The sequence below is a fragment of the Astyanax mexicanus genome, chromosome 2 (genome assembly GCF_023375975.1).
Source record: "Astyanax mexicanus isolate ESR-SI-001 chromosome 2, AstMex3_surface, whole genome shotgun sequence".
Taxonomy (NCBI): Eukaryota; Metazoa; Chordata; class Actinopteri; order Characiformes; family Acestrorhamphidae; genus Astyanax; species Astyanax mexicanus.
The window spans coordinates 8,302,273-8,420,000 of NC_064409.1; the positions used below are offsets into that span (position 1 = coordinate 8,302,273).

Genomic DNA, 117,728 nt, shown 5'->3' on the forward strand with positions numbered 1-117,728 from the left:
ATTTCAGCAATTTCTCATTTTCTGCAAATAAATGCTCTAAATTACAATTTTTTTTATGTGGAATTTGGGAGAAATGTTGATTACTTATCATGTGATAATTAATTACTATACCATGAAACTATGATACTGAACTTTGGTTGAGCTGGTGGGATGGCTCAAAGTGGGACGACTCAAAGTGGGCGGCGGAAAACTTCCCTTGTTTTTAAATCCAAAACTTGACAGGTATGTTTTATGGAGATACGAATTTCATTTTCCAGCAGGACTTCAAGATTTCAAGAGGCTTTTATTGTCATTACATCTGAGTACAGGTACACATTGTAGTAAAACATGGGACAACTGCCCACACTGCCAAACGTATCAGTTGGTCTTTTATAATATTCCAATTTTATTAGACAATGATTTTTGTCTTTCCATTGGCTGTAAGCCATAACTGAACTGATATTGAACTGAATTAGTGAAACAAATTAACTTTTCAGTGATATTGTAATTTGTTTGAGATGCACCTGTTATCATGGTGAGATTTCACTGTACTCAGATCAGACAGGTCTAATAGTAACAGCACTGCTCCCATTGGGCGTGTGGAGAGTCTGTCATCATCAGCTCACCAGTGACAGCTTTCACACATGGGCAGAGCCGGGGGAGAGCAGGCGTTAAACAGACCCCAGCCTCCAGTCTGACCACAGCCTCGGCCCTGACACATCCCACCGCCCGCCTCCACCCTGCTCCCCAACACCAGAACAGAGAGGGAGCCAGAGCCCGGCTCAGCAGCTCCGCAGAAAACCAAGGAAACCCAGCAAACACTCCAGCCCCAAATCCCCCAGCCCGGGAGGGGGGACAGCTCTCAGCAGAGCCGCCAACAAAAGCATTCCTGCCTTTCAGCTCCAAGAAATAGCACCACCGTAAAGTCATTTAGGCGACCTCAGATACTAACTCGAGGAGATAAGCGGAACCGAACAGCAGCAGCAGCAGCAAAGTCTCAGAGCATCTCCAGCCTGGAGGAGACCACTAAAAACTTCTACACTTCTACAGCACCTTCTGCTGAGCCTGAGACCATAACTAACTAACTGAGCTGCAGGGAACACTCTGAGGAGCAAACATGAGGACCAATACAAGAATCCTGTGGACTATTTTAGTTATAGGTGAGTTTTTCTCTCTTTTTTTGTACAAAAAAAAACAATTTATGCAATTTAAGAAAATTAAATGTGGATATTTAACGTCAGCTTGGTTATGTAGTTAGCTAGTTTTACAGAAATTTGCACATAATGAAAAAACGTATTTATTGGCTCAACTTAACTCATCATTTTGCTTTAACACAGTTAAATTGTATATACAGCTCTGGAAAAAAAAGAAAAAAAACTTAAGAGACCACTTCAGTTTCTGAATCAGTTTATCTGATTTTACTATTTATAGGTATATGTTTGAGTAAAATGAACATTGTTGTTTTATTCTAGAAATTACAGACAACATTTTTCCCAAATTCCAAATAAAAATGTTGTAATTTAGCCAAAAATGGCTGAAATTACAAAATATATATTTTTATTATTTTTAATTCGTATCTTATTTATTGTCCAGAGCCGTATATATATAGAATTTTATATTATATATACATTCTATATTATTATAAATATATACAATTTTAAGTTTATTCAATGTAAATCAGCCAAATAATCATTTTGCATAAGATTGAATTAATCTGTGCAGTGATGTAGCTTTGTTAGCTAGTAGTTTGGTCTCTTAGCTAGTTATACTGTATCTGACTAGCTTTCTAACTAACTAGTAAACATGATTTATAGCTACACCTGTTGCATCAGACTTTGGAATTGGTTAGTTGTTAGTTGAATTTGCCTAAAGTTAAAACAGTTTTCTAATTTTGACAGGTTTTCGGTGGATCTAAACTCACTATATAAGGGAGGGTGGGAAGCTAAACATCTGCTTATCTGCATTTCAGTCCGTTTTAAAGCTGAGTTAGTTAGTTTTACTCACATTTGTTTACCTAACGGTCTCTGCCTGGAGAGGAGCGATGCAGAGTTGTAAACGAGTCAGTGTTCGAAGGAACCGAGTCACAAATTTGACTCCTTTTTTGTTTTAATCTCTAGATTCTGGAACCAGTTCTAAATATTTATTTAAAAAGATACATAAGTTTAGTGATTAGTTTATGAGCAGCTTATAAGTGTATTTTCTGATAAAATTCACATGTGATGCTCTTAATATTTACAGTGTCATTTATGACTACATGAGTTAAACTAAAGAAGGAGAGAGTGCTGTAAAGCACTTTACCCATGTTTTAAAGGGTCTGTTAGACGTCTATCACCATGTCAATGTTTTGTCCTATTGCCAAGAATATTGTGATATTATTTTAAGGCCATATCACCCACCCCTAATTTAGTTTAAACTTTATGTAGCTAAGTTAGTTAGCTAAATAAGTATTTTACATATTAAATTTACTGAGAATATTTTTATTTTTTTATTTTAATGTCATAACACAATAAGTCACGTAACTCTCCTCTGGTGATGCTCTCAGGATCTTCAGTGTTATTTATGAGTAAAAAAAAGATCATGATTTAAAAAAAGGACAGATCGCAAAGTATAATGTACTTTACACATCTTTTAAAGGGTCTATTAGATGTCTGTCACCATGGGCTCCTTTTGGTTAACCATCTATGGCATGGATATATATATATATATTTTTTTTTTTTTTTTGAAAGAAAAAGGAAAATAATAATCATTATCAATATTCACCACAAACGTGGTCTAGCATTGGTCAAATTGGTCAAAAAATTGCCAAAAAAAAAAACAAAACAACAACACCATGCCACAGTGGGTTATGTTACATTAGGTAACTTCATATGGCCACGTCATTCAGCAGCACTTTTGGGTAATTTAAGGATTTACAGGGATGTAATGTACAGGCATCCCAGGATGTACTAGGTTGTATCTGTATCATTGTGTGTTTATTCTTATATTATGTGTTCTGCATTTATACTCAACTATTATTAGTGAAAAGAAGGAGATGAGAGTAAAGTTCGATTCCTTAAACCGACAGTTTGAATGAATCAGTTCTGTACATGAATTGAACCTCCCATTGATGGCGGAGAGCTTTTGAGGGAGTCCTGTTATTCTTTAATTAAGCTGCACCTGCCAGTGCTGAACCAGGAGGAGCCCTCCAGATTTGCTAAGAAAAGCTGAGGGAGTTTTTGAGGGAGTTTGTTTTGTTGTGCTCCATTAATTTTGCTAGCTACCTCAGTTTAGCTCAAATTGGACCACAGTAAGCAATTCTTTATAAAAGTGTGGTCAGAATTTTAAATACTCGAATGAATCATTCAGCAAACAAATGTTGTTTATAGAAACTGTAAGGAAGAGATTACGTTTTTCTACAGAGAAATGTAATATATTATCAAAAGACTAATTGTTTTGAAAAGGACATCAAAATCAAACACACCATTATCTTTTAAATGTGCTGAGAAAAGCTGAGGGAGTTTTTGTTGCTCTTTAATTTTGCTAGCTACTTCAGTTTAGCTCAATTGAACCACAGTAAGCAACACTGTATTATGCTGTGGTCTGAGTTTTAGATACTATAACGACTCATTCAGCAAAAAAAAAAATTGTTTTTAGAAACTGTAAGGTCTGCTAAAATAAGATTTCTAATTGGTTTGAACACGACATCCAAATTAAACACACCATTATCTACTAAATGACCTAATGTGCATACACAGTATTTCCTGTATTGCGCTGCTATTAGTGCAGTTAGTCTGGCCACTGCTATCTGAACTACTGCTAAGCTAAAGTTAGCTTTTAGCCTAGCGTAAAAGTTAGCCTAGCACTTGTTTTTACTACATTACTCACTGCTTTCTCTACGTTGAGTATCAGATGCAATTGGTATATTTTGCCATCCTCTTTTGCTATTGTAGGCTTTGCATTTGAAGAAGGACACAGAAGTGTTTGAGGTTCATAGAAAGTCAATTTCATGTGCTGAACCCTCATACCACTGTCTGTTCTAGTGCAGGTTCAGTACCCTGTAGTTGACAGGCATATATGGAATCTAAAACACACATCTATTTTGTCTATAGCTGTATCGTTTTACTTAGGCAATCTAAGTCAGAATTAAATCACCCTACAAGGTAGACAATCAGAACAGAGTAGGCTTCAATTACTGTATTTTTCGCACTATAAGGCACACTTAAATTTCAGTAATTTTCACAAAAACTGTCAGTGCGCCTTATAATCCAGTGTGCCTAAGGTATGAATTTTACAACAGCATTATAAAGGAGTTTCAGTTCAGTTCTTCAGCACGAGACTCAAGACTGGGGTAGGACTAGCATTAGCTGTATAGCGCTAGCTCTTTCACCTGTAGCCTGCTGCTAACCCCAGCTAGCACTGCTAGAGCAGCATTAGCATTACCTGCTAACTGCATTAAGCACTAATCGTTCAGATGGGTTCCTCAGTGTAGCACTGTAGGGTGGCATTTACTTGCGCTAACCGTGGCTAGCCTTAGTGGAAATCTAGAAATCTAAGCTTACTGTAAATAAACGGAAGTGCTTTACTCACCCAAATAAACAGTTTTCAGAAGAAAATTTTGCGTAGATTAACATCCCTCATTAGTTTGACTTAAAAAAATATATATTCCTTACTAGTGTTGCATAATGCACCTTTTAATCCAGCTCGGCTTGTGTAAAAAAATATAGACCAGAAAATAGACATTTATTAATATTGTGCACCTTATAGTGCAACCAATACAGTAGCCAAATAGATTGGAAGCTCAACTAATTTAATTAGAGGATAGTGCAAAACAAAAACACTTGAAAAGGTTTGGCCAATAGCCTTTTAAGCTCTTTAATGTCTTGCTGTATATGAATATCTTCGTATTTATCTTATTTCCTATTAGGGCATCTTTGTTTTATTTAATTTACCATCCACAAAATGGTAAGAGCAAATGTATTTATGGAAATTGGGGAACATTTATTTAATTTAGCAGCTTAAATCATAGATGCAGGTCCTTGGTTTGGTTAGCATAGTTAGCTACTTATTGATCAGTGTCCACAGCAGTAGCCTACCGTATTTTTCACACTATAAAACTCCTGAAAGTGGGTGTGGCGTAATAAGGTGGAGGGTAAGTTAATAGAACACTTCCTGCTCTGCTACAGTTTTAGGGCAGAACAGTTAGCTTACATTTAGGGACTTGTGATGATATTAGATTCTGGACAATCCTAATGTCTGTTCTCACTTCAGCACTGGGTTTCGAGCAGCTGTAGCAACCAGAGATTGTTTTGGATGGTTCTTGGCAGAACTGTCAAGCACCAGCCTTGAGAAAGTAGAGAACAATAGATGGGAAAGCACTTGTGTCTACATCCTTTTCCCACAGAATTCGTAACATCATGCTCCATTCTGTTTCCTCCGCAAGCCTAAATGCAGTAGCATCAGTGATACAGGCGTTTATCTGAATGTCACAGCAGGAAATTTGGGGTGATTCTGAGAGCTAACATGGAAAAGGGTTTAAAATAAGTTTTCTTATGATAACTTCTGCTATGGCACTATGTATATTTGTGTTGTGTGTGTGTGAGGGAGTGAGAGAGAGAGAGAAAGAGAGAGAGTAACATTGAGAGGAGGGAGTGTGTGTGGAAAAAAAAAATATTTTAGTGTGCCTATCATCAGATTCCTAAGACCCTAAGGCTGACTCAGCGTCATCCTCTCCTCTCCTCCTCTGCTTTGTTTATTATTAATCACTCCAGAGACTGGCACCACCATGGGCTACCTCTCCCTGCCTCGCTCCTCTCACATCTCCAGCGGTCACTCCCTAAACTGAGTGCATGCTCTTTTTAAAAAAGATGAAATAAGAAGAACTGCCCATTAAACTGAAGCATTAATGGAACCGGTGTGAAGCAGCGATAGTAATAGGTGTGGTCTGTGCACGAGAAGTAAAGGTCTGCTGTGCTCCATGACCTTTCAGAAAACAGCTTAACTTTTCCACACTCACTGTGGAAACAATGCAGCTCACGTCCAAGGTTACTGCCAAAACCATCAGACGGGAGTCAGGAGGTCAAGTCATGTATGAGCCGAAGTTTAATATAAAAAAGACTAGTTAAAACATTGGATTTGGGATTTGAAAATAGCCTAAGAGTTACATTTTGGCCTTAAAAATACCAATACTAAATGTTTTAGTGAACATTATTATCACTGATTATACCACAGTTAGTTCCAACCCTGCAATTTGATTGGCTGAGAGGCATTCTATGAGTGCCGTTATCAGCCAGTAATGCACTGTAACCGAAGCTCTCCATGTATTACTGTGACATATACAGGTAACTTTTATCGAACAGAACTGTGGTATAATTGCAATAATACACTCGAGGTTTGTGCTATAACGTGTAATATTGGCACTGCTGTGCTGATCTACTCCCTCTCATGTATTATTGCTTAATTATCCTTTTAAATATTATTTTAAGTCAGTTAAAAGTCCACCCTTGAGTCGCTGCACTGATGCATTTGTACATCATTACCATAAAAACTCATCATTTTTACACTTGTTTCAGACTCCGCTTTTCTCAAGACGCTCTCCACACTTTTATTAGCATACTCTAATGACAGCACGTAGTGTTTTGTGTTGTGTGTGGTGAGGAATGTGCCCGGCGACCCCCTCCTCGTAACCCTGTCAGCCCCCTTCTCTCGTCTCCCTTTCTCCCGCCATCCCATTATTCATTCTGAACGTCTCCCTTCTTCAGTAAAGGAGGTACGCTGTGACTCAGGCCTCATAAAAGAACACCACCCCTCCCCGTTCCAGCACCAACGCACCACCCAGTACTCTGAACGCAGCGTCTACAGGTCCCTTCAATTAGCCCTGAATAGAGCACTATTGCTGGAGGAGGCCAGGGGGTGGGGGTTATTAGCTGGAGGTGGCTGAGGGTCCGTGAAGCCCAAAGCACAGCAGGGGGGGGGGGGCGAGCGAGATAGCATCCCGCACGAGTAGAGGGGCGTCACTGTCACTGAACAGCTTTGTGCCGGGGCGGCCTGCTGAGCGGCAGCTTTACGGTTATTTGCTCACAGTATATCACCCCTGTTGTAGCAAAACCTTGTATCTATGAAATGGAAACTTTTTCAAGTTTAATGACATAAATATAATGTGATTTGGGACCAGTTTTACTAATCTGTGAGGGTCTGTACGATACAGCGGTTACGATTCAGTGTACTGCGATATATTGCAATACTGTAAGAAAGCCGATATATTGTAACAGTTTTTTTTTTTCTAAAAAATGTATAAAACCTGAGTAAAGGAAAAAAGTTAGACATTAATCATTTTACCCATTTTGGCCAAAAAAAGTCCTGCTGTATTTCACTCTTTTTTTATTGAGCCCAGTAAAGTATTAGCATTTTTTTTACTGTTTTTTTTTTGGTATTAAGTCATATAAGCACGGCTTCTTCATCATATAAACATGGCATTGCTACTGCTTAAAAGTTCAGATTACTTTTAGGTAGATTACTTTTTCATTATAATCGTGATTAATCATGCCAAATTGTGCGATTATTAAGTTATAACTATAATTTCTGTTTTTAAAAATCAGTAAATTGTTTTGCAAAACAATTTATTACAATACAATACAATATTTTTTTTTCTTAATATGTTAATATGTTAATACTTTTTATGATTTTGTTTATTGCAGTATTCAATATTATATAAGAACAAAGTGAAGCAACAATCTGTGCTTTGTGGTGTTGTAAACTTTGCACACTTTCACGCTTTTCCTTTTTTATCAGAAAATATCCATAAAATCCACAATATGAGGATTTTTATTTCTGAATAATTGTTATTGAAGTGGCTATACATCCTTGTGCTGCTGTGTGTGAGAGAGTTTGTGTGGGAACACGTGTGATTTGTGGCTTTGTTGTTATTTTTACAATCTAACCAGCAGCAGGAAGGCGAACTATTCAACAGGTCTCCACCCTCACATCCGACTGTCATCCTCATTCGGCTGCTGGAACAAAGCCCAACACACTGAACGAGTGTGTCTGAGAGAGGGACACACTGCAAAGACCTTATTTATTACTTTTATTTAAAGGGCAGTTATTCAGACATATCGTAGTTAAACCTAGTTCTTTAACTTTAAAATGGCTTATGTATTATTAGAGGTTATTAATCAGTATTATAGCCTTAATCATGTGATTCTCTAACTGAAGGCTTATGTTCTAATAATGACAAGCTATAATTTGTTGGGCGTTGTTTTTCAGGTGCGGCCTAAGCTTTTGTTCTTAATGGCATTTTTTTTCTCTTACATTACTTTTACTTTTATACTTTAAGTCGTTTTGAAAGCTTGAGATACTTCAACTACTACAAACACAAGTATCTATACTTCTACCTACAGAGTAGAGCTGAGCGATATGGCCCAAAAATTTTTTAGATTTAAACCGATTTTTTTCCCCTACTAAAAGTCTCCTAAAAGTCGCTAGAAGTCGCTAAATGACGTCATCGCCCAATTTGCATAATACATGTTTTTGAAGCTGTAAAGGATTAACATTGTGAGAGAGAAAAAAAGAGAGTAAAAAACACTCTAAATATGTTAGAAATGATACAAATAAACTTCAACAAATGAACAACTTCTGTTGCTTTTTAAATAGCCAGTCATGTCAAGAGCAAGAGGGAGGGAGAGAGAGGCGGGGCTACGTGCGGGAGAGAGGGGCGGGGCTAAGCTCAGGGGAGCGTCGCTGGTGAAAATTAAAAGTCAGAGAAAATCCATTTTCATAAAAACACATCGTCCTTAACTGTAAATTCGAATTAATCGATAAAATCGATGAATCGCCCAGCTCTACTAGAGAGTAATCAATGTTAATACTTATATCACCTTTGAAAATGAACAAAACTGGGCAGCTGTCTTTGGTAGATATGTAATGGAAAGTAAGAACATTGTGGCCTTCTTTTTGTTTCAAACAGGAGAATTAGGGCAACAACTGAATCCACCCACCATCCCTCTTAATAATCCTTTACTGGTTATTTGCCTGGTTGAAGCAGCTTATCTAAATTGAACAGTGCGGGTATTGGTGAGACCACAGCAACCAAAAATAGGCTTCCCACTCAGTGTCAGTGTCAGTCCATCAGCTGCCTGTCCTTCAGCTCTTGAGGTTTCTGGAGGACGTCCTGATGTCCTGCATGAACGCTGACCCTTTGATTTAAGTGTGTTAGGGCAGAAGCCTGTGAAGAAGGTGGGTCCAAGAGCACAGATAGCGCTTTTTCACCAAAAAAAACAAGTTCTGTTCAGGATTATTAGAACTGTGGTGCTTTTCAGGAACCAGCCCATGTTTTCACAACTTTTATAGAATCATGGTCATCAACAGGGGGCATTGCACAGCGGTGGTGAACAAATATCATCACGGTTTGCACTGAAGAACCTAGCATTCTTTAGTTCCCGCTCAGAGTGAACGTTCCTGGTTTGATTGAACTAAAATGGGTGATTGTGAGAGCAGTGAGATTGCAAGTTGGTTTCCACATGGTCCTTCCAATCAGAGAGCCACAGGCAATGGAGAGACACAGAGACTGGGAAAGGTCAGCCCTATTGACAAACCTGTAACTATAAGAACAAATTAAAGATGTGTGAGAATAACATAAACCCAGTGTTCATTTCCCAGAGCAAATGACAGGTTTGGAAAGGGCTCTCAAGTTTTGATGTTTGGGGGGAGTGAGATTTGGGGGGGGGGGAGGGTGTTGGTGTGCAGTTCTTCAGTTGTTCAACGGGTTGCCGCAGTTCTCCTTCAGTTGTTCACGACGTGTGTTTCAGAACTTTCGAATGGGACAGTTCTTTGCGCCTGACACTCTGGCTAAAACTCCGCCCTCTTACTAGGTCTGCCTAACAACAGAGAGCGATCTATATTCTGATTGGCTCAATGAGAGTACATTATCATATGCAGCAGATGGAATGGCAAGCGTGAGGAATAGCATGTGTGGCGTGTGAGCGTGTAAACTCGCTGAGGTGCGTGTGTCACACGCTCAAAGTGTGAGACTTGAGAACACTGGGTTTGGAGGACATGAACTGTTTGATTTGTATTCAGGAAAATACTGATTTTAAAATGAAGTTGAGGAAAGAGACAGTTTTATGATTTTGTTCATTATATTTTGACATACAAATTTAGTATGTTATTTATTGTATGTATTATTATACATACAAATTTTCTATTACAATTAAAATTATGCTAACATTATTCAGTTATGTTCCTTATCAAACTTTAAAGTTTTTTTGTGTAATGCTTGAATAAAAATCCTCAAGATTTAGTGGCCTGTTAAGGGATTTAATGTGGCAAAAACAACATAAGTGACATTAGTGACATTAGCACGTTAGCAATAATTTATATATCTACTGTTTTTATAGATGTCTGTATTGTAGTCTGATCACCAATACTGAAATAGGAATCAGACAAAAGTCAGCGATGTACCTGTGCTTAGGAGTTGAAGAAATCTATTTTTTTTTTATGAAATAACAGCATCATCGAGAAGGAAATGGCAGAAGGCATAGCTTTAGTCCATATCCCGTTCCCTTTCTAAAAATGCTCGCTTTTAGGTACCCTCTACTCATCCCTCCAAACATAATTTGCGGCTTATTGAATAGTTTTTTTTTGTTTGAACGCCTAAATTGCTAGAAAATGATCTCTAAAGCCACCAAAAGAGCTGGAAAGCTTAGCATGCTGCTAATAGGGACACGCCTGAAACAGCACGGCCAGACATAGACAAGACATAGCACTGTCAATCAAACTGATGTCCTAGATCTTTAATAAACGTACAATATTGGAGAAACTAAATGGATTTATAGGCCTGTTTGAAAGTGGGAAAACAAACGTTGTCAATGGTTGTCAATTTGCTTCCTTTTTAAGCCATTTTAGTTCCTAGTTTCTGTGGTGGTCCTGTATTCGGCCCTCACTCTTGAAAAACAGAGCGAAAGAATGCTAATGAAGTATGCAGAGAAAGACATACAGGACTACAGTCTATGTTTATGGCACTACAAAGCTAAAAGAAAGGGGAGGGGTGCAAACTGGCTTATATATTTGAAATGACAGTGGTCTTTCCTTTTTTTTGTACAGATTTTCTCCTCCTGCTGGCTGAGTCTGACCCCACCACTCCTGCTCTTGCTACTACAAAGCCTATCATTGCAGCGGCTCCCACAGCTAAGCCTACCGATGCACAGTTTACAACTTTAAAGTCCTCTCCTGTAGAGCCTACTACTGTAAAGCTTCCTGATGCAGGACCTACCACTGCAACGCCTTCCCATTTAGAGTCTACACCTGGAAAGCCTGTGACTGCAGAGCCTCCCACTACAAAGCCTATCAATAAAGAGCCTATCTCTACAACGCTTACTGCTATAGTACCTACTGATGCAAAGGCTACCACTAAAGGCCCTAGCCCTACAATGCCTGCCCCTACAGGGTCTCCAATTGCAAAGCTTTCCACCAAAGTGCCTATCACTACAATGCCTGCCGCTATGATGCCTGTCACTAAAAAGCCTACGCCTGAAAAGCCTACCCCTGAAAATGCTACCCCTGCAAATGCTACCCCTGAAAATGCTACCCCTGAAAAGCCTACCCCTGAAAATGCTACCCCTGAAAATGCTACCCCTGAAAAGCCTACCCCCGAAAATGCTACCCCTGAAAAGCCTACCACTAAAAATGCTACCCCTGAAAAGCCTACCACTAAAAATCCTATCCTTGAAAAGTCTGCCACTACAAAGCCTATCTCTGCAGACTCTACATTGGCTAGTCCTACCGGTTCTGGTCCAGCCCCACGTCATCCTGCCACTCCAGCTCCATCCTCTGTGGTTTCTACACATCGGCAGCCTGCCTCTGACCAAACACCTGCTTTAGGTCCTAAAACACCGGCCCCTACTACTGTTGCTTCTAAGCAACCTGCCAGCACACAACCAGGACCAAATCCGACAACAGAAGGTATCAAAAATTAAGCCATTTTATTTTTGTCAAGAAACAATGTCCATAGCAGTTCAGAAATCAAAGCCGTCCCATGTAACCCTCCTATTAAGTTCATTTGTCAGGAACAGCAATGGTGTTCCTGGGTCATTTTGAACCGGAGCATGTTTAATTATCCAAAAGATGTCTGAAAAACCCCAAACAATTTTTACAAGCAGTGTAAAGTTAGTAAGTTCATTACTAACGCCATTACTAATTATTCTATCAATATTTAGTCCAATAGTGTTCTTTACCTCTATCATTCCTCTATAATTCACTCGTTTTTTTTTTTTATAAAAAAAGACATGTTTAAACTTTTTAAATGTTTTACTACTTTATTACTTTTGAAAGACCAACATATACAACAATATTTTAACATAACATTGAAACATAACATTGCAATTTAGTTTTAGTTTTTTTTTGTTTTTGTTTTTTTTGCAGGGGGTAGTGGTTGCAAATATGTGAGATGAACTATTTTATTTTATATGTTGATTACACTAATTAAGGCTAAGCAGAAGAAGTTTTATACTGAAAAAATACTTTTAACTAGTTTTTCTAGATCTTCAAACCTTAAAACAAGTCAAATAGACCCATAACATTACAGGAGGGTTAATGTAATGTAACTAAGGGCGTTTTCACAACAGCACAATTTGAAACGGTTTAAAATGTAAAAATCGGTTTCTGGTTTGTTTGTACCGTTAGTGCAGTTCGATTGAGCAGATGTGCAAGAACAGTAATTGCAGTAATAGCATCACAGCTAACAACTCCACACCTGCAGAGACTGGCTGTTAGCATCGTGGCTATAACTTTTTTTTATAGATTATAAACCCAACAATTTTCTTTTTTAAAAATAGCCTTCAAAACCCATTTAAACATACATATGCATGAAAAGTGTATTATTTTTTTTTTTAAGAAATTGAGGTGGAACATAACATGTATAAAAGTTACTACAACGAAATTAAATATTAAAATAAATACGGCCACAAAATTAGATATTTCAGTTCCTTGCATATCTCTGCATTCCTTGCATTCACTCTTTTTTCCCCAATTTAACAGATGAGTACAAAATCAGATGAGCATTAATTATTTTCCATATATATATATATATATATATATATATATATATTTTATTTTATTTTTTTACAAGCTGTGCGCAACCCACTTTTGGGTCCTGACCCACCAGAATCACTGATCTAGCCAAATAACACACTGATGAAATTGTACAGCTCATGCAGAGTAAACAAAATCTGCTTAATCTATTCTAAAGCCTGGTTTCCACAAACTGATCATCATTCTTTTTCTTCTTGTTTTAGAGCCATTAGCTAGCACCGAGAAACCTGGATTGGCGTCTGGCGTCTTGGAGTCTGAGATATCAGGGCCATTTAATGTAAGAAGATTTTTTTTTTTAAGATTTCTGTTCTCATTTTTCCATGTTGATCAAGAAATTGATTGGTGTCATGTGCCTTTCCTACAGGAAACAATCACCCTAGAATTTATGCAGGAACCCAGAAATAAGGTAAGACTGCTTGAAGCATTGCTGTTTATAATTCTGCTAAAGAAATTTACAGACAACGCAATGACGGGAAAAAATATGAAAACATAGATAGATATATATAGACAACATAGAGAACTGCCACTGCCAGATTTCAGGCTAGGAGTAGTAGAAGTTATATGAATGCACAAGGAAATAACAAAATCTCTCAATGTGTATATGTTTATAAATATGTGTATGAATCAGTTTCTCTGAATTCTCAAAATTAAAATATTGTAATTTAGAGCATTTATTAGCAGAAAATGAGAAATGGCTGAAATAACAAAAAAAAGATGCAGAGCTATCAGACCTCAAATAATGCAAAGAAAACAAATTCATATTTATAAAGTTTTAAGAGTAGTTCAGAAATCAATATTTGGTGGAATAACCCTGGTTTTAATCACAGTTTTCATGCATCTTGGCATCATGTTCTCCTCCACCAGTCTTACACACTGCTTTTGGATAACTTTATGCCTGCACTCCTGGTGCAAAAATTCAAGCAGTTCAGATTGGTTGATGGCTTGTGATCTTCCATCTTTTCCGTCTCTTATTTTTTCCAGAGCTGTATATACACTATAACTATAAACTCTACCTCAGTAACTGCTGTGATTATATATGTTCTATATGTTACAGTATGTTACACATCTCTGCACCTTATCCCCACTATACACTTTATTATACCGTATCGGTACTGCACTGTCCTGACTTTAAATTGTCTCGTCTTTTGTATTTATTGTATTTATTGTTATTTAGTGTTATAATTTTATTATTTTATGTTGCACTGTCGTCACTCCTGCACTTTATGTTGTCTATTGCTTGTTGTTCTATGTTGCACCATGGTTCCGGAGGAACGTAATTTCATCACACTGTGTACCTGTACTCAGATGTAATGACAATAAAAGCCTCTTGACTTGACTCTTGACTTGACACTACACACTACAAGGCGAACTAAAAATCCCTTAATTTTCCCAAAAATCACCAGTGCCTGTTTTTTTACTAGCTAGCTAGCTAGCTAGCTAGCTAGATAGATAGATAGATAGATAGATTTACATTAAATTTAATTTACATTTTGAAGGACTCATTTCAAGTTCAATGTCAAGGAAGAAAAAGAACCGACTTTTTGAAAAATGAGTCCAACTCTGTTTGCATTTTTTCTTTTTCTAGAAGAACAGCATTGTCCAGTCTTGTCAGACGTTGTTGGAAAAGGTTGGTGGCAAGGGTACCTGCTCACTGGCTGGAGAGATAAAAAACGGTCGTTACGAATTCTCCAAAGTGTCTGTGGCAGGTGAGGTTATGATCATTGTCTCAACATCTGCAGTTTCCTCCTGATTTATCTGCCTAATTAAATCTAAAACGCTAACAAATTATATTCTCTCTCTGATAGTTGATTCGAAAGTGATGCAGGAAATCTACGATGCTATCAAAAAGGTAGGACCGATTACTGCTTTCATAATAAGATTGTCTGTGTCCTAAATAATGGCTTGTCTGAATCCATCTTTTTTCCCTCCGTAGGCACCGGCAGAGCCCACACCAGTGCCCCACACGCTGATTGCTATCTTGTCTTCATGTGGTGCCCTGGTGATCATCCTTGTTATTTTTGCCCTGTACTGCACCTATCACCACAGATCCTACAGGAAGAACCAGGTGAGCTGAGAGAAGGAAGAGTCTACACGACATAACACACAAAACAAAAAACGTCCTTATGCTCCAGGAATTACTGCTACACTTATTTAACACCTTGTTTTACACTGGCATGTGTACAGTGCCACATATCACAGGACAGGAACTAGTATAGTGTCTTGTGTTTTTTTGCCATATACTCATTTTGTGATGCTGGCCAGCACAGGCTTTAAACTGCTTTAATTTCCACACTGAAAATTTTTTAGCTTTTGAAACTTTTGCGAGCAGTGAACACTGCACACACCGCGTTCATAGTGTGTAAACAGCACGGAGCAGCAGAGACAGTGTTTGTTCATATCAGTATATTATCTGGCTAATATATCAGATTAATCTGCACCTTCTCAGCAGCTTTGCTCAATTAAAAAGACAAAAATTATAATATTGCGTTACTGATTTCAAATTAGTCACTTGCGTTAACGCTTTAATGTTGACAGCTCTAATTATTTTGTTAATTTTCTTTTTTTTTTCTTTTAAACAGTAGAAAGCAATTGCATCCAACAACAAACCTACCAGACCACTCTGGGTTTGAATGCATACATTAGACCAGGGGTGTCCAAACTACGGCCCGCGGGCCATTTGCGGCCCGTTTCCTTTTTTGGAGCGGCCCGCGAGGTATTTTAGAAATAGAATGAAAGTTGGCCCGCTGTTAAGCAGGTTTTTATAATGTGAGATTCAAAGTTTGGATGCTAGGTGTCAGAAAATCGGGCCAAAGAGTCTAAAAGCGGAGAGGGTGCACATTTCTAGCGCGGAAAAACGTGCCAAAGAGTCTAAAAGCGGAGAGGGTGCGCATTTCTAGCGCAGAAAAACGGGCCAAAGAGTCTAAAAGCGGAGAGGGTGCGCATTTCTAGCGCAGAAAAACGGGCCAAAGAGTCTAAAAGCGGAGAGAGTGCGCATTTCTAGGGCAGAAAAATGGGCCAAAGAGTCTAAAAGCGGAGAGGGTGCGCATTTCTAGCACGGAAAAACAGGCCCAAGAGTCTAAAAGCGGAGAGGGTGCGCATTTCTAGCGCAGAAAAACGGGCCCAAGAGTCTAAAAGCGGAGAGGGTGCGCATTTCTAGCACGGAAAAACGGGCCAAAGAGTCTAAAAGCGGAGAGGGTGCGCATTTCTAGCGCAGAAAAACGGGCCAAAGAGTCTAAAAGTGGAGAGAGTGCGCATTTCTAGGGCAGAAAAATGGGCCAAAGAGTGTAAAAGCGGAGAGGGTGCGCATTTCTAGTGCAGAAAAAACGGTCCAAAGAGTCTAAAAGTTGCCGTAATTAAGGAGTTTTTTATTAAGAGACATAATGAAATTAAACATTAATTTGAAAAATCTTAGTTTACACAACACCGTCAAAGATAAAGATAGTCAAGTAAAAAAGTAAAATGATGTGTAAATAAAATAATCAGGATATATTTTATTATTTGTTTTATAACAGAGTGTGGCCCGTGACTTCAAATATATTTCTCCTTCTGGCCCCCAACAAAAAAAGTTTGGACACCCCTGCATTAGACAATGCAGGAATGGGTCAGGGACTTTGATACCATTAATTAAAGTATTTTGTCACCTTACAATTATTACTACTAGCAGAAATAATCTATTGCTTCAATTTAAAAGCATATATTTTAAGGACTGCTGCTTTTATCAAACAATTTTTTAACCATGTCCATCCCTTCTGTACAGCAACACCTGACTGAGGAGCTTCAAACTGTGGAGAACGGTTATCATGACAACCCCACGCTGGAGGTGATGGAGGTGCAGCCGGAGATGCAGGAGAAGAAGGTGGCGCTGAACGGAGAGTTCAACGACAGCTGGATTGTTCCTTTCGACAACCTGGCCAAAGAGGTGACACCTGAAGAGGAGGACACTCACCTGTAGGGAACAGAAGCCCAGATTAACAGTGTGATTCTGTCAGAAAACCTGGAAGAACAGGTGGAAGACACAGACTGCTGTAAAGATAAAGATACGCTATATTGCCAAAAGTATTCACTCGGGTTTGGATGGAGCTGCTTGGATATAGAAGCTCTCTTTTCCACCATTCAATGAGTCTCTTTATGCTCTATTGTTAATCTACAGGGGTTGGACAATGAAACTGAAACACCTGTCATTTTAGTGTGGGAGGTTTCATGGCTAAATTGGAGCAGCCTGGTGGCACATTGCACCAGTAACAGCAGAGTGTGAGACTGTGAAGGTTCAGTTAGCAGGGTAAAAGCACAGTTTTGCTCAAAATATTGCAATGCACACAACATTATGGGTGACACACCAGAGTTCAAAAGAGGACAAATTGTTGGTGCACGTCTTGCTGGAGCATCTGTGACCAAGACAGCAAGTCTTTGTGATGCATCAAGAGCCACGGTATCCAGGGTAATGTCAGCATACCACCAAGAAGGACCAACCACATCCAACAGGATTAACTGTGGACGCTGGAAGAGGAAGCTGTCTGAAAGGGATGTTCGGGTGCTAACCCGGACTGTATCCAAAAAACATAAAACCACGGCTGATCAAATCACGGCAGAATTCAATGTGCACCTCAACTCTGCTGTTTCCACCAGAACTGTCCGGCGGGACAATAAATTATCGTAGTCTAAAACCAGGTGTTTCAGTTTCCTTGTCCAACCCCTGTACTTGAGCTCATCTGAAGTTTGGAGGTGTGTAGTGATGTAGTGACTCTGCAGAAAGTTGAAGAGTCGCTGTCGTTCTCTTCCAGTCTCTTAAACTGTGTTATAATAATATCACTGACAGTTGGCTGAGGAATATTTAGTAGTGTGTACCACAGTGCTGGAGTTCACTGAGCTCCTGAGAGCCTGAGACCCATTCTTTCACTAATGTTGATAGAAGCAGTCCCAGCATGCCTAGCGATGCCATTCCAGCTGCTTTTATTAAACACCTGTGGTCATGGAAGTGATTTGAACCTGAGTTCGATGATTTGGATGGACGAGTGAATACTTTTGGCAGTATATTGTATCTAATGGCCTCCGATGGTTATATTTGGGCCACTTTTACTAAACCTGATTTAATGCCAAAAGGGCACAAGCCATAGAGATAAATATTTAAAACAACTAAAGAAGGGAACACAGGCGGATGACGGCGGAAGTGGCCTGTCCGTGTGCCGAAACACTAAAGCCAGGTTTATGTTTTTTTAATTCTCTTCCTCAAATGGTTTTGTTTTGTCTTGTTTAAATATTGTAAAGCACATGCACATGTATTGATTGCTACACCCACACACAAAAAAAGGATTTTAGTTGATCTTATTCTTTTTTTGTTCACTTATAATCCCTGAGGGGAATGTACACTTATGCACCTGTACATAATGTTTTCACAATTTGTTTGTTTTGTGTTTTGGTAACTTTTGACTAAGGATTATTCATCATAAGTAGTATTTAGGTCGAGACCCAAGGATAAATCATTGTCATCCTGGTATTTTTTAATTTTTTTTACACTACAGGTCCGGTTGAGCTGTACTGCTGTAAACTGCAATGTGGAAGTAATTATAACCAAAGCACAGCAGAACTGTACACAATAGAAAAAGACTAAAAAAAATGGACATATTACATATTTTAATGCAACATATTGAGGCATGAGCCTGTTCAGGCACCCTACTATGTTAGCTACCCTTCAGGTAGTCAGGTAGTCCTACTGCCTGATCAGCGCTGACTGAAGGAGCCAGATCCACTTTCTAACTTTTGACGAACATGTCTCGAGCCTGTAGGGGTTCCTGACATGAGATAAAATGTTTTGTATATAAACTGATTATTTTTTGATTATCGGTTCATTCCAGTTAATTTTTTCTTTGAGGTAAAAACACAATATGCAGCTTATGGAGTTTTTGTCTTACTGAACGGCTGCTATTATATTACCACACAGCTACACTATTGGACATAGTGTTTTTTAGTTGGTGTCTGTATTCTTTCACAGTTCTTACACTGGATTTTGGAACACTACTGTAAGAACTCAATGGCATTCAGCCATGAGAGAATTAGTGAGTTTAGTTACTGATAAGAGATCATTACTTATAGCCTGTCTCAGAGGTATTGGATGGAGCTCCTGCGCTTAGTTTCACTGCTCCTATCAGATAGCATTGAGCTAGAGCATGCATCTAGACATTTATCATTCCTCGAACCACAGAGTCATGTGCGCTCTCAGAAGAAGTAATATAAGGTATTACCACTCACACACAATCAGGGCTGCACGATATATCGTTTAAGCATCGCAATAATCACATCGGAGGACGTGCGATGTCACGTAAGGCAATTAAATCAAACAAAAATCATGTTGCAATTTTTGATTCTTGACACAAGAAGTAGATACACAGCCTTGTCTCTGTGTCTATGTGAGTGAAAGGCTGCTGCTGCCTGAGAAGCGCCAGGGGGAGGGGGAGCACGAGGGGGAGGGGGGGGCAGCAGCTGTGTACCTCAGTCCAGCACAGTTTTGCTCAGATATTTCCAGTTACAGCTGAATACACAATTTTAATTCCAGAAAAACGCTCTTATTTACCTTTTAAATCTCCAATTAAAGGGTTGATTACTGTTGTTTTGCTGTTTTCCTCGGGTTTTTAATAGTGCTCGGTGCTCTTGATTGGTCCAGACGCGTGGATGGGGCGGGGCTGGTGACATCATGGGCCATGCATTGTTTAATACTGCGATATATATTGTCGAAAAAAGAACATTTGCAATATTTTTTTTTCCAATATCATGCAGCACTACACAGAATGGATAGCAAAGTGGGTGGTAGTGATTATGACTGGTGGTATCGGTAATGGTAATGTGAACACTTATTTTGACTTTGGAAAAAAATCACAACCACCACTGACCACAGGTCAGTACAGAAAATATTTGTCTTCCGTGATTGGACACAACGTCTGTGTAAATGTCTGCGTCAGTAATGGGTGCACTGTTAAGAAGCTGAACTCACTCATTAGTTAAAAGAAGTCTCTAGACACTCGCATATATGTGATGTAATTAATCACCACATTAATTAAAAAGTTTTGTTCTACTAAGTGTACCTACACACCCCCTCCCCAAACTCATTTATATAAATACTTAAATTATGTATTATCCAATACGGTTTCCGACAACTTCTGTTTTCTGATAATCCAGGAAATGGTCACAGGTATTCGATGCACATTGTTGTTGTAGATGTTACATTTTCACTGATGAGTATTGTATTTTGTATGTATTTTATAACTTGTATAAAATGTTTAAAAACGTTTGTCAGAGAAGGCAAACAACAGGGGTCTGATACACTGGAAGTCACTGCTGTTGATTAAATCATTTCTTTTTTTTCCCTAAGGAATGAGATGTTTAAAATAAAAAATTGTTTTACACAAATACCTGCTTCAGTGTTTTTTTTAAACACTCAGAATAGAATAAATAATGGAGGCTTTAAGTTTAATTAGAAAACCTGAACAAAATACAATCTTTATTCATTATGTACATTACATACAATGCTGTTGTTTTTTCCATTTGTTTTCAGTATTGATCTACACATTCATGTCAGCCACAGTGTAGTGTTCACATAGCCCACTAGCCTCACTGAGGAGAGGGGGGTGGGTGTTGTTTTTTTTTCAGGGAAATGGAAAAAGGGAAAGTGTACTTTTATTTCCAGATACAGAAAATCCACACCAGAAGAAGCAATTTGGCATCGCGTTTCATAAAAGGTGCTCCCATTGTGTTTTCCATCTTTCACACTGCTCTATATGCTTGTGTATCTTCCTGGCACAGGCGTTCTGAAGCCTAATAAACTACTATGGAGAGTTTCTTTAAAAAAAAAAGGAAAAGGTAAAACAAAGCAAAAACAATTAAGCAAAACTTATGCAACCCATTTAGAAACTGTACTGGTGTCCAAGATTGTGCTGCACTGCACTGGGATCCCTAAAACTGAGTAACTGCTGGAAATAAGCAAAAACAGGCATAATTTAATTTAGTTCTGGAATCGAGGGGGCAATCGATAATTCTTGCACACAGGGAAGCAGACAGCATTTTGCATGATTAACTGTATTAACTAGATGTGCGAAACTAGACGCGTTTTTCTGTCTTTCTGCTTATAGAGTAGCTAAAGGAGAGCCTTCAAAAATGATATTTTATATTATTAGTTCAAATTGGTTTTAAACATAAGATTTAAGCATTAATAACACTTCACCCATCAATCAAAAACAGCATCCCGTCAGAAAATGCTCCAGAATCAGGCCGATGGGAATATGGGAATACTTCAATAGTAAATCTTTGTATATTTACACACACACACATACATACGCACACACATTTATACATGTCTATATTTACACACTACATCATATGGAAGACTACCTCTAAAACATTCCGGCCTGTCCAGTAGTGCACACAGATGACCATCAACAGGAGCAGAGGGAGATGCAGGTAATGCAGAAGTAGTACCTCGACTCTCCGAGACCTCACGGACAAGTGCAAACCTCACATAGGTGTAGACACACAATTGCACTACTGACAATGGAAGGATATATAAGGATATAAGGGGGGGTGCGGGGTGTCTCTACGACACATCTGGTGGTCCCCAGTAAGGCGTTTAAGTCGTCTGGAGTTGGTGCTGGCCAGGAGTTTTGCATCTATGTGCTTAAAGACTGCTTGGATGAGAAACAGAAATGTCTATTTGATATTAATAGACGGAAACAGAGATATACGCGACATACGCTACCGTTCAGAAGCTTGAAATTACTATTAATAATTAACGGTTTGACAGCAGGCTAAGCGCTGCCACTATAATAGTCATTACATCGCCGGTTTGAATCCTGTTCATGTAGCTTGCCATCACAACTACCGGAGCCCCGAGAGAGCCCAATTAGCCTTGCTCTCTCTGTGTGGGTAGATGGGCTCTTTCCCCTTATTTCTCAAAAGGGTGATGTCGATCAGCACAAGGCTGCATCTGTGAGCTGATGTATCGGAACCAGGTCGCTGCACTTTCTTCCGAGTGTGCTGTGATGATACTCGTCAATGCTGCAACAGCAGCAGTTCGAAAAGAGGCAGTGGCTGACTTCACATGTATACTAACATGTAACATGTACACACCCGTAACTTATTAATCCTGCAGGACTGTCCTATGAAATTGTACATTTTTCTCAGGATCTTAGTGTGCCACAAAAATCACATGCTTTTTCATTTCTTTGAGGAAATTAATTGTATTTGTAAAAAATTCCATTTTAAAATGAACTTTGCTCATTTTTGCCCAATTTTTTATGGTGTGCGTAGCGAACTCTAGAATTATAGGGAATTGTGCAGACTAGGCTTTAGCATGCAGTCAACGAACCTAAAAAGTTTGGATGGAAACCAGAACGTATTGAATGCAAGTGTTTTTTTTCCCTCAAAAATACTCTTTTCTATTTTGGAGACAAGAAATTAGTGAAATAATGATAAATGATGCACTGTAATTATTGATACAGTAGGCATTAATTTGTTGAAGAGTTATGTGCCTATATGAGTATTTTTTTTTCTCCCAAATAATTTTGGTAGTGGTTTTGCTGTATTTGTGTTCATTTTTTTTTCCTGACACATGAGAACCTAGCCACCGCCTCTTTTCCAACTGACGTTTATGTTGCATTAGAGAGAAGCATCACAGCGCACTCTGAGGAAAGAGCAGCGACTCAGCTCCAATACATCAACTCACAGCTTTTACGTTTAACTGTTTTTCTTCTGCTGAAAAAAAACAAAAACTATTGAACAGCTACTAAACGGTAGTGTATGCCAAGTGCTGCTATGGCACATTCTGTAAGCAAAACCGAAACTGCATTAGTCATTTAGCACCACTGGTTTCATCTGAAGAAATCACAAATCAAACCACATCACTCAACACAGTTCTACTCTGCCCTTTCTCTGAAGTGCATGCCTGCAATTTTAACACCCCAACAGCTTGTTATATGACGATCATGCCGATGATGGAACTCCTGAACTGCTGAGCACCAGATCCACAACTGTTGCATCCCTACTTATGAGACCACCTGAAAAGCAGCAGGGTCAGACTGAGAGCATCGATTAGCTCAATTATACAAAAAAAAAAAAAGAAAAAAAAAATTCTTAATGAAGTAGGCAGCGAGGGCAACGAGAAATACATTCAAAACTGATCACCGTTAACCCAGGCTTAGAAATTCAGAGTGCAAACTGAAACCACTCCACTTTACAGCAGTCTCAGCAAAACATTTACCAGGGCAATGCTACAATTTACAGTCCCCACACACACACGCAAAAGAAAACACCTGCGCAGCCACAGCGACTGCAGAAATCGCTCGAGTGTGTGTAGGTGTAGAGTGGTGAGAGAAGGGCCACATCAGAGACCTGATGACCAATTCAAACCTTCCTTGTAGTAAACACTAAACAAGCCTTCGAAAACAGAACTGAACTGAGCCAAACCTGAAACTAACACAGACTGAAAAAAGAAAAAAAGAAAAAAAATCAAAGCTTTGGCAGATTTGTGAATTCAATCCATTTCGCTCATTTCATCCTTTTCAACCTAGAGAAAGAGAAAAAGGAAAAAAAAAACTGGGGAAAAAACAAATGCACTCAAGTGCTTCAAAGAAAGAAGGAAAAAAAATAATAATAAATGACTCCATGATTTCAGATTTGGCATAATATATCGTCCACATAAATTACACATTTCATATTTACTCAGATTCTCAGTTGGATAAATAAGCAGCTGTGTTACTATAGGAACACTTCCCCCTTTCCGTGCGAAGAGAACACATTCAGTAGGTGTGACAACTCTCTCTGAAGTGGAAGATGTAGAAAAATAACTTCTGCTTTCCGTGGGAGGAGTCCGAGAGGCATAGAGAGGTGTGGGATGGGGTAGTGTGTGGAGGCGGGGCTACAGGGTAATAAGGTCAACGAGGTTACCCTTGGGCGGGGTCATGTTATCGGGGAAGAAGTTGACCAGTGTATCGAAGAGTTGCGTGCGCTGAGCGTAGGTCTGATCCACGTCTGAAAATCCTGGAACATTTGGAGGAAAAGAAAGAAATGAGCATTTTTGCCCAGAAAACTAATGAAAAAAGGAAATAAACTCTGATTTAAAAGAACACTGAAAAAACAGTTGTGTGAGACACTATACCAAAAAACAATGTGATTTTAATTTAGGTTTTAGAGAAGATGATTGTAATATTCTTACCTAGTGGGATAAAATCTGAGCTGGACTTGAAGAGAGCGGAGGGCAGAAGCTGAAACTGGTGAGCACAAATTAAGAGCATTACACATCAGAAGCAGTATCATCACAAATTACTGTAAGTATAATGTATTACAGAGATCCCACATTACTGATGAAACACTACACAGTGTGTATTTATGTAAACAGATGTAAATAAAAACCTAAAACTCTAAAACTTCTTTCTGAAGGTCACAGATATTTGTTTTTGGTGATTCCACGCATTTCAATAATCATTCATGGGCAAACCACCAAACTAACTTTATCTAAACTAAAGCTTAAATAAGACAGGATCCTCCATAATACTCTCGAAATATGGTCTAATCAATCTCAATATGCAGCGGATGTGCTGCACCTGATTCTGATTTTAGACAATTTAATTTGGCATGAATGTATAAGTGTATAAAAAAAAATGTATAATGATAAATGAGGATTTATAATAATTGCTCTTCACAATTTTTCTCCAGTTGTATTTGTTATGTTATATAAACTCCATCTCTTAACTATGTTCAAATAAAGATGAAATATTCATAGGTCTAACTTTGTTGTGGAAATAATTACAAGGTGATCATTTTTGTTTATTTTATTAATATATATAATTTTTTAGAGTAGATTTTGGAGTAGTTCTGATGTAGATATAAATAAACCTCACCTCTTTAGTCTCATCAGGGTCAGAGTGGTCCACAGTCAGAGAGAGGTCATTCTGCAGATACTTCAGGGCACTCAAGGGCTCTGTCTGAGCCTTCTCCTCAAACCTACATATGGAAACATTTTAAGGGATTTGTTTAAAATAAATAAATAAATAAATAAAATAAGTGGTCTCTTTTTTTTTCCAGAGCTGTATGTTTAGAGATAAACACTGAATGCAAAACTATACTATCCACTATCCAACATACCTAACTATAACTACATAACATATATCTATACATCTTAAGAGGCAGTAACAGCAGTATGCCACCAGAGGGCAGTGTGTTATCAAAAAAGACACCGACTCATGGAAAAATACAGCTCTAATTTAATCACCTGCTTTAGTGCGGTATTATAGGGCAACTTTGCAGGAACACCGAAACAAAGAACACTTCTCACTGCCGCCTTCACTACCAAACAATATTAAATCAGAATAAAAAGACTTTGCAAATTAAATGTTTTTTTTATGTTTTAATTTTTAAAGAAAAAAAAAACAAAAACAATAAAGACAAAATATTCCACAGATGTCACAAACAGAATCATGCTTACTGCAGTTTGTTTCACTGTAAACTCTTAATATCAAAACTTTAAATGTCAATCGTTATGAAGCATCTAATCTAATAATTTACTGATATTTAACACAGCAAACACCTGTAGATCCAAGCTAAACATACCTGTATTTGCGGATTAGGTATTTGCAGTGTCTGAGCAGATACTCTTTAGAGGGGCGACACAGCTTAAGAGACCAGAAGTCGTCTAGTCGCATCTTTGGAGAGCTTGACTTGCCAGGATTACCTCCAAACAGGTAATGTACCTGCCACAGACACACACACAGACACAGACACACAGACACAGACACACACAAATGAAACCTGTGTAAACGAATGCAGCTACAGCAGTTTAAGAGTAAAAAATGTTTTTTAATAGCTTTTCTTCCAGATCAGACGTCCCGTATCTAACAAACATGCAGAAATATTATACCAAGTACAAAGGATCCAAAACAAGCTATGTGGGATGAACCACTAGCTGATAGCACGCTGGTTTACCTGAACATTCAGGGTTCCTCCGTGTAGCTCTGCCGCTAGCATTTACTAGCGGTGCCGCTAACCACCTTACTGCAAATCTAATCTAGGCCTACTGTAAGTAAATAGTTAAATAGTTTACAGGAGATAAATCTGTGTAGATAAATAACCAGCACTCATTTTTTATGAATTACAGTTTTGTTTATTTAGCCGCCCTCAGCAGTAAAACCTGCTGAATTAGAAGTGAAAAATGTTCCTTTGCTAATTCACCTTTTAATCCGGTGCCCCTTATAATATGGTGAATCTCACAGTTCATAAAACATGATAAACATTTTAGTAACATTAGAGCTTATTAATAAATATTATAAAGCAGGCTGGCTGTAAACATAAAGCAATTCCTCAGCGAAGACTGGAAAGCGTGTTTGTTTTTCTGTCAGCTGTTTAGTTCCTAGAGCTCCTGGCCTAGAACATGCTGCTGCAGTCAAACAGGGACAGCACATGACTAAAAAGTACCACAATATTGGAAAAAAAAATGTTTTTACTTAATCCAAGGACAGTTTTACACTACAGTAGAACTGTTCTACTGAAATCCTAATACTGTTCAATATTAAGTGAGTAATATTAAAGTCACTACTGTAAACAGTGTGTTACCTTATGTAGCTCATCATAGACCAGCTGGTGGGCAAAGCGAGGACATGGCTCTTCTTCCTGCAGCGTCTTACTGGGGTTCTCTTTGACAGCCTGGTCATTTTTATACACACACGACCTACAGGGATTCAAACACACACATGAAAACAGTGCAGACTTTGTGTTTAACTCACTGCAGACTAACACTGCAGGAAATCTAAAGACTGGACTGTATATGAGTTTGTAATGGATATCCACACATATATGCACCTATATAATCCTTACAAGCTGCATCATTCCTACAGTATATCCAGAACATTTATTTTTATGTTCAATTATATGTATGACTACAGTAGCTTTGCAGCTGCTGTTGATAAACAAATATTTCTACCAATCTCTGTATATTTTACACTTTTCATGTGACTTTTCATAACACATGTGATGCACAAGTTATCTGGATTTTAATCATTCACTCTTTTAACTCAATGTAAAACTCTCTGTACGCTATAGACCAGGGGTGTAAGAAAGCATCAAAACAGAACATGTGCATCATGGGAACATTTCATGTTCTGTTTATGAAATGTAATGCAGTTGCAGTGTTTGAACACCAGAGGTCACAATTCCGCTGGTGCAGGCCAAAGAACCAGTGGGCGTAAGCAAAGGGTGGAGGATGTGTCAGTCATTTCTGACTGAAGCCAATCACACAAGTGCTTTTTTTCTGCTATGTGGAGAGGTGGTGGATTTACCACAAGCATATTTAAACAAGTTAAGTCCAAATTTGGTCTTTGTAACTCAAAAATTGTGGCGTACATGGCTGTGCAAATTTTCTCCCAACTCATTCTTAAATGGGCAAAAAAATCTGACGTTTACCAGGTTTTTACGAAAACCATACGTCTGATCAAAAAGCTGTATACAAGCACACATCGCACCATCAGACCACACAATCTGGAGGTCTCTGCACAAGTTTAACATCTTCAGTATTTGATTTTCGTGGGCTGTGAGAGATGACAGTTCGTCCACACAGCCCTCACAAGTTCTAAATATTGTGAGAGTGCATCGCAACACCCCTACTACAGACACACCAAATGTAACTGTTTAAATACAAGGGCAAATAAATGATCAATAAATTATGTCAGACAAACCGAGGTTGCAGCAACATTGCACCAGTGAAGCAGAACCCCAGGAAACACAGACAGATTGTTCTTTCAGAATTTAACAGGAAAGGACTTAAATTAGCTAACTGAGAACAAAAGGGGTTTCCCGCTCAAGTACACACACTGGAACATCTTGTACTCTACTGATGGGCACAAAGACTACAAACTTTCTGAAGGTCGCTTATTTTAAAATGTGTGCACGCTCTGGACGAAAGGTTCTGTGCTCTGGGAGGGTGGACTTTAAATAAAAGCCAGAAAAAGCTATTTTTACAATATTTGTCCTAATGATGCATTATAGCTAATTATTTGCAGAAGAGGGTTAGAAGTCAGAAGAAACCACTGAACAAAAAACAAACAAAACAATGTAACAGCGTGTAACTCTCTAAATCCCATTGCCATCTCCTTTGTTGAGACATCTTTCTGACTGCGATTGGTTGTAATTGCCATTTTGTTTGTTTTTGTTTTTTCAAAACCTCATCTCAAATTAAAGGTCTCAGATCAGCATGAATTAATGACCTGTGATGTATATTTTTGTGAAAAAGTGCTGCAGAGCTCCTGTTTCAGGCTGCTGTAGTTCGGTGGAGGAGTGGGCGGGGCAGAATGACAGGATTTTGGCTCTTACTCATGAATCTTCATGACATGCAAAAGTCTGGCCATGAGGCTTTTCCACCTATTTTTGTGTCCATCTCTTATTGGCTAATGCAGGCAACGCACGTATATGCAACTCTGATTGACTACTGTATTTACCACTATAAAAAGACAAGTACTAAATGGTTTCTAGCTAATGACACCTTTAATCTAATTACTTTTAAAACCTGTTTGTACCCGTTTGCAATAGTTTTTAATGGTCATCTTATTTTTATAAGACAGCCACCTTTCTGAGACCTAACTGCAATGTTGTATTTTTCTGGGATCACCTCCTAAAGGCAACTGGTTCTGGAATTAATCTCTTTTCTGCTTTAAATCCTCACCCCGACTGTGATTGATTTCAATTACAAAAAAACTCTCCCTAACTGTGCTTCGTTCTAAATATATGATTTTTTTCCCCCTCTGACACTTTTCTTTAATGTTGTTTGGCTCCAATTAACAGCTCTTTTGTTTGAGACAATCTCATGACTGCGATTGGTTCTCTACGCTGTCAATTTTATTCGTTGAGAGACCACCCTCCACCCGACTCACCAGTTGTTGCGTGCGATGTCATAGATCCAGAAGGAATTGCGGACATTCTCTTCTCGCTTGTCTTTGTCTTTACTAAGACCTGACAGAACGTGAATTTCATTCAGCTCTGGGTCGATGGTGGCCCGCTGTGTGAACCCAGTCATTGGTACTGAAACACATAAAATAAACATGATTAGATTATACAGATCCTAAGAAACATATTTTTGAGGATGCCCAGCTATAATGGAGAGGCATGAGTAAATGTCTAGTACTCATTACATAACCTACCACTTATACATACAAGTATTATAATACAACTCACTGTACCTGTGAGAGAATGTGCAATATATTATTGCATGTCCAGCTGCGTCCCCTAGCTATACTACTGTTCTCTCATTTAAAGAGAATAACCTGTTGTCCACCACAACAAACAGAATCCAGGGATTTATGATGCAAACAGCTGCTACCCATTTTCAGCAGTGCAGGTTATTGTATACAAACAACTAATGACTACCAACTAGCCTAATTCACTGCAATTTATATTTTCTCAGCGGCCTCAGCAGTAACAGATATTATTTACATTGGGGCGGAGGAAAAAGCTACCATTTACATTAAAACTGGTAAGCTGCTAGTTTAGGATTCCAGTAGCAATTAGAGAGTAGCATCAAAAATCTGAGGCTCAATCCCATTCACCTCTTGGCCCTACCAATAAGACCCACCCCATCATTTTGTGTGTGTACAAGAGACCAAAAACCCCCCACAAATGTCAGTATTACGATAACCACAATATTACCATAGTTTGTGTAGATTCAGCGTTTAGTTGCCGAATTCTTTATAAAAAGCATAAAAAAACCTTTCCCATTCCACCATTTCCCATTAAATCAGGGTTCATGCACCTTTTAACCAATAAATTTCCATTATTTTTCGATGACTTTTCCATGCCTTAAAGCCAAATTTTCATAACCATACGATTTTAAAAACATCAGCGTAGAAATGGACAATAAAAAAATAAAATAAAAAAAAACGAGAATCAAAATCGATTAAAGTAGGCCAAAAATCTGACACACAATTTTTAATAATTAAATTTGTGTCAGATCCTAAGAGTGCCATTGTGTAGAGGCTAAATTACTGAACTAACTCTGAGCTTATGTATTTGCATCTCAAAATAGATTTTCTCCATCGATAAACTGAAACACGAAAATATGTAGACCAAATTTCCATGACTTTTCCAAAACTTTCTGGGTGTTTTTATTTTTCCAAAACTTATCCAGGCCTGGAAATTTATATTTTCAAATTCCATGACCTTGATAAACGGTGCAACAGACAGCAGAAGCTGCAGCATTTAAGGTGGAATGAACAAAAAAATAACAGTAAAAGATATGGATGCATTAAGGAATGAAAATCAGTATTAACTACTGCAGCACCTGTCCCATTTCTGAAGATATACAATGCCTTAAAGTTAACTAGTTCACAGCAGCTAAGTTGCTGAACTTTAGTGCTCTACTGCTAAAGCTATATCTGTATGAGGTGCTTAAAGGGTTGTCCCAATTCTTAGTGGAAGGAAAACACTTAAAATCAAGGGGTAGGGGTTCAAAAGAGAAATGGGACTGGGCCTAACAGTATGTGACTGAAAAAAAGAGAGAACATGCTGAGAGAAGTCAGAACATCAATGCAAAAAACACATCCCTCTCAGAGAATCTAAATATTTAACAGACGCTGTTTTACATATTGGATGTCGCTCTGCATATATCAAATCCATCCACAGCCTATTAAAAATAACAGCCGATGGAGGTTAAAAATAAGCAGGGCAGATGATGAGGCAAGAGGACAGAGGAGGGAAAAAAAAGCTGACAGGATCCAGCACAGGCCAGGGCCTGAAGACTTATCATTCGGTTTATCTACAAAGCCAGGCCACACAGATGAGCTTTATCTGCTGCTGCTTTTAGAGCAGAATTGCTTTAATGTGCAATTCACCAACCTGAGGTCACGGATAATGACTAGAGAAATAAGGCTGGGTTTGGGGTTAGTGTAATATTTACACAGGCCTACGAAAATACAAAAAAAAAAGTTTTTGAAGCCACCCAGTGCTGCAGTAGACTAGAAAAGAAAAATACGGACCGGCAAACCGGTCAGATCCTGGTTCTGAACAACAAAGGCCAGGCAAAAAAAAAAAAGTGGAAATATTTCATCGCTCAGAGAGGAAGCATGATAAACATTTGAGACTGATTATGCGCACAGTGTTTGGACTTGCTGCCTCTTTGCTGCCAAATACATTCTGTTCTTTCCTCGTTCTGCTCTTGTTCTTCGTCACTCCCTCTCTTTCACTCTTTTCACACACACAGACACACACATACACACACACACACACACACAGATGGGTGATTCTCACGAAAAACAGATTTAAAAGGGTTCACACTTGAAAAATTTCAAAAGGCATTTAAATATAAAATTTCTTTTTGTTATGCAAGACTAGGGTCTGAACTTTTTAGAAATACTTTTTTTTTTTAATTTTATAATTTTTTTCTGTATATTTTGCACCATTTTAGTCAGTCAGAGCACACACATTCTCAGTACCGCAACATGATAACACAGAACAGATATGGTTTAAAAGTTACACATTTGTTACTTTTTAAATAGATATTATTAACAGTTGTGCTCATATGTGTATATAACCCAGAAAATATTATATTTATAAGTTTCCCATTTTTTTTTATTTTATGATTTGTCTCATTACCACAACAGATTTCATGATTCATGTCCTGTCTTTTCAGGATATTTAACTGAAAAATTACATGTATAATTTCTTATTTAGTACAGATGACCTATGAAGAAATACAATTTATCCAAATACCATTATAAACTAGAATTTGTTTTATAACAGTAAAATAATTAGTAAATAAATATGTGTTGCGGTAAAGAGAATGGTGTTTCGGTAAAGAGAGTCAATGTTTCGGTAAAGAGAGTCATTACAAGGATTCCTACTTAATTAACAATAACACTTTACACAACAAACACAGAGTGTGAATGCTGTGAATAAATAACAAATTCTAATGATGTACTTCTTGAGTTTTGTATGGAGTAGTAATATTGAACAAAATGTGGTATTTGCTGTTGAAAATTATTCTCAGTAAGACTCAAGCTGTGAAAATATCCTATTTTGAACTGTGTATTTTAATAAAACAAATTTCAACATACCTCATTAGACATAAATTCCTTAAAACTTTAAACATCACTGTATAACTAAATTGAAATGGAATGTTTAAATACAAAATAAGTAATTCAACATCTCATAAAACAACTTTTTTATTAAGTATTAATTTCATGACAGATATAAACATCAATGTACAACTAAATTGAAATTAAATATTTAAGTATGAAACAAGCAATTCAACATCTCATTAAACATCTTTGTATTAAGCATTAATCTCATGAAAAATGTAAACATCAATGTGCAACTAAATTAAAATTAAAGATAAAATTAAAGAAAGTTGTTTAATGAAATGTATATATGTGTGTATATATATAAATTTCATATATATAATATATACATTTCATGAAACAACTTTTATTGTTATAAACTGTTAATAAAGGTTGTTTCATAAAATGTGTATATATATATATATATATATGGTGAACCTCCAGCGGCGCAGGGAATTGAGACGATGGAACTTGAGCCAGCCATACTCCCAGAAGAAGTTGCATGGGCGATAAGACAATTACCCAACAACAAAGCCCCGGGTATCGACAACATTCCGGCTGAGATGCTAAGGCCTATACCGACAGCAGCGCTCACAACGCTATGTCAGAAAATCTGGGAAACCTGTATGTGGCCAAAAGTATGGAAGCAGTCAGTGTTTATTCCACTGCCGAAAGCGGGAGACTCGAAGGACTGCTCAAATTACCGGACAATCGCCCTCATTCCGCATGCGAGTAAAGTTCTTCTTAAGATCATACAACATCGCCTAAACCCAATCATCGAAAGGGAATTGCCTGAGGTCCAAGCTGGTTTCAGACATGGACGTGGTACCCGCGACCATATCGCAAATCTACGTTGGATAATGGAAAAATCCCGTGAGTACCAGAAGCACATTTACGTGTGTTTCATCGATTACAAGAAAGCCTTTGATTGCGTTGAGCATGACAAGTTGTGGAAAGTCCTGCAAGAACTTGGGGTGCCAGATCATCTGATCAAATTGATAAAATCGCTTTACGATGACCAAGAGGCCACAGTCCGCACAGCATATGGTGATACCAATTGGTTCAAAATAGGTAAAGGTGTGAGACAAGGCTGCATTTTGTCCCCTTTCCTATTCAATCTGTATGCTGAGATCATCATGCGGAAGTTGGACCTCGAAGACTCAGAAATTGGAGTAAAAATTGGCGGATGGAACATCAATAACCTTCGTTACGCTGACGACACGACTCTTCTCTCAGAAACTGAGGATGGTCTGCGGCACTTGATAAAACGGATCAAAGACGAAAGTGCAAAGTTCGGCCTCCTCCTGAACATCAAAAAGACCAAGATTATGACAACAGCTGGGGATGGAGCTGTCAAGATAAAGGTTGACAATGAAGAGATCGAGTGCGTGCAACAATTCACCTTCCTTGGATCCCAGATCGATCGAAGTGGGGACTGCAGCCTCGAAATAAAGCGTCGAATAACCTTGGGCAGAAACGCGATGTTGAGCATGAACAAAGTATGGAAATGCAAAGATATTAGCGTTAAGACCAAATGCAGATTGGTTTATGCCATCGTGTTCCCCATAGCCATGTATGGCTGCGAAAGTTGGACTTTAAGAAAAGCAGATAGGAGGAAAATCGACTCTTTCGAGCTGTGGTGTTGGCGAAGACTGCTCCGAATACCCTGGACAGCCAGAGTCACAAACCAGGAAGTGCTGAGGCGCATCAATCCAGATATGTCGCTGGAAGGGAAGATCACAAGGCTCAGACTCATGTACTTTGGACACGTTATACGATCAAGTTCATTAGAGAAAGATCTAATGCTCGGACTGATCAGCGGCAAAAGACGATCAGGCCGCCAGAGAACACGTTGGCTTGACACCATCAAAGCTGATACTGGACTGAAGTTAAGTCAGATGACAGATGTTGTACAAGATCGGACAGCATGGAGAGAACTAGCCCATAGAATCGCCAAGAGTCGGATACGACTGAATGGATAACATCACATCATCATATATATATATACATATAAACAGTTTATAACAATAAAAGTTTATAAAAATAAATTTCATGAAACAACCTTTATTAACAGTTTATAACAATAAAAGTTGTTTCATGAAATGTATATATTATATATATGAAAATTATATATTATATATATATATATATATATATATATATATATATATATATATATTATTATTATTTTTATATATTATTTTTATATCTTATGCGGAAGTTATATGGGTGTCACTGCCCTGCTACATAAATCTGTTTTTTATCTGAAATTTACGGTGGCCGAGAAAGCCCAACGCAGTGCAAATTGAAAAGCGCTGCAAAAGCACAAAACACATCCATCAAAATTACAACACAGGCGCAGCAAATAGAAAAACGCGCTGCAAAAAGAAAAACGCGCTGCAAATACAACCACAACACAACGGAAGTGAGTCACAACACAACGGAATTTTCCCGGGGGACCTTAAAAGATACTGTACCAGCTAAGCTGCGTCTTCAGTAACGTCTCCGACTTCACTATGTGTACAAAGGACAATAAGTGGCAAACAAGGCGTTTTGTGAAGCAGAACTTTTAATAAACATAACTTACTTTTCAGAAGCTTGTTTGCCACTTATTGTCCTTTGTATACAGCTGGTACAGCATCTTTTAAGGTCCCCCGGGAAAATTCCGTTGTGTTGTGACTCACTTCCGTTGTGTTGTGGTTCTATTTGCAGCGCGTTTTTCTTTTTGCAGCGCGTTTTTCTATTTGCAGCGCGTTTTTCTATTTGCAGCGCGTTTTTCTATTTGCTGCGCCTGTGTTGTAATTTTGATGGATGTGTTTTGTGCTTTTGCAGCGCTTTTCTATTTGCACTGCGCTGGGCTTTCTCGGCCACCGTAGAAATTGCATCATGTATTGTTTTATATATTGTTTATTATAAGTAAATAAAGGCTTTTTTATGAAACAATATATATATATATATATATATATATATATATAAGTTCATGTCACTTAAAACATTAATTTCTCTTTACCGCAACAGTGAATCTCTCTACCGCAACAGGCCTTAAATTGTTGCGGTGTATGAGAAGGCTGTTGCGGAGTATGAGGGACCTTAACCTTCTTTGATCTCTGTGGGGCCACCATGATGCCTGGCTAAACTTTTGCTAGCTTTTTGTATTTAGACTTTAAAAACCTTAAAAATTCCCAAAACACAATAACATTTTCATTTTTTTAAACATTAAAAACTAGCTGTTTCGGTAATGAGAAACAAAAAGTTGTGTATGCTCGCTGACAACCAAGTTTTTAACATTTATCTGGAGAGGTATAAAATTAGGTGCTTACCTGGTAGCCATCTTGGATGTCGTAGTAAAAGGTGTCCCCCCTCTCAAACTGGCTATTTTTTTCTGTTCCTTGTGGTCTTAAATGGTGCTTGAAAATTGTTGCGGAGGCTGAGAACATTGGTTCTGACCAAAGTTATTTTTCTAAATATTTTCTTTTCTTTTACCAATGAATTCCAAGTAATACATTTTTATTGACTGTAACAATTTACTTTATGAGATACATTTAAGTTTTTTTATTATTTATTTATTTTAAATATTAAAATTGTGTAATTGAAGAGCCGAGATTCAGCAATGGACGCGTTGCGGTACTGAGAATTTCACACTAAATAATAAAAAATACATAATTTAAAATATCACAATGTCTACTTTTAATCACTTCCAATATAGCCTTTGATGAGATGTTTATAAACCAGTGTTTCCCAAATTGATAGCATTTACCTGTTCATCACACTCCTTAATGCCACCTCATTAGTCTGATTTCGTGAGAATCACCCAGATACACAAACAGACTCAGACTCTAATAGTGTCCCGGAAAGAATGGAGAGGCAGAGACTTCAGATTTTAGACTGTTTATGACGGGAGGAAGTGTGTGATCAGCCTTTCTCTGAGAGCCTTTCTCTCTCTCTCTCTCTCTCTCTCTCTCTCTCTCTCTCACACTGACTAACTCTCTCCCTTTATATAAATGACAATCTGATATAACAATCACTAACCATTCTCCACAGGCATTAATCACATCACTGGAATAAATAAACATGAATGGTGACATCATATCTTGCATATAAGCCTCCCCACTGCCATCACCTGATGTCTGACAACTTTGTGAACACTTACTCTTGCAATTACATTACTTTGCTGTAAGCCAAAGTTTGTGTGTGTGTGTGTCTGGGGATGACACAACTAAGCAATCAAATAACTGTGCGCGTCATGTTGGTGAATTACCACAAACAGTGAGTGTAGGCGTTCAGGGATTTCATAGAACTCCGCCACTTCTCTAGAACAAGGCAGGCTCAAGTTCTCAGAATGTGTTGAGAGGAGATGTTTACCCACTATATTCCAACAGACTTAAGGACACATTCATATTCTAACTTCAGCCAAGATCCTGTTCCCAAACTGAGTGCCAGCCCTGTTTATCATCATCATATTCTAATGAAACGGACGGCCGGGATATGTGGTTTTACCTCATGAAAACCCAAAGAAAACAAGAGCAAAGTGTTCAAGCTAAGCCCACAGTCATTACCACAGGCCCTGGTTCACCTCAGTTCTGGTGGAAAGCCCAGTAGGAGTGCCCCCTATAGGCGTAAGCAAGGGTTTACAGTTATTCAAACACCCTGAGAACAGCATAACTTGGATCCCTGCCTTTTACTAGGCCCTTAAGACTAAGCACTTTCACACACTGTAAAAATGTGTAAGTATTTAACATAATAGTTTTTATGCTCATTCACTAAATTTTTGTTTCTAAAAATGATATTCTGTTGTAAAAAAAAAAAAAAAAGAGACTTTAGAAACCAAATTTAAAAATATGCCTTCATCTCCAGTTTTATGATGTACATTCTGTACTGTTGGCCCCATCATCAACAGATCAGGACATTCTGGTCATATTTTAGTTATTCTCTTTCAAATCAGAGCCATTCTACTCCAATGTTCAATTTAGAAGGGCTGCACCCTTTTTGGACATCTCTCTTAATCTAAGTATTGAAGTGAAGTAGTGGAATTCCTTTTAAAATAACTCGTCACTTTCTTGATCTAATACTTCAAATACTGAAGTAATATGGATAAAAATAAAATCAGACACAATGCCAAATTTGTGAATAAATGTTGCTTTTCCAAGTGCAGGTTTTCACAACATTTCTGGTATTGCAAAAAGTTTTAGCTCTACCAACAATATTGATTTCCATAATAAATATATGTAAACTGTTAGAAAACTGTTGAAAAATTCGGAGACAAGTAGTAAAATTAAAGTGTATAGCTCTATCCAGATGGGATTAGTTTCTCAGGGATAAAAGTCTTGCATCCGGACTGCAATTGACAAAACAGGAGGACCAGTGAGGTTTTTTTTGGCTTTCTCGGTCACATGACCGCGTTCAGCAGCTCCTCCATTTCCACTGGCTGTTGTGTTTATGTGGATTTCCGTGGAAATGCACGCTTCAAGTCTAATTATGGTTATAAAGGTGTAGTAATAGCTTACCTGTAAGTACTATTAAAACTACAGAAAAGCTGCATCATTACGCATTACCAGCCCTTTTTACTCCTCGCCATATTGAGACTGTGTCTCGGCTTTTCTCTCACAAGCTGGCAAGACAAAACAATGTGTCAAATGTACATTCAATTAGAATCTCTATTTCAGCTGGGGAAGGCAGAGAGAGTCACAGGGCAAGTAAATGGTTTTACTGCGATACAACAACTGATATTATTGAGCTGCATCTTAAATATGCTTGCCGTCCTAATATACAGTAACTATTGGTGAAAATGCTTTGGAGAGAGTCTGAGACAGAAGAAAACGAGAAAAGAAAGAGCGAGAGAGAGTGAGGGAGAGAGAGCGAGAGAGAGAGAGATGGACTATTGCAGCCTATAAATGCCTAAATAGAAAGATGAATACACAAATCAATCAGAACCCTGCAGACCAAATATTCTGAAAGCACTGAGTTTCAAAATCAATAATCAAATCAGTGTTACACCATTTAAGGCTGCAGGAACTGGACTGCTTGCCCCCTCTTCAAGCAATTTTCTTTAATTTTGTTCTTTCAGGCCAGTAATGGATCATGCCAGGGCAACAAAACATCTTATATTTAGACAGTGAATCCGGTCTAGATATACCAATTCTAGCTGGTTCTTTATTTAAATTAGAAAATGTGCTAGCATACCTGATTTCAATAAATACATTTCTTTCTGGTCTCTTTAATTCTTTATCTCTCACCTTTCTTAAGAGTGGATTTGAAACCAGTGAAAATAAACTGGTATTTTTTTGATATTCTGGATTTAACATGTTTCAAAACAAAGCAAGGTCAATTGCATCTGTATTTCTGAGTGTGTGTGTGTGTGTGTGTGTGGAAAGAACACTGAACATGCTAACATTTATACTTTAATTAACAGAAATAAATTAGAAAAGGTGCTAGCATACCTGATTTCAATAAATATTTAAAATATGAGCTAGCACTGCTATGTTATCATCTCCTTCCTTGTAAGTCAGCATCAGCTGTTCATGACAGCATTCTAGCTCAGCCACTTGTCCCCCATATCAATCTGATGGTTGATCAACAAAACAAAACAGAGTGTTGATGATGGTGACAGCACAAAGCTTTAAAGTGTTGTACAGTAAGTGGTGAGATCACATTCTTATGATGCCTTCACCATGTGGCTTACAGTACATAGTGATGACATCATGCAGGTCTGATTTCCTTCTATTTCTGAGAAATGAGCTCATTCTCATGCTCAACAAGCTTTCGGTCTCCTTATAAGGAGTGCTCCCACATGACTCTATTCTCCAAGAGGTAGCCGTACCTAGCCTCTTAAAAATGACATCATATCCATGTACCTTGAAATTTTATGAGGGGCAACCGAGCATAATAAATATCTCAGTATTCTGTTTCAGGGTATGTGGTGCTTTTGCAGGAAGTCACAGAACACAGTAATCTATAATTAAATAAAACATTAAAACCAAGCATGATTTAATTCTATTATCAGTAACTTGTAAATCTAAGCATAAAGAAACAGCATCACAAAACATACCCATGCCTGAGTCTTTCTTAGTGCCGTCTGAGATTATTTCAACATGGTCGCCGTCCACATCATAGCTGAAGAAATCATTCAGGTAGGTTTTGGATCTTTGGCCTCCAAACACATACAGACAGCGATTCCTCTGTAAAGAAAGAGACAAACAAGCCTGTATTAACAACTTCATCAAATCAATCATCTATTAACAATCAACTGTAATATACTCTTACAAGTATTGGAAATAAGTCATAAAAATTGATTTGGTCTCAAATCAATAGAAAAGCATGCTCAAGCAAAACTAATTCAAGATTCTCCAGCAGGCTAAGTGCTGCCACTATGATGAGGAGATCGCCGATTCGAATCCTATTTATGTAGCTTGCCATCAGCTACCGGAGCCCTGAGAGAGCACGAATGGCGCTCTCTCCCCACATGACTCCAAATGGTGATGTCGAACAGCACAAGGCATCTGTGAGCTGATGTATTGGAAACTGTGCTTTCCTCCGAGTGCGCTATGATGCTACTTGGCAATGCTGCATTAGCAGCATTTAAAAAAAAAAAAATGTGGGTGGCTGACTTCACATGTATCGTAGGAGGCATGTGCTAGTCTTCACCCTTCTGGTGTGGGAAAATACTAGTGATAGTATTAGTATTAGTGAGAGTCTTAATGAGCGAGTTGGGTAATTGGCCATTTTAACTGGGGTAAAAATGGGATAAAAAATAAATAAATTGAATCAAAATTATATTTCAAAAAAAAAAAATTTCTGATAGACCGTGCCCATATTTTTATAACACTAGCTTAAGATTATTTAATATTGTTAACAATACTGACACCATTTACCATCGCAAAAACACAAACTATGATAGTAGAATGGCTTCTAGAGCTCTAGAGCTTCTAAATCTCTGTGATTGGCTTCAGAACTATCCATCATTATTTATTATTTGGTCAAACTGTTTTTAATATCTGAGCTTGCATAAGTATAGTTCATGAGGGCAGGCTGATGAATAAAATACTGACTTGCTATACAGTGCTGAACAGATCTTTACTGTTATATAGGATGTTCTACTATTCATTTACCATGTTAGAATGTTAGAAACACATGTATGTTCTAACCACTTCAAACACAAGTCTATCATTTCATACTATACGAATAGCAGTTTTAAAAAAATAAACATTTTTTTATTTTGTAATAAAATGCTATTATCTCTTTGCTTGGACAAGGAGCTTCACTTGCAAGATGCAGAAAAACAAATCTCAAATCTCACATTAAACAGTTCCTCTTTCTACAGTTCTACATGTTAGAATTACATGAAAAACCTTTTTGTTATTTACCTAAATTTATTGCTGGTATTTACAGTAAACAAACAGCAGCAGAGGAGGCTACCTGGCTTGAGCATCGAGTGCTGACTCATGATGACTCATGCATTTAACCACTGTTTCCAGCTCCGCCTATAAATCTTTGCTTAGTACAACTGTTAACTCGGCTCAAGGTATGACCTAATTCAGAACATGTACTTAGGAAGTAGGAAGTGTAACGATACGTGTGCGCACACTGTAGAAACTGTTTGGGGTAAATGCAGCATGTGTGCACCACCTGGAAACTTTGAGCTGTTAGCCAAAGGATTTGCATTTTACTGTGGAAAGTTCTGTGAGTTTTGTATAGAGTATTGCGACCACAACTGTAGTTTTGTTTGTCTCCCCCATTTCTCTGTACCTGCTCCTTTTTTTCTTTCTATTCTCTGTGTCCCTCGTTTCTGTGTGTGGAAGAGTGTCATACAGTCATTTTTCTTTTATTTGTTTTCCTCATCTCTTACCCTTCTGAACAGTAGCTTTATTACAAATGGAAATAAACAGGTATTTCTCTGATATTCTGGCTTTAACATGTTATTTCAAAAAATAATTTTGTGTGTATTTTGTGTGCGTGTGGGGAAAAACACAGAAAAAGCTAACATTATACTACAAATAACACATTGCATGTTATATTCAATAGTGGTATGGCTGTGAGAACTGGACTGACCGTGTGGAAGAGCATGCAGTGCCCAATGCGTGACTGAACATCTTCAGGGCCAGCATTGCAGGAGTCATCCCGTAGCAGGCTCCAAGTGCCCGTCTGGCAGTGGTATGCATATAAGCCGCTGAATTGTGGCTCTGATGTCCGTCCGTCATCCACGCTGCCGTTGCATGTCAGAATGCGCCCGCCAAACGTGTAGATCATGTGCTTCTCTGAGTCCATGCACATCTATGTGTGAGAAGGTCATCATAGAGTAATGATTATGTACATCTCAGTTTGTAGCTCTAACTTAATCTACCCAAACTTAATCATTGTACTTAGTACAATTACTCTTCTACATCTGATTACTTTGAATTCACTCTACATGGCCACAGAAAGCTCTGTACCTGATGGTCAAACACAAGTTTGGGGCCACCGTCTGCAGACGTGTCCTCGCTCAGCAAGGTCCATGTGTTGGCGTCAATGTCGTAGCGGTAGAAGTCGCTCTTTAGGGACTTGCTGTTTCTAACAGAAGAGTCCAGATAGCGGCCCAGTGTGTAGATCTGCCTCCTCTGAGAGTCAATACACATTTTATGACAGGAACGCGCACTGGGACCGTTCTGAAACAGATACAGGAAGGAAACACAATAAAATCACAGCTTCACTGCCTGAAACGCTCACTTTAACCACCAGCAGCCAAAACACAAAGAGAAAACGCAGAGACAGGAAGATTTTTGCACCTGATTTTGCAACAGCACAGGCCTGTTTAGAATGGCTTTACCTGTTTTAACATGTACAATGAGACCTAAGTTTGCATTATGTAAATATACAGCTCTGGAAAAAATTAAGAGACCAATTTAGTCTCTGAATCAGTTTCTCTGACTTAGCTTTTTATAGGTATAGGTTTAGAAAAATTAACATTGTTGTTTTATTCTATAAACTACTGACAACATAAAAATATTGCAATTTATAGCATTTAATTGCAGAAAATGAGAAATAGCTGAAATAACAAAAAATGCAGAGCTTTTAGACCTCAAATAATGCAAATAAAACAAGTTCATATTATAAAGTTTTAAGAGTTCAGAAATCAATATTTGATGGAATAACCCTGTTATTAGTCACAGTTTTCATGCATCTTGGCATCATGTTCTCCTCCACCAGTCTTACACACTGCTTTTGGATAACTTTATGCCTGCACTCCTGGTGTAAAAAAATCAAGTAGTTCAGCTTGGTTTGATGGCTTGTGTTTACAGAGTAGTAGCTCTGGTGTTGCTAAGTAGCTGCTGGTTAGTGGTTGCCACTGTATCCCAAGTGGTTGTTATGATGCTTCTAAGTGGTTGCAATGTGGATGCTTTGTGGGTGACATAGTATCGCTAGGCAGCTGAGAGTACCCCAGTTGATTTCTACATTGTCACTAAGCGGTTGCAATATGGCTGATGTGGTGTTGCTAGGTGGTAGATATGGTCTTACAAATGTATTGAGGTGAAGAGCAGGATTTTTATTGTCACACTATTTTTTTTATCTCTAGGGGGCGCAGTAGCAAGGTTTGAACAAGCAACAGTAAAGTGTATTGTCATCTTGATGGTTTATATTCATAGAGTAAACTGTATAAATGAGGATATCGGCCACTGGTTGAAAAACGACTGGTAATTCTTGCAACGCTCAAGTCCCACCCTTCCATTAAAAGAGCCAATCAGCTTGCTGTTTATACTGAAAGTGGCAGAAGATCAACATGCTATTTTAAACCCCCCCCCCCTCACTTAGTGTGTTGTATTACTAGGGTATCTCAGGTAATTTCTATGGTGCCACTGAGCAATGGCTGCATACTTGCAATTGTGTTGCTGAACAGTTGCTTAGTGGTTGCTATAGTGTTGCTAGGCAGTTGCCATAATATCTAAGGTGGTTGCTACAGTGCTTATATGAGGTTGCTGTGGAATCTCATATGGTTGATTGGGTGTTACTAAAAGAAAAAAAAATATGTTGCAAAAAATTTGCTGCAATGCGAAAAACCTTACGTCCAATCAAAAAAAAAAAAAAAAAAAAAACCTGTGCAAACCTGAACTGCAACGTGCAACTAGAAAGCATGAGAATATGAGAAAAGGACACAGCAGTCCCTGAAGGCAGAGGAACAAGTTACATGCAAGCACAACATGCACCATTAGTTCCTCCTCCTGACGCATACAGTCATACATCTTTATATCCCTCTCTCTGACAACACAGCCCCACATGGATTCGGCTGGTACAGCATCATGCTACTCTGTAGATGATTATAAGTTGGAGCAGATCTACAGTTAAGGGTGATCCTCTTCAATTTACCTCTGCTGAATCACAGCACCTCAGGGGCAAATAAAGTGAAGCCAAAACGCAAGGTGTTTCATTAGCCAAGTCACTGTGGAGGCTCCCATTCTTCTGTTTCGCAAGGCCAGCATTAAAACGCTTTCGCTGTTGGTGCTGAGGCATCATTGAAATTCCCCTTGCTTGCCATTTTTTTTCTCCAACAAATGGAAATTCCCAACCCATTATTTTATTTTTTATTTTTTGTGTCGACTCACCTCTTTTTCTGTGTCTCTTGAGATACAGGCCCACTGGTTCTCTTGCACACTGTAGGCCCAGAAATCGGCCAAGTCCTGCGTGCCATCCCAACCGCCAAACAGATATACTGTCTCTGAGTGAGAGAGAGATGGAGAGAAAGAGAGAGAGAGAGAGACGGAAAGAGGAGGGAGAGACAGACAGGAAAAAAAGGGAGAGATTGGACTGAGTGGAATAACAGTTATAGCCTCGGGTCAGTGTACGTGACAAGCTGCAAGGAACCAGATGCCTTGCTTTCAACACTCTCAAACACGCTGGCCCTGCTTTCTTCTTCTCTACTGAAAAGCAGGAGACAGGACACACTCTTGAGGAGCATTGAGGTATTGTATACACTCAATCTGTGAGTAAAATAATGATTCTGGTTATGTAACCATTCCTACCAGGTAAACACCCACAGATCCACACACACATTCACAAAGAAAGAAAAGAAAATAATAAAAAAAAACGAGAAATAAAGTAAACGGAAAGAAAGTAAAAGCCCCTCCCTCGTGTGCCAGGAATGTTAATTACATCAAGCTAATTACACTGAAGTAACTCTTTTCAAGTAGCAGCTCAGCAAAGAGGTTCGCAGTTGAGACGACGACACCGACGACTGGCTGAGAGGCCGGGTTGCCATGACAGCATTGCTATGACGATAAGAACAGAGGCGGGGTTGAAGCTACAGAGCTCAGCTGTAGAGGGGTAACTCAAGGCCACGCATGCTCCAGGGGCTGCACGAGGTCGCTGGAACTGATTACAGCTCTCAGCAGCTAAAATGCAGACCAACAAACACACAAACAACTACCGCTCGATTCAGTCTGCCCTAAACAACTACCCCCTCACCCCTCTATACTGCAATACTGCAGGAAATACAGTCCTATTTACACAGTGAACCCTATTCACACAGTCTGAGAGGCTGAACAGCATATTGTCCTGCGCCTTCACCTTCATCATCTTTAAATAAAAGTGGCAAGAATGATTGCACTGTAGTGAAGCAATCACAGAAAGCATTTTCCCTGAAGAAGAACGCCTCAAAGTATGGTTGTTCTATATCAATTTAAAAAGACTACTGACTATTAAAGTAATTATATTAAATCCAGCATGCTCTGTAAGAACACTTTCTGACAAATAGAACACACTTATATAAGACAAGCGACTCTAGACAATAATGAACTCACGCTAGCTTTTATTTAAAAAAAAAATATATATATATATATATACACAAGAGAGACCTAATGACATTTAAAGCTATAATACATGCTCATGTACAACACTGGTGTAATAAAACCTTCACTACAAGGCTCTTGTGTTCATAACAATCTCACATTATGTTGCCAGAATATCTTTTCTTGGTTATTTCCTTGGCTTTTGCTAGACCCATGTTCAATAGGGTAACACCGATTTTGCCGGGTGGTTGCTATTGCATTGTTTGGTGGTTGTAAAAGGATATCAAGTGGTTATTACAGGGTTCATGCACTTTCTTACCTATACATTATTCCATCTTTTCTATGCCTTCACATTAAATTTTCTTTACCATATGATCTTTAAATATCAGTACAGACAAGGACAATAAAACCTAAAATCCATGTCAAAACTGATTACAGTATGCCTTATATCTTAATAATATCTATACCTACATTTACCTATACCTAAATACCTAAAATTAATAATGATAGAAATTTGAAATATGCCATTTTAATAGCTGAATAATGTAATAATTCTGCATAATTCGTATGTGAATGCTTTATATTTGTCTGAATGATTCCTGACAGCATTAAATCAGCCTTTTTCTATCATTGTGTGAATTTACTGTTACAGTCCAGCTAAAACTCCAGTCGCAGCCAGCTAGTTAATGTAAAGACACATGATTGGTTTACCCAAACATTATATTAATTTTAGAACCAAAACAGCTTTTTTTTGTCAATAAAGGGAAACAAAGGTTTAAAAAAAATCCATGACTTTTCCCAAATTTTCTGGCTATTTTAATTTTTCCAAATCTTATCCAGGCCTGGAAATTGCTATGTTCAAATTACATGACTTTTTCCAGGTTTTTCATGACCGTACGAACACTGTTACTAGGTGGTTGCTATGGTGCTGTTAGGTGGTAGTAGAGTACTGGAAGGGGTTTCCTTAGAAATTGATTTGGAAATGCTATGCAGTATCCCAGATGGGATTCTACGGTGTGTTGCTAGGCATGTACCATTGTAACCCATGTGTCTGTTATGGTGTTTCAGAGTTTTCAAGTGCTTGTTTTATTACTCCACATAGTTGGTTGGATGTTGCTAGTTTATGTGTGTCATCATAGCAAATTAGAGGCTTTTTATATTATTTATTATTTAGACACTGCCACAAGGAACAGCACTGAGAGCAGTACAACTTGGAAGATTGTTGCTTATAGTCACTATGTTAGCAATAGTCCTACTAGGAAAATTATCTTTTTTCTATTATCTACTGAGGCAGAATTACAGATTTTTTTTTTTACGTCTAGCCAGTTGCAGGGCAGCAACGGTGTAATTCAAGAATTCACAAAATGGCTTTTGCTGGATAAATCACTTATTCTAACAAAGTGCATAAGGAGTATATACACAAAAGTGCCAAAACTCATGTAACAAGAACTACTTTTGTGCCCTGTGACTTTTGTCATGTCTCAGAAAGGCTAAAGAACACTCCAATAACTCGAATAAGTCACGTCTCTGCTACAAGGACAATTCTAGCCAGACACCACCAGGCACCATCATTAGCATAGCATTAGATGTCCACTCTGGGTTGTGTGAGTTTTTTTATACCTTATATGGCCTATAAAAAGTTACATGCATAAATACAGAACTTTTGAAAAGAAGTGTCCCAACCATCTGGCACCCACTATAAGGGTATTTCTTCCACAAATATAACTTACCTGTTTGTACGTCTATCACCATCTGATGACCACCTCTCATGCCAGGCCTACTGTCATCCCCGTCACCTAACCAGCATCAGAAGAAGAGATTAAGGAAAGATGAGGAGCACAGAGAGGATGATTTAAAAAAAAAAAACACGCACACAAACAAGTTAAGAATGACAGAAACATGAAAGACATGAAAAAAGCAGAAAAGGAGGAGGACAGCAGAGAAAACCAGAGAATATCAAAACAGCCTTTTATCTTCCAGGCATACGAGACATTTAATACCACAGCTCTGCACTCCCTACAACCTGGAGACAGTAGCGGCATGATACACAAGCAGTGTAAGCGGGAGTGCTGCTCAGTGGACCCTGAAGCTCTACCTTTGGTGCATTTGGGGATGATCTGACTCCATCGTGGCTTGTATTCCTGCTGGCTGATGTACTGATTAAACAAACCATCTGCAAAATGACAAAAACACAAAAGACAGGGGAGTTAAACAAGGCTTTAAACATGAGCCAGAACTATTTTTAATTCTTAAATGTTTAACAGTCAGTTTGGTTAAAAAAGCTAAAATAGATTAAAAAACATATTTGAAGAACAAACTGACTTGAGAAGCTGAAAATGTAGCTGACTCCAATATAGAATTTAAAGAGTGAAACCCAACAAAATGTATTTTTTTTACTTGCTTTTCAAGGAAAAAATTTAAATATTTATTGAACCCTAACCTCAGCAGTGCTACTTTAGCCATAATCATACTTCAGCTCTGCTATTCTAGTCACATATTTGCTAAGTACTGCTATTCATGTCATACAACTACTCTAGAAAAAAGCTATTTAAGTCATAAATTTACGTCAGAAGTGCTACTCAAGTCATTGCTAGGCGGAATTTAAATTTAAGTCTTTTGGTAAACAAACAAATGCTAAGACTAGGAGTACCTCAGCTAACTTTACTTACAATCTTAGCTCTGTACAGCTTGTATCTTTCAGGTGGAAATAGCTGGTTTGTCAAGAAGTAGTAAGTTAATTGATGCTAACTGTTTTATTTCACTTAATTTACAAGAGTAAAGTATAAAAGTGAACTTAAACATGCTACAGTGCAGTGCTCTGATTATATAGAGACCATGGCAAAAATGGCATAAAGTAAACTAACGGATGTGCAATATAAATTTGGCCATTTTAAGTTGGAAGGATGAGCAGGATTGCCCCTCATCTTGCCCTCATCCATAAGTTTGCTGCAAGCTTTTGCCATTGCAGCTTAGCTTAGCAACACATCATTTTACATTAATTACCTTTAACGGCTTTGTCAATAAGCTCCTCACAGGCATCAAAATCTCCCCGAAGTACCAGGCGCTCGTGAAGGTGAGTGAGCATGGGGTGCTCCAGAGCGATGCGGGTTTTCTTCTGCAGCGACTCGAAGGCTTCAGTGTAGTTGTGCTGTCGGAAATGCTTCAAGCACAGGCGAATGGCCTCCTGTTCACGATACTGTTTAGGGAACATACAAACATTATTAAAAACCTTAATATAATGCTGCTGGATACTTACATTCATGTTGCATGCATAATAGAAAACATATAAAGTGAGGAAAAATCTGATTTGATCTGATGTGACCACACAGCTCTGAACAAATCTGATTTGGTTCATATTAAAGCCACAAAATTCACCTCAGCCTGGTAATGTGAACACACAATGTCATAATAATTTAATGACTAGATAAGCAATTAACGACAATAATTATTCATTTACAGGGCTCTAGACTAACTTTTTGCACTAGCTGCACCGGTGCACCTAACTTTTAAGGCTAACAGACTGCAGATTTTACTGAAGATGGCTAACTGTATTTCCGAGCGACATTAATCACTGTTTTAACAACAGATGAGTGTGTTTGTGCTGGTTAGTGTTGGTAGACTCTGTGGTTTTACTGGATATGTGGATTATGATTATAGTTTACTCCAATCTGTAGTTAATACCTTTACAACACCAGAATGCAGCTGTCGGTCCAATACTAGCTAGGCTAACAGTCTGCTGGTAATAATAGAGATGGCTAGCGGCTAACGGCTAACTGGTCATGCTAACTTTATTTCCGAGCTAAATTAATCACTGTTTTCTTAATTAATTATGTTAAAAACAGCCTTGGGGGCGCCGAGTGGTCCAGCGGTCTAAGGCGCTGCCACTATGAGCAGGAGGTCGCAGGTTCGAATCCCAGCTCATGCAGCTTTGCCATTAAGCTACCGGCATCAGAGGGAGCACAATTGGCCCTGCTCCCTCTGGGTGGGTAGATGGCGCTCTCTCCCCACATCACTGCCAGGGTAATGTCTGCAGCACAGGGCGTCTGTGAGCTGATGTATCGGAGCTGAGCCACTGCGCTTTCCTCCAAGCACGCTGGCTGCTCAGCAATGCTGCATCAGCAGCAGCTCGAAAAGAAGCGGTGGCTGACTTCACATGTATCGGAGGAAGCATGTGTTAGTCTTCACCCTCCTGGTGTGTTGGGGCATTACTAGTGATAGGGGGAGTCCTAATGAGTGGGTTGGGTAATTGGCTGTGTAAATTGGGGAGAAAATGGGAAAAAAATAGAAATAAAAAAAAATTAATAAATAATAAAAAAAAAAAAACAGCCTTGGTCGGATTCTGAGTGATGTTGAAATATAATTATATCACAGTGGGGTTCAGCCCTTCACTCGCTCTGATTGGTTTAGACAGGGATATGAGCCTTGAACCACACAAATATGGTGAAGCTCGCACTATTGAGAAATTAGGTTGCACTCTAGAGCCCTGATTTAGCTTTTTAACTGCCCTTCATCAGAAACTTTGCAGAAGCTAGGATAGTACATTTTGCATTTTGTGTGATACCTTAGAACTTACAAACAAACAACTTTAGATTTCTTATTACAATGTGAGAAAAGACTATTAGCTATTAGTCTTGTATGGAAAACAGCACCTGTCAGATCAGAGGGAAAAAGTTCATGCTCTTTTGATTCAGGTTCAAATTATAACTCACTAGCTCAGAATAACGACTTACTGTCAAGCTTTTGACAAAGTAATACACAAAATAAATGACTAAGTGAAAAAATAATGATCTATTAATTCACATATCACACAATAATAACCATCCTTTTGATCTTATTATGGGTGTAAAACATTCAATAATTATTTTAAGCAACTCAGCGAGACCCTGGCACATCATTAAAAAAAAAATCTAACCCCAAGTGTATGTTTCTTGTTTGTCACCATTTGCTGGAAGTTCATATGCAGATGTTATTACAGTAAAAGATGCTGCATGTTTTGTGTGGGATGTGTTTAACCTATTTTGACAGTGATTATGGTTTTGTGCGCCACATTAGCTGTAGGCAGACTATCTAATCACAGAACCAGCCAGATGAAGCTTCTGCTGTCAGTCAAAAACTCTGATTCATTGTTTGTTCTCTCACCAGAGAGAACAGAAAACAGCTGTGGTTTTCACACTTTCATAAAAACCTTTGATAGGCTGTACTGAAAACGCCTTTAGGCATGTATCTGAATCACCATCTTTTGCATCACTAACAAAGACAGTAGCAAAAACTTTAAACAACTAAAACTGTACAAGTGTAACTGTGTTATTTATTCAAATTCTATTTTAAACTATTTATTTTTGTATTCATGGTTTATAGTTATATCCTCCCTGTAGTTCATCTTTCTTGTCAAACCCTATCCATCCTTAATTAGAGCCAGTGATGGGAATAACGGCATTGAAATAAACGGTGTTACTAACACCGTTATTTTTTTTCTGTAACGAGTAATCTAACTAATTACTCTGACTGTCACTACAACGCCGTTACCATTACGGTGGTTACGGGGGCGAGTAACACAAAAGTAACACAATAGTTACTTTTATAGTGGAGTAACTCAGTAACTCAGTTACTTTTTTTGGAGAATTAACTAGTAACTATAACTAATTACTTTTTTCAAAGTAACATGCCCAACACTGATTAGGGCTGCACCTAACTCATTTATAAATTATTCTAAAGTGGTTTCTTGTGTGTATGTTTGCTTAAAATATTTTCACCATGGTAAAAATAAATATTCATGTTCATATTTATTTATCATTTTCTCTTTAAAAACACTGTTTAGTTAACAGTTAAATGCATTATTCTGCTACACTAACATCTCATATGTTCACATGTAACCTCTGATTTACATCAAGAATCCCTTTACATCACAAGTATCTATATTTTGACTAAAATTGGAATGCTTCCATCCATATTTATGTACATTTATAGTTTACACACCTGTACACTAGCTTTTTTTGGTCTAAGCTCCCTCTCCACAGGAAAAAAAGAATGCATCCCAAACCACACACTTCTACACTTTTCTTACTACATAAACAAGTGCATTTCTACTAGTGTTCTTTTTAACATTCTATTTAGGATGGTTGTGTGCGGTTTGGGACACAGCCCCTGTTTTGAGTAAATGTGTCCATGTATTTAATACAAATGCAATGGAAGTATTTCTATTATCAATGACGTTGATTATGTTGAGAAGCCATCCCGGTCCTAGCTGTATTACTTTGTCTAAATGTTTATTGGGCAAATAATACTAGATAGGAAGAATTAAACACTTCATCTCTTCAGTACAACAAGAAAACTACATGTGAGGTGATGAAAGGATTAATGAATCTTCTGGGAATCATACAGGGAGAGGCTTCACATGTTAAAAATGACAGGAATTCTGCAATTATTCCATATATAGTACCAGCTCTACCATCTGGCACTAATCCATCTCATGCAAACATTAGCAGGTAAAGCACCATCTGTTTCTTAGAGAAATGTTAGTATCAATAAAAGAGAAGAGCTCACCTTGCTGTACCAGTTAAGGCAGGGTTGGACTACATCAGGGTCTTCTATTCCATGCAGCTCAATGTACCAGATACTGAAGTTAAAACTGGGGCCCCACGACATCAGAGGCACTGAAACCAACAAACACAATTAATTAGACAAGGTGCCTGAACCAGCAGCCGCACTGCAAGACAGCCATACTTCTTAATCACCTTATTAAGCTACACGGTCATTATGGCTTTCCATTAGAATGATTTGCTGTAATGAAGCAAGGTCACTGTAAGTGAACATTTTTAGCCTCCTAACTACCTGAAAGCACCTGATCGAGAAGGTGCATTTAGATGGTCAAATTAGACTATATGACAAATTTCTTTCTGCAAACATACCAGGCATAAGTATGTAATGAAATGTAATGAAACAAAAACCAATGTTTACAACCAGCAACTGGAAATGGATTAGATAGCTGAGCACCTTTCAGTGAAACCAGATGAAATCAGCCCTTGTAACTATTTCCATTATTAATTATATGAAAGCAGTTATTTTCCTAAGTGGAGATGGGACAAAATATTCAAATGAAATGTTATGAGCCTCTGAGAGAGGAACCAGCATCGTTTGCTGGTGACCTAAGGGACCGTGGCAAGAGAAAGTACAAGTGGTCCAGTGGACTAAGGACTCAATGGTTCGAATCCCGGTCATGCTGCTTGCCACAGGCATCTGACAGCTGATGTATCGTGGGACAGATATTAATGGCGGGCCACAAAAAATTAGTTTTGGAAAGTGAAGTGTAATGGGATTAAGTGCTACAGACTAGTAGCTCTCCTGCCCAGATGGTTGTTGAACCCAATTGCAGAACAGTTGAATTCAAAGCAGGTAAACCCAAAAAGCAAGGAAAGAAATAGGGAGCTGAAGAACGGTAGAAAAAACGAGAATGGGTCACGCCGAGCGCAACAGTGCGACAGGGGAGGAATGTAAATAAAAGCTCGCCAGAGAAGCTTTTTTTTTCTTCATTATCGTTCATTATAGTTCAAACAACTTCACGGCCCTGATATTGCCGACCCCTGCTTTAGTAAAACAATAACTTTAAGTTAGTAATATTTTATTAAGAATTCTATAGACAGTTCTCTCTGCCCTCTGTTATTACTGAACTGATCAGTGCATGATTGTTTAAAATATTGGTGGTATAAGTTCACTTGTATGCAAACAAACATTAACAGAGACACAATGGAGGATATTAAGATCAAGCAAAATGATTAAACATTTTTTTTTTGGTACAATTACAATATTGTAATTACTGTGACAGGCCTACCATAAAAAAGTAGTAGCTTTAAATCTTTAAATGATTTGTCATGTTGCTTTGATTTCACTTTTCTGCTTCACCTCCTTCTGTGTTATTCCCCTACACACGACGTCATAAGCGAAAGTCACCCAGTCTGAGTCACCCAGCTGAGCTCACCTTGCTGTATCTCTTCAGATTACTCACCTATTTTAATGTATCTGCAGGGGAACATCTGCTCATCGATCTTGTGCTTTAACGTGAAGGTCTCCTTGTTGAAGTCATTCTTAAGGCCACTGACGCAAAGAAAGAAAGCACCCACAATTCATATGACACAACATTTATATGAAAACACATTCATATATAAATAATAATAATACAGAATAAAATAAGTGTGAGTCATACATACAAGTACAAATATCCTAGTTATTTAATGTTCTTGCTTGATGACATTTTTCTAACAACATGTTGCTATTAATCACTTTCACTCACCTGGACAAGAGTTCAGTCATGTTTTCCTCACTCATGCCTCCAAACACCTTGAACTTCTTCAGGTTGCACACGTGCGTTTTCTCATATTTCCCATAGGTGATGCTTAGTACAATAGCTGGTCTCTCCAGTTTCAAAATCAAGTACTGCAAGAAGCAAAATAGACCAAATTACCAATTAATATTTTCACTGTAAGGAAAATTATAGGTACGATTTCACTTGAACTAAACTAAATAACTGTAGAATGTAATTTGTAATGTAATATCTGGATGCAAATAATTGCTGTGCCTTGCACCAAATACCATGGCACACCCTTTTTTGCATGGAAAATATTTAACCTGTTTTGGCAATTGATGTACAGAACTCTTAACTACACAGGAAAAAAACAATTTTACCATCTGAAAATACAGCAGAAAACAATAGTCTTTACAAGATTGAAAAAAAAAAAAAAAAAAAAACTAAAACTAATTCAAGACTTTCAAGGCCCCATAAACAGGTGCACAATATGGATAAAATGCATTAAAGCTGCATATCCCAATATTGATGTGAAATGCAATAAATTAAATGCAATTAATTAATAAATTATTAAAATCTATATTGTGATAGAGATGTTTTATTATATCTTAATAGCAGTCTTATCTATTTTATGCATAATCATTTCCATAATTTACTGAATATACTAAATCTTAGTATTGTTTTTGTTCTATCATTTTTGTAACATTATTTTATAATTTTTTTAAACAAAAATAATTTCAAAGAGACAAAAGTTTACACATTTTGCATATTAACATCACCCTTTGGAGTGATAAGGGGAAAGAGCGCCATCTACCCACCCAGAGAGAGCAAGGCCAATTATGCTCTCTCAGGGCTCCGGCAGCTGATGGCAAGCTACATGAACAGGATTTAAATTGGCAATTTCCTGATCATAGTGGCAGCGCCTTAGTCCGCTGGACCACTCGAAGCCTGCAGCACTTTATTTTTGAGGTGTTTTATCATATTTCCAAGAATTTCAGCATCACAAAAATACCATACAATATAATGATACACATGTCGCAACAGGAGCAAAGTAAGACCTGCTTCTCAGAAACTGGAGTCAACAAATCAAGTTAGGGCAACTCTGCAGTTGCAGTTCTCTTGATATTTTTCAGACCGACATTGGCAATGCCCAATGCTTACTAAAAAAAAAAACAGAGCTGTCAAGCGTACATTTTTGAGGAGTAAAAAAAGTCCCCTTTTCCCACCGCATGGTCCATTGTTGCTTAGCCTTCACAGCCATCTGTGAACTAGCTACTTCCACAGCTTCATTTATTTATTAAACCAACAAAATCCAAGCATGAATGATCGACAAATCAAAACTTTCATGCCGTTTCCAGGATTTTCATGCCTGTACAAAGCCTGAAAAGTACATTCACACTAACTTCAATGGATGCCTTTCATTTTCATAGGAAGTGCCAGCTTCTGGTTATTTAGTGCGTAATGGGCCTTCAGCAGAGCTGATCTTATGCAAATAAATCTGCTAACACAATGAATAGACTCAGTTCGAAGGCTGCTGCTATTCTGACGTTCGCCATGTGCAGGGGTGGCCCTACAGTGCAGAATATTTAGTGCATGCTTACAAACTGCAAACAGAAAAATACACAAATAACATACTATCAAAGACTCACATTAAATTAGGAAAATAAATACAACAGATTTCTTTTCTAAACAGAACATATATGCCATATGATGTGGTTTAGCACTAAATGGCAGCAAAGGTTTATATAAAAACATAAATGTACCTCCAATATTTAACATTATTGAACATTAAATAACAACATTGTCTGAAATTTGTTTCACTGTATTTGACTCAAACTCGAATATCTGTAAATTTAATCACCTAATGGAGGGAGCAGAATAAAGACTTTTAGCAACTCTAACTGGACACACCTCTCAAGAGTCCATCATTATCCCAATAAAGGGAGTATTAGCAGAGATGGCTAACACTGTAAATGCCATTTTTAAATGAAACTATTGCTCAGTTAGCTTATTAAAGAGGTTGATTCCAAAACATAAATTACAATGCCGAGATGATTACAAAAGCCCAAAAGATTAGAAAAGACAAAGTTTGGCTGCAAATGTGGGAAACGTGGCATCCAGTCCTACCCTTAATTAGTGTCAGTTATCTCAGCAATCAACTGATTAAAATGAAATACAATTGTTGATCTATATAAAATATCAAAAAATGGATTGGTCCAGGTCTTGCATGAAGGATGAATCAAAGCTTAAATATTTTTTTAGCAGCCATCTTGTGTTCAGATTTTTTACTACTACAGTTCAACTACTTTCATGTTGAACTAAACTGCCCTATTATATTTTGAGACAAATAAATTTGTCTTTAAAGTTTGGTCTTTAAAGAACATAATACAATATAAAAATAACCATTTTAGGCATTGCAATTTACATTTAGATGTCAAACAAGCAAACCATGTCAGTGCTGTCCCTTATCAAAGGCCATGTTACATAACTATAAGCCTCTGTCCAAATCTACATGCACCATCAAGTTCATGCAAAATAGCAGAATGTGCTTACTTCATCAGACCTTTTAAAAGAATTACAACCCCTCCAAGCACTTCATGTGGTGATTTGCAAACCAATCTACAGGAAATATACCACCAAATCTGCTGACTACTTGTATTTCCATACAACATTGTGTTTGTAAATTCTCAAACTGTTTAGTTTCTTTGTATGTTAAAACATATCTTCCCATTTTAAAAGTAAAAGTCTGTTAAATCATTTAAAGCTGAATAATTAAATGCTATGCTGTAAATAATTTGTCACAATTAAGCAGTGTGTCTAAGTTCTTTTCTTCCAGTACAAATTTGCCAAGTCAGTCATTTTATCGGTTTTAAATCCTTTCTTCTTTTACAAAATGAAATGTAAATTAAACCTCAAGCTATATTAATTCTGTGCAATTTGGCATACTGCTCAATCAGAGTAAAAACACTTACCTTGCAGTTGGGGTTTAAACACAATACAAACTGAACCACTGTCTGACACCAATCTTTACTTGTATACTAATAATTAAAAATTGATACTGTGTTTTTGATCGGTATCGATACAGTATTGCAAAACAAAATGTTGCAATATGATACATTATACCACAGTTAGTTGCGACCCTGCAATGTGATTGGAGAGGTGTTCTTTGAGTGCCGTTATCAGCCAGTAATACACTGTAACCGAAGCGCTCCATGTATTACTCTGCCACGTACAGGTAACCTAGCAACAGGCCTGTTTATACTGTTTATTGAACAGTAATAGATGGAGAGCTTCGGTTACAGTGGCAATATTACACGTTAAAGAACAAACCTCGAGCGTATTATTGCGATTATATCACAGTTCCCTTATCACTGTTTGTTGAAAGATTTTAAGTTAAAGAGGACAAGAAATACGATCTATTTGGTTATAAACACTTTGCGAGTTAAAATAGTTCCTTTGCTGCTCTGTTTGGTTTGTAAGTGCTGCATCGTTGCTAGGTTACCTGTATGTGACGGAGTAACACATGGAGAGCTTCGGTTAGAGTGCATTACCGGCTGATAATGGCACTCATTGAACGCCTCTCAGCAAATCACATAAATAAAATATCACACGTTATAGCACTCCCTTTCGTGTATTATTGCTTAAATATCAACATTTCTTGTACCCCAAATCCTATAGAAAAGGAGAGGCTCAAGTCAGCCTTTACTAATGTCATGTACAGCTAAACCTGGGGGCTAAAACTTTGCAATTCTTTAAGCACATATTCTTTCAGCGAGTATCAGATTTTCCTCCTTCTTTAAATGCATGATGAGAAGTAAAGTTTATTTTTCATGCATGGGGTGCATAAACCATTCATTTAAGCTCTTGCATGCAGGCAGACATGTACAATATGAACCTCAAAGCACACTTGAATCGTAATATACCGAAACTCACTGCAACCTCACTGCTTATATTTGTATCCCAACACCTCTTCTTATAACACATATATATATCCTTCTAAATCACCAGACACAAACAGAAGCCACTGTAATGCAGCGGCCGTGCTGTCTCTAAGAAACTGCCAATCAGCTGAGGTTATTAGGCAGTGAAGGTTGACGGCACGGCGGCGTTATGTTATAGGCTGAGCTTTCACAAAGCCCAACAGAATCGATTCTGCACAGTCATTTAGAGCAGAGCAGATGGGAATCAATGTGGCATGACTATCCATCCATAACACAGATGACAGACTCAGCACAGGGCGAGAAAAGTGGTTTATAATGTTGATCTTATTGAATCAGGACTGCAATTTACAACAGGGTCAAGAAATACAGTACAGCCTGAAGGCTAAAAGACTTTTAGCACAGTTTTTTTTCATAGTGAGATAACAATAACTTCTTTGAAGGCGATTAAAGCAGCTTTATAATTGATCTTTTTAAAAGACAACAACAATAAAAACAATAAAAGACAACATGTTTTTATTAGCCTTCGGTAATGCACTGGTTGACTTTGCCTACAAGGGATACTAGAATGGAAAAAATATATATTTTTCTGTATACATTTTGGAAAGCAGCCCTCTGGCTCATTACAGTGCTAAAGATGAAGCTCTGTGATGGTTTACAATGTGACTTTTGTAAACAAGTCAATAAGAGCATAAAAAAGTCCATAAAATTATTTACAATCCCATCATGAAAGAAAACAAAACTGTGTTTAATTCTAGGACAAAATAACAGGGTTGTTACTATGCATGCAAAACCACATCTGGGTATTTTTCACAATCACATTATTGTTCTAAAGTTTTTATTTATTCTTTATATATTTGTCTTTGTTGTTCCACCAGTTTCTAGAGCCATGAATACTTCTGTTATGTGTTAACACCATAACACAACAAGTGTAAGAGTATTTATACAGTTAGTGTCAGAACAAAACGTCTGTAGCTAAAACACTACCAAAAAATGCACTAGTATGTGTCTGCAAACTTTTAACAAAAAAAAAAAAATCTGCAGCTCATGTTTTTCAAGCGACAATCTCTAAATCTGGCAGAATTATAGAAACAATCGTATATATATTTTTTTATTTAGTTGTCCTTAAATCATTAAACATTTTTACCACACAGGAATGAATACAATGGGCTTTTGGAACAATTGCCATTTGGGTAAAAATGTTGGCACCAGCCTAGCAACACCCAACCACCAGATAAAGTACATCTTAAAAACCAAACAAGTAGCACTTTAGCTACACCTTAGCAACCACCACTTCTGCCATAGCCTGGCAACATCTTGGCTAGAGATGGAAAGATTGATCATCTATTTATTAGTAAACTGTGGTTTTGATTACTTATACTTAGATTTCCAGTGCTTGTTTAGAGGGGCCAAAATTAGGTAAAATTACTAACCTGAAAAGGTTAATGAGGCATCTGACCCCTCCCTCGATCGATATCGGTATCGAAAGATGGCATTGGTATTAAAGGTTCATCTCGAATCTTTGCAAAGTTTTACCATAGCAACACCTTAACAAACCTCTAGCAGTCGACATCTATACCATAGCAACACCTTAGTGGCTACCTAAGTTGCAATCACACTCACATATGCTTCAGTAAAAGCACATCGTAGATTATGCAATTTTAGGAAAGCAGACCCAAAGTAAACACACTGATCACACATAATTTAAAACATGGAGAATAATAAAAATGTGTAGGAGAATGTGGTTACAAAATTTAGCCAATTAAATATTCCACATGGACTGGCCACATTGTTTTCATTTTAAAGTGGTACGTTCCCTACCCTTATACCACGTCCACAGTAGGCATAAACAAATCTTAAAACAACATTTTTCCATTTCAGAGAAAAGCTTCTCTTTAATCTCATTTGAGGACAAATAAAATGTTCTCTCCGTTTTATCAAAATGAATGCAGAATAAATTAGTGTCCTGACAGTTTTTCCTGCCCACAGGCGTTTACTGTGACTAGTTACAGACAAAGAATTCTTAAGCACATGTTTCAGTGTTGCCCTATTAGAACAGCCTTTTCTTCCCCCCAAAAGTACTGGAAACTACAGACACCTTGACTAACCAATTCGTTGTTACTTTTAAACAGTATGAAAGAAGGGGTTTAATACTATACCCACAGTATACAGCTCTGGAAAAATAAGAGACCCCTTAAAAATGATAAGTTTCTTTGATTTGACCAAATTGAAACCCTCTGGAATATAATCAAGAGGAAGATGGAAGATCACAAGCCATCAAACCAAACTGAACTGCTTGAATTTTTGCACCAGGAGTGGCATAAAGTTATCCAAAAGCAGTGTGTAAGACTGGTGGAGGAGAACATGATGCCAAGATGCATGAAAACTGTGATTAAAAAACAGGATTATTCCACCAAACTACAAAACAAAAACATTTTTTTTTTACATATTGGGTTAATTGATTATTCACATTGATGGGCTTTCCTTATTAGGAAAAATCTAATAGACAATGTTGAGGTCTACAAAAATGATTGTGGCAATTCCCATATATTGTAAGATAAATGGATAACAATCATGGTGACAGCCTAATTATTAGTTATGCTCTATTCATCCACTTGCAATGAAAACTGTCTATTGTTGGCTATTTATTCTAATGCAGCAGGACTGTGTATCTTGCCCACAGGCAGAACCAGGAGTACCTAGACAAATCTGTGTTTTGAGCTCATTATCTTCCAATTGCTGGTTCACAAACTTACCATGGCTACTGGCCCACAGAACATACTGTTATAACATGTAAATACCGTGATAAGGCATCGTTTGTACTCAAATGTTAAATAGAAATAGGAACAGAACCTTCTGTTCACACTGTGCACACATTTTGTTTGTATTTGTGTTAATTCTCTGGATGTTTACAGGTAAGGATGAAATGGAGCAATGGCAAAGAAAATCGTCAACCACAACCACTGCCAAATGGAAATAACGAAACACGACACTAGCTAAAAAAGATACGTTTTAAAAAGCCAGTGCATTGACATGAACATGTCTGTAGATCACATGAAAACAAGTAGCTTTATCACATGTCCACACAGTAAGTATACCTGCCTTGTCAGGCTGAGGTAGGTGTGGTACAAAAACACCACAGCACTTCAGGCTTTTAGTGAAAACAGGGGTTAAAAGTTGAATGTGCATGAGAATGTACCCCAGACAGCACTTTCGATTTCCTTTCTGCCTAACCACAAGACTGACAGCACTGCATGCTGCATGCCAAGGAGACAACAGGCCACTTCCTCTTTCCAAAATGAGATTAGGAACCGGAATATGGCTAAAGAGGTTCATCTTGGGATGTAAAGAAACACATGGTCATCATATTGTGGAGCACAGAATTCATGACCAGCTTCATTAGATCTGAGCAAAAATAAATAGTGAAATAACGCTTAATAATGAATAATATGCATTTATCATTATAAATTAAGACCTAAACAAAGCAAGAATTATTTGTTGAGCATTTTACAAACTTTGTAACTGAAACTGACATTAGTAACTACACATGCAACATTGGCAGTCTGTGCTGATTGAGTGATTTTAAGGTTTTCTGGTTTATATTATGCAACAGTGTAACAGTGAAACGTTTATTAATTTATTTTTCGGAGTGTTTGAGGCAAAACGAAAAAATAGAAAATTGTATGTAAAAACTTAGTTTATTTAGTTTTAATGTAGTATTTTATGTTACAATTTTAGTTTTCTCATCTCTGCCCCTCACAATCAGAATTTCTGGGGAAAAAAAATAATAACTTTTCTTTATTTTCTGATTTTTCCATTTTTGTATTCTGCAAGTTAAATTATACCATCAGATTTGTCTTACAAGACACAAAAATGGACAAATCTGAAAATTATCCTTTTAATTTTTCTTAAAATTCTGTTTGCAAAATGCTGAAATGAAAAACTAAATTTTGCTTGATATGGTCTAAATAAGTTAAACTGCTAAACCAACAGTACCAGCAACTAGGAGCAAATATAATAGGAAAATAACTTTTACATACATTTTGTGTAGATTATGCATATTTCTGACTATATTTTAATTTTTCTAGAAAAATCTCCAAGCGCAGCGACTTGGTTCTGATACATCAGCTCACAGACGCCTTGTGCTGATCAACATCACCCTTAGGAGTGATGTGTTTAAAAGAGCACCATTTACCTACCCAGACAGAGCAAGGCCAATTGTGCTCTCTCAGGACTCCCTCAGCTGAAGGTAAGCTGTATAACCAGGATTCGTACCAGCGATCAGATTTTATATTGATTTACCACATGCAGTCATCAGATAATTTTCAGCACAAACACACTAATCAGATAAAATCTTCAGAGTTGCAGGCCAGATACCCCTCTCAACAGTACATCACTTAGCCCAGAACTGGGAGTATTAGAAAAGAGCAGAGACAGCAAACTCATTTAACGACACTTTGCACTCTGCAGTGCAGTTGTGCATAGGAATATCTATTTCAGACTTAAACTAAACATTAGCTGGTTATCTTAATTACCAACAACATCCATTTACCTAACTACATTTTGAACCCTGAAAAATGCTTTAGAAAAAAAAATAAACCAACTTCCAATGTTCAAAACTTCTGAGCACATTTTAGTAATGCTCACAAAAAACGGCCCATAAAAATGAAATACTATATCTACGAATCGATGATATGTGCTGCCCTTTCCAAAAGTACAAATGCAAGGACTTTGCACATGTAATACACAGAGTGATCAATAATTTAAATACGCAACTACAGCCACAAACAACTTTTCCCTCTTTCAAGCCAAATGCATTCAGTTCAGGGTGTATGATTCATTATAAAAATATGTTAAAATACAAATATTAGCACATTCATGCTACAAGCAGACAAACAAATCAACGACTAAAGTCTAACTATACTATATAACAAACTCTACTACTTATAAAATGTACTCTACTGTTGCAAAAGGGGCTTACTACTCTTCAAAAGGGGCTTAAAACTCCATAGTTCCTCTAACGTTTTGGTTTCTCTCTGTATGCACAGGAATGTAACTATTTTAAGGCTAAAATCCTTACATACACAAATAAAAATAACACTTTCTTAACCTGTATATCTTATTTGTTAAATGGATGAAACAGAGCTGTAAGTGCTTAAATAAACTTTCAAAAGAAGCTAGTTTTATCTTCAGAACAAACCAGTCACTCCTACATTCTGTAAAGAAGATCAGATAAACTCTTAGGATGTTCAGTAAATCTGAATGCTGAATTCTGTAGGCAACTTTCTACATATTCTACATCACAAATATGAAACATGTTGCAGAATGAAGTTTAGATATTCACCTGTGGAGGATAATTGCTTTCAGAGGACCACCTGGAAGACTGGTCGCTGGGCTTGTCCACCAAAATGTTTCTGCAGGTAAAGAAAGCAAAGCATTAGTTGGCTAGTAAATGCCATGTTTGGTGAGATTTCCTAAACCGGCTTTCCTATTACTAACAAAATAAGCCTTTCAGCAACATTCTGAAGGTAATGTAACTTGGGTAAACTTGAGTAAGACTCTTAGCTAGATTATGCCGACCTTACATCTAATGATTTTCAAGCCATTTCACTGTCACAGACATTTCCAGAATTGGGATACTCTTGCTAGAGTTGAGCTTCAGTCGAGTTGCAGTTGCTTCATCACGGTCGTTCAGTGTTAGTAGTAGGTAGTTAGGATTGAAAGCTCACGCAAAGAGTGACTAGAACAATATTAACAACCAATAGGAGAGCTGTGGGAAGCCACAAGACAAGGATATTTTACATGACTGTTTACAAACTTTTTGAATAAGAACGTATTTGCAGTTAATATGCCTTACATGGTTGTTACTTACATATTTACAGTATTTTAAACACAGGTAGCACTTTAAAGTCACTATATTTAAAGTTTTTTTTTTTGCACTACTTTGTCTTCTTGCGCAGTGTTATTTTTCATACATGTTTAAAAATACATATTTTGCAAGAATTGTTTTTAATTGCATTAATTATATCTAAAACAAAGCCAAATGTCTAGCAGTGAAACTGTGATTCTTTGCTATACAAGTTTTCTAGCAAAAAGGGGGGAAAACAAAGCTTATAGGCAGAGTTGAACACAGTTGTTGTTGTGGACAAAAGCTGTGCGTCTGATAAATCATAGTATTGATATAGCATTATTTGTAACTTAATATGTAATATGTATTGTATGTGAACTCCACCCGAACCATGATGGGAAATAATCTCAGAAAGAATCTAGTTGAAGTCTTGCAAACAGTGATTTTTAGTTTTTGCAAAACCTTAGCCTGTGACTGAAAAGTCTGTGACTAAAAAGTCTTCGACGAAAACGTCTGTGAATTGTCTTTAGATGTGAGAGGTTGTCAGACTTTAGTCTGTTAAAATCCTTAAAGAGCCTGTTCAAAGTCTTGTAGTGTATGAACAGCATTAGCAAACTAACGTTACAAAATAGCATTACATTACACGGTACACAGAGAGGTTCGATTGCCCTAGTTTTTAGTTTATACTATTTGGCCACATTAAGGCTTTGCTTACATAACCTAGTTTACTAGCTAGCAAGATAACATGTGTGATAAATAGCCTACAAGAGACAGAAATAGTGGTGTAAACGTGGGTCACTGCTTTTGGTGTCTCACGTTACTCCACTAATAGCAGCTAAACAGCCAACAAGCAAGATTCATGAAGCACCAAAAATAAACTTAGGGCTAATATTGGGTTTGGCTCTGACCCGAGTTCTCAAAGCTGCACGATGACACAAATAGTTTAAGTTATAAATAAAAGAGAGACATTTGCTAGAATTCTATAAAGGCTATAAAAGGTAAATAGAGCAAGGTATCTATAGCTAGCTAGCTGCTGTAATATGAAGAGGAGCGAGCTGTCAGTTCACCCTGTGTTTTCCTCACATACATTATGTAGCTAGCTTAGCCTGGCTAAGCTAAGCTATGTTAACCTAGCTACAGCTTTACAAGCTTTATCTAATGTATATTAGCTAGGTTAGCTAATTAACAGTTAGCTAACTTCTTGTAATATTACCCCGATAAGCCAGTTAAGTACGTTTAGCTATGTGCACTTTAGGTTATCTTATCTAAGCTACCGATAGCTGGCTAGCAAGCTAGCTAGCTAATTCTAATGCTATCTGCACCTGGATAGCTAACGCTAGGTAGTTTAGTTAAGCTAAGCTAAGCTAGCCCGCTCTGCTTGTTAGCTAAAGGCAAACAATAAAGAAATGCATGAACTGCTGCAGCTAAATAGCTGAGTAAAGCGGTTAACTAATCATGGCGCCTCAGTCAGCCTAGTGTTTTAGATAATTTAAGTAATAAACAGGTAAGTTAGCTAAGCTATCCGTTAATATAGTTAGCTAGCTTAGCTAAGTGCTATCTCAGTTTAGTAGGTGGAGTGCTGCTCGGCCCGTTGTCCAAGTCAGGCCCCGAGTTTAATATTCTGCACTGTACTGACACCGACACCGCAAAGGCGCTAACAACAGAGACTCCCGCGGCTTTTCGCGGCGTTACTCACTCCGGTAAATATGTCGAGGAGTAAGAACTCCATTTATAAACACTGTAGGAAAGCACTCTGCTCTCGGGAGCCACCGCCATCTTGTTGCACAAATAACAAGTAACGCAATCTACAAGTCTAATGTGGGAGTGACAGCTTCTTAAAGAGACGGTGCTGCAGGAAAAAGAACAACTAGGTTAGCTATCATTTTCTGGAATAAGTAGCTTATCTAGTTACCAACTCTTATCTACTTACTAAATAAAGCAGCGAAAAAGGCAGGCTTTAATACATTTATGGATTGGTATTATATTATTGACGTGTCTGATAACATATTCTTGAAATAAGGGACAAAACATGCCCTCCTACATTTGGATTCTGACTACAACAAATTGTGTTTTCTTTAGGTTTTCAACTGTCTCACTCCCGATCTTCCTATTTCCCTTGACACTAAAAACACTGCATCCCTCAACCACCTGTTGTTGAGAGTTGGTGGCCATCCGTCTCTGCAGACATTTCTCGTTTTATGACATTTCTCGTTTTATATGTGCCTGGCCACAAAAAAATCAGGTCACACACTCTAATATTTTGTTGGACCACTTTAGCTTTGATTCCGGCCCACATTCATTGTGGCATTAATTCAATAATCTCTCAAAATGAAGGACATATTTTGTCCCTTATTTCAAAAAATCATTTTAAAAAAGTTATCAGTTAAAAGAGCTATGGGATAATAAACACGTTGCACACGTAAATAATATAACATTTATTTATTCAGTCAGACAGCTGCACAAAGCCTTCTCCAGCACATCCCGAAGATTCTTAATGAGGTTAAATTCTGGACTCTGTGGTGAACATTCCATCTGTGAAAATGATGATCTCATGCTCCCTGAATCACTCTTTCACAATTCCAGCCCCATGAGTCCTGGTATTAGAATATGGCCGTGCCATTTGGGAAGAAAAAATCCATTGATGGAATAATCTGGTCTTTATTCAGGTAGTCAGGTAGTCATCTGACCTCATTCTTTCAGCACATACTGTTGCTGTACCTAGACCTGCAGACCAACTGCAGCATCAGCCCCACATCATTTACTTACTTAAATCCAGATGGTGACTTAACAAGCTGAGCTTGTGTATAATTTTCTGTCTGCTGGAGCATAAACTCAAGTCAACTTTGAAGCTAACTCCTGAATCTTATTTTAACTATTTCTAACAATTGGTGTTAAAAATGAAAATAATAATAAAAAAAATAATAATCACAGTAAAATAATTTAAAAGTTAAACCAGAAAGATCTGTGTGTGCTCTTTAAATTAATATCATACACTTTTTCTTATAATTTCATCACAATTTGTTAAAATGCAGGCTCTGTAACCTATATGGAAAGCACATGTAACTTCATCTGTCCATAAGTCCTGGCTGGCATACTCACTGGTTTCCCTTTCTCTTTATTTTGGGTTGTTGGAAGTTTGTGTTGGTTTGAGGGGGTTATATTTTGTGTGGCCTTGTTGTCATTGTTTGCCTGTCTGGAATTGGGGTGGAGGGTCCGCCGTTTTAAGAGAGAATCTCTGCTCATTGACTCATTTTGGTCAGTGGGAGCATGGTCCAGTCTCATTTCTGTCTTCAATGACGCTACAATAGCTTTGACTTGCCAACTGACCATAACATTTTTTCCTCCAAAGGCCCTTTCTTTGTTGATGTGGTCAGATGCAACCTTTTGTAGAGTTTGATGGTGTTAATTTTCTAGCAGGGGCTTCTTTCTTGGATGGCTGCCTTTCAGACTATGATAATGGCACCAATACTGGCTGTTTCAGCAGCCTCCAGTTCCAGTGGAATATAGAATCCTATTACAGACAGCACTGGGAAGGCTGTGCACTGAATACACTCTAAAGCCAAGCAGTGAATCCAAGACATTCACCATGGAACATTTCTTCTTTTCTGCACAGCATGCATATTCATGTTATGATGAATACATAATAACCCATAAACTAGTCCTGGTTTTCATACTTTGTTCCGCCTTTATGATGATGAACAAATCACCAAAAGCCTGAGGGAAAAAAAAGTGTTTTGTGAACTTGTGAGGTTTTCAGTGTTTTTGTCCCTTTATGTGACTGTAAAAACTAAGCCATTTCAAAAACTCAGTGTTGGTTTTGTAATCATCCTGAGATTTCTGCATCACTTTAATCCGGTTTTCTTTTTGCTTTTATCATTTTCATTAAAGAACTTAGAAAAAGAGTTGTATTCAATTTCACACACATTCAAAGCAGGCAGTTCACTCATTTACAGAGGCTGAGACTTGTAGGCCTATGATTGCTAAAGTATTTGAGAGAGAAGTAGTAATTTTTAATGCTGAGGGGAAAATGTTGGTTGCTGTGATTGGTTTAAAATGAATAAAGTCAGTATCTACCTTATTTTGCCACGCCTACTTTTAGGAGGTTTTCAAATAAATTTTTAAATAATATCCAGTCATTTTATTTCAAACATGTATCGCTTTCTAAGTAAATGCAGTTTGCAGGAGCTACTTATATAATAGCTAGCTGTGCTAACCCAACCCTTCATCTAATGTTATAGCATAGCTAACTAGCTTACGAAGACTTACGAGTGTTGTTAGAAATGTAGTACATGTGTAACACTTTTGAGGCGGGATGCAAAAGCAAGTCAGTTTTATGTTCTGACATTTTAAAAACAAATAAAGAACAAAACTGAGACAAAGAAACAAACAACACTAAGACTTAAAAAAGACTAAAACAAAGAAAGACAAACTAAAGAAAACCAACCAGAAACTTAACTGACACAAAACATGACAGGAATGTGGATAAAACAAACAGCAAACTAACACTAGTATATATAAAAACTGGGAAACAGGAAACACCTGGGTGAGGAAACGAGGTTGCAGGGTAACTGGGTGGGGCTAAGGCAGAGACAAGGGAGGAGACAAGACAGAACCATGTGCTAAGAAGCACATGGCTAGGAAAACAAAACTGATTAAAAAGCAGGACAGGAACGACAATTAAAAGGAAAAACACAAGACATACAAAGGCTAAGGTGTTACAATATGACCCAAATTTAACTGTTAGCTTTTAAATTTACTTGATTACAAGTTACCAAAATTCACTATATTTCGCCAAATGGATTGACTGATTTGACTGTTCATCAGATTTGTGCTAAAAAGAACATGTGAAGCAAAAGCAACAATGTTAAACATGCCAGACATGAACTTCAACAGGTTTATTATTCGTGTTTTTTAAATAATTTTGTAGAGTTTATTTTTAAGAACAATTCTCAACCTGTGTGTCTAGTGGATGCCAGGCTTGAATGAATGGCATTGACCTGCCATGTGTTAACACTGTTCCCTGTTCTTTCCTCTTCCTGTTTGGACATTTAATTATAGAAGAACGAAGCATTTCTCCTGATGAGTGCAGTTCACCCTGAACCACCCCTGAACCTGAACTTTTTGGACTGATGGAGAGGACAATGCTGAGACCAATAAATCTCATGTTTCTCCAGCTCTCCTTTTATTTGATTAGCAGCTCACTAAAGCCCTCTGCTTGAGCTCACAGGATTCCTCTGTTTCGCTGTTGCACTGGTGAGTGGCTCACTGGCAGCTGTCCATGACTGTACCCGGACTGTAAGAGTTTGCCAGATCACAGGGCCAGTCCAGAAACACGGCCAGAAAGGAGTCAGGAGGGGGGCTGTAATCCTCTTTAATACACTTCTCTGGAGGGGGGTCTTTTTACCAGCCACTGGACGTCCTTCTTCAGGAGTTCACACAATCAGCAGTACACCCCGATGTGATGAAGACCTAAAAGGAAGCACATACTTTTAGCACTAACAACATAATACTCAATTATTATTGAGCACCGTTGGTAAAATGGCACATTTTGTTGTTATATTGAGATTGAGAAGTACACTGACATGCCAAAGGTCATGGAATAGAAGTATGTGAATTGATCCTGAAGTGTTACCTCCGGGACGGCTCTGAAAAAAATAAGAGACCACTTAAAAGTTATGAGAATATAATCAAGAGGAAGGTGGATGATCACAAGCCATCAAACCAAGCTGAACTGCTTGAATTTTTGCACCAGGAGTGGCATAAAGTTATCCAAAAGCAGTGTGTAAAACTGGTGGAGGAGAACATGCCAAGATGCATAAAAACTGTGATTAAAAACCAGGGTTATTTCACCAAATATTGATGAAGCGATGTTGTCCGTAGTTTATAGAATAAAACAACAATGTTCATTTTACTCAAACATATACCTATAATTAGCAAAGTGAGAAAAAGTAATTCAGAAACTGAAATGGTCTCATATTGTTTCTCAGAGCTGTGAGATGGTATTTTGTAAGTTAGTTTGGAAACTGACCAGCATGCTCATGGCAAGGTGGCGTAAATTATAAAATATCCTAGAGGCTTGATAGAGGGGTGCCAGATGGATGGAAACATCTATTTCTGAAGTTGTAAAGGCCTTTAACATTTCTCTAACCACATAATACACAAGTCTGTTGTGTACTGCGAATACATCATAGAAGGCATTACCACCTGCAGTGAACAGTGCAGTGAGTGGTAATGATTGGGACTGATGGAGTCTTGCAAGACTTGTCCATGAGAACAGGCAAGCAACTCAAAAATCAGAAACCCACAGCTCAGTGCAGCATTCTTTAGCTGCCATGCATGGCAGATATCATGGGACCTGGGACTAGTACTTGGAAAGCCTAAACATTGCAAAGACTCTTTTTTGACAAGATCTTTGCAAATCTATTATTAAGAAAGGTATGAATATTTACTCTTTGGCCTCCATGGCTGCTGCAATTGCATCAATATCCAACATTTTTTATTCCAAATTTTTTCAGACATGCGCAGCTCCTTACTTTACATTTGGCATTTCATTATGGGAAAATTGTGTCTCCTGTAACCATACAACATGCCTAATTCCTTGTATGCATTGGAGATTTTTAGTATACTCTATGTTGACACTTTTATCTATATCCTACATAGTCACAAAGTAGTTAGTAGAAGCAATTAGCATGCAAGATGACAGCTGAGATGGGATTTGTTTATAACTGCAGTAATTGTCAGGGTAACATACCAGTTTAAAGAGCACCTGCTGAGTACACTTGATAGCTGGTCCAGATTGAGGTTGGATCCCATTTTCATCCCAAATAAACCACTCAAGAGCTCATTTGGGATTGGACCAAGACCAACTCCTCTGAGGAGACTTGGTAAAGTAGAGCTGAACTGTATTTGCACCAGTCCAAACGGTTGTGAAAAAGGGTGAAAACAAACCTAGAGAGTCCGATTTAACTGTACTAAAAAGTGCAAGTGTGAAAACGCCCTTATTCTGCCTTTTTTCCTCTTTCTCTTTCTCAATACTCTCTCAGTATCCTCTCACTCCCTCCTCTCTCATCTCTAACTGTCCAGGTCAGGTTGTTCCTAATGCACACACAAGCACGATGTGATAAAATCCACATCCAAACCAGTTTAATTGTGTCTGACTGCTGATTATCATTCTCTGCTATCAGCCAGTGAAATGACCTTGACGATAAAGGCACTTTGTGCTCCGGTGAATCATGCCACAGATAGACTCTGTCTCTTACCGGACGCATGCTGATGTAAGGAGCTGGAGATAATGCAATTTTTCCTAAGTGCACGTCCAGCTCTTGGCAAGAACTTCATTCATTTACTGTAAACGGTGGGGCTGCGCTGGTGACTCGCCTGATTCATAGGCAAGCAAAATATAGAATGAAATTAAAATAGTTTTTAAACATTATTTTAGTGTACTTTCATCTTTATTTAAGAAGCTGATGCTGCTCCAGGCCAGCCCCAGGCAGGCTCCTACGCCCTGCTGATGGAGTGTCAGCCAGAGGCCTTCAGCATGAGCATATGAAGAAACAGCAAGGACACTGGACCAAATATTTAGCATTCATCACATAACACAACATATGATGTACTAGTTAATTTACAACACATATACTGTAGCCCATATGAGACTATAGGTCCCTTTATAGTCGCCTTTTACTGGCACCTCTAATATTGACATACTGCTAAGCATAATATAGATAGAAAGAGATAAAGAGAAAGAATATATATATATATATATATATAGAGAGAGAGAGAGAGAGAGAAAGAGAGAGAGATTGCATGATTGCTGCTTAATCATGTAATGGTTCAGACTACCTGTAACTTTGTAGCCTGTCACTTCCCATCAGAACAGCACCCACTTTCTACTATGGCCACTCTTTAACCTGTGAAAAATGGCATTTACAATCATATTACTTCAGTCTAAAGACTCGAGAAATCAATTGAAATCTTGCCTAATGACTCAAGACTTTGACTTTTTCCAAAATACTTATTCTTAAGGAATTCTAGCCTAAAGACATGAGATTCGACATGGGCTCTGGCCTAAAGACTTTAGACTTGGCATTGATTCTAGTCTGAAGCCTTGACTTATTTTTTTGTATATAAAATGATTGTAGTGTGTGATATTTTGCTCTTTGAGGACTACTCATTTTTTGTGATGTCCATGTTTAATTAGACTGTCATGCTTCCGCTAGCTTACAGGTTGCTGTTAGCATTTGGTTGGGCTGAATCCAAATCCACCATTAAAAAATAGATTTGTAAATTATTCTTAAAAGTAACAAAAATTAGAGCCCTTTCAATATTGCTGACTGCTTTGTGAGCATTAATTAGTAGGAGAGCTGTATAGTAACAAAGTACAACAAACTTGTACTAAAATGCGGTATCTATATCTACTACATATTTTGGATTTTAATGTAATACTTTTATTCTGGTACATTTTTATGTGCTTCATCATTACACATTACAATTATAAAATTGTTAGGAATCATTTCAAACCCACATTATCACTAAAGCCAGAGCGGTAGATGCTCGGCACTGTCATCGGGTTTGATGAAGCTGAATCATTCCTGAGTGTTTGATCAAGCATAAAGCTGAAGAAGAAGACATCACTGCCAACATTCTGCCTTTCACTGGCCTTTCAATGCTTACTATAAAAACTTCATGATACAATACTGTACTTTTACTTTTAGTACTTGGGTAGTACATTTTCGAATAAACTTCTAGCAATACTTAAGTACAAAAATGTTGAATACTTAGTTTCTCAGGGGGGACTTCTACTCAGTGATAAATAGGGATGGGAATTGATAAGATTTTTCCGATTCCGATTCCCTTATCGATTCTGTGAAACGATTCGATTCCTTATCGATTCTCTTATCGATTCCAATTTGGGGAAAAAAGGAGAGCAAACAGTTTCATAAGCACCAACTTTGTTTACTTAAATATCATACGACCTTACAAACTCAACAACAAGGTCAACATGTCCACAACAATGTGCAACTGGCAATATGGAAATGTAGCAAATACTCTCTAATAATGTTGTGTGATGTTTGTGCATATTTGATGTATTCCCTCCCGGCGATGTTATCAAAAATTTACAATGGTTGCAAAACGCCCTGTTGCCATCCTTGTGTAGCGTGAAATGAAGCCAAACTTTCGAGCGTTTTAACCTAGTGGACGCCATTGAAAAGACGTGCTTACTGAATCATGCGTAACTTGCGTAACATGCGTAACTTGCGTGATCGTGCTGTCTGGAATCGATAAGAGAATCATTAAGCAAGGTGCCAAACGATTCCGTGGAATCGAAACACACGGAATCGATTCTCAACAGGAATCGATTCTCGATTCCCAAGCCTAGTGATAAAACTGTTGCATCTGGACCGCAATAAAAAAAAAACAATACCAGTGAGTTTTTTATTATTATTATTTCTCGGTCACAAGACATCCTGTTCAGTAGCTCCTCCATTTCCACTCACTGTGTTGTTAACATGGATCTCGAAGTGTAATTATGGTGCGTGGCACTTCCCATAAAAGAGAAAATTTTCCCAGGACCCCCTGATAAGCCTTTAGTGTGGTGCTTTGAAGAACACTTCAATTTCTAGTCATCTAGTCTTTATTTTTCCTTGAGTACCTGGTTAGAGTTCTTTTACCCAAGTCTGGCTCTCTAGTAGCCTACTTTATACATCTCTGATTAGCAGAGAGATGTCCCCAGGAAAGCAGAGCGAGAGGCGGGACGCGACTAGCCAATCGCAGCACGGGAAGGCGGAGTTTGTCAGAATACGGGCGCGAAAAGAAAAAAAAAACACCACAGTCACGTGGGAGGTCCCTTTAAGTTCCCATTGAGCTGAGGCCGTGCCGTCACATGATGGACATGACATAATGAAAACAAGCGAGACGGAGAGAGGAAGGAGAAGCGTGCTCCCTTACAAAACCGCTCAGACTGGGTCGTTCGGCTGGAGGCGGACACCCGCCCACCCCGTGCTGAGCGCCGCGGAGCCCGAGCTGCCTGCTGCGGGGCGGAGACGCACAGAGACGCGCTGGGACTCGCTGGCTGGAGTTACACCTGCAGCCCGGCCAAACTCCTGCCTCTTCCTGCCTCCCGAGGAGAACGAACCACGAGCTGCGGGGACAGTTCTGCTCGGTCCGAGCCGCCCAGGAGCACGTTTAACACCCGCACGCGTCTCCTCACCTCCAGCCTCACCGTCTCTGCCAACGTCCGCATTCCTGCTGCTGTGGCGCAGTTTAAAATCCAAAGTTGGGATTTGGCCCATCAGGGTGCACGCTGGCCGGGAAGAAAAGGAGGGAGGGAGGGGGGGTGGAGGCCGGCCAGAGCGGGCTGCGCTGTTTTGGACGGACATCTCGAGTTGGGAGGCTCGAGCTGGAGCTCATGCGCTCTCTCTTCTCCTCCTGTCTTAGATAGACCATCATTACCAGCCATGCCCCCTCCCACCGCGCAACAACATGCGCACACACTCAGGGAGAGGCGCGCGCACGGAGAGCGAGAGAGAGAGAGGCGCGCACACGCTCTGGCGCTAAGTGCGCAGTTACTAGAGGACCAGAGGATGGCAGATGAACATGTATAGCCCCCATACATCCATACCTACGCTCATCATTCTCCAGCCTCGATCACATACGCACACACACAGACACATGCATGCATACTGTTTATATATAAATATATAGACACACATCTACTACACACGCGCACACACCGTCCTGGGCTTTTTAACGCCACCCCGTGTTTGGAGAGCCGAGCTCCAGGCGCGCGCACTTTCCCAACTTGCGCTGCTGCTGTGCTGTTGCGTGTTGCCCGTCCGAGTTGTTGTTTTTTCGCCACGAGCGTCATCGTTACACAAGGTGAAGCGGAACCGAGAGCGCCTATACCGAGCAGAACCGCGCGCAGAGGAGGACCGGGGCCGGACACGCTCCGCACACCAGCCCGTAAGACATTTTCTTAATTATCTGAAGCTTGCTGTAGGGAGAACAGGAGAATATGGCGGGCAGCCTCTCTGATGTGGTTTAAAGGCTGCCAGCTGGAGACCTGTGTGTTGGGTAGTAGTGAAGAGAGTATAGCCTAGGTGAGCGAGAAGTGCTTTTTACACACATATAAACATGGTAGTAAAGGTGTATTGGTGTATTGAGGGGTGTAGCAATAATAAAGAATCAATCATATCATATATAGTGGAAGAACTGGAGAACGATTTAAAGGATGTAGATATATAAATAATGTATATAATATATGTTATGTATATATGTAGAAATGTATTACAATATGCGCATTTACAGTCACACAAGTTTAAATATATGATCATAAATATGTATGAGAGAGAGAGAGAGAGAGGGGGGCTAATATAAAGGTCTGCTTAGTATATAATGAATGTTTGCATGGCATTAGGTAATGTGCAATGTGTACTACAAATAGATAAGAGGTAAAATAAATATATATTTTTCATATTTTAATATCTACTAGAAGCACATTATTATCCCAATATACATTTCCCTATATAGTTTGTTATTTAGTTTAACCCAATATTTAAAATATTAATATTTAAATAAAATAGTGGAAGAACTGGAAAACCAACCAGCGGGTATATATACATTTATTTTCTTATGTGCATTTACAGTCACAAACACAAGTTTGAATATATATAAATATATGTGTGTGTGTGAGAGAGAGTGAGAGTGAGAGAGAGAGAGAGAGAGAGAGAGAGACCTTAGTTTAGGGTCAGTATATCGTTTTTAGCATCGTCATCGCTATTAATGTTTCCATGGCAAAAGTCAATAATACTTTAATTTGTGTGTGTAAGACAAATTAAAAAAATTAAAGGGTACAAAATCACTGTTAATAAGATCTACTAGATCTACTAGGGGCACATTATATATCCCCTATATAATTTAATCTTTATTATACCCCAATATTGGAAATATCAATGTCGTAGCATGTAAGATCATTGATAAAAAATTCTAATAAAAAATCTTATAAAATCTCTCTTTTTTAAAATACCTTAGTAATTATGACAGAACACCATCATATTGCATCATGCTTATTTTCTTATTATATTATTGATATTTATGTATAACCATAAAACTATATACCTTTAATTCTGTATATTCTAAATTACAGCATTTTTAGATTATCATCAAAAAAGTTGTGTTATCTTACGTGTGGATGCTCTGTGTTCAGGCGTGTCTGTTATTGGTGGTATTTAATGTGCGGTGAATTGAACTGGATGAACTGGGAGGGTTTTAAGCTGCGTGGAGGTGTAAACAGACCAGCGGAGGAAACACGAGCCCCTCGTTCTTTAGCTACTTTCTTTTAAACGAGCACCTGACACACACACACAGCGTACAAGGAAAACAAGTGCGTGTACGTGTAGCCTGCAGCCCTGCAGCGTGTACGTGTACGGGTAAAAGTCAGATCTACTGGGTGGTCGAGGCGCAGTGCTCTGCTGGTGGACTGGATGGAGCTGCGCCAGCTGAGAGAGTGTGTATAAAGGAGGAGAGGGGTGGTGGGTGTGCAGACCTCAGTTAGTGTGTTTGTTACAGTGTGCAATAGGGAAGGACAGGCTGGGGCAGAGTAGTCTGTTATTAATAATAATGGGAAGTAATTTACCTCAGAAATCTCCTCATAATTTACTCCTGGAACTGGTCTTAGACTGGTGTGGCTAGAGCTGACTGGTTTGTTTACTAAGCTGTGTAGTGCGTGGAGTAATTAGCATTAGCATCTGTTATATTTACTCAATTCTGTTTACTTCCTGGCAATTTATACCTTTAGACCTTTTTAATTATTTTAAAAGAATTTGAAGTAGATCTGTAACAATACCATTTTTTTTAGTGGATGATATTTTGTCCCAGAAATAATTGCGATAAATAATATTATTGTCATTTTAAGACTAAGCTGATTAAATGCCAATGACATAATGGCAATGGCAATTATACCCTTTTAAAGACAGCAACATTTGAATTAATCATAGATTAGGAAATCTAGTTATTAAAGCACTGGCCATTGCACAACTGCCTAAAATACTGTTCACTGCTATATACAGCTCTGGAGAAAATTAAGAGACCACTTCAGTTTCTGAATCAGTTTCTTTGATTTTGCTATTTATAGGTATATGTTTGCGTAAAATTAACATTGTTGTTTTATTCTATAAACTATAGCCAACATTTCTTCCATATTCCAAATAGAAATATTGTCATTTACAGCATTTATTTGCAGAAAATGAGAAATGGCTGAAATAACAAAAGCAGAGCTTTCAGACCTCAAATAATTAAAAGAAAATAAGTTCATATTCATAAAGTTTTTAGTGGTTCAAAAATCAATATTTGGTGGAATAACCCTGGTTTTTAATCACAGTTTTCATGCATCTCAGCATGTTCTCCTCCACCAGGCTTACACACTGCTTTTGGATAACTCTGTGCCACTCTTGGTGCAAAATTTCAAGCAGTTCAGTTTGGTTTGATGGCTTGTGGTCAACATCTTCCTCTTCATTATATTTCAGAGGTTTGTAATTTAGTAAAATCAAAGAAACTCTTTTTTTTCCTGAGCTGTATGTCAACAAACATTCAAATAAACACAGTAGTAATGTTCATTGTACAAAAAGTCAATAAGTAATGTAAATATCATGACAGGGTTAATTTGAAGTATTTTAAACATGACTTTAAACATGAGTTTAATTAAATTCTGTAATGTTGAGTTCTGTTTTTTCTGCACCTGTTCTGTTTTAATTTTCAGAAAAAAACAGATATTCAAGAGCTGAAAAAGGTCAGAGCTTGTGAGTTTGTATCGGATTGCCTCAGGCAGGGAATCCCTGGTGTTTTGTGCAGTCTGTAAACAAGCCGTTTAAATCACTACTGGAAATTTAGGAACTTTTAACAGAGTAGGTAGGTTGGAAAGCAACACATGGCAATCAGCGGGTGAGAATTTGTGTTGTTTTGGTTTTTATGAAGTCTATGATCAGAAGGCTCTGAGCAATACTTTCCGGTTTGGGGTGATTAAACCGGAGGAGTTTGCCTGCCTCTCTCTGCGTACTGAAGAACAAGGAGATTAACATTTTCATTTGAAACACACCAAGCGTTGCTGACGCATGGAGGACTGCTGTGGATGTAGCGCAGTGTGTGTGTGTGTGTGTGTGTGTGTGTGTCTGTGAGAGAGAGAGAGAGAGAGAGAGAGAGAGAGAGAGAGAGAGAGAGAAAGAAAACGTGTGAGCCTGTAAAACAAACAGACATCATAGTGTGCGTCATCAGCTGAGTTATAACAGCCATAATGAGAGACATGTTCAATGGGATTTTTGTATAGGTAATACAAACAGAGGGTTTGTTTGAATTGTAGACATCACAGCACTTAGTTAAAGTCAGCAAAACTATTAACTAAGAGAAGCTGATAAGTTTCTCTGTTATGAACAACTGAATTAAAAAATAATTTTACATGATGGACATTTCTTCTTAAATTAAAAAGAAAATAGTAATTAATTATATAGCTATAACTGCTCATATGATAATTAATAGAAATAGTAGAGGGATAATAGTTAAAATATGCATTATGATCATAATCAGGAAGAGTGCAGGTAGTTTATGTAGCCTATCATGGGACAGAAACTTGTATCACTAGGAGAAGTCTAGCCAGACACCTCCTGTCAATCATTTTCACCCACTGTGCTGTCCACTGTGGGTTGTTGTGCCTAAAATTACATATTCTTGGTTCTTGCATGACACTGTGGATTGAGCAATAATTAATTCAAATACAACATGCCTTATCCATCTGGTACCCACTATCATCTTAAATGCTGATTATTGGTTTTGCCAATAGATTTTTTCATAAAAAAGCTGTTTATTATAAAGGAGTTGTGTGTGAAGAACCTTTAAATGGCTTCCAGGTTTCTTGGAACATAAGAGGTACATATATTTCTTTACCAAAAGTCTGTCTTGGTAGTACCTGTCTTTTTAATAGCATTGTTTAATAAGATTGGGATGTCGGCTCCTAAAATTCCCCCCGGGGTCCTGTCTGTCTTCTCAGTTTTGAGTCAACAATGGCAGAGCAACTGATGCAAATGTCGTACATAAAATTTAGAACAGAGAAAATAAGACTGAGAGTAAACTGAGTGGGCATGACCGCGTGTGCGCCATTTCCTGGTGAAGGCAACACCACCGACAGTTCTTCTATAAATGTGTTCTAAAGAGTTAACGTGTAAAATGTGGATAAAGGGGATTATGCTTGTTTTTGATTATAGGTTGTTTTTAAAGATATTTTGTGTGATTTCTGGTGTGATATAGGTGTGTGTTTGTGTGTCATTATGGTTATATGATCTTCGCAAAATGGTTGAGATGTTACCTGAGTATCAATTGCTAATATGCGTCACTGTGGCTTGCTTTTCCTGTTTCACAGTAAGCGTTTTTTAGTGGTATCAGCAACTCCTTAAACTTCTCGAACTCACTGGTTTTAAAATGACTGTTCGTTTTTTTTCATATTAGTTACTGCACATCCCACGCAGAAATTGCTAGAATCACAAAAAAATGTATTACTCAAAATATATCACATATATTAGAATACAGGAATACCCAAGATATTTGCCACCAATAAAATATATGTGACACAAACCAAAGCCAGTGGTTTGTGGTCAATTTTTTAGATATCAGGCATATTTTTGCCATATATATCAATATACTATATATATATATATATATATATATATATATATATATATATATATATATATAGCTCTGGAAAGATAAGAGACCACTTAAAAAATTATGAGTTTCTTTGATTTTACCAAATTGAAAACCTTTGGAATATAATCAAGAAGATGGATGATCACAAGCCATGAAACCAAGCTGAACTGCGTGAATTTTGATGATGAGTGCAGGCATAAAGTTATTCAAAAGCAATGTGTAAGACTGCTGGAGGAACATGACAAGAGGCATGAAAACTGTGATTAAAAACCAGGGTTATTCCACCAAATATTGATTTCTGAACTCTTAAAAGCTAAACTTGTTTACTTTGCATTATTTGAGGTCTGAAAACTTTTTTGATATTTCAGCCATTTCTCATTTTCTGCAAATAAATGCTCTAAATGTCAATATTTTTATTTGGAATAGGGGAGTTTGGGGAGTTGGTGATGATAGTTGGGTAGTGATGGTAATACAAAAGTAAATCTCTTGTCACTGACAATGTTTCAAAGTATAGTAGAAGACCTTACCTATATGTATAATGTATATACTAAAAAAACAGAAAGAAATGAATACATGAATCCAATATATAATATTTACATAAACATGTACATTATATTTATGTGTATATACTTTAAAGTATGTGCCCAATCCTTTATGAACATGATCAGATTTATGTATATAAATAAATACACAACAAAAAGATTTATGAAGGAATACTGAACCTAGAATTTAAGGGGTTATTCTCACTTAAAACACTCTGGGGTATAATTGTGCACATATGCACGCTTGTGTGGGACCTTAGCAGGTCTTTTGCTCAGCTGTGAAACTGCTGGAAGGGGTGTGTGTGTGGTCATGCTTTTTCTGGTCCCATGAGACCGTGTATGTTTACATCCGACGCGGCGAACAGGAGGGAAGTGAGCGAGCGATGACGCAGGAAGAGTTGTGCAGGAGCAGAGACTGCCGCCATTACCCTGCAGCAGAGAGAGAGAGAGAGAGAGACAGAGAGAGAGAGAGAGAGAAAGGGAGAGAGAAAGAGAGAGCAGAAAGGTAAGATACAGTAAAAACAAAAAGAGGCACAAAAAAACTAAAACAGAGGAAAAAGGATGAAAAAGCAGTGAGAGAGAAAGAGATAGAGAGAGAAAGAGAGAGAGAACACTCTGCAGCATGGGTTAGGATTAAACAAGGCAGCAAACTAAAGTCCATCACCTCTTGCACGCAGCTCTTAAAATTCTGTCATTTACAGCCGCTTCTTTACAAATCACAGCTCTAAAACCCTGTTCCTCCAGCAGCCCTGTTTACAACCAGAACAGAACGTCCAAACCTTCCCTTCAAGCTCTATAAAAACTTCATTAGGACTTCTGAACTGTGACAAACCATAGTTTCACTTGATATTTCAAAAACTGCACATTGTACCCACAAAGCCCCTCAGTGAAGCAACATTTTATGGACAAAAGTATTGGGACACCTGCTCATCTATGGCTTTCTTCTAAAACAAGGGAATTTAAAAGAGTTTATCCTGCTTTTGCTTTGAGGACAAGAGCATAAGTCCATGCCTGGTATTAGGCATTTATTTGCTGTCTAATGAAAAATATGTTTTTCCAAACATAGTAGTAATTTATAGGAGAGAGGTAAAACCTTAACTTTCAATGGAAGGCAATGTAAAAAGGGTTTGTTTTAGGGGAATTAATTTTAGATTGGTCTATTCATCAAGAAACTTTGATACAGTGAAAGGGACAGTTTCTGTGATTATTATTAAAGTATGTATTAAACTAAAAATTAACAAAATGGGACTTATTTTTTTCATTGGGCAGCAATAATTTACACATCAGTGTTAGCAGATAGTTGGTTTAAAGGAATGCACAACGACCTGTAAAATAAATATCAGGACAGCAACCACCTTTAGTTGCGCAGAGGAAAAAGCAAAACATACAAACAACTTGTTGCCACGTAACGAAAATTTGCATATTCTGTCCCAAACAGCAGTCAAATTTCAGTCTGACTACTCAGATAGACGTTTGACTACCAAGTGTACATGCATGTGGCTAAAATCCTAAAAGTATACAATCCAGAGTGACCAAACAAAATCAGTCACATTATATCCATATTTGTGTCATTTCTTCAAAAGCTTACAAACAGAAAGAAGCAGTACCACTGGAAATCATATTGTGGCTTTTTAATGGGAAAACAAGTATCTCCAAAACAGCAAAACAGATTAAATCTTCTTAACTTTCAATGGAGGTTAGATAATTCTGGAGAATTTATATTGGTACATTTATACAATTTTTTTTAAAAGCGTGGAAGGGACAGTTTGAGTGTTTAAAACTCTTACTTAAAAAGTTGGACAGCGACTATACGGGGCTGTTTAGCTAATAGTTTAATTGAATCAGGACCAGTGCCATATGGACATTATAAAGAAGAATCCTTAGTCTTTTTGCAGTAAGTACATTTTCACAGCCTTCTTCATGTTTGTTGGTTTGTGACTCTAAATTTCTTTCAAGTGGATGTATTGCTCAATTCAAAGGCTAAGGTAAAGAACACATAGAAATATGTGGACAGCGACAATTACAACAAATGAAACTGATTTACCTTATTTTTTGCACTTTAATGCACACCAGATTATATAAGGTGCACTATCAATAAATGTATATTTTCTGGTCTATTTTCATACACAAGGTGCACCAGATTATAAAACGAATTATTTTTAAAGTCAAATGAGCGATGGATATTAATCTACACAGATTATTATATTAGATTATTAATCTACACAATATTATATATTAGAATATTGGCTAGATTTAGCTTCCTGGAGTTTAGCTTTCTCATACAAAGCTTTTGAGTTCCCTTTAATATATATGTTTAGCTCTTGTCTGAGGTACTCCAGTTTGTTTACAGGGAGAGAGGAGATGGTCAGCTAGTAATATAATACAGAAAGATGATAAATCCTGCACCTAACACATGGAGTTATGCATAGAGCTCAGCCAGGACCTATTATTCACCCAACTAACAACAACAGCCACTACCATAACAATCTGATAGGCTACTGGCTTGACAAGGATCCTGAAGCACAGCATAACATTTCTTCATGGTCCATTGCCTCAACTGCCAAGTATTCAGACCTATAGAGAAAATTAACCAATACTTAGTACTCTCAGGAACAAACAGAAAATACTCCTTAGTCTGTGCTCACTTCATTTAACCATAACAACAACTAACCAACCAACCAACCAACCAACCAACCACAGCACCCTATCCAAGCACAATAGTACACAATCATTTACACTTTAGGGTGTGTGAGCAGAACATAGAAACCGCTACAATCTGATAGATGATCTGATAGAACCTGGCATGGGTGCTTTCTCAGGACATGTTTAGTAGCTGGAGTGGCTTTAAACCAAGCTAAGAAGCCAATGTAGGGCTTATTTAATGCTCAGCCATGTTGGTTGGACATGGTTTGCAGTAATAAAATCTGTAAGATTGTGATTACTGTGGTAAACTTCGTAGCCTCATTAGCCTCATAGCTCTAGTTAATATGTAAAGAAGCAAAAAGTGAAAGTGAATTTTTGGCTCTATGACTAGATGTTTTTTAAGCAGGGAGTCTGAAATTAACAAGCCCAGTAAAGACTCGGTGGGAAGGGCAAGTCTGGGGAGGGGGGGATTTTGTGCCCTGCTCTCCTGTGCTGAGCCTTTGATTCCCAAAGTGCTGAATGGAAGAAGAATGTGCCTGGGCAAACGGAGCTGGCACTGGCCCGTCCAGAGCTGCACTCAATGCGAAATCACATCTCACTCAGGATGCCCCTGACAAAGAGCAAATCTCCATGGGCACCCCACTCCACCTACTCAAAACCCCATCTATCAAGACCTGGACTGGGATTTTATGTGTGGGAGAGAGGGCGAGGGAACGAAAGCAGGAGAGAGAGAGAGGGAGAGAGAGCGAAATGGGCAAGGGCGGGTGAGAAAGACAAACCACAGCTTTGAAAGTGAGCGGCATAAAGAGGATACGTTTTCACAGAGTAATGACACAAGCTTGACTTGGCAGAGTGTACCGAGAATGCTTTGATTGCAACCAAGCAGTGAGGACAAGATGTTCCTTATGCACAGTCCATCCCTTCGCCTCCATGTGGGCCCAGTGCAGCCAGAGTTAGGAAAGCAGGCAGATCAGTGGGGACCTGCTGCAGGCTTCCACTGTTGTTAACTTTAGCTACTCCACGAGCTTGGGGGGTTATTTCACAAAGCAGCAGCATTTCTCAGTAACAGTGGACAACTTAAATCCAGAGTGATTGGCTAACTGGAATACAGGAATGACTCTGACCTCTTCCCCTATTGGAAAGTAATGACCTTGTGAAAAATATGGTAATGTGCCATAGTCCGACTGTTTTTGTTAGTGAATAATTCAGCAAATTAGCTTTTGTTGATTTTAGCAGCTGCTCTGTGGGCTAATCGGACCATAAGCGGTGCTCTAAAGTATGTTTAGCGTACTGTAAGCATACCAGGCTAACAGCCTCTAGCAATATTCAGAGACAGGCTCTGAAAGAAAATCTTAACAAGAGGAAGTTTACACCCAACAACTTTAGAGTAAAACAGATGGTATTTAAATGTTACAAGCTTTAAATGTCTGTTTAATCACTGCTCTAAAATGTAAATATTCACTAGTGTTAGCTTGTTGCTATCATTACTTCAAAAGCTCCATTAGCACATTAGTGGATATTAGCAGTGTCTCAGCTGTGGTAATCAGGTAAACAGAAGCCACTTGTGAAGTGATTTAAGTTCCTGCATTAAAAAAAAAAGGTTAGATAAATACCTCTCTGGCTGACTCATGGACATGATTTAACGCCTGTATCTCAGCTCTCAGTGTAAACAAGATTAAAAGTCATGTAGCATGCTCTGTTTCAGCCACTGTTGAGCTCTCCACAGAGAAGAGCAGTAAGGACCATGGTGAGCCTTCTGAATCAGCACCCAAACAAGCTTTTATTTATAAATTTAGTAAATTAAACCATTATAAAAGGATTTAAGGTGCTGTTTGCTTCATGCTTTTTTAGGGCATGAACACAGGAACATTGCACAGTATTCACAAGAACTAGGTGGTATGTAGGCAACCTGTATGATTCCACAAAGCAGACACACGCAGATACCAAACACAATTCATTAACAAAGGGTCTAGGCTTGCAGGAGTAGTAAGAGACAGGCAGGGTCAATAATAGTATGGCAGCAAATGTGATCAATATACCAAAGCATAGTCAGGCAAACAGGGTCATACACAGGAAATACAGCAGATAAGGGGAAAGGCAAAAGAGTAGTCAAAAATAGGTCTGCAACAGAAACAAACAATAAAGTGGTCAAGGCAAGAATCCTTAGTAGAGAACAAAATAGGTTGGTAACAGAAGCAAAAACAAAAGGAAATGTTGTAGTAGAGCTAGCTAACTACATTCAATACTTGGCGAGGGACAGAGAAAACATGGGGGTTTATATATAAGACAGACCAGGTGCAAACAATCAGAAACTGGGGGATGGGGAACGCTATAGCTGAACTAGATCAGCAGAGTCAGAGAAGTCTGGTGTGAGTGCATGCTGGGAATTGGAGTCTTTGTTGTCCAGAGCAGGCAGACTGACAGCGTCAGTCAGGATAGAAAAACAACAGCAGCCAGCTCGATAATAGGCTGCAATTAAGGCTGAGCAATTTGACTAAACAGAGTATAATGTTATGTGTAAAGTGTTCTATTTGTCTACACCATAAAATAATATAATGTCATTTAAGCAGTATTTATATGTAACACTAAAAACACAGCATGTTGTATGTTTCAATGGCAAGTATCTATAATAAAAGACAATTTTACTCTAGGTGATATTTCACAGACTATGGCACAATTTGCAAAAGACTCTTTAAAGGTCATCCCTTCAGAAACTAAAACATTTTCACCCAGAAGTCCCAATGTATGTTGTGTCTTTTATGTTTTGTCTAAACTACAATTTTTTTTGAATATATCGCTAGTTACAACATACATTTGCATGGAAAAGTATGTGAAGCCTTTGGGATTACTTGGATTTCTGCATAAATTGGTCATTAAATGTGTTCTGATTTTCATCTAAGTCTCAACAATAGACAAACACAGACTGCTTAAACTAATACCACACAAAATGATATGTTTGCATGGTTTTATTGAACACAACATGTTAACATTCACAGTGCAGGGTGGAAAAAGTATGTTAACCTTTGGATTTAATAACTTGTTGACCCTCCTTTGGCAGCAATAACCTATATATTTTTCTTGTGGTATTAGTTTAAGCAAACTGTGTTTGTCTATTGTTGTGACTTAGATGAAGATCAGAACATTTTGAATTTAATGACCAATTTATGCAGAAATCCCATGAAGTAATTAGTAGTAGGGCTGCAACTAACAATTATTTTGGTAGTCAACTAAACTGACAATTATTTTTTCAATTAGTCAATTAGTCAACGATTATTTCTGCCATCGCTAAAAACGATAGAAACAGCAGAACATGAGGTTTTAAATGGCATTTAAATATCTGAATGTTGTTTAAACATGGAAATTACTGATATTTAGTGATTTAATATGTAATCTGTTGTGTTTGGGCACTTCTGGAGACATAAACTGAGTCTCCCATTGCGCTTTTGTCCCCAGCACTCTGTGTAATGCAGCACTGTTACAAATTAACGATTATTCGAGAATGAAATTTGTAGTGGCCAATTTAAATAATGGACATTGTCGATTATATCGACTTATAGTTGCAGCCCTAATTAGTAGTAGTTATGAAGTAATCCAAAAGGGTTCACATACTTTTTCTTGTAACTGTATATAAATGCCTATTGTATAGATAACAGCATTGTAAAATGTAAGTTTTACTTATTGCTCAGTGCCCCATTTTCAGAATCCAGTCATTTACCTTTTAGATAAATTAAGTTTCTACAAACTTCAGCTGAAACACATTGATCTGTAGAACCATGTGACCGAGTACCTCCGTCATCGTCCCGTTTGGCTGACATTCACAAACCTTTCCATGGCAGACTAAATGCCCTTCATTTAGAACATTTTGTAGACCTGCTCAGAGCCAGATGAGCTATTGTCTGGGTTTTTCAGTCTCGTGGGTGTTGAATTATGGGTACACAGCTTTTGCTGGTAAATTCCATTACAAATTCCATTGCAGTGCTGCGTTGTCCAACATTCTCTGCAGTCCCAAAAAGAAGCCAGGCAGTGAGGTCGCTTGTTTTGTTGGAGCATGAGGCCTTTTGGGGCAAGTGGAAATCAGGTCAATTCCACTGGGTCATCCCAGTCAGAGGAGCCTATCTTCATCCCATATTTAAAAGCACACCATCTCACCATCGCTTCCTCTGTGAGCCCCCCTCCCCACAACCTCGGACAGAGTGATGGATCTGAATGTAGTGGAGCGAAGCGAGTAAACAGGCAGAAAGAAAGCGCACAAACAGATCAATGGGACCCATTTGTGCAGCCACCAGGATGCTATTAGTCTCATCACCGTAAGCTCGATTTGCACCCTCATTACCGTCACTCGGACCGGCAGTCCTCGTCCTGCGATGCATCTGTCTCCTGACCACAGGATGCCCTTGATTTTGGACGCACTGTCCGATTGCACGATAGTAAAGCAGCCGTAGAACAGCTGAGTCATGGTGGACCCTGCAATTTTTCAGTGAACTGGCCAGCTGCTTTAACATTCACAGAGTTATTATCAGATTGTTGTAGGTTCATAATCAAGTATGCCTAGTATGCTAGACACAAGAGGATTGTGTCTTGGTGAGCGCATGGATGGAATGTAACATATAAAACCAATCAGACAAGTATGCAGGACAAACAAATCATCACTGAAGGAACCTGAGCTGGTCCAGACATCCCTGGGGCCATAAACAAGATAAGAGGCCCTCCTACCTGAACTCTATAAAGCAAAATATGACTATTTAACCACTGATATTGGAGTTAAAATGTAGATAAAATGATGTAAGAGGAGTTTAATCACCCATCACATCCATCCAGCTTATTATAAAGTTAATAAGCTGCAAAGTACCAACATTTCTTTTCATGCTGGAGATGCACACATAATTGCATAAAGTTGGAGCATAGTATAATGTACTTGTAGGAACTAATGTTGTATATTGTAGTAAACCTGGAGTTTAGGTACTAAAGTTGTAGAATATTAGAGTAAAGTTGTAGGTACAAATGTTGATCAAGTTTTACATAGCATATTATTTGGTTCTGGGTACTATCGTTGTGTATTGTAGGTAAATTGTAGTTGTAGTAAAGTAGTAGATTATTTACTAAAGTTTCAGTATCTCATAGTATATTTGTAGTTACTAAGGTTACCAAAGGTACTAAATTTATAATGTAGATAAAATGTAGTTGCAGGTACTAAAGTTGTTGTACATAAAAGTAAAGTTGTATTTATTGGTTCCACAGTTGTACAAAAGTTTCCGTTTCTCATAGTAAGGTTGTAGTTGTAGTTACTAAAGTTGTAGTGTAAGTTTTAGTGTTGTAAAGTTGTAGTTTAGGTGTTGAAATTGTTGTGTATATATAGAAAAGTTAAAACTTTAGGTATTTAAGTTGTAGATATTTAAGAGTATATTGTAATGTAGGGATGTGGGATGAAACGCTAGCACCCTGGCTTTCTCAGTGTAGCGCTGCCAGGTAGCCAATGCTAATGCTGCTGCATCCAGCCTTAGTGGAAATCTGGAAATCTAAGCTTACAATAAATAAACAGAAGCACTTTACTCAACCAAATAAACAGACATCAGGAGAAATTATTATTATTATTATATTATTATAGTTTACTTAGCTTAGCTTTACTTAACTTAGTTTCTAACACCCAGCTGAATTAGAAGGGAAACATGGTGACACCCTTGTTCCTTACTAGTGTTTCATAATGCACCTTTTAATCCAGTACACCTTATGGTGCAAAAAATACGGTACTAAAGTTGTGTAGTACAGCTATAAAAGTAGTACAGTATAGTACATTTGTAATTGTAAGTACTTTAGTAATGTTGCTAAAGTTACTAAATATTAAAAATGAAAGTAAACATAGTAACTAATCAGAATGTGAAGGGAATTCAGTTTAATGTGTTGATTTTTTTAAAGGAGGCTGCATTAGTACAGCTGTAAATCAGCGTTGTGAGCCCTGTTGAAATACTTACTGTGTTTTACAGAAACGGCTCCACAACAGAAGAAGTGTAATTGTTTATTACACAGGCCCAGGCTAGCCCTGTGGTGCGAGTGCTTAGCATGCTGCACATAGCTGGCAAGCTGAAGACGGAATAGCACGGTCAGCGCCAATCTGTGGTTATACTGCATGTTTGTGAGCGTGCCATTAAGGCTTGGAGAGTTTTAGCGGTTACTCAGAAAGCTGAATGGAATCGTGCACATGTCCTGTATGCTGAGTGAAGGGTTCACAGTGTGTTCATCACACGGTGATGGAGAAGAGGAGAGGAGGGTTAGTCCCTATACATAGCTACTTAGATATTTTATATACAGCGCTGGAAAAAAATAAGAGACCACTTCAGTTTCTGAATCAGTTTCTCTGATGTTGCTATTTATAGGTTTATGTTTGAGTAAAATGAACATTGTTGTTTTATTCTATAAACTACAGACAACATTTCTCCCAAATTACAAATAGAAATATTGTCATTTAGAGCATTTATTTGCAGACAATGAGAAATGGCTGAGAACTTTCAGATCTCAAATAAAGCAAAGAAAACAAGTTCACATTCATAAAGTTTAAATATATTTGGTGGAATAACCCTGGTTTTTAATCACAGTTTTCATGCATCTTGGCATGTACTCCTCCACCGGTCTTACACACTGCTTTTGGATAACTTTATACCACTTCTGGTGAAAAGATTCATGCAGTTCAGGTTATATGATTATATTCCAAAGGTTTTCAATTTGATCAATCAAAGAAACTCATAATTTTTAATGGTTTCTTATTTTTTTTCCCAGAGCTGTATGTCTGTTTATTAAAAGAAAATATCAGTTATTCGTAGCCCAGGAATGTCCAAATGCACCATAAAAAAAGAGCGATTCTGCTGCTCTCATGTTACATTAACACCAGGTCTACATTTATCACAACTCTATTTTAGCATCTCTCTCCACATGTCTCTTTTTGTGTCTCAGTGCCTGGGTGTCCTACATTTAATTAAAACAGACCCAGTGTAGCCACCAAATTTAGCCATTCAACTCATTCCACCTCTTCAGTTGCTGGGTAATTTTGTGTTTTATAATATAAACAGAAATCTACAGTAAAATAATGGTATGAAGAAGCCTGTATCAATGTAAATACAGCAGTCAAGTGTCTAAAAAAAGTAAAAGATGGAGTATGAAGATTTAAAGACATTTTCACAAAAATACGTATTTATATGCTGATAAATTACACTTTTCTTGTTCCTAGAAAGACTGAAAATTAAACCATTAATGTTTTATTACATTAAATGTAGTAATGAGTAAATGTATTTTTTTCTTTTACTGCCCTAAAACTTAATGGAATCATACAACTTTTCTACCTTTTCTCAATGTTTACCTATTTCTCTGTCTTTATTTGGTAGATCTAAAGAGATTTCATTGTCCCATCTTTTCAGGAGCAGATTTTAATTAATTAACTAACTAAATAAACACTTTCAGCTTTAGGCCACACCAGTTTCTAGTTTAAATCTTACAACAGGCTCTGAATCTGAAAAAAATAAAAAAATAAGAGACCACTTAAAAATGATGAGTATCTTTTATTTTACCAAATTGAAAACCTCTGGAATTTTTGTACCAGGAGTGGCATAAAGTTATCCAAAAGCAGTGTGTAAGACTGGTGGAGGAGAACATGCCAAGATGCATGAAAACTGTGATTTAAAACCAGGGTTATTCCACAAAATATTGATTTCTGAACTCTTTCAATTTTATTAATATAAACTAATATAAAGTTTATTAATATAATTTTACTCAAACATCACCTTTAAATAGCAAAATCAGAGAAAATGGTTCAGAAAATAAAGTGGTCTCTTATTTTTTTCCAGCGCTGTATAAACGTCTTTTTACATATAGATATAGCTAATGACATTTATATTACATCACTAGAAAACTTATATTTACATCATATTTTAAAATGACAGTGTTAACAAAACATAATTGTTGTTGTTGCTCTTATCAGACAGTTCCAGCTCCAGATTTCTCCTTTCCTCAACCATAAGCTCAAAGTTGAAACTGACCTCAGCTGCTCCCGATTGGCCGCCCACACAATGCAATTACATCAGCACAAACTGCACTGATGCAACCAATCAGTGACCTCGCTGTGTGGTCATCATGACCATGCATTATTCTCCAGGTCCAGGTCAGAGTGGACACACCTGCCTCCACCTAGTGGCCGCTGTGCTGCTCCGCACGCTGGGCGCAGTGCCAGGCGCCGGTCCGGGATGAGTTTGTGTCCGGGGGAGAGGAGGGACCGGTCTAAAACGGGTTTGTGGTGGATGAGAGGAAGTGGGGTCAGTGCCGGTTTCAGCTGCCAGGGCATCTAGAGCTTTCTTTAGTCCGGCTGGCGTGGCCTTTGACACAGCTGATCTCTGTGCCAGACACGTAGGCAGCTGGTTGGCACACAGACACACACACACACACACGGACACATGATCATCTACTCTCCTGCTGAAAAGTTTGGATTCACTCTTTTCAACAGAATAAAGGCAGTATTGTTCCAGATCTGTGACTAAGCTAATACTAATAGGATGTAAATACTCTGCAAAAACTAGATTTGAAGCTGGATTAATAAACTGTATCAGTCTGTTTTGGCATTGTGATTCAATAGAACTGGTTTAAAAAACAAATGGGTGAAATAGGCTTAATTTATAATTAATAGATTATAGAAATTACAGAATAAAATATAGATAAAAGAATATAATGTTTATTATATTTTAGGTAATATTTCTGCCTAATAGTTAAATCTCATATATTATGCTCTCTGAATTAAAATGAATACTACTTTGTAATAACTGTAAAAACACTGTAAAAACACAATTATGTTGGATATGAAATCTTAATATCTAAAATGTCTTTGAAATGAATGCATATATATATATATATATATATATATATATATATATATATATATATATATATATATATGCATAAATCTTACATTAATAGATTGTATAGATACATAATATTATATACTTGTAGTATATTTTATATTAGTTAATTACTTCTTTTTGTCCCCAAATAGAGTATATATACTTATACCTTACTATTTAATACTATGTTAGTTACAGCTACAACTACAAATACATTTATAATTAACCTTTTTTCTACTATTGCTTTAGATTTTTGTCATTTTGGAGCATTTCTATTGGTCCATTCATCCTAAATTTTTACACAGAAAAGAACAACATCTTAATTAACAAAATGTCAAAAAAGTGATAAATGGCCTATTTATGGACAAATGTTGTGATATAATTTACCATGATACTGATAAAGTACCGTAATGATGTAATGATATACATACAGTATATATATTAGTAATTATATATGTATATACACAGCATATTATCTAATCTATGTAGTTTGTAAATATTTACAAGGATAGATTAGATAGATGGTATATTATATAACAGCTAATCATGTCTTCCTGTCCCCAAGTATGAAGTAATGTGTCTAAAAATACCCATTTTTTATGTTTTTTGACATTGCATATGTTTTATAGACTAAAAGTAAAGTAATAACATTGTTTAGAACACAGTTTATAAACCGTAGCATTTATTATGTACATGTATGTCACACAGACTTGCACACATTGTTCAAACAGCGCAGCGCTGGTAAATACAGCTCAACCGCCGATGAAAACGCACTGCTGTCTTTTCTGAAACACACACAGACACGTCAGCACTGCCATGCTGATGCACATATCAGGACTGATGCCAGTCTGATGTATTTTTGGCCTTTTTTTGTTTTGTTTTCCTTATCAGTTACATTTTAAGCTGCGTTTTAGGTTTCATTCTCTGTTTTGGTTCTCTTTTCTTCCTTTCATCATCGTCTTTACGTGGAACTGTTAAGATTAACTAGTGTGCGTGTGTGTGTGTGTGTGTGTGTGTGTGTGTGTGTGAGTGTTGAGTGGGTGGAGGAAGTTATTTGTGACTGTGTTCTTGTGTCATTACGCCCCAGTAGCTCTCTCTCTCTCTCTCTCTCTCTCTCTCTCTCTCTCTCTCTCTCTCTCTCTCTCTTTCTCTCTCTTTCTCTCTCTTTCTCTCTCTCTCACTCAGTCTTATTCTCTCTCTCTCTCTCTGAGCTAAAGCCTGAGGCCACAGGCACCCCCCCCCCCACCCCTATTGCGTGCATAGAAGAAAAGGCCATTGGACTGCAGTGTATAGAATAATAAGGGACGACAAGGTGCAGAACTTCGTTCACTAGCACAGAAAGTACAGTAATAGAAAAGTGCGATTGTGTTGGTGTCCTATATTTCCTTCCTGTGTGAGTGAAAGACAGAAAGGGGTGGTTGGTATATAGTATCAGTACACAGGAAATAAGATCACGATACTTCGAGAAATCATTATCTGATATCTAATAAGATAGAATGGTGGCGCAGGTAGTGGTGGCACATTTACTCTCTAATAATTCTGTATGTAAAACTGTTAGTACAGATGTGTCGTACTTTATTAACTGTGCTGAATCCAGTTAACAGGACTTTTATTAAGTTCTGGTTTGTTATAATATTTGCTATTTAATATAATATATATAATATATATATAATATAATGCTATTTGCCCACGTTTCTATTGAGATCCACATAAACACAACAGCGAGTGGAAATGGAGGAGCTACTGAATGCGATGTCATGTGACCAAAAAAGGCATAAAACTCTCTGTTCTTCCTGTTTTTTTTATTACAGTCCGGATGCAAGAGTTTTGAGAGTTCAGAAATCAGTATTCGGTGAAATAACCCTGGTTTTTAATCACAGTTTTCATGCATCTTGGCATCATGTTCTCCTCCACCAGTCTTACACACTGCTTTTGGATAACTTTATGCCTTTACTCCTGGTGCAAAAATTCAAGCAGTTCAGTTTGGTTTGATGGATTGTGATCATCCATCTTCCTCTTGATTATATTTCAGAGGTTTTCAATTTGGTAAAATCAAAGAAACTCATAATTTAAGTGGTCTCTTATTTTTTTTTTTCAGAGCTGTATATAAATTATACTTTAGACAATCTGTTAATTGTCTAATGTGAGTGAAATAAAAGCAAGACATATGCAGTATTAAACTGGACATATGTGGGCATGTCGTGCACATAAACAAGGTCTGTTCAGTGCATGGCTTATTAAGTGTAAATGACCCCTCATAGCCTCCACTGGGAGCACACAGTCGGACTCTGACCGTCATTAATGTTGCATGCTTCTGTCCTACTTCTCTTCTGACTGTTCTCTCCCGCTCTCACTTTCTCCCTCGATCATGCAGACGCTCCTCTGCTGTACATACGGCTATGTATATACGTTACATAACCATCTGCCTCATGATCTTAGCCTCACACTCATCTGCTCATTCCCACCCCCCTCAGCCACTGCACTTCACTGCTTACAGCAGCCCTTATCTCCCTCCAGCAGAGAGCTGCCCGTCTGCTTTCATATCTAATAGAGCTATAGGAGGAATTATTACAGTTCAGTTATCTGTGATACTTTAATTTAGGGGAACTTTTATATCCCCAGGTTATTAATTCATGTTAAAAATACTTTATTACTCTGACATTTGAGCAACAAACCAGGCAAGCGTGGGTGTAAAATGCAAAGTAAGGATTAATATAAAGGAGGAAGTGTGTAACCACAGCACACAGTCTAAATAGGAGCACAGCAGCTAAAGCTAACACACAACCAACATGAGCAAGTTCACAGTAAGATAAAAACACAAGCACAGAGCCAAATTTTCATTCTCTTTTTTTTCTGGTTTAAAGTTGATGTTCGTAAAATTTTGGATTTGGAAGATTTAGGGCCCTCTCTGGTAAAAATGGGTAATTGCACCAAGCATGTCGAAGAATCATTTTAAACTAGGCAGGTGTGATGTGATCTCCTTTCAGAGCGGATGAATCCGATTCCAGGTTATGTTCAGTCAGAGACAGAGAGAGATAGAGAGAGAGAAAGAGAGCTCATTCAGAAACTTCACTTCTTCGTTTTGTTTTTTACATTTCTTTTACTGTGGGTTAATTAGCTAGGTCTGAGTTTCCTCTTCTAAAGTCTCCATTGCTCCACCAGCCGCTCGCATTCAGTAATACTGAGCCGGATCCTCTTTTAGAGGCTGTATGTGTGACGTAAGTACGTTAAGATGCGTGACGGGGCAAGAAGAACTCCCTTTATGATGGCTAAAGTTTCATATTTTGCCTGCTGCCGGAATGACGAACCTGACTGACTGGCTACTGTAAGCAACTAGTAGGAGGAGGCCTCTTGAGGGGAATTCTGATAACAGTGTCAATATACTTTATTGTATTGACTGTCACATAATTTAAAGCTGATGTCCGTAAATTTTGAGATTTGGGAGACTTAGGGCTCCTCTGGTGAAAAAGGGTAGTTGCACCGAGCATGTGGAAGAATCATTTTAAACTGGGCGGGTGTGATGTGGTCTCCTGTCAGAGCGGATAAATCCGATTCCAGGTTATGTTCAGTCGAAGATAGAGCGCGCTCAGTCAGAAACTTCACTCCTTCTTTTCATCTTTGTATTTACTTTGAGTGAATGAGCTACTAAGGTCTGAGTTCCCCCTTCTGAAGTCTCCATTGCTTCACCAGCCGCTCACGTTCAGTAAAACTGAGCCGAATCCTTTTTAGAGGCTGTACATGTGATGTAAGTACGTAAAAACATGTGACATGACCAGAAGAACTCTCACAAAAAGCGACTCAACACCCCAGTTTTTAGAACGAATATATGAGGATAGCAGGGATGGTCGTTGCAGCACACTGGTACCTTTAAACATAATATTTTGTCCCTTGTCCACTCAGAAGTGCTTCTGCTTTCAGTTTAGAAAATAATAAAATAGAAAATAATACAGTTAAAGGTTTGCAACACAGCTTGTTGTTGCATTTAATTCATAACCAGCATAGTCTGAGGGACCCAGACCAGCTCGGGGCCCTAGGCAATTGATTGGTTTGCTTGCACTGTTGCAATGGGCCTGACACCAAAACAAAAGTGAAATCCAAAAGGGGTCAATAACAAAGCAGATCAGCAACAGATTAAGGTCACCTCAGCTAAGGGTGCTAAATATATATAAAAAATATATATCAAAATAATATTTATCACTAGAGATGACAAATATACTGTACAGAAGCTTAATGATGGTTCAGGTAGGCAGATTAGAATAGAAGTGTCATAAAGTGACATATTGAAAAAGTCTTTATAATCATGTCTCCCTACTGATCATTAAGATATATTTAGTATAATTTACTATAAAAGAAAACATACTATAAAAGAGGAATAAGTTCCTCTTATTTATATGTATTTAACCTATTCCTCTCTAAGTCAATACTTGTCATTGCCACATGTAATATAAGATACAATGTAAGTGTAAATGTATTACTTCCTATAATTAATTATCACTGTTTTTCAATTAATATAACTGTAATATAACATAAATAGAGAGCTCTACAGAATACAGAAAGAGTGCAAATTGTCCATCCACCTCCTGCTGCTGAATCAGTGAGTCTGACCACTAGAGGGTGGGGCTGCACTGATGCTGTGCTGTAATGTGCTGGACTCCTTCTGAATAAGTTTGTACCGTATGTTTTTATATTGTTTTACATTATATATTATTTACAGGGGTTTGTATGAGAACGAGAGAGTGTGAGCGAGTGTGTGAGAGAGTGTAAGCGAGTGTGGGCATATAGAGTGTGTCTAGGGTGAGAGAGTGTGAGTGTGTGGCTCATTTTTTTTTCCATTGAGATTGGCCCACGTGTCCTCAACACATATGTTTGCAAACACATGTATACACTGCTTGTATTTTTGCACCAAGAGTGCAGGAATAACGTTATACAAAAGCAGTGTGTAAGACTGGTGGAGGAGAACATGATGCCAAAATGCATAAAAACTGTGATTAAAAACCAGGGTTATTCCACCAAATATTGATTATTGAACTTTAGAAACTTTTATAAATAAAAAAAACTTGTTTTCTTTGCATTATTTAAGGTCTGAAAGCTCTGCATCTTTTTTGTTATTTCAGCTATTTCTCATTTTCTGCAAATATGCTCTGAATAACAATATTTTTATTTGGAATTTGGGAGAAATGTTGTTGGTAGTTTATTATAGAATAAAACAACACTGTTAATTTTACTCAAACATATACCTATAAATATCAAAATCAGATAAACTAATTCAGTAACAAAAGAATTAGGAACAAATATAGTTTACCCGAGTCTGACAGTAGTAATGTTGGAGTGAATTATCTTCTGACAGAATTAAGCTTTCTTTGAAAAACTACTCCTGTAATAACCTATATCATGATATATTTATATAAAAATTGTGTTAATACACACAAACACAGCTGTGTAATATTGCTATTAATTGTCCATAACTAAGTTTCAGTCGTCGTGTTAAAGTTGGAGAACCCCTGAAATGTGCAGAGCAGTGGGCCTTTAGGACCATACTTGAGAATCACTGATGTAAACTGTGTATTAAATAAGAAAATATTCCAAATAAGAGCAAGTTTACTTGCACGTATACTTGAACCCCACTGCGTATACTTCAAAAAACCCTTACATTCATATGAAGGCATCAGCGCCCGGTCATCTATGAATTTGAGCCCCCCCCCTCCCCACTTTATCCCTTTAATTGTGTGTAATTTAACACAGAATAGCCTATTAGTCACAGTCTCTTAACACACACCCACCCACACACAGACTCTCAGAAAATCTCTTTCATCCCCGGCTCTTTCAAAGCAGATTCATGGACTGCAGGGGTCCGTTTAGAGCACTGGGGTCTGAAAAATGGAGCTGTGCCACACACCCCGCCCCCACCCACACAGCGAACACATACACACATCACATGTTTTTTGGAATTCCAGGATGTGAGGTCCTGTGCATGTAATCTGTACATTGGTGATATCACTATAATTCTGTATAATTCTTCAGTGTGTTTATTACATCATACACATTTGGACCAGTTTGTTATGTTTTCACACCGCAGTTTAATTAGTGCAATAAAACACTTCCTGTCATCATCACCTATATGGGCAGTGTTCACCTGAGCTCAACACTGATTGGTTTGTAGAGGGGTGTTCATGGTGTTGGGGGTAGTGACTAGAGAATGAGCATAACAGTTTACCCTCTGATTCTTTCTATTTTCTTCTATCTAAGTGAGGTTTAGTTAAGTGTGGTTTAGTTGAGTTGAGCTTGGTTTAGTAAAGTTAAGTGTGGTGTAAGTGAGTTTAGAGTGGTTTAGTTGAGTTGAGTGTGGTTTAGTTTTGTGTGGTTCAGTTAAGTGTGGTTTAGTTGAGTTTAGTGTGGTTTAGTTGAGTTGAGGGTTATTTAGTTGATTTGAGCGTGGTTTATTTAAGTTGAGTGTGGTTCAGTTAAAGTGTTCGAGATGAGTTGAGCAGAAATGAGTTGAGCGTGGTTTAGCTGAGTTAAGGTGAGTGTGGTTTAGTTGAGTTGAGTGTGGTTCAGTTAGGTATGATTTAGTTGAGTTTAGTGTGATTTAGTTTAGTGTGGTTTAGTTTAGTGTGATTTAGTTGAGTTAGTTTGCTTCAGTTTTGTGTGGTTTAGTTGAGTTTAGTGTGCTTCAGTTTAGTGTGGTTTAGTTGAGTTTAGTGTGCTTCAGTTTAGTGTGGTTCAGTTGAGTGTGGTTTAGTTGAGTTAAGTGTGGTTTAGTTGAGTTGAGTGTGGTTTAGTTAAGTTTGGTGTAGTTGAGTTTAGTGTGGTTTAGTTGAGTTGAGTGTGTTTTAGTTAAGTGTCGTTCAGTTGAAGTGGATGAGATGAGTTGAGCAGTGATTAGTTAAGCTGAGTTAAGGTGAGTGTGGTTTAGCTGAGTTGAGCGTAGTTCAGTTAAGTATGGTTAAGTTGAGTTGAGTGGGGTTAATTTAAGTGTGGTTCACTTTAGTGTGGTTCAGTTGAAGTGGTTAAGATATGTTGAGCTGAAATGAGTCAAGTGAGATTTTGGGTCTTGGTTCCTCTCACACTCTTCTTCTTCTTGATCTGAAGGAGTTTTATTATTAATTTATTTAGTTTGTAGAGAGACGTTTACTGTGCCGGGTCTTGTTCAACCCCCACCATATCTGACTGGATATGAGTGCACATGCTTTAAAATGGTTCATTCATAATTCCAGAAAAAAATCACTATTGTTTCTATAAAGAACCATGTTTGTAATATTGATAAGGATGAAAAATATTTTCTCAAAGGGCCTTTAAATAGCCTAGCTTGTTTTTGGTGTTCAGAAGTGAGCTTCAGGGTAAACAGGCATGTTTGTGTGTGTGTGTGTGTGTGTGTGTGTGTGTGTGTGTTTGAGTGGGTGGGTGTGTGTGTGTACATGACTCTGTGTGATCATATGTTGTGTTTGCATTCGGGTCACGCTGTTGTCACAGTGCGTTCACTCTTTAAATAAATCACATGACACTTCACTCCAGTTGCCAGCAGGGCACATCAAAGGACCTGTGTGTAGTCTTGCGGAAGCTGTATTCTGTGTTTGTGTGTGTGTTTGTGTGTCCGTGTGTGTGTGTGTGTGGCCTGTTCACATAAAGCTCAGTTTCCTCTTAGGGTTCACAGTCGTATAGGTCGAGAAGATGAAATGTAATACTTCACTGGATTGAACACACACACACACACACACACACACATTCACACTCATCTTGAACTTCCTTCTTCCCATGAACCACAAGGCTGTATTTGTTCATCATTCCTCTAGGCCAGTGTTTCTCAACCAGGGTGCCGCGGCACCCTGGGGTGCCGTCTGGCTTCATCGGGGGTGCCGTCAAAATATTGCGCCTCACGTGCATATTTCCTTTCCAGAGTCAGCTCGTGTCGGGGTGTGTCCCAATTCACAGGCAGCATACTCTGAAGGATGCGACCCAAAGAGGCGGTGTATTACTGCGCAGCTGTGACGCAATCTGTCTTCGAATACAGCCTCTGAAGGATGCAGCCCCTAAATTGGGACACACTGTAAAGTTTTTGTCCCCCACGCGATGCACGCGCTATTTTATTTCATATTCCGCCAGCAACACCCCTCGTTCTCACCTGAAGTACTGCGCCAGCACTCCCCCCCCCCCGTCCGTAAACTGGGGTGCCTTGACATCTCGCATATATTTAAAGGGTGCCGTGATAGAAAAAAGGTTGAGAAACGCTGCTCTAGGCTTCCCCTGAAGAGGTGAAAGGTGAAAATGCATCACAGGAGGAAGTGTCATCAGACAGAGAAGCCCTTAGTCATGCTGACTGTCTGTGAAACTGTGTGAGGATTGTTTTAGACTGCTTGCGGATTTTCCAGTTTCGAGAAAGAGGACAAAAGAGCATGTAATGTCTGACTGACCATATTCAATTCAATCAAAATTGATATAACACCTTTTACAACTCATGATGTCACAAAGCAGCTTAACAGAAATGTCACAGCAGGACAGAGAGTCCGACAAAACATTGAACACATACAATACAGAACCCCTAGTGAGCAAGAGAAGCCATCAAAAACTCTTTTAGAGCTGGAGGAGGAAGACACCTTGGAAGGAACCAAGACTTACATATACCACATGTAATATCAAGACTAATATATATGTGAGGGGACCCATCCTCCTCTGGTCAGACTACTTATAAATGATTGTTAAAAAGTCATTAAACATCCAAATAGGTCTAATACACTACCTGGCCAAAAACAAAAAGTCTCCACCTGGATTTAAGTGAGTAAATGATGTGGGGTTGGTTGATGCTGCATTTGGTCTGCAGGTTTAGGTTCAGCAACAGTATGTGCTGAAAGAATAAGGTCAGCTGACTACCTAAATATACTGAATATAAATGGTCTTAATCTTGCCTGATGAAATGGGCATATTCCAAGACGACAATGCCAGGATTCATGGGTCTGGAATTGTGAAAGAGTTCAGGGTTCAGGGAGCATGAGATCATCATTTATCATTTTCACACATGGATTGAGAGAGAGTTCACCACAGAGTCCAGACCTTAACCTCATTGAGAATCTTTGGGATGTGCTGGATGGAGAAGTGCTGCTTTGTGCAGTGGTCAGACTCTACCATCATCAATGCTGCTGCAAGATCTTGGTGAAAAATTTATCCAGCAGCACTGCATTAAAATAAATCTTGTGACATTGCAGAAGCTTATTGAAACAATGCCACAGCGAATGTGTGCAGCAATTAAAGCTATAAATTGATACAATATTCAGAAATAAAAATCTGTAAAATGAACTGAAATACTCAATTGTTTTTAAAATCCCAATTAGATAAAATTACCTTTTGACAGTGAAAATCAACTCTCAACTGTTTGACTCTGAAATTTCTGTGAATTTGATGTGAATCATCTTTTGGTTTGACCCAAGATAACATAACAAAAAAACAAGTAAGCACATCTAGTCACAGGAAAGAATAGGGCTTCAGTTTTTCCTGGGGAAATTCAAAACTCCTGGAAAGTGAGAATGGTTCTAGCAGTGTCCTGGAAATGTCAGTAAGATTCTGGAAACGTTGAGCTTTTGAGCCACTGAGATTGCATCATTTGGCTCTTATGCCCTGTTTTTTCTGGATTGAAGTAAGTTAAGTTGAGTAAACCTGAGAGCAGCTGAATAGAAAACAGTTAAGTACTTAATAAGTGCTAATATGCATTTAAAGTAAAAATTATATATATAAAACAATCATAATCCCTTGTGAAAAACAAAGTAGATTAAAGTATACTAAGTATTATTATGCTATAGTTTACTTAAGTGTTCTTATAGCCATGTTATTAATCAGTATATTTAAAGAGTACTAAAATAAAACTTTTTTTGAACTTATTATACTTTATTTGTATAAAAATAGTACAAAAGTCTTACTTAAATTGTGCTAAAAAATTGTGTACTTAAAAGTGTACTTAATTGTACTAAAATGGGACTATTTTAAATATACTTAAGTAACATTTAAACACACCACTTTATGTGTTTAAAAATTTATATTGTAAATATGCCCACAGTAAAATTATATAAAAATATTACTATTATTATATTAATGTAAGTATACGTATAAAAATCTGTTACTACTTAGACATTTCTCAATGTATTTTAAGTACAATTAAGTGTATTTTTTTCATCAGGGATGTGCTCTCTGCTGCATGTGTTATAGCTCTTACCTCACAGAGCAGAAAATAGACTCCAAGAGTAATGGCACACGCTCACTGTACACGTCTAGATGGACTGGGATTGCAGATATTGCAGATACTTGTGGTACAGTAATCTACAACAGTGGTGTTTCTAAGGCAGAAGCAAAAAAGAGCAAAAACACTAAAGCTAGAAAGTGTAGAAGGAGAGGTTTTACACTCATATAAAGTTAGCTTTAGTTTTCAGTAATGCAATAGAAGCTTTAGTTTGACAGTGAAAATAATCTTGTTTACAACAGATAATAATATACACTTGGAAAATCACTTTGGATAACTTTAGTTTCTGAACCAGTTTCTCTTCACGTTTTGCTATTTATAGGTTTATGTTTGAGTAAAATGAACATTGTTGTTTTATTCTATAAACTACAGACTACATATCTCTCAAATTCCAAATGAACATATTAGTATTTAAAGCATTAATTTGCAGACAATTAAAAATGGCTGAAATAACAAAAAAGATCCAGAGCCTTCAGACAAACAAAAGAAGTTTATATTCATAAAGATTTAAGAGTTCAGAAATCCAATATTTGCCAGAATAACATAAAAACTGTTTTTCATCACAGTTTTCATGCATCCTGGCATGTTCTCCTCCACCAGTCTTACACACTGCTTTTAGAAAACTTAATGGCTTTACTCCTGGTGCAAAACATTCAAGCAGTTCAGCTTGGTTTGATGGCTTGTGATCATCTATCTTCCTCTTGATTATATTCCAGAGGTTTTCAATTTGGTCAAATCAAAGGAGCTCATAATTTTTTAGTGTTTTTTTTTTTCCCAGAGCTGTATACCGTATATCGTTTGATAAGTCAATAATGTAATTATCATGACAGACCTACAGTATGCCATTTCAGCACCTGCCCATTGGCATGGAGATAGTCCATTAGCTGCACTGCCTTTAGGGACGCACCAGCGTCGGGTGGCAGCATGGCATTGGCAGAGAGAGATCTGGGTCATTTTCGAGCAAGTTTGCCAGAGTTCGTCTCCGTGGGGCTGGATCGTCATAGCAACCTCTCGGAGGTCAGCATCTAGCAAGGCATGCGTGACTCATTTTGCAATAAACGTCCTTCATTGTATTTTCTCTCTTACACACACACAGAGCTACAACAAAGATGTCTGATCTAAGATAGAGAGCAGAGAGTAGGAGAAGGAGTCTTGTGTGCCTCCGCTGTAATAGTAGAAAGATGAGAAGAGAGAGAGAAGAGTAGTGAGATGCTCTAAAAACAACAGCCGACTGTGAAGGGAACCCAAACACCGCTCACTGACTCACAGCTCCTTCATGCGTGAAGTCAGAGGCCTAGTTTATCCATCAGCATGGTCAAGTCCTTGACCTATTGCCTACTAGCACTATTTCCAACCCAACGGAGGCGTAGATGTCATAAGCTTCTGGAGCTATCGACCCAGCGCTGCTGTAGCGGTGTAAACACGATACGTTTTTGTCCTGTGCGGACAAAGTACACGCTGGCTCCGTGACTCATCTCGGCTCTGGGATTTACAGGAATAACGCGGAGTTCTAATCTTTCACCAAGGTAGAGCTTTTTTTATCTTAGCGCTTTTAATGTTTTGAGGTGTGGGAAATGCTGGATGTGTGTGTGTGTTTGTGTGTGTGTGATATCTTTAAACTTTCTTTCTTAGAGAACTTACTCAGCAATTGTTCTGATTCATGACACTGTTGTCTGTTGCCAGTGGCAGCTTCTATTCTGTTGGTTTCTGGCAAAATGTTTTGCATACTGTGTTTGTGTGTGTGTGTGTGTGTGTGTGTGTGTCCCAGTTTCTGACACTCACCATCAGTGTGTAGTTATTCCCCCCTCCCCCAGCGCTACCTCAGATAAACTTGTAGATTATATATTATAATTAAGTTCTTGGTCTGTATGTTGTAGGCTGTAAGAACAAGCATCATTTTATAAGCTACTAACTGCTAGCTGTGTTGGCTGTGTGCTCTATACTGTTCTCTTGACAGCATTTTCTTTCTTGGTCTATTTTCTTATAAGTATTTCAAATGTGTATTTTACATTACATTACATTTTGGCAGACACTTTTACTTAAATGAAATAGAAGACCAAATAAAAGACCAATCCAATTAATTTTATTCACCTTAATAGCCTTTAACTTTCTTTCTGTCACAGAGAGCGACAACTCACTCAGCGATTTTTTGATTGATGTCAGCTTCAATCAGTAGTTTAATGTGACTGGTTAAAACACATAACGCCAGTCACCAGTTCTGCTGTTATTTTTGTGTATTCATTATTTATTTTATCTATTTCGTGCAACAACAGTAGAAACGGCTGTTTATCTGCCATGTCCGTCTCGCTTAGCCACCCAGGCACAAAACAGCAAGCATCAGCTGCTTTCAGTGGCTTTCAGATTTTCACAGGAGTGTGATGATTGACTGTGTACTAAATATACAGTGGATTTATTTATATCTGTAATCACCATCATATATAGTAGGCTATGGAAAAAAAATAAGAGTCCACTTAAAAATGGTGAGTTTACCAAATTCAATTTTAACAAATTGAAAACCTCTGGAATATAATCAAGAGGAAGATGGATGAACACAAGCCATCAAACCAAACTGAACTGCTTGAATTTTTGCACCAGGAGTGCAGGCATAAAGTTATCCAAAAGCAGTGTGTAAGACTGGTGGAGGAGAACATGCCAAGATGCATGAAAACTGTGATTAAAAACCAGGGTTATTCCACCAAATATTGATTTCTGAACTCTTAAAACTTTATGACTATGAACTTGTTTTCTTTGCATCATTTGAGTTCTTTCTGTAAGAAATCATAGAGCACTTAATGCTCCCTCTCTCCCTCTCTCTCTCTTTCTCTTTCTTTATTGGAAACACTTGGCACACAGTTTGCCATAGAGATTGTGATTGTGTAAAACCCAGGGCCACACCTGGTGCATTATTCCAGCATCCCACGGCCACGACTGCGAGCTGTGTCAGTGTGTAAATGCATGTGTGTGTGTGTGTTTAGAAGCTTGTGTGTAGGAAGAAGTGTGTGTATGTGTGAGAGAGAGAGAGCTCACCCATGTTAATAAACATTAACAAGGACGATAAGATAAGAATGCTAGTAAGGCAGAATGACCACCCACACATCAGCCCAGCTGTCAATGTGTTGCCTGGGCAACGAGAGCCTGTCATAACTTCCGTATCACGCCACCGCCTCTTCGGACACTCCTTCAGAGCATGATCGTCTGTGTCAGCTCGGCCTGAGCAATGAATATATATATTTGTATACATTATTTTACATAATTTACATTTAATTATTAGATAATTTGCATTATCTGTATGCTATTTGTATAAAAGCATCCACTAAATGCAATGTAATGTAATGTAATCTGTGGTTTTCATTTTATTTCATTATTATTATAAATAATTCTGATTCTTAAAAATATTAGCCCATACACTGTAAATTCACAGTTTTTTTTTAAATAAAGTCTGTTTGATGTAAAACTGGACATTTCCTAACCAAATTGCTCAACTATTTAAAAATTGTGGGAACATACAATTTAAACCATTAATACATTTAAAGACATTTAAGTTGAATCATCTTATGTATTTTAGTCTTTTGCATTGGCAGCTTCTTTTCAATTGACTTTTATCACAATATATTTAGCTGTGAACTCTAAACTGTTCTCTATATAGCATTTTATTTATTCATCTATTTTTCTGAGTATTTCAAATCTGTATTTTATTTAATTAAATCAAATAGAAGACTAAATACAAATTTATTTTATTTACCTGCCCATAACATTTAAAAAAGAATTATTATGCAATTGCTATAACGAAAAAAAATAAAAGTCAATTAAATGTACTTAAGTTTTTAGTCTAATTAACTCAAGTTTTCTGTAAACATTACTTTAAAATCTTAAGGCAACTGGTTTTTCTTAAATAATTTAAGTAAATTCAACTTCAATCTTCAATCCAGGGTTACAGTGTACCCTGTAAAATAGTCAAGATATAGGACTAGCCCACACCCCCTGATGAATCTGAGATAAATGCAAGATTTTAAGTAATTTTACTCACTACTCACATAAACTAAATGACTTACTTGCTATCTTATCATGCTTGGTATCAGTTTTACTTTACAGTTTACTGCCTCTACTCGATCTAGGTTAGCCGCAATGCTAACAGTAAGGCTTAGCAGGGTCGTTGCCACGGTATCTGGGTTCAACAGGATTTGTAACAGGTTCTGCATCACCACAATCATCACAATTGTTATCAGTTGACTCAGTTTACTACCTCTTTATGAATTAAATGTTTTGTAGCTGAAAGATACGAGCTGTACGGTATTAGGATAGTAACATTAGCTGAGATAACTTAGCATTAGCATTTGTTTGTTTACATATAGGTTCGCTGACAGACTTTCTTTGTTCAACTCAACGTGATCTAATGTTGCTTTCTGGACCTCAATCTACAGTAGAAGCATTTTGAGACACTTAGGAATCTTAACAGTCAGTCAGTCCACACCTGTTAAAGCACATGCATATGTCGACGTAGATCTGGCACCTGTGTCTGCTTTAAATTTTTGATTTCCAGTTGGAACAGGTTTTTACTTTGTTGGTTTTAATGGCAAAAAAGTGTATCTTGCTGCTTTGGTCCTCCAAACAAGCCTCATCATTGACCTAATGGCTCTCTCAGCCATCTTTAGTGGTTTGTAATTGTGATTTTATGATATTTTATTTTAAAAAGTGATGCAGTAAAAGCAGTAATCTTGTTGTAGATGTTGTGCAAATTCTAACAGGTGCTTTACTGACTAATATGGTTGAAAAAATGTGTATTATTTGAATCATTACATTACATTACATTACATTTGGCAGACGCGTTTGTCCAAAGCGACATACAATAGTCACGTACAAAAGTAATAGAAGTTAAAGGTAAAAACATCTTTAGACAGGGCTTAAAGGAGGTTGAAGGGAAATAATGGGATAGAGAAGTGAAGGAGGGGAAGAAGGAAATGAGGTTAGAAGTAGTTAGTGTGTTAGAGGTGTTAAGAGAGTAAGTGCTCTTTGAAGAGCTCTTCATGAATCATCATGTAAGGATTTATCCTTAAAGAGACTTTAAAGATCTTTAATCTATTACATATTAGTGGCTTTCTAAAAATCAGAGGCTTGTTGCAATATAAAACAAGCCACACACAGATAAGTCCTCCACAGATCACAGTTTAACAGTCAGCCTTATGCTGACTCTATATGTGGTCTATAATTTGTTCAGTTGTTCTGCAGCCCACTCAACCAGAAACTCCATCCAGTCATCACACACTAACGATACAATCAACCGTCAGCTCAGTGAGGTCCTTCAGCTCACTGCATCTATGTCCTTTTCTGTACAACTCGTACAACGTGTTAAACTGTGGTTGTGTTTGTTCAGTCACTGACCAATCACATTTTCCCCATTAACTGGAAGCAGTTTCCGTTTCCTTTAAAGCATAAGACACGTCACCCGCATGGTCCAGTTAAGCGTCAGGGTAGCTCAGCACTGTAAATAGACGTCTGACCTGTGACTGTTCCAGATCATGAAGTTTTACTTCGCGTTTGAGTGCGAGTGCAGTTTCAGTGCTCATATGGAGAAGTTCATGATCAGTAAAGTGCAGTAATAAAAGAAGTGCTTCCCCCTCAACTGTCAGTCAAACTCAAGTGCATTGTTTAGTAACATATATATATAGTACATACAGTAAACCCCCCTGGGAAACCCTGCTAAAAACTGCTTAAAACTTTCTGTGAGTGCATTATTTTAGAGTGCAAAAATTTGGCCATCCTAGAAAATCTACAGCTCTCAAATGATTGGATAACACTTTACATGGTCCATTAATGCTCTATTTGATGGCCTCATTGAAGCTCAAGTGACATTCAACTAACATTCAACTGACTTCGCTGAATGTCTATTATTATGCACTTTTTAAAGTAATTTAACACAAAATAAACACAAAGTCATCAGTCAAGTTATTCAAATTTTTGTATTCAAATATAAGCTATAAAATCAACATAAAATCCAAATTATTTTAAGAAATCCAACTAAGAAAAATATGCTATTGTCGCTCCTGACGTTGTTAGTCTGCCTACCATGAACTCTGTTTCACTTACTAAAAACTTCCAGCATACACTTACACCAGTTATGTACACCAGATCACATGACGCTATGGTGTTCTAACTCGCCAAGCTTCTGATTACACACACCTGGTGCTGTTGGTATAAATAACCCTTCTGTTTCTGTTCCTCGTTACCTGGTACTGAATCTAAGTTCTAGCTCTTCTAACTTGCGTTTCATTTGATTATGAAACGTTTCCAACCTGCGAAATGTTTCTTGCCCATTATTTTTTTTTGTACTACTCTTTTGCCTAGCCCTTTTCTTGTTTGGATCTTTTGTGTATGCCTGTCTCCAACATTCCCAAGTTTGATCCCTTGATAAACTGTGTGTTTGGTATCCATGTGTGTCTGTTTTTTGTCTGGCCAGCTTGACAGCTGAGCCCATTGGTGGATTTTTTTATTTTTTTTTGCTTAATATAATAGTATATGTCTCAATGTACATATATTTTGTCAAGTTTTTGCTAATGGAAACCATTATTTGCATTGTGCAGCTTAATTGCATAGATGTCTGTAGTCTATGAGTAGACTCCACCCGTCCAGTATTCAACATGGAATAAGTATGGAAGAGAACTCAAACAACAAGACAACTGAACAACTCAAGCATCTTACATACTTAATAATTATGGTCTCTACTGTATTTGTAAATGTGAATGGGTGTGTGTGTGTGTGTGTATATGTGTACTTGTTTGAATATCTGAGGTGTGGTTCTGTAAATATATGTAAAATATGTAGGAGATTATGGAGACTTTGACACTCTTGAGAGACAAGGACGGTGCGCAAGGAGAAACAGGAGATTTATCACAGCTGAAATGGTGATGAATTTAGATTTATTGTGTGAGGCATACAGTACGATTCTACACACACACACATACACACACACAGTCATACCCACACAAGCAAAGCTACATTTAAAGGGTAAAGCAAGGAGATGTCGTCCTGCTGCTTAAAATAAATTATAAATAAATAACTGAATAAATAAATAACAGAGAGATCATCCCACTGTCTCCATGGAAAAGTGCAGTTTCTTTTCTTCATCTAATGAGAAATTAAGTGGGAGGTAAAGGAAGGCAAACTCCATATAAATGCCTATAGATTCAGGCCCCGCCCACACACATCCAGATATTTTTTTTAAGTGAAAGTTCTGACTACATTTTTTCTTCTTTTTCACATAAAAACACTATATTGTGTTTTTTATTCACTAAAACAAGCTTTTAAAAATTAATTCTGATATGTTGATTTATTTGATTTTTTATATTTATTAGATTAATACATTTAACAAGAACAGTGTTTATTAAACAAATCATAAAAATAACTGAAAGTGAGCAAAAGTTAACGATAAAGTCTCATTTTAAATGTAGTCTCTGTCTAATCCTTTAAACTGATGAATAAAACTGAGCTTCATGAAAACTCTGGCATCGTGGCTGAATCTCAAATACTCATTGAAACGCTGATATCTACACAAAGATAGCACTAGATTTTAGATTTCCACTTATGAATAAATGTAGATACTGTTCTGTTACAAGATACAATGCTCTGTTTCTATGTACAATCTGTAATTTTACAAAATTAGGAGATTTTTTGTGGCATTCTGATGCCTTTTTTGAGGTATTGTGACTCCATACAGGGCTAGCATACTTATGCAACCATTTGTTTCAGTGTGACTGGAAATATATTATAAAATTAATGGAGGGAAATCTCTATTTTGAAAAAGTTTGGTTATGTGTGGATGTAGCCTAAGAATGGTCTGTCATAAGTTAGTGCTCTTGTAGGTGTGTGAGTGTCCCAAAACTATACAATACAATTCAATACATTGATTTTGCCTAGCATTGTATGCTTTGTCTAAATTTACTCACCACATACCACTTAAGACACCACTTAAAAAGGATTTTTAAGTGAGTTTTTGAAGATGGATGATCACAAGCCATCAAATCAAGGTGAACTGCTTGAATTTTTGCACCAGGAGTCGCATAAAGTTATCCAAAAGCAGTGTGTAAAACTGTGTTTTAAAACCAGGGTTATTCCACCAAATATTGATTTCTGAACTCTTAAAACTTTAGGAGCATGAACTTGTTTTCTTTGCATTATTTGAGGTCTGAAAGCTCTGCATCGTTTTTTTTTTTTTTTTTTTTTTTTTTTGTTATTTCAGCCATTTCTCATTTTCTGCAAATAAATGCTCTAAATGACAATATTTTTATTTTGAATTTGGGAGAAATGTTGTCTGTATTTTATAGAATAAAACAACAAAGTTAATTTTACTCAAATATAAACCTATAAATAGCAAAATCAGAGAAACTGATTCAGAAACTGAAGGGGTTTCTTAATTTTTTCCAGAGCTGTATGTCGATTATGAGAAATAGATTCATAAGTTACGTACAGTAATCAGACCATGCTTTCAGTGTGGGTTTGTGTAAGTGAAGAAGATTGCTGATTGTAAAAAAGCAACAGAAAACATTTACATTCAGAACAGAAGGGCTGTGAAAAGCATAGAAGGATTGCTACCCACGCACAGTTGTGAAGTTTATTAGACACTGAAATTAATTGAAATGATTAAGTGTGAGCATATTGAGCAATGTGGTTTTTGTCTCTCTGGTGAAACACACTGTTGCCTAATTGCACCTGTAGCAGTTTTAGCAGATTCAGGAAACGAACTCTGAGACAAACAAGATCTCTCCTAACGCCGTTGACGCTAATGTTGATGATGCTCCTTATAAAATCTGATGCAAGGTCTCAACATCGGAGCATCGTCTTTCAGAAACAACATATTGCCTAATGTGTTTAGCCAAAATACCTTTCGTCACACAGACACACACACACATAAACAGACACACACATGAGCCAGTTCACTGTGGTCAGTGCTTGCAGTATGACATTTGCTATGAATCTACAAGTTGTATTAAGAGCTTTATCTTGTCTGAAAAGTGTTTCAAACTATCTCTGCAGTGAAGTAATTTCATCTAAAAAAACTCACAATGTAATATTATTTTTATGCATACATAATCATCCCGCCACTGCGCTCCAATGAACGTCGCCTCGCTTTGCCAAACATTCACACAAAGCAATCCAGACTGTTCTCATACAGAGTTCCCCAATGGTGGGACAAACAACCTTCTACTACCAGATCAGGAGAATCTCTCGCTATCTTTAAGAAACTCCTGAAGACAGAGCTCTTCAAAGAGCACTTACTCTCCTAACACCTCTAACTAACTACCTTCTACTACCAGATCAGGAGAATTTCTCACTATCTTTAATAAACTCCTGAAGACAGAGCTCTTCAAAGAGCACTTACTCTCCTAACACCTCTAACTAACTACCTTCTACTACCAGATCAGGAGAATCTCTCACTATCTTTAATAATAAACTCCTGAAGACAGAGCTCTTCAAAGAGCACTTACTCTCCTAACACCTCTAACTAACTACCTTCTACTACCAGATCAGGAGAATCTCTCACTATCTTTAATAAACTCCTGAAGACAGAGCTCTTCAAAGAGCACTTACTCTCCTAACACATCTAACAAACTAACTAATTCTAACCTCATTTCCTTCTTCCCCTCCTTCACTCCTCTATCCCATTACTTCCCTTCGACCTCCTTTAAGCCCTATCTAAAGATGTTTTTACCTTTAACTTCTATTACTTTTGTACTTGACTATTGTAAGTCGCTTTGGACAAAAGCGTCTGCCAAATGTAATGTAATGTAATGTAATGTAATGCATACCTTGACAAGCCACATGTCACTGGCATTGGCATCCACTATCAGGCCTGGTTTGAATTCACAAGTTAACACCTTACAACTTATACAGGTGTGGGCATTCCCACTTAGTCTCTTGAGGTAAGGCTTGACTGAGGCCTAATATAGCCCTTTTCCATCAATGGAAAAGGAATGGAACTGGTTGAAGAAGAAGAGTTATTTTTGTTGGAAAAGCGCTAATAGTGGATCCACAGTGTCTCTCTAGTACCAGAAATACAGTACCAATAATACTAAATTAATATTACAGAGATCCCAAGTTGCAGGGAGGTACCCCCTGCCTTAGACTTGTCCAGGGGCTATATAGAGTCACATTAACTCATGTCAACATGCCTTGTGCAATGATTTTGTCCTCCGGGGGCAATGCTAAAATCACTATCACAAACTGTGATGCAGTGGGCAATAATTTCACTGTTTTTTTATTACTTTTACCATACATGGATATACTTTAGAGTAGTCAGAGGTGAAATGAGTTTTGATGGGAGCCATGATGCTCCTGAACACATCCTGTCCAGGAGAGAAAAAAGCACTGCCCCCCCACACTAAAAACTGCCTTTCACACAAGCAATTGGGGGGGGGGGAGTCTGTGTCGCCTGTGTCCGCATTTGTGTTCACACTTTTGAGACGCTCGTTCTAGATTCTGGGAGATTTTATCTGACTTTTGGGCATCAGGGAGCCGGTATTGATATGTGGTAGACTCCCGCAACCTCCGGGAGACTTGGGACGTCTGATATTAAAGACTTGAACACATTTAAGAGGCACCAAAAAGTGTTTGTCCTCCACAATCCCCTGATCTAAACCCAACCGAGTCCACCGTATGTGTATGTTTGTTTGAGGCGATGTTACTCATGATTGACAGCTGTAATGAGGATCCAGATTTGCTTAGCAAACTCTGAAGGCCTCAGCTGTCTGTGGAAATCCTCTTTCTTTCCTCCTGTGTATGTGTGTGTGTGTGTGTGTGGGAGTAAGAAGGCATATTGTCCTGCGTGATGTTAGCTGCTGGTGTGTGTGTGTGTGTGTCTGTGCTTGTGTGTACTGCCTGGTTGTGCAAGCGGATTGAATCATCAGACCACAGGTGATAAAAGGAGCACAACAAAGATACAGGAGTCTGCGTGTGTGTGTGTGTGTGTGTGTGTGTGTGCGTGAACATGAGTCATGCTCTAGTTTCATTAGTGAGAAATAGATACAGAGAGTCTCCACTTTTGATTTGAGACAGAGAAATAGAGAGAGAGAGAGAGAGAGAGAGAGAGAGAGAGAGAGAGTGAGTGAAGGCTCCGTGTTGAAGAAGGGAAAGGAGTCGGCAGTCTGTGCGTGTGTGTGTGTTCTCTGCTCTGTGCTGTTAATCTGAGATTAGTGAGAGCAGGATGGAAGGTTAGTGAGGTGAGTACCGTTTATTTCTCTCTCTCTCTCTTTCTTTGCCAATTTGTATGTTTTTCTTTTCTGACTTGTTCTCCTTATATCTGAACTGTCTCTCTCTCTCTTTCTCTCTCTCTCTCTTTCTCTCTCTCTGCTGTTTAACTCCATGTCTTTCTTTGTAACACTTACTTTATCTACATCAGTTTCTCTGTCTGCTCCACCTCTCATTGCTTATTAATGCTCTCTCTCTCTCTCTCTCTCTCTCTCTTTCTCTCTCTCATTTCTTCTGTCCTGTCTCTCTCTAAACTCTTTAGCATCTCATTCTTTCAGTCTAAGTCCATACCTCTCCCCCTCTGTCCACTCTCTCTGTTTCTTTCTCTCTTTCCCTCTGTCCAGTCTCATAAACTCTTAGTGCTCTAACACATCTCTCTCTCTCTTTCTCTCTCTCTATCTCACTCTCTCTCTCACTGTCTCTCTCTCTCTGCTGTCAAACTCCATGTCTCTGTAACTTCACCTTTCTCTCCCACTATTTTCTCTGTCCACTCGTTAACGCCCTCTCTTTCTCTCTCTCTCTCTCTGTAATTTTTTTTTTCAATTTAAATAGCTTTATTGGCATGAATTGCAATTAACAACTTTTGCCAAAGCAATGAAACAAGTAGTTAATATGCAAAAGGTAAAAAATAACAATAAATATATAAAATATATATTAACATATCTTACATATAAAAGTAAATCATATAAATAAATAAAAAAATAAAAAAAATAGATAAATTAATAAGATAACAATAACAGTGTTTTACGTTGTAATTATTTAAAAAGAGTTGTGATTAGACTGTTTAAGCTGATTTCTGTCTTTCATTCTGTCTCTAGTCCATATCTCTCCCTCTCTATCTACTCTCTTTATTTCTTTCTCTCTTTCCCTCTGTCCAGTCTCATAAACTCTTAGCGCTCGAACAATCTCTCTCTCTCTCTGTCTCTCTGGCCTGTATAGACTGATGCAAAAACAGTCCTTATTTTACTCCCTCGCTCTCTCTCTACATCTCTCTCTCTCACTTATCCCTCTTTATCTCTCTCTCTCTTTGCTCTCTAACTCAATCTCTCCATCTCTCTCTCCTCAACATGTATACACAGATGCAAATAATACATAGGAGTAGTTTCTGTTTCTTTGACACGCACACACATGTAAACACACAGGTGTGGTTGTGGATTTGTGTGGTACCTGCACGTGTGTGTGTGGTGCAGTTGTAGTGTTACTGTATGTGTTCGGCTGTGGCGATGAGCTGAGCTGTTCTGTTTAATGTGCTGTAATGCCTGGGTCTGTGGATCATGTGGTTGTGAGGGTTGTGAGATGCTGGGATGATCTGTGTGAAGTTCTGGTGGGAGGTTCTGTTCAGTGTTCATTATGTTCTGCTAGTAAGATCATTAAAACAGGAGATCAGAGTGTGTACAGTAAAGACGTTTGATTGGCGCCTTTTTCTGCCCCGTCTATCTAGAGAAAAATGTGGTAGAGATAAGCACTCCTCTCTCTCTCTCTCTGTGTACATGCACAGAGTGCGTGCACAGTCAAAACAGCACAGGAAGGGTGGGCTCCTCTGCGGTAGGCTAGTTAAAAAATGAGTGGCGCGTTGATTGGCTGTGTGATGTGTCAGTCAGATAAAGTGCCCTTGCGGTTGGGTGGTGTTTTCCTGGCGTCGCGCCAGACCTCCTGCGGGGATTTTACCTTTTTCTCAGGAAGGAGAGATGTGTTGGCCGGGGTTTCCGGGGACTGAGGCCCCCTTCGAAAAACTCAGACGAAACAAAACGCTTTTCACTTCTGCATCTCGCTTCTCTCACTCGCTTCACACCAGCAGCACTCTCCCAGCTCCACCACAAACGGGACTTTATATCACCCCCCGTTCTCAGAACACACTCGTCTCACTCCTCTATTTCTCATAACACAAACGGGGGGATTAAAAACGGTCTGTTTGTTTGCTCATTTATATACTGCAAATTAGTTTCAGCCTAGTGTAGACCAGTGGACTTTTGTTGTATTACTAGAGAGAGAGAGAGAGAGAGAGAGAGAGAGAGAGAGAGAGAGAGAGAGAGAGAGAGAGAGAGAGAGAGAGAGAGAGAGAGAGAGAGAGAGAGAGAGAGAGAGAGAGAGAGAGAGAGAGAGAGAGAGAGCAACAGGTACAGGTAATGAAAGAGCGAAAAAGAGAGAGAGAGAGCAAAATAGATAAAGAACAAAAGGGAGATTTAGGAGAGCAAAACAGAAAGCGAATGAAAAAAATGGACAGAGAAAGAACATAAGAGAAATGGAGAGCAAGATAAAGATGATGGCGAAAAAAGTGATGGCGAGCAAAAGTGACATTTTGGGGGCAAAAGAGAGAGAACATATGAGAGATGGAGAGAGAGAGAGAGAGTGAGAGCAACAGGTAGAGACTAAAATAAAATAAAAGACAGCTAAAAAGAGAGAGAGAGAGCAAAATAGATAAAGAACAAGAGGGAGATTTCGGAGAGCAAAACAAAGAGCATATTAAAATTGGACAGAAAGAGAGAACAAAAGAGAAATGGGAAGAGCAATAAATGAAAATCATAAACGAGATAAAGATAGAGAGATAAAAAGGAAAAATCTATTTTGAGCCAAAGGGAGATTATGGGAGCAGAAGAGGGAGAACATATAAGAGTTGGAGAGACAGAAAGAGATAGAGAGAGCAAAAACAAGACAGTTGGAATGCAAATGAGCCAAAAATAGAAGACAAAATGTTAAAATTATACAGGGAGTGCAAAAGAAAGCCCAAAAGAAAAAATGAGACAAAGAGCAGGTGTGCAAAGAGAGCAAAATAGCAAAAAAAAATGAGTTTGAGCCAATGAGATAAAAGACAAAAAAAGAGCAAATAAAAGAGAGAGGGAAAGCAAATGAGCAAATAAGAGAAATAAGATAAGATAAGATAAGATAAGATAATCCTTTATTAATCCCACAATGGGGAAATTTACCATGTTACAGCAGTGCAGAGTAAAGGACAGAGAAACAGGTCAGGAAAAGGTAAATACAAATAATGATAAATCTATATATACAGAAAACCTATTGTAGGAAAATATATAAAGAGTTTAAAAAATTATATATAGTAAAAGAAAAAATATATATATACATCTAGTGCATAGAGATATGATTATGGTAGGGTGGACCAGTATTATTGCACAAAAGTAACAGTGAATAAATATCAAATAAATAATAGATAAAAACAAAAGTGAGAAAAAAAAAATATTGCACATTAAATAAATTGCACAAATGATGATCACAGTACTCGTAGTGAGATGGATATGGAGAGAGAGACAGAGCAAGAGCATCCGAGACAAAAGTAAAAATGAGCGCATGAGAAAAAGACGGTGTCAAAAGAGCAAAGGAAATCTCAAGCAAAAGAGATAGAGCAAGTGACACGAGAACAAGTGAGACTAGAGCATTAAAAGAGTTAGAAAGTGAGAAAAAATAGCAAAAAGGCAAAAATTAGAGAAAGCAAAAAAATAATGAACAATGCAATAAGAGAACAAATAAGAGAGAGCAAAGAAAGAGCAAACAGAGAAAGTGTATGAGAGAGAGAGTAAGAAAGACAGCATGAGGCCACGAGAGAGAGAGCAAGAAGGAGACTGGTAAGAGAGATAAAACAGACACAGTGAAGAAAAATTAATACAGATAGAGAGAGAGTAAAGAGGATAATGGAAGTGCAGAGGGATTAGATAATGAATAGAATGTAAAAAAAAGAAGGAGAGCGTAGAGACACACAGAGAGAGGATAAAGAGCATGATAATAGCATGAGCTGAGGAAGAGTGAAAGTCAGCAGGTAGCAGTAGCAGGATGGAGGAGGAAAGGAGAGATGGATGGAGAGATTGGAGGAAAGGAACCTAGGGCCCTGCTGATATACAGTGCGTAGAGGTGATGCCAAAAAGCACATTCTTTGGCAGGGCAGCTGGCTGTTGTAAAAAGGCACTCTGGAACACAATGTTCGGGCCGAGAACACCAAGACATGCAGAACGGTAAACAGCCATCACATGTGAGGAGGGGAAATGTCGCAGTAACCCTTCAGGTGCGTCTGATAAACGATAAACAGATTTTTTACAATTTTTGCAGTGTTCAGTGGTTGAGATGTAAAACTTATTCAGAACCCCACTAACTTCGAGTTCCTCTGCGTGGAGATACAGTCTAATACAGTCATTTTATGTACTACGCTCTTAGTAAAAAGTGTTTTAAATAGCACTGAAAAAGAGTTATTTGACTCATAACACTAGTGGAACTGCCTACAACAAAGTTTCATTAAAGTCTTATTTATTTAAAGAACTTTGTAACCAAGCTAAGACCCAATAAAGCTTTCCAAGAGTTTCTTGCGAAGTATTGCCAACAGAACTAACAGAACACTCAGTAAATGATAAACATATCAATAACTACCTACTGGCACAGTGCTTGATGCCAGGCTTGTGTTAGAAGGGTTTAAAGCCCTCTGGATTGATTGTGCTTCATCTAAGACTTTTGGGATGAGTTGATGAGTTAAGGATGAGATGGATGTACTATATGATTATCCAACCAACATTCTGACCTCGATAATGTTCATGTCACAATGTTCAATGCAATCAAATCCTCACAGCCATGTTCCAAATAATGGTCAGGATGTCGGATGATCACCATCACTTTTCCTTCCCAACTCCCTAATTCAAAATTCTCAAAAGTGCTGAATTGAGCACCATCATGCCAATATGATTATGTTATGCTTATCTGCTTTAGGGAGTCATATTCTAGAATTTGGAAATACATCTGTTCAAGAATTTGATAAGGGAAGCTGTGTGTGAAGTTGCACATTTGTGTCAGCAGTGGGCGCCACTTAAAAAATTGCTGAAAAAAATGATTTCATTACAAAAAACCTTTTAAAATATTATATTATATAAGTTAAAATATGTCTTATTGTAATTCAAAATGCCAAATAAACATTGCTAGCTGTACAGAATATTTCCCTTTCAAAGAGAAAATCTCCATTCAAAAAGCTATGTAGTCCAAAAATAGGCTTAAAGGAGAATAAAATTAATTTTGGGATTAATAAAACATGATAAAGAGTACTAACCTTTGTTGAATAGCATACCTTTGCTCTCCCACAGCTTTCTGAGATCCAGTAATTTTTTTACAGTTTGTCAAAACATGTTTTAGAAAGGATGATTTGGGGCATATTATTGTCCCAAATCAGATAAATCGCTTTTTACACCGTTATCCAGGCTCAAAGTAGCTCCACACCTCATTGGTAGAATCTGGAGAGCCCTGACATTTTAAAAGAGGCATTAATAACTTTAAAAGTGCACAAAAAGCTTAATAAGAACCACTGTTTACATCCCAAAGCATAACCTAATCTCTTAATCTAAGATTAGGTAATGCTACAGGTTGTAAACAGTGTTTTTTAAAGTGTCTTGTGCACTTTTTAATGTTTTAAACGGCGTAAAAAGCTAATTATTCACAGAGGCAAGAATATGCCTCATATCATCCATTCTAAAGCATGTTTAGACAAACTGCATAAAAAACTAATGGATCTCTGAAAGATGTGGGAGAATAGAGGTGGGCTATTCAACAATGGTTAGTACAATTCATCATGTTTTACTACAAC

General features: G+C 37.8%; 2 protein-coding genes and 1 long non-coding RNA gene across 3 annotated transcripts; 1 reads left to right on the plus strand and 2 right to left on the minus strand.

Annotated features, from left to right (window-relative positions):
* The first annotated feature begins 641 nt into the window (after positions 1-641).
* podxl (podocalyxin-like) lies at positions 642-18,292 on the plus strand. The gene is made up of 8 exons (XM_049473300.1): positions 642-1,139; positions 11,053-11,910; positions 13,242-13,315; positions 13,403-13,444; positions 14,624-14,744; positions 14,844-14,887; positions 14,972-15,103; positions 16,796-18,292. Exons 1-8 carry the CDS (start codon positions 1,097-1,099, stop codon positions 16,988-16,990), a joined length of 1,509 nt encoding a protein of 502 aa, XP_049329257.1. The 5' UTR covers positions 642-1,096; the 3' UTR covers positions 16,991-18,292.
* Positions 18,293-19,509: 1,217 nt separating this feature from the next.
* Positions 19,510-20,024, minus strand: LOC125791192 (uncharacterized). The gene is made up of 2 exons (XR_007430923.1): positions 19,894-20,024; positions 19,510-19,715 (listed from the first exon to the last, which is right to left on the minus strand). It is a non-coding gene; the product is annotated as an uncharacterized LOC125791192 (long non-coding RNA).
* Positions 20,025-20,498: 474 nt separating this feature from the next.
* On the minus strand, positions 20,499-64,743 carry mkln1 (muskelin 1, intracellular mediator containing kelch motifs). Its single transcript, XM_007252397.4, has 18 exons — positions 64,648-64,743; positions 62,448-62,517; positions 53,154-53,296; positions 52,869-52,957; positions 51,410-51,519; positions 47,870-48,062; positions 46,962-47,039; positions 46,597-46,662; positions 43,685-43,797; positions 41,540-41,752; positions 41,160-41,381; positions 39,160-39,289; positions 28,938-29,085; positions 26,629-26,743; positions 25,630-25,769; positions 24,921-25,023; positions 24,236-24,290; positions 20,499-24,060 (listed from the first exon to the last, which is right to left on the minus strand). Exons 1-18 carry the CDS (start codon positions 64,725-64,727, stop codon positions 23,939-23,941), a joined length of 2,190 nt encoding a protein of 729 aa, XP_007252459.1. The 5' UTR covers positions 64,728-64,743; the 3' UTR covers positions 20,499-23,938.
* Positions 64,744-117,728: the final 52,985 nt, after the last annotated feature.

Bases quoted from the DNA above. Each gene is read 5' to 3' on its own strand.
- podxl (XM_049473300.1), top strand. From the start codon at position 1,097: ATGAGGACCAATACAAGAATCCTGTGGACTATTTTAGTTATAG. The intron at 1,140-11,052 runs GTGAGTTTTTCT...TTTTTTGTACAG, and splicing joins GTGGACTATTTTAGTTATAG to ATTTTCTCCTCCTGCTGGCT. The intron at 14,745-14,843 runs GTGAGGTTATGA...TCTCTCTGATAG, and splicing joins CTCCAAAGTGTCTGTGGCAG to TTGATTCGAAAGTGATGCAG.
- mkln1 (XM_007252397.4), bottom strand. From the start codon at position 64,727: ATGGCGGTGGCTCCCGAGAGCAGAGTGCTTTCCTACAGTGTTTATAAA. The intron at 62,518-64,647 runs GTGAGTAACGCC...CTTTACCTGCAG, and splicing joins TCCTCGACATATTTACCGGA to AAACATTTTGGTGGACAAGC. The intron at 41,382-41,539 runs GTACAGAGCTTT...TCTCACACATAG, and splicing joins AACTTGTGTTTGACCATCAG to ATGTGCATGGACTCAGAGAA.